Raw genomic sequence first — 121,896 nt, forward strand, 5'->3', positions numbered from 1 at the left:
GTACACCGATTTAATGTTCACTTTCATATCTCTCTTTAACCTGCCATAAATGATTGTAAAAGAAAAAACTGTGAAAGATATTTTTCAAAGAAATGTCTAGTATGAGTCATTGTAATAAACACAAGAGAATCCTAAAAGTTTGTAAAGAGTGTAACGCAATCAACAGACTATTGATGTGAAAATTTCCCAATCACAGAACATGAAATCTGTACATGAGCAAATAAAAACAGGGCACTAAAGCACTGCCAGAGCAGGCTAACCTTGCAATGACATAATATTTGCTTAATCGGTGGAGTTTACAGTACCATAATAGGCCTTGGATTGTGGTGAAAGGACTGGTCTTTTCATTACATCACCTGACTCGAAAACCGAGCTAGTTGGAGCCGTATTAAGGCACTCAGGATACTGTGATCACACCATTAAAGATTTGCAAGGAGTTACAGCACCTAATAATCTGGTCACAGACAACAAAGCACCTTTAGACTGCTGAACTGATTCTGAAAGTAAAAATGTAGTACCAAATGATCCAACTTGCTGGTGCTTAAACGCTGCCATAAAGAATCTAAAATCAGTGATCCTAAAATTCGGCTTTATTCGAAACTCGTCCAAAACCAGATGAAAGAAGGGACAATATCTGAGGTTAAAAAAAGAAGTAGAACATCCATTATCCACATTGACCTTTCTTTTTAAATATGTATAGGAATTAATTCTTCCTGTTTGTTATGGAGGGAAATTTTTTGTAGAATATGAAAAGGATCATGAATGAAACCCATAGGCTTCAAGGTAGCAAACTTCTTAAAAAATCCCTTTTTTTTCTTACAGAAAACTTCATTTACTCTCCACTTAGTTTCAAAAGGGCAAAAATGATAAAAAGGGTAACAAAATATGAAGTTGACTTCCGGTCCTTTTTGTTTATTTTCCATTCCTTTGGATTGTTATTAATGTTTGTGAAAGGTAATGTTTATCTTGAAATAGAAATGATGATAAATCCAATAAAAATGGCTTTAAGACTGGGGTAAGTGCTGTTTAATGATTTCTTTGGACTGTGGAGGTATCCTGTCCGGAAAGCGCACCTGGAATTCCACTATCATGTCCCCGCGCTGGGACGGACTTTTGGGTAAAGGCAAGCCCTCACCCCGCAGTCTCTTTATGATTCCTGGTTTTATGATATCGTTGCAGGGCAGCGTAATAATCCTGTTGTCAAGGGTAGGAATGTTGACCGTGCAACCACACAGGGCCTGGTGAAAGAAAACATAATCATGTTAGACAAATGTTATAACATTAGCAAAAAATAAATAAATGAAATCTAAATAATTAAAGAAATCTATTTAAAATAATGATGTATATATTGCTTTTAATTATACCGCCACACTGTTGAATTCTGTATTCTGATTCTAAAAGTTCTGTCATTCAAAAGGTTTTTATTAATGCTCCCATTTATACCATCTTCAAAACAACTTATTCACATGGCTGTTTATGACAAACCTCTACATGACCTAATTCCCAGACAAACCACATACATAATAAAATACAGGCAGTCCTTGACTAATGATGGAGATGCATTCTGATGACCCTGAGACGTGGCCTTGCCTACCCAAGAATAGTGATCAGTACAGGGTAGTATTGTAATTTGTTCATAATTTAAGCAAACAGAACAATTTATAGTACCATACTATATAAACGAGCATATATGTATGTGGCAGCAGGCAAAAGGACAAGCGCCCGTTCGCGGATTGATGGTGAAGCATATGCTGCTACGTTTGCCTGCCGCGCATCATATGTATTGCGTCATTGTAAGATCAAAAAAGTTTCGTCAAACCATCTTGGGGATAATCTGTACATACTAGCAAAGAAAAAAGTATTGTTGAAAGAATTCTCCAGCATCAGCTTTGTAACAGTCTGAAAATGGAGCACTTAGATTTTGCACTAAAAAAAAAAGCACAAGACAATATAAGGAAGCAAGGCTGGGGCTGATTTCTTTCTAGCCCGGTGTGTAGACTCTTGCAACCAGTGATAATTATTACACTAGTTAAAAACCTCATAGATCAGATTAGCTTTTGAATTGATACAGTGATCCCCCGCTTTTTTATTGCCCACGGTTTATTTGCGGAATTGCGTTTGCCACGTAACTAATTTGTTTCGCTGATTTTCCCGGGTCTCTCGCGAATAGCACGATATACTAAAAAACGTATAGGGAATTGTTTTTATGGAGTTTTTTGTTGAAATGAAATGTATTAATAAAAATATATTTATTAATTATAAAATAAAGTAAAATGTCAATCGAGTCCAGTACTGTATACATAAAATAGCATTTATGGGGTGGCTTCCGTTTAGCGCTGATTTGGATCGTAACCACTGTGATAAACGGGGGATTACTGTATTTTTCCAGCCTGCTTCAAAGGCAAAATTATAACAGGTCATCAATAGTAATTGAGAAGGAGCATGAGAAATATAGTTACAAGTGTTGACAATATAGTTGACAAGATGGATTATTTACTTTTATTTTCCACAAAATGCCTGAAAAAACGTTTCACAGTTACAACATTTTCAGTTTATCATGTAGGTTTTTGAAGGAATCTAAACAGCATGACCCCAGCAGGTTATTTGGAATTGAAACACTAAATTAGATTAAAAGTAGCTGCTTTGAAGTGTGTGGAATAGTTTGTCCAACACAGTGTCATCAGGGAGACCTCGTGATATAATGCATCGCCTTCCCCCCGGTTTCATTCTCAAGCTGCTGATAGATATTCAGTTCCCATATATTTTCACTACCAGTCACTATTAATGAATGCATGTTCATTTGATGTCTGAAAACTAATTTATGAACTTCATTTGCTTTGTAGAGTGTTCCTCTACATCCTTATCTGCCCTGAACCTTTCATGCCCTTAAAATTAGTTCCTAAGTCTGTGAAAGGAAGGTCAAAAAACACATTCCTAATCACATTTCTGAACACAGAGAAAAGCACAAAGATTAGAGTCTATGCGTTATGATGACCCATTTGTAAAGAATGTATTGTTTTAATCTCTGAAATATTAGAGGTTTATGCAAGTGGGAATTAGTGACAGTCTGGTATCTGAGTGAGTGTGTCGGATGCTATAGTAAAGGGGGGGTCAGTGGTGCAAAGTTAATTTTAGCTGCTGTTCTCATTTTGCAGCCCTAATGGAGCAACTGAAGAATCAGTTGAGGTTGTAAATACTTGGCAAGTATGTCAGAGAGGTCAAAACGTTCCATGACTACAAAAGAATCTTCTAGACTTGGGAACCATTCATTTGATGGTTCTGATCAAAATTCAAACCTTTCCATTACATATCTAATGCAGCTTCTGAAGGGAACGTTCAGGAACGTTCAGAAACGTTCACTTTTCAGGAATAGGCATACTTCGAATGTTACTAATCTGTGATTATAGCAGAGCAAAAGAGCCTGGGTGAACTATAGAGCAGCTGCTCATAGAAATAAGGAGATGTGTTAGCAATGACATCAGCTTTTTCCTTCAGGGCAGCAGCAAAAGGGGATCCGTGTTAAACAGGCCAGGGCTGAGGCTCACACAAACATTTGGCCTTGCCAGCATGCCTTGCATTTTCCTGACTGGCCTAATGTGGAACAATGGATGAAGTATTAGGCTTTGACATAACAGGCCCAAACAATGGGGTATCTGCCTAAAATGAATCAACATTCTGTATAATTCTGAATAATATGAGTTTTTATCTGTGTTCAGCAAGGATCAGGTTCAGCCTATATTTATCTTGGTGATACATGGTCATTTGTGCCAAGTAACCAAGGAGGCTCTAAAGTTTACTCAAAACAGTCCTCTTGAGTACACTCAAAATGCTCTTTACACGTAGACCCAATTCCTGGTAAGACGTTAATCCCTAAAGCCACTCGATCTGCCGAAGGGCTACTCTACTAACTCCAAACCTTTCTTATTTATTTACATCGTATTTACAGACTAATTCACCCCAAGATGATATGCTGATGTATGTATAACAGAGTCAGTTGGCAGTTGTGATCAGAATCCTCAACGAACTGTAATACAGTCTCAACGCAAACTGCCAACTAACTTTGTTATAAATTTCATACACAATTGTGTAACACACTGGGACTGCACAATTTTAAATGCTCAGAACTCTTAATACCACTGCACTCAGTACTTTGCACCTTACTATAATATATATACATTGTACTTGTTATCCTCTGTCTTCCATAGTTTTAGAAAAATACCTTGCGCTAAAATGTCATATATGTGGAATTCATATACGGTGGAACCCGGTTATGTCGATGTCCTAGGGGGTCGCCAAAAAGCATCGAGATAACCGATGATCGAGATAAACGAAAATCAAAATGGCGGCAATATATTAACGTGCTTGAAATTTCTTTATGTACATGATGTGCGTTAATAAATGAGAATGTGCATGCACGTGTTTTTGAAGGTTTTTTTTTTACACAACAGCGTTGCCACGATTTGTTTGATGAAGGCATGCTATAAAAATACATACAGTACATGTTTATCTGTCAGGAATCCACCTGCCACGCCCCTTCGCCCCTTCAGCGTGGCAGGTGCCGGCCGCTTTCTCTGAAGCTTCCGCTTCAATCGCGCACATATGGTGCTCGTTTATCATCATCACCAGCTCCTATTTAAACTTCCACACTCTCACCGTCCGTTATTGTTGGTATATGTTGGTCCTCGGTGGTCGTTGTTATCGCTCATGTGTATCCCGGTAAGTGCCTTCCCACCGGCACTCTCTCAATGGCTGCTCTTTTCTTCCCAAAGCGCACCGCGGATTCCCCCCGATCCTGCCGGTGTTCATTCTATGCTTTTGCTCATCCCACGTTCCGCGCCGCCAAGCGCGGCCGCCTCCGCTCATCGCATAACATTTAACAACAAAAGGCATATGTGCACTAACTAACAGCAGAGATTCACCAGTATACAATACAACACCTGTAGCAGCTGTAAGGCTTGATTTTTCCGCCACTTCCGCGAGTTCTTCTGCGGCTGCACCGAGATAACCAACGTTAAATGGCAAATTTTTCCCCCCTTGTGCTCGAGATATTAGGGTTCGGCAACATAAAAAAAGTCGACATAACTGATAAAAAATGCTTAGAAAAAGCGAGAGTTTGGCAGTTCCACTTCAAAAACGTCGACTTAATAGGGTTGTCGAGGTAACCGAGGTCGAGATAACCGGGTTCCACTGTATATGTAAATATATATTAATATTTATATATATATATATATATATATATATATATATATATATATATATATATATATATAACACATAATTATAACTTTCTTATGCTTCATTATTTGTTTTCTCTCACTTTTCTTCTTACTGTTTTATATTGTTTAATATTTAATATTGCTGTAGTTTGCCTGTAGCTCTACTTATGAATTTCATTTTACAAACTGTCACTGACATCTGTACATATGACAAAAAAAAACTTGAAACTTGAATAATGTGCTGGGATCTCTTTGTCTATATCAGTAAATTTGTATTATCATAAACAGGTTCACAAAGATATATGGGTAAGTTCTCATGCCCATGAGACACAATGAGACAGATGGCAGACCAATTTATTGCCTCAGTGATATTAGAGCTGTGTTAACTTCTCATCAAGTTTCAATCTGGGCCTCTAATGAGTACGATGAGGAGAAGCAGCAAATTTAATCCTCAGGAAAGATATTAAACACTGGAATAGATTAGAGGACCCAGAAAATGAAAACATGTTTTTATGGCACTCTAGCTATAAAGTAATGGACATTCTAACTGTTTGAGACATGATATTAAAATAAATGTAGTCTGGTCTATTTTGAGAAAAGTAGGCTATGTTCTTACAGACTTGCAGACCCTGGAGACATTTCCTTGAAATTATCTTTAACTTGCTGGCATGAGAAACCTGCTGTCAAAAGTGAAGTGGAGACATAGCTGTATTTTACTTGTCTGCTAAAATGATCAGGCTTTCAGACAGTCAGGTGAAGAAAAACTGCCACTTCTTTCAGCATTAGAAGTGATTATGTTGATGCACAGAGTGGTGACTCAACACTCCATTAAAGCTATCGTGAAATAATTAAGCGAGAGGCTAAAAGTGTTAGCGATGAGTTAGACCACCTATTTTTGGAAAGCGTATATTACTCATTTTTCTTATTTTATTTATTCAGGATTTGATGATTAATTAGGAGTTAAGCAGACTGATGTCATGTCTGCATTTTATAAAAAAAATAATTCAAAGAAAGCTTAAAAGGTCCTCTGTAAAATTCAAAAGTGTTTCCTTTTAACAAAGGTTTCAATTAGAAATGTAGCTATCCGATGACCCTATTTACCTCCACCTGCTCTCTTTTCTTTCTACAAAATTTGTAACCCCAATTTTTCCTTTATTTTTTCAAAGTAGCCAACTTGCAATTAAACCAGCTAGCAAAAATACACAATGCATGACTGTGACACACTTGCATGACAATTATATCCACTTGGTTTGCTGGCTAGACCATTTCACTGAGTGAGAACTGTGTGCTGTGACACTGCAACATGACATTCTTCTGTGGTCTCACTTTAGTGGGAGAGTATAAACCAAGTACGAGTCCTGACAAGGCAGAAAATCTGACTCCATTTAGCACCACTCGAAAGCATGGAGCTTTCCAGCCCTTATACATCAGGTTTTATCTGAAGCACCACACCACACCACAGCACAGGACAGGAATAGATTATCCCTGTTTGTTCCTGGAATCACAACTGTAGAGGAAAACTCTTCTGAGAGATTGGACCTAAAAAAAAAGTTTGATTATTTGACAGACCCTACTGCTGATCTGTGATAATTATATACTACATACACTTTTGTGTTATTTTAGAATTATGAGTAAAGTTCCTTTTCCTTCTTTCTTCTCCAAGATTTAGTGAGGTTAACAAGGTCAGTAATGAATATGGATAGAACTGGCATGGTATGAGCTAAGCCTCCCATTTCTTTCTATAAGAGGAGAAAAATAGGGAGACAGCTGCCAGTAATACGACCACAGTAAATTTGTCTAATCTATGTCTGAGCCTCAACAATTCACCGAAGCCAACTGAACTCTTTCTATCTAAAAGTAAATATATAAAGTATCTCACAAAAATTAGTACACCCTTCACATTTCAGCAACCATTTTAGTAGATCTCAAGGGACTACACTATAGGAATGAAACTTGGATATATTTTAGAGTAGCCAGTGTGCAGTGTGTACAGCAGTACATATTTACTGTCCTCTCAAAATAACTCAACATACAGCCAACAAAACTGAGTACACCCTAAGTAAACATGTCAAAACTGTGTCCAAGGTGTGAAATAATTTGTGTGAGCACCATTGTTATCCAGCACTGCCCTAATCCTCCTGAGCATGGAATTCACCAGAGCTGCACAGGTTGTTGCTTTGATCCTCTTCCACTCCTCCAAAATGACATCACGGAGCTGCTGGATGTTAGACACATGGCGCTTCTCCGCCAGATGAGCAGGATGCTCGATAGGGTTCAGGTCTGGAGACATACTTGGTCACTCCATCATCTTCACCTTCAGCTTCCTTAGCAAGGCCATTTGGGATCGTTATTATGTTGGAAAACTGCCGTTTAGCTCAGTTTCTGAAGGGAGGGCATCATGTTGTGCTTCAGAATCCATGTTTCTCTCAATAAACCGCAGCTCCCCAGTACCAGCAGCACTCATGCAGCCCCAGACCATGATGCTACCACCACCATGCATGACTGTAGGCAAGACACAATTTTCTTGGTTCTCTTCACCAGGGTGTCACCACATATGCTGGACACCATCTGAGTTAAACAAGTTGCCCCTGCACTCAACTTCAACTTATTATTGTCCCTTGAGAAGAGGTGGTGTACTCACTTTTGTGAGATACTGCATGTAAATAAAAACAGAATGCAACAGTTTGGCAATCTTATAAAACCATATTTTACAACTGAACATAGAAAAAAAACAAATGATTAAACTGAGAAAATGTTCAAATGAAATAAAAAAATTAGGTAATATTGCATTTGATGGCCAGAACAAAAAAGTGTTAATCAAAAGAGAAAGCTGAAGAAATATTTTGCAACTAATTGGGTTAATTGGCAACAGTTAAAATTCTTAAAATCTTTATGAGGGAAAGGCTCTTATCTTTGCGCACAAGGGACAAGAGAGAAAGATACTATTGAATACATTTTTGATTCTTTCTAGAAACCTTGGACACAGCGTCCTCTGGACTAAAGATGAGAGGGACCACCTGCCATGTTATCAGTACTCAGGTTAAAAGCCTGCATCTTTGATTGTATGGGGGTGCATTACTGAATATGGAATGGGCAGCTTGCACATCTGGACAGGCTCAGTCAATGCTGAAATATACATATAGGTTTTAGAACAATAAATGCTTCCATCTAGACAAGGTATTTTTTAAGGAAGGCCTTGCATATTTCAGCAAGACAATGCTAAACTGAATATATAACGACAGCATGGATTTGTAGTAGCGTTTCTGTAGTCCAAGATTTCACCAATTGCAAACATTTGTCACATGATAAAATGAAAAGATATGACAAAGAGACTTTTGAATAGTTAAAATTGTATCAGGTATAGATGGGACAATATTCCTCTTCCAAAACATCAGCAAATAGTCTCCTCAGTACCCAGATGTTTATAGATTGTTGTTAAAAGAAGGGATGAGGCTACAATGAGACCTTGTTCTAATTATTTTGAGACATGCTGTGGCCATCAAACTAAAATGCTAAAATGTTCTATTATGAATAAATTATGGGTGTTCCAGATGTGTAAATTGTTGCATTCTTATTTTATTTAGATTTTACACATCCCAATTTTTTTAAATTAGGGTCATATATGTCATATGGAAAATAATGTTTAAATACACACTACAGTGTAAATCCCATTAAATTAGTTATTATATGAAATTCTATATACAGAAAATATATTTGATGATATAGAATATGACTTGTAGAAGCTTTTGCTTAGCTACATATTATATGGACAGACTATTAGTATTTGCTCATTTTCAGATTTGCTCATTATTAGGTCAAATGTCTGGTTAAGTATTGCAGCATTTGTTGTGTTAGCAAAAACTTCCGAATGCAAGTGATACAGAAAAAGATTCCTTGAAAAAAATGATTTTTAGACAATAACAAGATAAAAATAGAGAGCATATAGGTTAATACTGGTTGCTGCAAGCAGAGTTATGTGTATTAGGTCTTCTTACAATAATTGGACAAGAGGTGTCTAAATATTTGAGCACTAAACTTGCCAGAGGTAAGTCTAATTAGATATTATTATTAGTTTGTATTAGCCTTTGCAAAAACTGTCACTGAGCTTGGGCAGATTATTGAACTAGTTACTGTTAAGCAAACGTTTTACTTTTTTCAAAAGTACAAAGTACAAAAGAGACCTTAAAGAAAGACAATGTTTTTAAGTAGAAATAATGAAGATGATGAGATTTTTGTTCACCTAGAGGGTCTCACATGAATTACATCTCAACTGGCAGAGTATTACTGTATGATGTCCAACAAGCTTCTGTTTTGGCCCCCTTTTCACCTACTTTTTATAATACACCTTGACTGGCTTTTACTCCTACACTATTCATTATACACAGTTACAGGTATTTGTATATTATTTGTATTTGTATTTTATTTTTATATTATTTATATTACAATAACACTTAAATACCTGAAGGGAGCAGCATCAAGGTACCTGGATATATTGCAAAAAAGAGAAAAAAAAAATTCACACACCTCCTTAAGACTGACTCTGGCAGTGTATATGACATTGGAGCCATCCCTTTTGAAGTGAGGGTGTCCCTTGTCTTTGAGCACAAACACAATATCAGCTGGAATGTTCTCAGGTGTCTCATCGCCCTCCTTAGGGAAAGTGATCTTGGTCCCTTCTTTCCAGCCTCTTTTAATGACAATATTCAGGATCTTGTCTTCTGTCCGTGTGGTTCTTCCATCTGGGTTGAGCCGGCGGCGAGTAATGCGCATGCGTTTAGTACATCCATGAAAGATTTCCTCTAGAGATACCCGCAACTCATGAACCACTGGAGGATCCTGTACCTTTCTCCTTGTGTTGCTGCTGCTGTGCAAAGGTTCATTGCGAGATCTTCGACCTGCCCCACGATGGAACCCATTGAGACCGTTAAACCCAAAGTGGCTGAAGGAGCTGAATGGGTCATCCTCTCCATCCATGTCAATGTCCATATCATGGTCTCCTGCACCATTGCTGGTGTTCCAATGACGCCCAGAACCAAAGAAAATATCAAAGGGGTTTGAGCCACCGAAGAAAGATGCAAATGTGGCATGAGGATCTCCATGGAACGTGTAGTGATACGTAGTGCCTGGTCCACTAGATGAGCCTGTTCCTCCACTTTTGAGTCCTGTGAAGAAATAATAAGATGTTTACAGTACATGTTGGGAAATAAAAGCATCTCGGTTTTTAGATATACAGTATGAATCGTTTTTAGATTTGTTTACCATCTTTACCTTCCACTTGCTTACTTCCTTTAGGAACACACTCCAAAGCGATAAACAAAATGTTGTTGTACTTCAAATGCCTTTTATGATATTTAAAGACATTTTTGTATTTCAATGGTGGCTCTGTTTTTAAATGGGGAGCTTTGCTCGAATATTTTGCAAAGGGTCACTGCATTTTAATATAAACCTATTCTCACTGATCCTTATGATTTAATATTTGTATCCTGATGAAAGGACTCTGTCCAGAACTTTTCCAATGTCACAATCCACAGGGGATGAAGGCTCACTGAGAGGTTTGATTAGTATAAATTATGTAAAACTCATATGCTTTTGTCTTCATAAATTACCAGTCATAAACAGCCTACCTGATTCTGACTCATAGTCACCAGATTTCTAGGCAACATGTTAGATAGTGCTGTCATTCACCAACAAAGCGAAAATCTTTTAGAATAATAGTGTCCCCACAATACAAAAGACTTGTTGAATGTTGGTTAAAGCTGTTCCAATGGCTTGACTTACACCTTAGTAAGACATTTTTCTTTTAATTTGGCACCCATCTATATTTGATGTATATGTTTTGTCTGTATATGTTAAATAAATTGCCATCCCTTGGGCAATACAGGCAGTACATTTTTTTTTTAACGGTGTACCACAGGGTTCAACCTTCTGTTCAATGTGATTTACTAATTAATGCTAAACATTTGTGTCCTGCAAAACACTGGTTCGGAAATTTCAAATCAACCACAGTGAGTAAAAGACAAATGGTTTTGTCTTCAAAGAATGTTTCAGCCCTCACATGAAAACTGCAGCAGCGTCTGATGGCTCTCAACCTGCTGCTGCATAGTCTAAGCTGTAACCACTGAGTGCAAAAGTCTTTGACACCTAATCTTTAATCTTTAAACACCTAATATTTCAAGGAATTCTACATTATCTGAGTATTAACAACACATCCCACACTGTTTAATTTCTCTTTATGAACAAAATATATGTATGTGAATTAAGACGGATTTCAATTCTTTATTTTATTTTTTTATGTTTTTATATAATTTCTATATGACATAGGTTCTGTAAAGCCAGTTGTACACATTTTATAGTTGTAGTTTAGGTGATCATTTTGCAGATTAGCTATTTCAGAACACTAATTAGCAAATGTCAGTTAACTCTGCACCTAAATTTGATTTGGTTGCAACTGCTCATACTTCTCTAGCAAGGAGCCTGCCAAGAGTGTGTGTCACTCTCTTTCTATTTTGGATACTGGGAAAAGACAACACACATTTAGACAGATGAGTACAGTACACAGACATTATCTGTCATAAACAGCCTACCTTACTTCTATTCTTGTCCTTTAGCAGGCATAAATTGGTCACTATGCATTTACATGTTAAAATGTAAGTTCAATCAGTGGAAACAGAAAATAATGCCAATGTGGCAATGGAAGCTCCCTCTGGCTAGTGTTATGTTCTTGCAACTATAAAAATGACATTACATTTTGTATTACAAGTAATGAAGCTTCTGCAAGGTCCACAAAATGAATACCAGCTAACTTCTGTTTAGTGTAACTCTTTTTCTTCCACATAGAATATAGGGCCACTCTAAATATTATATTTGTATATATTTAATATTTAATTTGTCTTCCCTTGAAATACACTTCAGAAATCAGAATACTCTTCCAAATCATTAAGGGATGAGACCAACCCAACAATGCACTGAAACACCCATATGTGAAATAAGTCCAATTTAATTGTATTATATATAAGATGCAAAGATATTCAAGATGAACAATCTTAAAACTAGTGATGAGTCCCCAGAGAGCCATGCAATATCGAACTGTGGGATGTTATCTGCAATGGCATGTGCCTAAAAAACAGTCTGGAAAACTTTAAAGTCAATAATCAAGGATAAAAAAAAAATAGTCTGCAAATTTCTTACAGCAACCTGTATATTTCACATAGGATACAGAAGAACAAACCTCATTATATCCCCAAAAGATTCAACAGCTTACATCTAAAAAAGAAGAATATATAGCTCTCTAAATATAGATGAGTCATTCTGGCAGGATTCCTAGTATGTATACAACCAGGGAAAGATACAGCAATGTAGGCCACAGGACAAAGGTATATGCCATAGATATCTTGCTTTTATAGGCAGTCCTGAAAGGACATCAATTTTAGTTGTGATCCTGAATTAAAATTTTCAATCTTCAACATCTTTCAAATAAATATATGGCACAATGATGCTTAAAAATAATATGTATTACAATAGTTATAAAAGATATATTGTATTATTACTGCTTTTGACACTGGGATGTCAAATGTCATAGTGCAAAACCACATAAGCTCTTGGAAAAATCATGTGCCACTTACCATCCTCTCCATATTGGTCATAAATAGCTTTCTTCTTCGGGTCACTCAGGACTTCATATGCCTCTGCTATTTCTTTGAATTTCTCTTCCGCATTAGCATCCTTGTTTTTATCTGGATGGAACTTGAGGGCCATCCTCCTGTAGGCCTTTTTGATCTCCTCCTCATTGGCACCAGACTGAATGCCCAGGATTTTGTAGTAATCCTTGCCCATAGCTTAGATGATAATGTCCTTCAGGAACCAGCCTTTTCTGCTAAGGGGCAATGGGAAGGACAGGTTAGCCTTCAACCATTAAAATGGCATACAGAATATAAATAGATTGTCATTGCTTTTGGAAAAAAGCAATATATGAAGCAATTACAGGATTTAGACCATCATCATTAAATCAGAAATATAATCATTTTTTTATCACAACTTGGACTTTGTTTTGAGTTAAACAGAGCATCGATTGTGGAATTAGACACATAACAGTTTTCATCTACCTTGAATTATGAAAAAAAGAATTTGGTCAATTATTCTACAGCTTTAAAGTCACAGGTAACGGTGTTTTATATCAACGCTTGATGAAATTTTCGAATTTGTTAGGGCAGGTTACTTAAGCAACCAGCAGGCAACGTGTCCGAGTTTCTAAACTCTCAGTCTAATTAGTCTAATACCTTGAACTGCTAAGACTGGTGTCGAATCGGAATTGAGAGAGTCACTGACAAAGTTTCAGCTGCATGTGTGAGGTGCTGACTGATACACATCTAACAGAGAACTCTTCACAAATTGTCCACAAAGCCTGCTGTCATCACTCCTGTTTCAATTAACGTGCCAACAAAGCATGCATAAAAAAATCAGCTTGGTTACTGTGAAGATGTCCATATCAGAGCAGTATTAAAGTACCAAGTATAATCCTCTACCCAGTTTTGTGAGATCTGTGCACGCCCTAAATTGGTGTCTAAATGGAAAAATAAGGACGGGATGGTTTTCTGATTGGAGAGTGTGACAAAAATCTGTGCCATGATTTTAAGCCAAACTAGGATGGAAAACTGCAGTGTCTGCAGGACATAGCGGGGGTTTACTCCAAGCTCGGACAGTTTGTCCTTCTTACATAAAGTAGGATGTCATGTGGTGACACCGACAGTGATGAAGAGGGAAATCGGTCGGTGACGGATCAAAGTGGGTGACGTCACAATCATAAGAGTCTCGTGCTCACCCGGTATTCCTCAGTGATTGCGAAATATTGGGACGGAGTGTCCTCGTTCTTGCTGTTTAACCAGGCAGCACAGGAGACAGACAAAAGCCCAGTCAAATGCACACAGGCCTATAAATATCTATAATAACCAAATGAACGGAAAATACAAATATTATTTTAGTGATTTAACTCCTAAATGATTACCGACGTATATATGGTTTTATGATTTTCATGATCATATGACACTTTATACATGCATATACATATGATCTATTTATACATATTCCAGTGAGCACCACGACATTTCACTAAGCTCTTACAATAAAAACCGCAATTTTCAGAGGAAAAATTGTTCAGGATACGTAACGGGTCCATTCATTGTGATCAGAAGGAGATCATGTTGAAAAAAAAAAGCCATCTGAGCATGAACATGACAATGATCTTCATTAATAAATAAGAAATCGCCTATAACAGATTAACTCCTTTCCTCGACATCCCTGACGCTGCAGTAGTCACGAAACCTGAACCGCACATTTCTGATTAGATCTGTTTCAACACCCTATATCGCTCCCAAAGCGGTCATTAATGATGTTAATCGCGTGAAAAACCGGTCAAAAGGAAACAGTCGCGCGCCTTACCGTGTCCGAGCGACGCTCTGCTGACTGGCGGCTGCCGCTGTTCGGAAATGGAACTCCATTGGCTTGGCCACGCCCACCGGTCCAGGGCGCTACAGTGATTCCCTATGAGCCGCCTCCAGAGCACAGCATCACATTTCACATGGGCTGAAGTCTTTCATCTTTTTTATCCGCATGCATCATCTGTAAATACTTTTCAAAATGTGCATTATGGTGTACAACACTCACTGATCTGTTTTTTTTTTTTTTTTTTTTAAGGGAGGTAAGAACATTTAGTGAAAACTGACAACCCAGCTGCCTGTTCCTTCTCCCAAGCAATGAATTCTGTAAGGAAATCCTGTGGAGAGAAGGAAATAAAGACAAATTTGGTTCGGTTGTGTCTAGCACGTCACAGAGATCTCTGCAGAAAGAGAGATAGCGAGAGAGAGAGGAAGAGAAGAAGGAGGAGAGGAACTATAAGGAAACAGTTTTGCACCCCAACAATGATCAAACAATCATGGACATTTGGTGCCACCCAGATGAGAATTGGTTCCCTTTTTAGTCTGGTTTCTCTCAAGATTACTTGCTCAAACTATCTCAGAGAGTTTATCCTGGTCGTCATCGCCACTGGCTCGCTCATTATGGATGATCTTATAATGAACAAACAAATAGGCAGTAAACCTATGCATTCCAATTTCATAAGCTCTTGAAGCTTCTTTGAGCAATGTCCATTGTTAAAAGCGCTATACATTAAAAAAAAAAACGGAACTGGAGAAGAAAAATAAGAAAAATAAGCAAGAGAGTAAAAAAAGTACATTACAAGGATCTCTTGTTTTGCAGCCACACTGTAATATATGAAGGCCTCAAAAAGATATGTGAACTTATTTGTTATCATAAACTCCAGTTGTCATGACAAGTTTCAGATGTTGAGCTCTAGTTTGTAAGTCTTGACTACAATTTTATGACTTGACACAAAGGTTATCTTCCGGTTAAACTTACTTCTGATTTTTAAGTCAAGATGAACTTGTTTTTAAGTTTAACCAATTATTAAAATCTTACAGTGCAGCTGGAACACTTGCCAGTGTAAAACAAATGACATGTCTCCTTTATGAACCCATTGTTTAACTGTGTACAATAATAATTTGCCTATTTATTACAGCCAAAAGGTTATTTCTGATCTTTAAATTAAGAGAACACATAAGGAGTGGCAAGTTATGACGCAATTTCAAAACTGAATGATACCACTAAATCTGTTGTAATTTGGTGCATCTCAATTCAATTCAATTAATTTTTATTTGAATAGCGCTTTCAACAATGAACATTGTCTCAAAGCAGCTTTACACAGATAATGTGGTGATAAAAAATGAATATCTTCTTTATAAGTGTAAGTTTGTCCCTGATGAGGAAGCCGGTGTCGACTGTGGCAGGGAAAAATTTCCCAAGATGGCATAAGGAAGAAACCTTGAGAGGAACAAGACTCAAGAGGGAACCCATCCTCATCTGGTTTTCACTGAATGTCCATTTATTGCGGATAAACAAAGTTGCGGGTACAGTGATGGTGATCAGAAGCAAACTGTAGTCCTGAGTCAATGTAGGAGACTGTTGACATTAACTACAGTCCAATCCATCCTCAAAGCTCCCGATCTTACTCCAGAATTCCATGGAACCTCCCAAGGCATTGATGAGAAACCGTCCCAAGCTGCACAGAGTGGCCTCCAATCGAAGAGAACAATATCCAGAGGCAGGCCTGGACGAAGTGGGAAGATCCACGGAGGGAAGAGGGGCAGGAACAGTGGTCACTGGAACCTCGGGAGCATGTTTATCTGATTGATATGTGTCTTGAACTTCTGAATTAAACCTTCTATGAATTGACAAATGATTAACTGAGGTAGAAAAGAAAATCATCTTGCTAATCTCTTTACACACCACTTTAATAATATACATTTTTACACCACTAGAATCTTTCATTTTCATCATTCAAAACATTTTTTCAATAGTAATAAATTTACTTTGAGTGACTGATCCAACAGGGAAATCTCGACAATAACCTCAACAATAAATATTACTAGTATTAGTTGTGTGGGTTGTGATTTTGTAAACAATAAAAAGCATCTTGCTTGAAAGCCATTGCTCTGGTCTCTACGAATCACATCTGCATTATTGCACTTTCATAACTTTATGCTTCATTACATTAAAATTTAGATTTGACTTTCAATTAAGAGATTCAATTCATTTTGCATACGATGTGGTTTAAATGTATGAACTCGTTGCATATATTAGACACAATGCAACAAAATGAAAGACACTGATACATTTTGTCAGGATCTGGCATTAGCATCACACCAACAGCAGGAGTACACACGAAGGGTATTCCCAGTTCCTGTTGTATTTTATGATCTTGTCACAGCAGCTGTTCAACAACTCTACGCCAGCATTAGTAATGAGAGAGACTGGACTTGTGAATTCCCCCCATGAGGTTTTTACAAGCTTCACAAATGTCCACCAACAATTATTATTATTTCATCTATGCAGTGTTTATTGCAGCACTTGCTCTTGTTATGATCATGTCACCTAGTAATTCTATGTTTCTTAAGTCATTGGCAATTTCATACTTTCCTCTGTAATTATTAAGCTGTGTGACATCAAAATTGTTGTGGTATTCACATGTATGCTCCTCATTTCTTACACTCATCTCCTCTACCTATAATTTAACTGTTTGTTTTGTCACAATCCATAAATTTATGTTTGCAAGCTTAAACATCTTGAAATTACTGTAGATGAAGTTGAGGTAAATGAGGTAATTATTAGAAGATATTTATGAAACTAAGCACAATTTTGCTTTGTCCTTTTGAATTCTTGCAGAGAGTTTTATCAACAGTTCTGGTCATTACGTTTTTAGGTTTTTGCCCTGTTGCCATTTGTCCACCTGATTGTGTTATGGGTACAGATTTGGTTCTAATAAGTATTTTTCTCTATGCTTTACCAGTGTCTACAAATTTCTCAAATTTTTTATTTCACAAAACAGTTTCCGGAAATCTGAATGCTATCGCATAAAAAGAATATGAAAGTATCCCTTTTGTCAAAACAAGTGAAAAAGTTCAATTAGGATGTCCATTGCATTTAGTCAAATGCATCTAGTGACATATCGGTTTTGAAGAAGGCATTTGAGATGGTGAAGAGATGGTGAAGATGGTGAAGAGTTAGGAGTCAACCAATTTTGGTTGACTCCTGAAGCAAAATCCTTAAACTTCTGTTATTTTCCACCTCATTTGTAAGTCCCTTTGAAAAATAAAACATTCGTAAAAATGTGGATGATAGTTCGGCCTAATGCATGAACACTGTTAAGCTGTTACTGTATGGAGTAGTCTATGACCAGAGTAGAAATTACTTCACTCATTTGCACATGTATGTTTGTTTAGTTATGTTGCACTAGGTGACTTAGTAACTAGAAACATACCCAGAAACAGTGAACAATTACTAAAAAAACACAAATCATTCCCTAAAGCTTATAGCAGTAATGACCATTGTTGGCGTGAGTGTGTCGCTGTGAGTAAAGTAGTATTTATCCTTTTGCACCACAGAGCCATTGTGACTCAGCCTAGACTGAAAGAAAAGCGCAAAGAGTGGGAGAGAAGGCTGTGTCAAAGTAGTTATGCACAGTATATCCAGTAAGAGTTTTCTGATGGGGTACCACCTACTGAAATCATGTAAATCCTACTGTGGGTGACTCATCTACCCGACTGGCAGTACATATATAATAAGGGTTAGTTAATCACAGTGTGAATAAAGAGTCTTTAAAAACAGATACAATGCAATATACACAGAAAAATGGAATAGTGTTCACAGTCATTCTCCGGTAGACACCCCTTTTGACAGACTAGTCCGCATTTTTCCTACCTACAGTCAAGTTCCTTTGTTATTAGATGTTATATAATCCACCAAAGACGCCTGCTTGTTTTTTTCACTGAAAATGCCATGGCCCTTAGAGCCCATTATCTGGCTGAGAGCTTGAACTAAAATGAGGTATTAGAGTGAACACATAATGCAGTGTTACAAGAATATTTGATGCTGTGTGCACCTCTTTGTAAAAAGGACAGTTAAAGGTAGGTTTTTGGATGCAAAGACAAATGTATGACACATCATAAAGTTTGGGTGTAAGTGCTATTTGCTTAGAGCTACAAATAGAAAATATTGATCTTAGGCCTATACTTCCTTAATCAGGTGTGATTCAATGAACCATTTGATCAATCAATCAATCAATCAATCAATCAATCAATCAATCAATCTCTTCTATACAAGTCTTGCAACATAGCTAGTTTTAGTTGGAATATTTAATGGTGCATGGTTGCTTGGAGCAAAATTGGCTAGTGAGCAGGTTTTTAGAAATAAAACTGTATTTCAATATTACTCCAGAGAAATACAAAAGAAAAACCTTCAGTCTATTGGAGATCTTTCAGGTTGAAACCACAGCCGTCTGTAGCCAAGAACCAAAAGAACAAAACTGGCTGTGTTTACTGGGTGGGAGGAATGACACACTCTCTTTCCTATCAATCACAGCAACAATGGCCAATCACGGTTATCTTTGAGCTGCTTTGTGGGAATTATCAGGTTCCTATATTTTGGAGAAAAAAAAGAGAAACATAAAAAAGGTAAGAAATACATTTGATCCTATAACAAGTTGTCAATTCCTGACAAACACAAGTAAAAATAAACCATATTAATTAAAAAAAATTGTTAACTGCAGTTTAGCCTTGTAGTATTCACATTCTAAGACATTTCTAAAGACTAGTATGACTGATTGGGCATGAGCATGTGGAAGAACTCATTTACTTTATAGACACTTGTATTTCTCTGTTTCAGGTCAGATTTCTCTAAAGGTGAGAAGCAGATCATGTGTTCATGAGTATTGTAGAGAAGACAATGTTGATATGTGCATACATGTTTAACAACTCTCATTACAGTTGCATGACATGTGATTGAGTGTCCAATTGGGAACCATGTGAATGAGTTTAGTATTTTCTGTAATCCAAAACAATAGTATAGCATCAAGAAATGTTTAGGAAGGTTATGGACTGCTTCTTGTAAGATTTGGTGAATGTTGCTCAAAGTTTTCTTTTCATTTTTATATGTATTTGAATGTAAATATATATATATATATATATATATATATATATATATATATATATATATATAGATATAGATAGATAGATAGATAGAGAGAGAGAGAGAGAGAGAGAGAGAGAGAGAGAGAGAAAAGAGAGAGAGAGAAACTACTGGGTTATAAGCTAGATAGTTGGCACTCAATCAGCAAAGTGAACAACATGAACACTGAGACTCAGTTTAAGCTCAGGGCAGATCAGATATATTCACTGCACACACACAAAAAGAAAACCCAGCAGGTGCATCATTGTCATCGTTACTCACTACAACGTTTCCTAAATGAAGAATGACACTAGGTTGTGCTATCTTAAAACTCTGGCTTTTCCCTGTTGCAAATATCCAAGCTGCCAGTGTTCACTTGAAATAAATATCCTCTTGGAAGGTTTTACACAGTCGTTGGGACATTGCAATATGGCATGTTATGATTAAGCCATGTACTGAATGATCCAATCACATTGCTATTTTGAATTCCATTTGATCATGCTCTAATTCTACTGCACGGATTTTCCTAGAAGACATAAACCACTGGCATGTTGATGAAGCAAACCAGTAAAGTGCAAACGGAAAGTTGCGTACACCTACTCAAATACCTGACAGTCATTTACATGGTACTTTTCTTCTATTAAAACAATATATAACTCAGCAACCTTCTTTACATCCACAATGTCACTCATCAACCATGAGCAACTAAATGTCTCCATATAAAATTCTAAAATATAGTATAGTCCCTTCAGCAATCTAAAGCAATCAGTAATGATAAAAGGTTGATTAAAGACATAAATAAGAGATAAAAAAGTTGCAATGATGTTAAAAAAGGCAATACATATCAATATATATGTCAATGTCAACATATATTCCCTATAGGTGCACTCTGTAGATACTGATATAAGTGACAGACAGACAGACAGACAGACAGACAGACAGACAGACAGACAGACAGACAGACAGATAGATAGATAGATAGATAGATAGATAGATAGATAGATATTTCCATTTATTGTTTGTTAGGCAACATCTGAAAAGGCTATGAGTGTGTCAGGTTCCATGACACATACACGGATGTCCGTGTAGGTGTAAAGTGGAGCAAATCTTCAGTTGCTGCCCACAGGACTGCTGCTGCCTCGGGATTTTTGACTGTGGGCTGTTTCTCAACCCAAATGAGAAAAAATCCGCAATGACGAGCGCTAATTTCCAAAGTTCAAACAGAGATGGATCTCAGTATTGCACTACAGCTACCCTCACAGGGCCGTTGCTGAGGAGATGTTAGAGCTGCACTGCCTTATGCATACTAATAAAAAAAAAAAACTTAATTCCCTCCAGCATGTAGGGAAATCCAGTGTATGGGATTTAAAGCTACATGTTGAATTTACATAAGACACTCCAAAACAGTGGATTTATTCTCTTATTTTTGGTCTTAGCTGAGAGGAAATGGGTCTCTATTTCTTTATGAGGGGCTTTAGAAAGATGTAACACTGCAGAGTATGCCAATGCGAAGATAGATTTAGTAATTAGCAGGCTTAGTAACATTAACAACTTACAATTTATAGTAGTAGTAATAGTAGTACTAGTAGCAGTATTAGCAACAACAACAACAATAATAATAATAATTAGCATTTCTAGGGGCCAAGCCCCCACACTGTTGACCACAGATACTGGTGGAATTCTCTTCACAAAAAGAAATATTCGAATGAGGAAGAGCCTTGAAGATGCCCACAAAGTTTTGTGTCAGTGCACAAAGCCATTGCTGACAAAGTATTTTTTTCTATTTGGCAGCTACACAGGCAGAATCGTTAACCAATTACAGGTGTTTTGTTTAAAATAATAAAGTATTTTGTCCAGTTTGTTCTAAAGATGATGTATACCAAATTTGGTGTTGAATGGACATCATTTAGAGGGGCATTATCTTTATCTAGAGGGGCCAGTTTTGGACAAAATCCAAGATGTCAAGAGAAGGTGCACTTTAATTTCAGATATTGCTGTGATAATTTTGTTTAATTCAATTCAATTCAATTCATTTTTATTTGTATAGCGCTTTTAACAATGAACATTGTCTCAAAGCAGCTTTACACAGATAATGTGGTGATTAAAAGTAAATATGTTCTTTGTAAGTAAGTTTGTCCCTGATGAGAAACTGTGGCAAGGAAAAACTCCCCGAGATGGCATAAGGAAGAAACCTTGAGAGGAACCAGACTCAAGAGGGAACCCGTCCTCATCTGGGTTGCACCAAATGTCCATTTGAAATTAGATTTAGATTAGGTTTAGATTTTCTGTTGTTCATGAAATATATTCAGATAACTTTGCTATATAATGTGTTATTGATATAAAAATAACGATTAAAGCCTACGGTGTTCCTAAAGTTTTTTTTAGATAGTTATTTAGGGCTCCTCTCTCCTCAGATAAACTCATTTAAAAACTCCCAAGAATGTTGCACTGTAAACTTCAAACGGATACATTTATACACAATTATTGGTCATTATTGATGTACACAGTTACATCTGTGTATTCATTTAACTGGAAGTTACACTTCCATTATCCACCCAAACAACAGACAATATAGTGGCATTCATAGGTATTCCCCTCTTAACTAATTAGGGGGAAAACATTTCAACTACAACTTTTTGTCTATATGCAGAGGCGCGAAAATGGGCTATGCAGTATATGCAGTGCATAGGGGCTCTGCACATGGGGGTGTTATTGCATGTAGTGTTTTTATTCTTGCATTTGCCCCTCTTATTTTGGGTGTGGGGGCCAACCGTGATCTTGCAAACCCCTAAGCAAAGTGCAGTTGTACCCCTGTCTGAATTTCCATTATTCAAGGCTCTATATACAAAATAAGAATTGAATTTAATTCCAAGACTGTATGCAGTACAGATTAACTGAACATGTTTCACTGTTGAGTTAAAAAAAACCCAAACACAAAGCTCTGTACCTGCTTTTCAGCATTTCTGATTTCCCTTTGCTCCTAGTTCTCAGACATTTCGTAAGCACCAAAGTACATTTTCAGAGAAGAACAGCAGAAAGAACTTACCTTTTTCTGAGAAAAAATAACAGACCACAGTAGTTTTTCTTGAATTGCTGTTTGCTCTGCTTACAAATTAGTTTTTAAATCTTAAGAAAAGAAAAGATTTCTTTGTAGCTCACATCAAAAAAGCAACCCTGGTCCCGAAAGACCCTCTCCAGGACCAGGCTGTTGTTTTTTTTGTGCTCCCAAAACACCTGAATCAACTAATCATTAGTTATCAATTGACCATGATGAGTTGAAATGGGTATATTACATGAAAAGAATAACCCTGTGTAGATAATGTGTAGGACAATAACTCAAAAACCCAGGGTTGGGAACCTCTGATCAACCGAGAAAAACCTTCGACAAAGCTTTTCTAATTTATATATAAACATGTGTTTTGTTCTCACTGCTGCCATACAATGGTTGCTCACAATGGTACAATGGTAAACTGTTAAGGCCAAATCTCAACAACACAAACCAATACAGAGCTTTATATTGAGCATCAGACGACGGTAATGTGTTTAAATGTTTGGGTCTGGCGCACTGAAGGTTGTTAAAGGTGCTAGACTGAGCTGTCGACTTCACACATAGTGCTGAGTCACAAGTGAAGAGAGAGACGTGACGGTGAAAAAAAAGAACAGAATCTGGACATTCATCACACACTCTCCCATCTGCTGTCTAAAGAAATTAGAAAACCATAGCAACCAAGATGGTGGGGGGTGCAGTCTGCATCACATAACTTCCTAAAGTGAAAGACAAGTCTGACTAGCATTTCTAAGTCTATGAGTAAAGAGAATTGACATTTTTACAGATATCCATCCCTTGGACGCGGTATCTGAGGGGTGTTATCAGGTTTCCCTTAACAACCTTATACGTCTTCACATATAGGAGATAAGATGTATGATTTCAAAAGTTTACCATGGCTGCAGATAAACAAAGATTTCTTGTGACATTTTATCGTTTTTGCCAAACAACAAGATATAGCATCAAGCCACCAGACTGCTGTTCTGAGCTGCAGATTGAATTTGCTGGATGTCAAGGGATCCAGACTCGTAGCGATTCATCAAGACCAGAAAAGTATAGTTTTCGCTGGATTGCAGTCATTCACATCACCGTAGCAACCAGAGCAAAGACGGTAAACGTGGCATGGCTATACATTGTTCCCTCAGTTTGCATTCTGACAAATTCAAGGTTTGGCTGTTTGGTTACTATTGTACATAATTTTGCTTCATAATTCAATCCAGTCATCAGACTGCTTGCCTGTGAATCATTAAATAACCTGAGCACTGTAGGTATAGGGTAATACAGTGATGAGTTGCAGGCTCTTCCATGTCACAACATTTAACACTGGCCTCCTAGACATGATTTATATATATGTAGTATATATGTGATATATTAATTACTTGTAATCTAAACCTTGTAAACTGTACATGTACATTTAAGTAACCAGCTGTAATATTTATTACAGGGAAAGCAAAAATAAGTTTTTATATTTTTTACACATTTGAGAGACATGGCCTAAGGCTATTCACTTTTACATTAACAATTGCACACGTGACTTCAAAAATCATGGCAAAAAACGAAGAAGACACATACAGTGCCAATAACAGTCACAATGTGCATCCAGTCTTATCCAAGTGTCCTACAGAGCCCTGGAGAGGTGACAAAGCTTTTTTTTATATATTTTTTTGGAAAGCCAACACAGATCGTTAAGCCTCTATTAGAGAAGCAGGATCAGATCTTTAAACAATTCCAAATATGTTAACTGCATGTCAACATACAGGAACTTTGAATATAAATTCCAGGTATAATTGTGCAGTTCTGGCTATGTTTCTATGGATGTTCACGTTATAGTAAACATATAGTCTTTATCAGGTTTTAAAATAAGGTAAATAATACAACCTCAGATGAACACCACATGACATATTAGTCATTTTTTTATTGTACAAAAATAAAACCAAAATGAAAAAGTCATGTGTGGAAAAAAAACAGTATACCCTTACTGCAGGGGTCTCCAGTCTTTTCCACATTTTCAAATTAAATACATTTCATTATTCTACGGTGAGAAAGATTAATAACAAGTGGAAAACATTCAAGACAGTTGCTGCAATCTTCCCAGGATGGCCAGCAAATTCCCCCAAACGTCAGACCGTGCAATGCTTTGAGAAATTGCAAAAAAAGCCCAAGAGTTTCATCTTAGACTCTATAGGTCTCAGTTAGCATGGAAAATGTTAAAGTTTATGATTTGTTTGAAAGGATTGCCGGTAGAAAAGAAAGCATCTTCTATCTAAAAAACAACAACCAGAGGATATCAGCACAAATACCTCCTCAAGCTGTCAAGCACGGTGGTGAAGGGGTGATGATGTGAGCTTTTTACTGGACTAACTTGCAGTCATTTATTCCACCAGAAACTCCTCTGTATACCAAAGTATTCTAGAGTCAAATATGAGGTCATCTGCCTGACAGCTAAAGCTTGGCTAAAACTGGGCCATGCAACAGAATCCCAGAACACCAGCAAATCTACAACAAAATGGCTGAAAAAAAAAACAGAATCAATGTTGCAATGGCCATGTCAAAGACCAGACCCCAACCTGACTGATAAGCTGTGGTAGGACCTTAGGAGAGCTGCGCATAAACAAATGTCTGCAAACCTCAATGGTCTGAAGCAACATTTTAAAGAAGAATGAGCCAAAAATCCTCAGTTGTATGGAAGACCGATGTATTAAGAACACAATTATTTTAAATTTACTGTATCATAAGTTGTACTTTGTGTTTTTACACATGGCTTCTCCATTTTGGTTTTATTTTTGTAAAAAGAAATAATGACAGTGTAATATGTTGTGTTTATGTCAGTGTAATATGGTATATTACAGTGTAATAAAGTGAGTGCACCCCGCACGTTTCAGTAGCCATTTGGGTAGATCTTGTCAAGTGACAATACTATATAAAGACTAGTTTTAGAGTAGTTAATGTGCAGCTTGTTTAGCAGTACAGATGTACTGTCCTCTAAAAAGAACACAACATACAGCAATTATTTTCTAAATAGCTGGCAACAAAAGTGAGTCCACCTCAAGTGATCTGTGTCCAAAGTGGCAGTATTTTGTGTAGGCTCCATTGTTATTTAGTACTGACTCAATCCTCCTGGGCATTACATTCACCAGAGCTGCACAGTTTGTTGCTGGGATCCTAATAGCAGTCCTCGCTTGCAAATTTAATGTGTTCATGACAGTAAGGTCTTTACAATCTAAATTTCGTTACTGTTCCCCAAACATAACATAGCTCTGGATTGTTTCTGCACCAGTCCCAGCCCTCCACCAGGTTTGCAATGGATTTGTATAAAACACCTTTTCTTGCTATCAATGTGTCTCGGAACAAATGTCTATCCCAAAATACACTTGAATTATAGAAACTTTATCTGTAACTGACACTTTTTAATCGATAACTTGAACTTGTAACATGTTAGATCAGTTTATTCATAAAACCATGGGCACCTTTTTCTTTAGATGAGAGCAGCTGAAGCTGAAAATAAACCATGACAATACATCTTGCGATTAACAAATCGAAAATATTCTTGACAAACATAAAGGACCTTTTCCATCACCTCAATTTTATTTCCTCTCATCCAAAGGAAGTTCAATTCATCAAACATAAAAGTGCATCAGCATAAATATAACAATCTTTAAATTTCAATTATGAATGTTTTAAATAAAATCTAGTTCGAAGAATAAAACAGAAAAGGTATTAAAACACACTACTGAAAATCTTAAAAGTCTGCATGATATCTTTATGAACTGCATCCAGACTTCTGACTGCATCCAGCATAACACAATGTTTCCCCAAGTCTTTAAAGTGCTGAATAATTCATGTGGCAAAAACAAGCTTATCCTAAACCTCTTCACCAGTTGTGAATTCGTATAGTATTTACTTACTACAAACCAGAGCAAGATGAAATCTGAACGTGAAACATATACGTGAGGTAACTCATTCCATTTCACTTCATTTAGTAATCTAGTATGTCCTTCATGACTACTCCGAAAAACATATAAACCTACAATATGCTAGATTAATAACAACATCTGTACATACATCTCATACTAGAGCTGAATCTGTAGCACATGTTGAAATTTGTCACCTGCATTTCAGGGAACTGCATTATTCAGTTTTTCCAGTTTTGGAAATTGCCACTATGACTGCCACGATAGGTTTGGCATTTATTTGGCCCTAAATCACCACATTAGTTAGTGATTCAAACATAAAGAGGCAATTTTACACAACTATGATTCAATTCCATTACACAGTACTATCAAATCTAACTCAAGGCTCTGATTGACAGAGAAAAATCATATTTTTTTTCTCTCAGGTTTGGCCAAAATCTTGTCCATTTCACTGCAGGAAAATGGTGAAATTAAATACTGATGGTGTCTGGTAAAGAATTTAAAGTTTTGTAGAACATCTGTATACATCATCAGTCCAGTACAGGGAACATTCAGTTAAGGCTTGAGAATTGTTCTGATGACTGATTTCAATGAAGAAAAACTAATGAAAAAAAAAATGGAAAGATGAAAAGAGAGGCAGGTGCTAAATGGGAGTGAGGAAAACACCATTACACACTTCTGGATTACCTTACAGACAATTTTTTTTTAGGTACGAACCTCCCTTAAAGCACAAATGATTCAGTTACAGCCTGCTGTGCTCGCTTTCCAGTGCACTTGGTTGATAAGTCTGTGATTCAGACCTCACTAGCGCATGATGTCCAGGTAATGCAGATCTGGGTACAGCGAGTTGACAAGCAGGGATAAAAGGCGGTTGCTGTCACGCAGACAGTGACCTGGGTATCTGATAAATTGACAGACTTGGTTTAAGGTCTGCTGCATCTCCGAATACTGCTTATTACTCAACATGGCCTCCAGGAATGTCACAGCCTGAAGAAACAAACAAAATAAATCTGCAGTGAGAATGAAACTTTTGAAATTTCACTAGCACATGTTTATCAGTATAAATAGCAGGCTGATCTGATTGTGTTCTGCTCTGTAAACTAGTCTGTAAAGATATAATAAAGATAAAATATCACAATGGGTTAAGGTACAGTAAAACTTACAATAGACATAGTAAACAAAAAAAAACAAAAATAAAAACCTGCAGAAAAATAGACTTATTGCACCTCTGTCTATCCAGCACTTGAACCTGAAGCTCTAACCTGTTGGGCTTTCAAGGAGAGCTGCAGCTCTGTTCCTGCGTGGATGCGTAACTGGCTTTCTGAAGGCACCTGTACCAGAAGGAATGCTGACATGCTACGAGCAACAACTCGAAATCTGGAAAAATGGACGTGGAAACAGTTAAACCATATAAAGTATTTCTCTACATTTACTTTAGAAATTGACCACCAGATCTACTCAAACCTATTTTTAAGCATTTTATGGTGTGTGTGTATAGAAAACATGAATCCACTCCTTGTTACAGTTCAGTTCATTTCATTGTCACACCCTAAAAGCATTACACAAAGCATAAAATTAAAGAGTATCACTTTTTTTTTATAAAACAAAAGTCATATTTTTAAGTCACTTTATTACTTTTCCAACATGAAATATCTTGATCCTGTCAGCTGCCAACAATAGCAACCTTTTAAATACACCCCCCATGTAAAAAAACAAAAACAAAAAATGTCCACTAGTGTGCAGCAACATCGCTATTTTAAATTACTGAATTAAAACGCATCTTGCCTGTTTGAAAGCGGTGACTTGCGTCCAAGGCCGATGGCTCCCAGGATGCCTGAGTTGATCCTCTCCTCTCCCAGCTGGGCTAGCTGGTTCTGAAAGGATATCATGGAGAGCACTAGAGTGTCTAATCCACAAGGGTCCCCCTGATCCACCTGGACCTGTAGCAGGTGCAAGGCTTTGTGCCACCACAGGAACACCTTGGCTTCATCTGCTTTACCACTGTAATAATGTATATATAATCATACTCACATAACATACAGTAAATTCATTCAACAATGCTGAAAATGCATATTGCTCAATCTATAGCAAACAAAGGTGAACATAGCTACTTTGGAAAAACGTGGTGGATCCATGAGTTGAGCAACATCAAAGTCTTTTTCTCATTAAATAGCGTTTGCTCCATGTTGAGCTTTTGAAGGATGTAGACGTAGAGTGTGAGGTAGCTGCCGAGGGCCAGACTCTCCTGGATGAAGTCCTCCACGGTGAGTTCAGGAACCTGAAGAGAACCCAGAATCGGCCCCCAGCCAGAGTACTGATCCACACAGCCACCTATAAAGATCCAACAAATAAGAAATAACCAAATTAAAGAAAATATGACACACTGCTGATTTGTAAGAAATGTTTGATAACACAAAAAGTCATTTTTTTTACAGTGTTAAAAAGATATTTCATAATTAGTTGGGAGAAAATTACCATCCGTAAAATAGGATAGTATGCAGGCCTCAGAGGTGCGAGTCATATGGCGCACAGAGGCCAGGCATCTGCAAGCAGCAGTGAGTAGAGGCAACACCAGGGGACTTCGAGCCTTTTTCTCTACCCAGGAATAAAGTTTTGTGCCAAGCTGCTCCGCTGTGGACACACTTGCTCCATTCAGTAGGGTCAACATCTCAGCAAACAGACTGCAGGTGGCCATGTGTCTCTGCTGAAGGTCCGTTTCTGATGGAAAACAATAATGCTTAAACAGGGGTCTCAAGAGTCAATCCATTTTATTACATGAAATATTGCAATAAATCACATTAAAGTAAACACAGAGTTAAACTCGGCTATGACACTTAATAACCCCAGTTATGAAAAGCCTAATCCTCTTACCAGGTGGGTTGAAAATGACAATGTACTCCAAAAGCCTCTCCATCTCGGTTTCTAGCGAGGCTAGACTGATGTTACCATTCTGATCCAGAGAAGTCAGGAACTGCACCATCAGACGGAGGAAAGCTTGGCACTTTAAGGTCATGTCCTAACGGAAAAAGTAAACAGTGCGTCCAGATCACAGAAATAAACAGATGAGAAGTGTGTCTATAATAGGTGTAAATAAATAATGCTGACCTTGTGATGTAATCCATCTAAGGACGATCCAAAACCGGCAGCCATCTTGAGGAGTTTAACTACTAATTGGGAAGAGGTCTCTTGGCTGAGAACAAGGGAAGCTTGGTAGTGTGTGCTCACATAGCCTGTGACATTTTGGTATGAGGAGATGTCTATGAGGTGCCAGGGTAAAGATGTTGACTGGCCAAGAAGACTTATAAGAGGGGAATCCTGAAACAGTATTAAAATAGAGCATATATCCATATGTGTGAGTTTCCAATAGTGAAGCCTGTAAATTGTGCAAACAGTTCCAGGTAATACAGCCAATGAGAATCATTATTATGTGCATAATTAGTTAATGAACAGCTATGATTACCAATGCCTTGTTTAACAGCCACAACTATGTTTTGAATAATGCATGGAATGGTGAAGAGGATAGTAAATGAGACACCAGACCAAGTGAAAACTGTTTCGAATAGAATTCCAGTCTAATGCACACTCTAATCAGTGTTTCCACACCATTTTTTTTATACATCTGACAAATGCTGTGAAAGTTAAAAGGTTTGTGATGCACAATACCAAGTATGCAAGAACTGAAAAAAGCTGAAGAATTGGTTTGTCGGGATGTAAATTACTGCCAAACGAATATTGTACAGTATGAAAAACATTGTTATATCCATGCAGTTATTAATGTTATTTTTAAAAAGTTTTCAGAGGCTATTATATAAATGACCTGCAATATCCTCCATAAAAAAAAACACATTACCAGCATTAAATGATGCTCTTACCAAAGGCAAAAACAAACACCCCAAAAAGTATTTTGTGTTACTTTAACTTTGCAATCAAGCATTAAAAACCAAAAATAATAGTATAATAATAATAAATAGTCTATTTAAGGGAATGATTTTTTATAAAGTGACTGAAAACTATTACATAAAGGTGAACACTTACCGGTTTGCTAATAAGATGGTCCTCTTTGGCTAAGAACACCATCAGGTAAAAAAGATAGACCACCATCAAGTGTGCATCAGGACTAGGCTGTGGGCTCATAGCATCGCTTAACACGCTGATCCAGTTGACTTTACAAAGAACTTCACCCATGAACAGGAAACAGCTCTTTGGACTTCCTCTTTCCACCTGAAGGAGATAAAAAAAAAAAAATACAAAAAGAGATTTAGAACAAGAATCAAAAATTGTATAGTTCATGTACTAGATTTAAGTAGTTAAATCATGAATATATACATGATTTACTAGTTATATATATTCATGATTTACTAGTTTAATATATACAGTACAGACCAAAAGTTTGGACACACCTTCTCATTCAAAGAGTTTTCTTTATTTTCATGACTATGAAAATTGTAGATTCACACATGTGTTAATTCATAGTTTTGATGCCATCAAAACTATGAATTAACACATGTGAATCTACAATTTCATTTAAACTCTTTGAATGAGAAGGTGTGTCCAAACTTTTGGTCTGTACTGTATATAATATATATACAGTACAGACCAAAAGTTTGGACACACCTTCTCATATAATATATATACAGTACAGACCAAAAGTTTGGACACACCTTCTCATATAATATATATAAACTTTTGGTCTGTACTGTATTTATGATTTACAACTTAAATATATACATGATTGACTTCTTAAATATATTCAAGTTGTAAATCACGATATATTTAAGTTGTAAATCATGTATATATTCATGTGTTAATTCATAGTTTTGATGGCATCAAAACTATGAATTAACACATGTGAATCTACAATTTCATTTAAACTCTTTGAATGAGAAGGTGTGTCCAAACTTTTGGTCTGTACTGTATATATAATATATATAAACTTTTGGTCTGTACTGTATATATAATATATATAAACTTTTGGTCTGTACTGTATATATAATATATATAAACTTTTGGTCTGTACTGTATATATAATATATATAAACTTTTGGTCTGTACTGTATATAATATATATAAACTTTTGGTCTGTACTGTATATATAATATATATACAGTACAGACCAAAAGTTTGGACACACAAGGTGTGTCCAAACTTTTGGTCTGTACTGTATTTATGATTTACAACTTAAATATATACATGATTGACTTCTTAAATATATTCAAGTTGTAAATCATGAATATATTTAAGTATTTAATCATGTATATATTTAAGTTGTAAATCATGAATATAATTAAGTAGTAAATCATGAATATATTTAAGTATTAAATCATGTACAGTATATATTTAAGTTGTAAATCATAAATATATTTAAGTTGTAAATCACGTATATATTTAAGTTGTAAATCATGAATATATTTAAGTATTTAATCATGTATATATTTAAGTTGTAAATCATGAATATAATTAAGTAGTAAATCATGAATATATTTAAGTATTAAATCATGTACAGTATATATTTAAGTTGTAAATCATGAATATAATTAGGTAGTAAATCATGAATATATTTAAGTAGTAAATCATGTACAGTATATATTTAAGTTGTAAATCACGTATATATTTAAGTTGTAAATCGTGTATATATTTAAGTTGTAAATCGTGTATTTATTTAAGTTGTAAATCATGTATATATTTAAGTTGTAATTCATGAATACAATTAAGTAGTAAATCATGTATATATTCAAGTAGTAAATCATGTATATATTTAAGTTGTGAATCATGAATATATTTAAGTAGACAGCTCAAGTCTGTGATACGTTTACACAATGTATTGGAGGCATCTTACATTGAAAAACTGGTTCATAAGTGCCTGGTCTGGATAAAGATCTTTCCATAGCAGCTGGCTGTACTCAGTGTGATAATTATACAGGAGATATTCGGGCATTTTCGGAGAGGTGCAGGTCTTGCAGTAATGCATGAGATGTAGCCACAGGGCACCTTTTTGTCCTGGCAACAGGCGATCTGATCAAATAATAAAGGCAAGTTACTTGTAATGGTGTTCTGTAGAAGAATTAACTAAATTTTACTGATACACTCGGTAGATTGACCATGACATCCTTACCTTTGAATTTGTCTTGCAATGTCGCAGTTAATTTTGTGTATAGGCTGAGCAGACTGACAGCTACTGTGGTATCTGATTCAAGCCAGGGAGAACAGCGCGGGTTGCTATGTGCACAAAAAAAGAAGCATCAAATACAGTCATTGTATTTTTTAACTGTGAACACTTATGCAACACTATGAGTAAGCAGGAGAGGAGCATACCTCGCATCATCTGTGTCTAGGACCAACATCCAGGGGCTAAAGAGTTTGCTCATTTTTGTGTAGAGTTCCTCAATAACTGCAGTAACACAAAAGGGTACACACTAAAACAACACATAACTACAAGAGTAAAGCAGCAACAAAGAAAGACACATTTCTCCAATTCTAGATATAGCAGGCATAATAAAGCTGTGTTATCAGATCTTTGCTTGAATGTATTTCTTGGTTCTTAAAACCATGTGTTTCTTTCTTATTGCATATCTGCACTCAAGATTTTTTTTTAATGCTCTGGAGTGAGGACTAGTTGTGAGGATGAGCAGAAAAACAGATCGCAATTCTGACATTTAGTTTTACAAAGAATGTAGAAAGAGATTATGCTGTCGCTATTTTCCTTTAGAGAGCATGAGGATGTAATGGGAGTGAGCCAAACAAGACCAAGTGTCCCAGTAATTAAATCCTAATAAGGTTGTTTAATTAATAATAAAAAAAGAATAAAAATTAAGGAATTGATGTTGGTAAATACTAAACTGCAATGTTAGTCATCTAAGAGCATTAAATGTGATTTGCAGCAGCAATGTTACAGTAAATACACAAATTATTTGAATTAATATTATAAGTGATGAATAAATAAATGCTATTCTGAAAAGAAATCACGTGCAAATTCAGATTTTTTACTGTAAAGATTAATACTGTCCAGGGAAAAGGCTTTATTATTCTAACTAAAGAAAAATAAATAAATCACAAAAGTAAACCTGAATGCATTTCAGACTCTAATCGACACATTCATCAATGTTATTGCTGTACCTTTGAGAAGTCTTGCACTCCCTACAGGCTCCTTACTGCAGTTGTTCAGCTCTAGATCAATGAGATAACTGATAAGATACTCCCAGAACATCCTGACTTCTTCAATGTACGGCCTCCATTTGGAGAGGAGGCCGAAGCTGCGAATGTCTCCTTTAGATAGACGGAGCTTGAGAAAGTAGTTTGAGAGCCATTCGATTGTTTCATTGACCTGAAAGGAAAAGTACATTGTGGAGATCAGGGTGTGGTGGGCAACCAGGCCACTGATGGCAAACCATGACAAGTAAATATAAAATAATGCACTATTATTAATAATGGCATCAAAAATGTAAGATAATACTTTCAACAATTTAAAAATAATTTAAAATCTTTTTTAAAAGGTTTGTGGACACCTGCCTATAATATTTTTTTTACATCATATTCCACATTTGCTCTTAATTATAACCTCCACTCTTTTGGGAAAATTTTGATTTTGAATTGTGCTTCTGGAGATTTTTGCTCATTCAGTCACAGGCTACTAATATAGTTTGAGGAGGACTGCGGTGCAGTCAGCGTTCCAATTCATCACAAAGGTTCAGTAGGGTTAAAGTCAATGCACTATAGCAGGCCGTTTAAGATCTACCACTCCAACCCATGTAAAGCATATCTTCATATCTATTGCCATTCTGGAACAGGTTTCGGTCTCCGACTTTAAATGAAGGGAAAATGTAATGCTAATGAAAATTTAACATTGTCGTAACAGTTTGGGGAAGAACCACATACAGTATATCTGAAAAAGTCAGATGTGTCAATAATTTCGTCCATATAGCTTGTAAGCTAAACAGACAAAGTTTGCATATATATTTGAGTAAAAAAGAAATTATTTAGAAGCTTTTCAGACTCAAATATATTTTAAAACACATCTAAACGTATTATTTTTGGATCATTACTGTCCTACAAATGAAAATAAATAGCATGTCATATAATATAATCCCTAAACAGAAGCTAGCTGGCTAACATCAGCAAATGCCTCATTGAGAAACCATTGAAAAAATGTCCTCTGTGTTTATAAGTTGCTACATAAGTTGTTTACCACATTATTGTGTCTACTCAATTTTACTTTTTATTATTCGTTTTGGTTTTACAGTTTAGTGCTAGGAGCTTTTTCTGCTTGTGATATTGAGCTGTATGATTACCGCATGACAAGTTCGTTTGGGTTTTTCTGCTCTGAATCACACTTTTGTGCAGTCAAAGGAAAGTAATATGGTGATCATTTTTATAAGAATAGAAAGGATTATCGTGTGCATGTAATAAATGTGAACCTTTTATATTACCTGTTGAGAAGAAAGACAGACCGAACGTGTGGAGGACACTTTGGACACTTTATCTTTGTGGTTAACAGTGCAACCAAGCACTTTCAGGGAAGCCCTCCAGCAATCAGCACTGAGAAGCTGCTCTGAGCTACCTGTCATACAGGAAATTTGTTTTTAGTTTGCAAATAAAAATAAATGTAAACACAATGTAGACTTTTGCCACGTAACAATATTACACTTTATTTACTTCTTATCTAGATATGTACCAAGTCTGTAGCGAGTAAATGTTACTCACTCTGTGTGAAAAGTCGGAGAAAATCGCTGTAATGGTCAGGAAACTGATAAACCAGCAGTTGAGTCCAGTGCTTACAGAAGAGGTTAAAAGGCATGAGGACCTCAGGCTCAGGCTGTAGGCCACAAGCTGTAAGCGCCAAATGAATGAGTTCTATCAAACGATTGCGATCGGTGAAAGCTGGTTGACTGGCCGAGAGCCACTGAACCAAGTCAAACTGGTAGAAGGAGACGTAATAGGGGAAAATTAAAACACTGAATTATTTCAGTAATGCAGTTAATGAGTTAATCCCTAAAATGAATTGTAAATAGTTGCAGCTCTAGGGAGTGACTACAGTTTAAAAGACCTGACAAAACTAACAGGAATGTCAAAAAAAACAACAACAAAAAAACAATGTTAGTAAAAGATGCACCTTTGTCAGGAGCATGAAAATGACGTCTCCACTGTCGGCGTGGAGAGCTGCCACCACTTCTTTATACTGAACCACCAGTTCAGAAGGTGAGGCATTGGGAGTAAAGTATGGAGACAGCAGGTTACACAGACGTCTGTTTTGCAGGATGGTCTTCAACATGCGCTTACACTCTGCTTGAGAGTCCCTAATAAAGACCTGGGAGTAGGAAAATCAGGCTATTCAGTAATCGGTACTTACTTCATGCTTTAGTGAATTTACATATTGTGATTTCTGTATATGCATAAAAACACTGAGTTTCACTAATACTAAAACATGGCGGTGTATTTATTTCACCGTGAAATTGCAAAAATTAGAAAACATGAATCATGTAAGAAAAATCCTGTGTTGCAAAATAAAAATGCATGTCCTATATGTGAAAAGTCCACGTGAAATATGAAGTTCATGTGGGTTTATTTTTTTTAAGTTAGACTGCCATGTATAACCAAAATCTTTATCCCTACAAATAGCACAAAAATCAATCTAAATAAATGACTCTACCTGCCCCAGGATCTCCACACAGGAAGTGAAAAACTGGCGTGTGGGCGGGTGTCTCTGTGTGTCCTCACAAATTAAAGAAACAATTTGATAGAAGGCCGCGATGCCCACTTTCTGCATGACGGGCGATGGGTGCAACTTGTAAGCATTAACTAGGGTCCTAAAGAAAGAGATATACAGAGAAGAGGATGATGGGAAGGTTTAAAAACGATCAGCGATATAAAATAATGCTGCAATTTATCAAAACTAAATGTGTTGGTTAATAATTGAAAAAGAAATGGCTGTGGTGTGGATGAACAGGGTACTGACGTTATGAAGTTCTCAGTATGCACAGCAGCCTCAGCCAGGCTCTGATGAAGAGGCTTTACTGCGTCTGTCTGAAGCTGCTTAATGTCACTCTTCAGGGATTGGATCTGATTCTGCACTGGTTCCACTTTGTGCATGCCTGCATACTAGATAACATCAAAAACAGTGGATTATAGCAGGATATCAGAAAATAAATCCCAATGTGTGAAAGCACTGAAATGTGCTCAGAAGTAGGTATATACTGATGCATTTATAACACACCTTAACAGTTATATGTGCAGGACCCTGGCATGGCTGCCCTCCTTTACCACTGCATTCCAGCTGCATTAAGAGCTGCTCCTCACGGTTGGTATAGAGTTGAGGCAAAATCTCCAAAAGCTCATTGTCCAGCGCCACCTGCTGCGTCTCACGCACTGCTGCTAACCTGAGTTACATATAGTTTTAAATAGACTTTTTATTTACATCAAGTAAAAACTATTTGAAACATACGTAAATGATTTAGAATTTTGAAAATAATCATACTATGAAAAATGGTGTTGAGATGATTTTATACTAATAATATACAAAAAGAAGTTTGGTCTTTTTAAATTTTTTTAATGAAAAATAAGGGCAAAGATGAGTATACTGAGAATATAAAATAAACCGCATATGCAACAAGTAATATTCAAAATTTGTAAAAAAAAAAAAAAAAGATTCTAATAAATAAAAAAAAAAAGAAAGAAATGTACAAATTTCTGTAATAACAAAACTCTTATTTCTTGCAAACGTTCACATTGTTTTATATTTATTTTTACTTTAAGTAAGTAGATTCTTCAGTTGTTTAAGTGGAATGGCTTAGTTTATTATTTGTACTTGTTTTTTTTTTTTTTACAAAACATGATACAAAATTATTCTGGAGTTGACTGTATGAGAAATCTGATGATAATAATAGTAGGTGAAATTTTAAAAGGTATGACCTGAAATATGTTGCAAAATTGATTAAAAGGGTGGTCATACAATCAGAGTTGCTTTAACAGGAAACTTCTTTTATAGCTTTAAAGCTTGAATATCTTACTTGGCTTGGTACTGCAGTTTAGTGAGATCTTCCTGGATGAGAGTAGTAGATGTGTGTATATCAGACAGGCTGCCAGTAGAGATATCAGGCACTGGGGCCTTCATAGGAACTAATATTAGTGCACACTGTGGGGCATCATGTTTCTTCAGGTTAGTGAGGATACGCTCTCGTGCTGTAAGGAAGCAAAAGAGAATTTTGAGAACGTAACATTCAGAGAAAGTAACCTGAAGGACAGTATCATGTTTTTTATTCTCCTCTTAAATAATACAAATCTAATACCATACACACAAGATTACCTTTACTAAAGTCAACAACATTACCATGTATAATGTAAAATAATGCACTTTGCTCATATTGACAAAACATTTTTTTCATGTGCAACACTAAAAAAAAAAAAAAAAACATAAACAGACCAGCCTGGGGATTGATGAAGTCGGTGAAGATGGAGCTGCTGTTTCTCTGGGAGAATGAAGGTTCACTTTTGACTTTTACCCACAGGTTAAGAACTTCGTTTAACTCGTGCTGAACTCGTTCAATGTCCATATACTCCATCCATGGCTCCTATTTCATATTACGAAAACACGAGTCAATGCTACATTTCACTTCATCTGTATCCTCTTTATCTCGACTTTGTAGAAGTGCACTTTATTTCAGTGGTCCCGAACCCCCGGGGCGCAGACTGGCACCGGTCTGTGGGTCAATTGGTACCGAGCCGCACAGAACGAATACATAACTTACATTATTTCCGTTTCATTTATTATCTGATTCTGAATTATGTTTTATTTTGGAAAATTACTGGATTCTCACCACATCTGTCTATAACTCACTCTTGATGCAGGCCAAGATACCTTCTTAAAGGGGCTGCTCCGGCCGGTAACACATAATACATTACCGCTAATTTCAAACCCCCAAGCTAACAAAATGAACAAGAAACAACACTATGGATTCGTGTTTATTATTATATTTAGAAAATATCAGTTTTTATGGTTGTATCATTTTATTTGGTTGTATTTATCCGCTACACCTTAAAGGCCGGTCCGTGAAAATATTGTCCGACATTAAACCGGTCCGTGGCGCAAAAAAGGTTGGGGGCTGCTGCTTTATTTCACAAAAAAAATCAGAAGTGCATGCCTAACAAGACCCATGAGGAGGTGAAAGAACACGTGTTTCTTATTCTTAGTGTCTAACCTTGAAATTCAAGCCACTTTTTTAACTTACTGCACTTTATTTAATTGCATATTGAAGGAAAGTTCTACAGAGGCACTTGTAGCGGTTTCATTTTAAACTTGAAATACACAAACCATGTACTCAAGTTTACTAGTATTACTAGTACTAATAGATATCAGTCAGTTTTCACACTTTAATATCATTCAAAAATCACAGTTAAAAGAACCATAGAATTAAATGACTTCAGTCTGTGTGCATTGAATTTATTTAATGTTGAATTACTGAAATAAATTAACTTTTCACTACATTCTATTTTATAGAAATGTATTATTATGATTTTATATATATAAAGTCTTTAAAAACTTTTACAGTCATTCATGTACGAGTATCTAATGGCAATGGATTAGGGACCTACCTGCTGGCCCTGCATAATTGTGGCTAGTCGATGGGCATCATACTGTTTTGGCAGCGAGGGCAAGTACAATTCCTGTTTCTGTATGCTTTCATCATCCATCCAAAGTGCAAAGGCACTAAAAAGCCTAAAAAATATAAATACATTGTAAGGCTTTTATTATATTATATTACATTAACCCTACCAGTACAAAAACTAATAAATAAAAAGAAATTTTAGCAACCATTTTAGTCGGTCTTCTTAAGGGAAAATACTATAGAAATAAAACTGGGATAAAATATGTACTGCTATAGAAGCTGCACATTGACAACTTTAAAATATGTCCAAGTTTCGTTTCTATAGTATTGTCCCTTGAGAAGATCTACTAAAATGTTTGCTGAAATGTGAGGGGTGTACTCACTTTTGTGAGATACTGCACAATACCTATACTGAATTACATTATGCCATTAACAAAAATGGAAACTATTTGATAAACAGTTTTATTCTTTTCATGTCAATCAGGATGCCATTTTGGAAGTGTCTCTGCCATGTGGACATACCTAACCAGTTCAACATGCAGCTCAGGAGAGGTCATGAACTGAGTTATAGGGGTTCCTGTTGTAGTTTCTCCGTCAGCGTGAGTGTCACTGGATGGACTCTGTACTTTCAGGGCCTTACCAGCTGCATGGTGAAAGTCACACACCTCCACCAGCCGCTGCTTGAGATCCTTAAGAAGAGTGATGTGTACAGCACTGTGGAAATAACGCTTCCCAATGCAACCTTTAGCTTCCAGTCTAAAAAATATATATCACAAAGAAACATGCCCATCTCATTGATTTGATGACTTTTAGCACAATAGTCAACTACAAATGCATTGTTGTAACACTTGTAACAGCAAAAACTCACCCAAACTCTGGGCCAGGCTGGTGAAGGTAGAGATGTAGAAATTTCTGCCAGATAAGAGGCAGAAGCGGATGATCTGCGGATGTAGCCAGAGCCTGCTGAGCCCACCGATAGATCATAAGCCTCTGTAGGCATGGCACCACATGCAGCTTCAGGCGTAGCTGAGCCTTCTGATGGAGCATGATAATCCACCAAACAATTAAACCATTAAATCCAGTGCACAGATTTGTACAGTACAAACACAGAATTGCGACACTTCAACCTAACTAAGCACCTGCCTTTAAAATGTACAAATGAATACACTTTAAAATGTTAAACTTAAATGCAAAGAGTATTTAATCAATAATGCCCTGCCAAGGGTAATATAATTAGTTTCTTTAATAAAACTTGTCCATCTCCTATATTACCAAAATGATTTTGGACAGAAGAGAAAGAGGAAGAAATAAAGTAAACCTTGAGCGCTTGGTCCGGGGTGAGAGCAGGGTTGGATACTAGCTCGTGCTCTACACAGCGTCGCAGCTGAGAGTCTTCCTCAAAGATGGACTCCATGTTTAATACAAGCCAAGCAAGCCAAACCTACAGACATGTGAGGGAGTACGCCTAATAAACTTATTGTCTTCACAATAGACCTTTTTCTACTTTTCTATTTTGCTATAAGAAAGAAGTGTTTTAATCAATAAAGCGAAATAATTATTATACAACACAATACACATACCTCACTAGTCAAAGCATTGCCCTCGATAAAGGAAGGAGTGACATTTCCTGCCACAATCCAACCCATTATAGATGACAACAGACCTTTATCGCCATGGTAACCTAGGGCATTCTGCAGGGAGATAAAACAGCATTTTTATAAAAACTTGTCATTATTTTCCCCTTCATTATACACCGTTTAGGCGTAACATTATGACATTATAAGATTCAAACGGTGAAGTGAATCTCGTTATCATGGCATCTGTTAGTGTGTGGGATTTTATTAGGCAGCAAGTGAACATTTTGTCCTCAAAGTTTATGTGTTTAAAGCAGGAGAAATGGCCAGGATTTGGATTATGATCAGGATAAGGATTTGAGCCTTATGGTCATGGGCTGGAAAAGTTCATTGGGGTGGTCCGATTCAACAGATAAGCTTCTGTAGCTCAAATTGCTGAAGAAGTTAATGGTGTTAATGCTCGACGTGTCTGGACTGTTTTGACCAACACAATATTGGGCAGGTGGTCAGAATGTTAAGACCATAGAGTTAAGCCTGGTCGGTGTATATAAATTGGAATGGCATGTTTACCTTGTGCTGCTGGTAAAGCAGTTTCTGAAGACATTCCTCCTGCTGGTGGAGGAAAGCAGCACGACACAGATGGTCCAGAAGGTACACAATGGGTTTGTCTCTGTACCAGAGGTTCTGCTTGGTTAAAACTTGCAGCCAGAATTCCAGAACGGCAACGGCGCCGACTCTGCCAACCTTCGAGCTCTCCTGGATGTGAATCTGAAATACATTAAAAAGAGAGGAGTTTATAAAGATGTTTTTTACATATTCGCATTGACTTTTAACACATGATACTGTATACTCCTGAACTTTACTAAAAAAGGATTTTCAACAATATTTAAACCTACCTGGATCATACTGTTAAGAAGCTTAATGTTCTCGCAACTAGAGGTGCCAATAAGATGCTGGGCCACCTTGAGTGTGACCTGTTGCGTCACACCCTGGGGTGTCCCACTGTCCAGCTGCAAAAACAGCTGGATACAACTCAGGAATCTATTGGACAGAAAGTTTTCAATTAGAATTAAAGTCCCAATAGAGTCATATTTGAGTTTTTATTATTAATTACTGCTATTGATGTAATTTATAATATTTAAGGTCAGAGTTGAGAATTCAGGTTTATAGTGGCCTCTGTAGGATCACCAGAACAGTTATAGCAGAATGAATATACTATTATAACATTTGCAACGTTCTACGAAAATGCCTCTTTATAGTTACATTTAGCACAAAAAAACAGTAGCATGGAATATTTCTAATACGATCAAATAAACGGTTCCTAACTGTTCATTCTTGAGGAGGTAGAAAGGGCAGTGGTAAACCATGGGTAGAATATTTTCCAGCACATGGATAGCAGCTTTGAGGTGGCGAGACTGAACCAAGGTCTTCAGCAGTGGAATGCCTTCACTGCAAAACTTCTCTAAACTGCAGCAAAAAAGAAAACAATTGCAACCAAGAACAATTAACATTTATACACAAAACAACCTGAAGAAATATCAGATAGAGACTAACATCAAAACACAGATTTTGAACAGTAAAGCTGTAACAGTTTTAATTTTTAAACCTGTGCCCAATGGTGGTCATATCCAAAGCTAGGAAACAGCCAATGGGGATGCCTGCTTTGATGGCTTTAAACACCGGGTGCATGGTGGGCGAGTCCGTGACCTCCGGAATATTAGGCACATCGGAGGAAGGTAATGGACACCATGCACCCTGAGGATTCCTTTCACTGGTGTGGAGCTTAAGCCGAAGTGCCAAGTCCCATGCCCACTGGTTAAAGGACGTCTCTGGAGTCTGGCCCAGACGCATTATGTTGGCTAGATATGACATCTGAGGAAAAGTTAATAATCAATAATAATAATTAATATTAGTTCATGACAATCATGCCTACCCTAGAAAAAATATCAGATAACATGGGCGTAATGGTACACGTATTCGTACCAAACTTTTTTGTTACAGGGCTTTCGGTTCAGTGCACGTGTACCAAATGCAATCTTTTTCATGTGTGGAACATAGTTATAGGTGGTGTATAAGTTTGTTTAGTCTTCTCCTAAAAAAAGGAGAAAACCCTGACAATTCCACATACTGAGGGAGTGAATGAAGAATAAAAGGAATGAAGACATTTGTTAAAGTATACTGAAAAAGGTAGAACAGTTAAGTTGATCATATCTTTAGAAAATTCAACATTAAATGTAAAACACACACACACACACACACACACACACACACACACACACACACACACACACCTGTATTACCAAAAATGGGTACAACAAATGCAAACTATTTAATTAACTTTTTCATTTATTTAATGTCATTTAAATTAGTGCCAATTTAATCAATTACTCAATTTAATCAACGTAACAAAAAGTGTATTGCATGAATTAGATTAATTCTATTTTATTTTGATATAATTTCTTTCATAAAAATAATGTTTTATATATTATTTGATCAAGCAGGCATTTTATTAAAAATTGTTTTAAAAATGTAAACTGTTGTCCTGAAATGTTAATAATAATAAAAAACTGTGATATAAATATATATTATTAATATAATAATTATTATTAATTACAATTATATTATTAATATATTAACAAATATAAAGTCTTTAAAAACATGTACCCCTAACCGTACTTAAAAACCGAGGTACATACCGAACCGTGAATTTTGTTTACCTTTACACCCCTATCAGATCATGTAAAAGTAACATGTTCATACTTTGGCGTATTAAAAAAAAAAAACTGCATTAGTACCTGCTTGAGGCCTTCTGAGATGATCCCAGCATACGGTTTGTCTGTGAGGTATTTCTGATAAGCCTCCACCACCAGCAACGCCACTTCACTGTGTAAAGCAGCAGGCAGAGCAAGGCAAGCACTCTAGAGACAAAATACAGACAAAAACATGTAAACAGCAACATTTTATGCTACAAACATAAACTTTCTCTTGGAAAACAGATTAGGAGTTCACCCACAGGCTGGAATCCCCAGTTAAGACCCTCCAGGATAATACAGGCCAATTTATTTTCCACCGCAGTGAGGCTGTAATCCAGCAGCCAACCCCTAATGACTCCAACCTCATCTTCATTCGGGCTCCACAAATGCAGGGGAAGCTCCTTAAACAGGTACAAGGACACCTGCAGACATTGAGGAAATAACATTAAATATTGGATGAATATTAGAAATAATAAATGTTTTAATTAACAATAAAAAAGTCTAACTCCTATGTTAACTATGAATTATACAATTTTCGGTCATCTGTGATTTCTTTGTGCATTTGATATAAGCCTAAGGTAGAGTCTATTGCCAACATTATTTAATCAGTTGGAAATTAATCACTATGAAAAAAGAAAACAGTAAATTATTTAATGAGGACAAAACTATCCCTAAATCATAGTGGTAATAAAGTGATGCAGTCAAGTTATTTGGAGTAACACACACCATGCCCACTTTGTCGATTGTCTCCTTCATCCTCTCAAGCAAAATGGAAATGACACCAGGGTGAGCTGTGGCTATAGCAGCTAATAACTCTCTCCCCACTTTAGAGAAGATCTCCCGTGTAGCCACACTCACATAAGACACCTGAGAAAGAATAAAGAGCATAACCTAAACAGATTTTCAAGTGATTTCGCAACAGCAATAATAAAGGTTGTACAGAGGATTTATCTTTACAGTCAAATACACTACAGTGAAAGGCTTTTTTTTGGTATATAGCAGCTGAAGTCTGCATGATCAGCCATAAATACAGTGCCTGTGGAGCTGAGAGGCTTAAGAACACAAGTCTATTTGTTTGTGCCTGGGCTTGAACTCACAACCTTCTGATTCAGATCAGTGCCTAAAGCAGTGAACCAGCATTGTTATTGAGATTTTGAGCTATTCGTGCCTTCAATAAGACTTAAACACGTGGTGGTGGAATTCAATGAGCTGCATTCAACTAACTAAACTAGAGCATGTGAACAAGTTTGCAAACATCTGACTAATAATAGGGGAGGTGGTAGCTCAGGGGTTAAGATGTTGGGCTTCTGATCAGGTGGTCATGTGTTCAAATCCCAGCACCACCAAGCTGCCACTTATGGACCCTTGAGCAAAATCCTTAACCTTTAACTCTTGATAAGAGTGTCTGCCAAATGCCATAAATGAAAATGTAAATGTAATGACACCCGCTAACTAAACTGCATCTGATATATGAGGTGGTATCAAAAAGTTTACAAGAAAATACTTTATTTATCTACACGCTGTCACCTTCAAAATAGTCCCCTTGCACTGCAGTACATCGCTCCCAGACCTTTGAGCTGGATCTTCATCTTCAGGAAGGAGTCTGCAGTAGCCGCGCGTGTGAGGGGAGCTCGCTGACAAAGTGCACACATAGTCAGAATAGCAGACGTGGTAACGCACCAGTTGCACAGCTCCCGATGTACACAGGATGATATTTTTTGGCAAACTGATTTATGAAGTTCGGTGCTCCCTGTGGCTGTGCGTGCAGCCTTGTGATGCCATGCGTTGGCTTGTTACAAAACTAGACTTGACACTTTTTGATACCACCTCGTACAATATTAAAAATGAACATGGAAATCTGTTTTGTTGCTAAATTGTACAATATAGGTTAATAGGATGCACACTTTTGGAATACTGAAAAAGCCCCATTTGTGAGTATTGGAGTACGGGAAATCACCTTGTATATCTCCAGCACAATGGTCCTAACAAACTCTGGGTCTGCGTCAGTGCGTTTGGGTTGAGCCATGTGAGCAAACGCTGTCAGCAAACAAATTCCATCTGAACTATTTATCTCTGACAGCCAGGCCTCAAACTTCTCCTGGTGAATTTGTTCTAAACAGATAAGCACACAGACATTAATCCAAACACACCCACAACAAAACAAATTACAAGTTAAACTTTTTGAATCATTATTTTTATTTTATTTTTTTATATTAATCTTTTTTTTTAATGGAATAAAAGGCAACCAATTCAAACACTGTCCAAATAGATTCATAAAATCCAACACTGATTGGTTAGTTAGCCATGTATAAATGAATTGTGCTAGAAACGTTTGGTTTGTAAAGCTCTGTCACCTTTAAGGCTCTGGATGCAGCTTTCTACACTCAAACTGCAGCCCAGCCTGTCCAAACCATCCATCTCAGCACACTGCATGATGTAGAAAATCTTCCATAGCATTGAGCTGGACAGAGTTCCATACGGCATCTCTGACATGAAGAGCCAGATGCCAAGTCTGAGATGTATATATAGTGGTGAAAGAGACAAAGGATGATTAGTGTTCTAATGGAAGAATTCAGAACATTGACAAATACAGCTGGTTCAAAACAAAATACATTTAGAGGATAAGAATGAAAAAAATGGTCATAGAGCTATAATCATTGAGAAATCTATAACCACAATTCCAAAAAAAGTTGCGACACTGTGAAATGTAAATAAAAACAGAATGCAATGATTTTCAAATCATATTTAATTCACAATAGAACATAGAAAAGTGAGGAAACAGGAAATTTTAAAGAAAGAATAAGATCATTTTAAATTGATGGCTGCAACACAAATTTGGGACAGGGCCACGTTTACCATGAGTAGCATCACATTTTCTGTCCGTACACATCTGGGTACCGAAGAGACCAGTTGCTGATGTTTTGGAAGAGAAATGATGTCCCATATGTGTTTGATAAAGAATACGAACTGCTCAGCAGTTCTGGGTGTTCTTTGTTGTATTTTTCGTTTCATGTTGTGCCAAATGTTTTCAAATGGTGAAAGGTCTAAACAGCAGGCAGGCCAGTTCAGCATCTAGACTCTTCTACTACAAAGTCATGCTATTGTTTTTAATTACATTTTACACAGTGTCTTAACTTTTTTCGATATGGGTTTGTAGTAATTGATTAAACCGTTAAAAAAAAAAAAAAGTACAACAAGGATGATTGTTTTCTATGAGAATTCAGGCTACACTGGCTGCCCTAGGTGTGTATAGGTTCAACTCTCACATAACATAATATCACTGTGTTAAACTGTAAAACATTTCAAGTATTGTTTCAAGTAGATTGTTAGGCTAGCTTTAGTAACATATTCCTGAAATCATAATGCCTACATTTTTATAAATTCTTAAACAGTAACATATTTATTTAACACAAGACAGGGGTCATTTGCATGTATAAAGCAATCTCACCTTTTAGCCTTAAGGACATGCAAGACTGCACGTAGAAAGAGATGGTCAAACTCCACCTGCAGTTTTTCCATGGAGAATGACTGCTCCTGCATGGTGGTTCTGCTCACACCAGTTAAGCTGACGTACTGCGCCCAGTGATCGCTCACATAGCACAGAGTCATTCTAGCAACGCAAGACAGGACAGAATGTACAGGACTCTTCAGCTGGATATATTAGACAAATTAGAATAGCAAAAAATGAATAAACTGGTAAAATAAAAACAATAAGCTAACCTGATAATGTGACCAATTCTCTTCACAAATTGTCTGTAACATGCTCGGTTGTAGGTCTGCAAGCCAACAGCTAGGAGCTCGACAAGCGAAGAGCCGAAAGCAAATATCTTCATCATTTTCTGACTTGTAGTGGCTTGGGGTTGGTAATTGCCTGCAGAATCCATACATGGATCATTTATTTATGTGCACTTTAAAGAACATTAGGAACTTGGTATAAATTGAACGCCACAGGATTGCAGGTGTCATCTTTTTTAATCGGGGCTTGTTGAATTTATTTAAGTGAATGCAGCTGGAATTTTTTACTTAAAATCCAACACATTAAATGAAGATGATAATTGCAAATAATTGATGTGAGTGCAGGTTGGTGACAATAGCTGACCTTTTGAGGACATCCCGAGTAAGTGTTTAAAAAGTTCATCAAATGGAAACTGAGAAAGAAGAGCAATGAGGTCGTCTTCTGATAACAGCAGCCAGCTTGTCTCTGGGTCTTCATCCTGAAAGCAGATAAAAAAAAGTCTGTGATAAAATATAGACTTGATAATTATATGGCCGTTAATTGGATGCTTTTTCACAGAGTTTGACACGACATGCACGAGACTGAGAGATTTTTACCTTCATTTTCTGATACAAAACATAAAGAGAAAATATCAAGATGGAAAGATTTATTTGATCCATGTCTTAATATACCTAGAATTATGACTAAACAGGACTAGAAAAAGGAATGTAAAGGAAATGATTAGTGTAATAATACCTTAGTGTCTCCTTAATTGTACATTTGTACGTAACATCCCCTTTTCTGCTCATAGTGTTGGTTACATTTTTCTTTTGTCACGGTTTCAACTGTAATATTTATTTTCTAGATATTTTTCCCCCCAAAATGTAACCATAAAATCTAGAATTTAAATAAGAACAAAGTCTGCACACATCCAAAAGTCTTTGTCTTATAAGTGGGAACTTAAAAAATGTTTGTGTTGTTCTAGTAAAGTAAAAAATTCTAGTAAAATAATTTTTTCCACTACAAAAAATAAAATATGTCCCAATTTAAACATAAATCCTTTCCTAAGAGCACAAAAGAAGAAATACAATTAATTTGGAAGCCAAATAACACTTTGAAGATGTCCTCTTTGTCAAGCTCAATAGACAACTTAAAAATGAATTTTATCATATCTACAGGAAAAACAAACAGTGAAAGGCCATGGCACAAATACCCTCATGCATTTGGAGTAACAGAAACTGAAACTGTTAAATCGTTCAGCACAGTGCACTGAGTGTGTTGCGTAAATGAAGACAGGAAGAAGTGATTTCCTTGTGATTGTCTACGTGACAGGGGCTTATGTGGTTTAGTTTCAGGCAGGCATGTGAATTACAGTGAGAACGGAAAACAAACTCAGCAGAGTGCGTCTGAACAAAATCCAAAGGAGGGAACAGAAATACTATTAAATAGCATTAACGTACTGACCTCTTCTCCACCTTCATCTACAAGGGTCCAGATACTAGTTGGAGGACCTGAATAGCTGTTGTTACTTCTTACATCACAGGGTTTCATATGGCACATCAGATCAGCCCGGTCTCTGAATATCACAGAAATATCAGTGTGTAAAAAAGAGTTTTATAGTATAAACACTACAGCTTTGTTTAATAATCAGAATAATCATCTCAATTCATCAATACTAAATAGTTGATATTCTGGTCTTACTAAACCAGAGTCAATATTTGTTTATGTAATTCAACCCTACTAGCATGCTAAAGTAATCTGTGAAAGATTGAGCTTTGCTCTGTAAAGGCAGAGCCCCTTACTTTACTGGAGACATGAGAATGGCCAATGCCTGCATGAAGTGATAAACTCCAGATGGATTATCCAGCACTTTAATCTAAAGAGAGAAATATAAAAACATTTTATCAGTACATTTCTCCAGGTTCTCTTTCCCCACATTTTAACTGCCATTAAACCGGGTTTCTGAAGGTTTCACCAAGTCCAATGTATGACTTTTCAAGACCTTTTAAAGACCATTAAGAATAAAATTTAAGACCTATATCACAACATCAAACACACACACACACACACACACACACACACATTGCTAGCAACTGGCCTTAACCAAGCGCTAAATTAATGTTTTTTTCAAGCCAAGCACCGCTTCATATATAAACGTCATATAGTTTATCATCAAAGCTGAAAAATAAAATCCGTTTTTCATGTGTGGTAAAATCCAAGAGATTAACGCGAATAACAGGAAACTGATAGGCTGTTTCATGTTGGTCTTATTTGTAGTTGTAATACAGAGAACTATATTTAGACTAGTGAAAAACAAAGAAACAAAAAGAAAACAGTAGGGTGAAAAAGGTAAAAATTCTATGAGCATTAGATGCAGCATTACATGGACATTAGAAAATTAAGACCTCTTTAAAATTATTCAAAACATAGAACAGTGAATTTTAGATTTTAAAGGCCTAAAATGAGTAATTTTTTAAGACCCTGCTGAAACTCTGATAAAGGAATCTGCAATTAGTTTTTTTAATGTTTTTTTTTTTATATATGCAAAAGCTACTTCCTACCTGTAGAAAGGGCACGGCCCATTGCCTGATTCCCGCAGGACAGCACAGCAGATGGTTTAGGATGTACAGATGGTCTCCTGCTGAGCCCACTCGATGAAGAACAGATACCTGCATGAGTGACACACAGAGATGATGAAGTGTGTCTGAGGGGGGAGATTGAGAACTACATTCCTGTATTACTCCAGAGCTGTTCATCTATTAATAGTGATCACTTACAAGCATTAAGCAACTGACCAGATCTAACAGGAGTGATGGTGCATATCCACTAGTGACTACCTCCTGTGCTTTAATCACTGTATTTGTTTAACACTTCTTTAGACTAATAATCATGACACTGACATTATGTTAGTGTTTACAGTGCTGAAAAAGAAGAGGTTTGTGGTGGGGCATCTGTAATCTACCAGCTTTAATCATGGGCCAGATTTGTTTTCTATAAAATATTGTTAAGTGTAGTGTTAAGGCTGGTATATTTTGTCATTAAACATAGTTAAAAAGCACCTCTTTGAACAGAATGAAGTCCAGCCTTTTATTAAGATACAAAAATAAATCAATTTCACTAAAATACCCTAGAAACCAAGTGCAGATTTGTACATTTACATTGCAGCACCATAAAACTCCATGTAATGGCCTGCATAAGCCTTTGTGACCAAGCTATCAATAATGATACAGATAATCATGTGATGACAGAAAAAAACAACATAGGACCAAATGCCATTTTTGGGTACAAAGGAGAAAATGTTACATCATTAGACTGTTTACTCAATTATACGCAATCAAATCAACTCTGTTTCAGTACTCTGTTCTCTTTTTCATCTCGGGCACAGACTGCAAAAATATTTAGAACAGCACCACTACACCACTTCCTTGGAAGAAAGAGGTGCTGGTGGTGTACATACACAGGCTTTTTCCTGTCACTGATGTATCGCTGAATTTTTTTTTGTCACATACAGTGGTGTGAAAAAGTGTTGGTTCATATTTTTTGGCATGTTTGTTACACTTTAATGTTTCAGATCATCAAACTAATTTAAAATATTAGTAAAAGATAAAACAAGTGAACACAACATGCAGTTTTTAAATGAAGGTTTTAATTATTGAGGGGGGAAAAAACAAAATCCAAAACTACATGGCGCTGTGTGAAAAAATGTTTGCCCCTAAACCTAATAACTGGTTGGGCCACTCCTATCAGCAACAACTGCAATCAACAATTGCGATAACTTGCAATGAGTCTGTTACAGCGCTGTGGAGGAATATTAGTTCACTCATCTATGCAGAATTGTTGTAATTCAGCCACATTGGAGAGTTTTCGAGCATGAACCCCCTTTTTATGGTCATGCCACAGCATCTCAACAGGATTCAGGTCAGGACTTTGACTAGGCCACTCCAAAGTCTTCATTTTGTTTTTCTTCAGCCATTTAGAGGTGGACTTGCTGGTGTGTTTTAGTTTATTGTCCTGATGCAGAACCCAAGTTTACTTTAGCTTGAGGTCACGAACAGATGTTTGGACATTCTCCTTCAGGATTCTTTGTTAAACAGCAGAATTCATCGTTCCATTTATCACAGCAAATCTTCCAGGTCCTGAAGCAGCAAAACAGCCCCAGACCATCACACTACCACCATATTTTACTGTTGGTATGATGTTCTATTTCTGAAAGCCAGCGTTACTTTTACACCAGACGTAATGAGAGACACACCTTCCAAAAAGTTAAACTTTTGTCTCGTCAGTCCACAGAGTATTTTTTTTTTTGCTCAGCAGCTGTTTTCATCTTGGAACTCTGCCATGCAGTCCATTTCTGCCCAGTCTCTTTCTTATGGTGGAGTCATGAACACTGACCTTAACTGAGGCAAGTGAGGCATGCAGTTCTTTGGATGTTATTGTAGGGTCTTTTATGACCTCTTGAATGAGTCATCGCGGTGCTCCTGGGGTCATTTTGTTCCATGTTTTTGCTATTTGTGAATAATGTCTCTGGTTCGCTGGAGTCCCGAAGCTTTAGAAATGGCTTTATAACCTTTTTCAGACTGATAGATCTTAATTATTTCCTTTCTGATTTGTTTCTGAATTTCTTTGGATCTCGGCATGATGTCTAGTTTTTGAGGATCTTTTGGTCTACTTCACTTTGCCAGGCAGGTCCTATTTAAGAGATTTCTTGATTGTGAACAGGTGTGGCAGTAATCAGGCCTGGGTGTGGCGAGAAAAATTTATCCAAGGTGTGATAAACCACAGTTTTAATAGGGGGCAAACACTTTTTCACACAGGGCCATGAAGTTTTGGATTTTGTTTTCCCTCAAAAATAAAAACCTTAATTTAAAAACTGCATGTTGTGTTCACTTGTGTTATATTTGACTAATATTTAAATGAGTTTGATGATCTGAAACATTAAAGTGTGACAAACATGCAAAAAAAATAAGAAATCAGGAAGGGGGCAAACACTTTCACACCACTGTATACTACCGTAATTTCCAGGCTATAAAGCGCACCCATATATAAGCCGCTTTGTAATTTTACAAATATTTTTATTTTTAACATAAATAAGCCGCAATGTACTTTACACAGGCTTTAACGAAAGACACGTTACACACGGTGTAACGGGTGAAATATGTTTTCTCTTCTCTTCCTTTAGGAGCATAGCGGTATTTTGGGAATAGCCTGGCACAGCCTACCAAGTAAGACATTGTTCACCGTCTTCCTCCTTCCTTTCACAACTATGTCTCTCGGGAGTTTATCTTTTGGCATCGTCGTGCGTTTAAAAAACTTTTTTCGCCCGATGCCGTGCAGCTCAGAACATAGGTGAGGTGCGTTTTTTCGTTTCCGTTCGGAAATTCCATTGGTCTAATGTTATGTCGCTCAGTTTTTTGGCTTGAAGTTTGTGAAACCAGGAAAAACCCAGGATTCATAAATTAGCCGCTTCGCTGTTTAAGCCGTGGGGTTAAAAACGTGGGGAAAAAAATTGCGGCTTATAGTCCGAAAAATACGGTATATGTCCAAAAGTTTGTGAACACCTCAAGATAGGATTTGTATGTGCTTTTTAAACAGCCCATTTCACATTTAGTGCCTATCGGCTGTTATAATAACCTCCACTCTTCTGGGTAGATGTTTCACCAGATTTTGGATTCTGGTTGTGGAGATTTGTGCTCATTCAGCTACAGGATGAGGAGGAAAACTGAGGTGCAGTCAGCATTTCAATTCACCACCCACATAGTTGAGGTCAGAGCTCTATAACAAGCCACTCAAAATCTTTCACTTCAAACCAGATCTTCGTGGAACTTGTTTTGTGCACAGGAGCATTATCTTGAAAAATGTTCGGATCTCGTAACTCAAAAGAAGAGAAAATGTAATGCTACTGCAAACACAATGTACACAATTGTGTGTCTCTAACTAAACTGTGACGACAGTTTGGGGAAGAAACTCCCAGGGCTAGAAAAGTCAGGAAAAGGAATACTTTTCTCCATAGTGTATATGTGACATATTGTTTTTTATGTCCACGGAATCATAATCCTAATAAAACATATGAATTAATATAGCAATAAAAAACATAAAACGATGTAATGTAGCATGTTTACCAATCTCTGCAACCACAGGTGAATGTCTTCCTGGAACTGAGCATCGTCTAGAACCCGACGAGTAAAGCTGAACAGCACACTGATGCTTTCTTTTAACGGCTTCAGAGAAGAAAGCTGTGACTTTGGACCATCTAGAAAAGACAAGTGGTATATTTCAGTATCAGTATCAATATTTTGCTTAGGCAGCCCAGAAGCTGATAGATTATAATCTATATGTAAGAATTGCCATGCCTGGGCCGATCTTGTGCACAGCCACACTTCTGGTGATGGCGTTGGTGCTGAGCAGGTTGTAGAGGTAAGACTCAACCTGCAGCCGAGACAGGACTGAGGTATAGGAGTGTAGGGCTATGGTCTGGTGTAGAAGATCAGCCTTGGTTTTGAACAGATGCTTCAGTTCAGTTACTACTGCCTCATTCAGGACCACCTGCTGGAAGCGATGATAGCCACACACCTTGGCCTGGTCAGCACACACACCCTGTGGGGTAAATGATCTCGTGTTACAAGCATTCTATACATACATACATGCATACAATAAAACAAGCTCACAATCATAAAAGTGTGAGGTGCAAAAATTTACTCTTGATTTCTGAATGAAACAACAAACTTGAATATACATTTACAATAAATCTACATCAATTCTAATTGAGTGTAACCAGCAACAAGAGAATAACCCAGAACAACAAAGATGACTCCCTACTTTTCGCTGAAATACTTTTCTATTTTAATATATGGCATCCATCTAAGTATGCAAGAAATCTGCTTTCTTTTTATTTCAATTTTTATTTTTAAAGTCATACCTGCCAAATAATTCAGATTTATGCAAAAAAAAAAAAAAAAAAAGCTCATTTTAGGTTTCATTTTTCCATCAAATATACTCCTCTGAACCTTTAAAACGTTTTCAATCATTTTCATTTCAGCACGTTGCTAATACACATTGTAACTAAGGCTCCGAATTATAACGAGGTAAACAAAATGAGCTTTTATTAAGCTAATATAAAGCCAGAAAATTAATATATCAGTGATTAGAAAAACGTATATCCCTTTTAGAATGGGAGATGTTCATTTTGATCCCAGTCCTTTTCACTACTACTATTGCGCTTCTTGCAATAATTAAGAACATCTCGAACCCAAACACACCCAATCCCAAATACCATGATACAAATTCATTTTATCTGGAGGGTATGCAAATTTTAGACACAGCTCTATAGTTTTATTGTTTAACAAACCAACCTTTTATAATAATTCAAGTTTATAGATGGATGATGAGAATATTTATGCCAAAGCATTGTATATTAGTTAATAACAACACCAATAGAAATAGTTACAATTTATTTTTGTACCACAGAGAAACATAACTGACCAAATCATTACTCTAAAAGGAAACACATATTTCAACCTGCAATGTGAGTTGTTCATCTTTGAAGCTCCACAGTCGGTTCTGTGCACTCTTGCAGTCCGAAATGGTCGCCTGCAACTCAGTCTGTGCCTGCACCAGCTGCTTCCGGCATCTCCAGTAATTCAGCAACAGCTCGTGCAGCTCGTGGCCATCCTGATGAACCAAGGCCTGGAACTCTGAAGCATGAAGTTCGACATTTTCCAGCCAGGAACCTGGCTCCCATGTCCTGAGCTGCTCCCTGGTGAAAGGCTGGACCATCTGGCACGTTCTAGGCAGCTCTGGATAAAGCCTTTCCTGGAGTCTCTCCACTTTAGCTAGCTCCAATGGAACTAGGCTGGGAGGTGAAGATTCCTGATCAGCCAAAGAAAGGATGGCTGGAGCTGGACTGATTTGCTCAACTGGGTTTGTGCTTGCAGCTTCAACCACAAAGGGCAAAATAGATGTCTGTGCTAGATCAGTAGTAACAGAGGACATGTCATCCAGGAACTGGGGTTCCACACATGATACAGGGAGTGATGGGTAAAGGGATGAAACATCCAACGGCTCAGGTTTAGCGCTAAGGATTTTTGGCTCACACCATCTCAAGTGAGATGATGCAGAATACTGGCCCAGTTCAGCCGTAGGGTCTTGTGATAAGGGTTTGGAAGCTGTATCCTCAGTGTTAGAGGATGTCTCCACAGCATCAGATCTATCAAACAAAACATCTTTGTTTTGATCCTTCACCTCTTGTTCATTTTGGTCTGCCAAAGGCTGTGTCTTTAGAGTTTCTTGTGCACAAGCGGGCAGCTCAGAGGAAACACAGAGAGGAACATCTGTAAATTCAGACGTAGGTTCAAGGGAAGGAGGGATTCGTAACACAGGTACAGCAGCTTTTCTTGAGCTGTGAGACTGTTTTTTTTCCTATAGTAGTAAAGGAATATGTTAGTTCATTTTATAACCTGGACAATTATACCAAATAATATAACAATAAGAAATTAGATCAGATGAACCCAGTTGACCCAACTGGATAGGGCTGTTTGTTTGTTTGTTTGTTTGTTTTACCTGTGACTTGACAGAAGATTTTGTCTTTGATTTTTTTGGTCTCACAGCTTCAGCCATTTTTACATGACATTAGATCTCCACAGTTCAGTCTGATTACATCTACACATCTCCCTGTGAATCAATAATAAGAATAGGTGATAAACAGCAATTATTTTGTGTACCAAAACAATAATAATTATTATTTATAATGCATTAAACCATCTGATTTTTCACCCGAATTTCTATAATCATATAATTCATTGACAAAAATTCGATCTGTCGCTTATTTCCAGTATTTATTATCCTGTTTAAGGAATAATAAGAATAATATCTACTATATCGTTAGTGCTCAGTTAATTAAAGTTTCACTGCTTTTGATCGCGCTCGAAAATCATTTGAGAATCATCAGAAAATGGAAACACTAACCATAAGTGACACAAGTATATAATGGAGTATATATGCAACAATAAGATCCTCCTTCGGATCTTCTGCTGTCTGTGTTTGTTTTGATCTCGTTGGTTCCGGGAACTCTATCGCAAGCCAGAGGATCACGTGACACTCCACCCTCCGACGGCAGCCGAGCAGAGACAAAAATAAAACGTTATTTTTGTATTTCCTTCCCCCCCAATTTTTTTTTTTTTTTTTTTGAATAAACGCGTATATTCGGCATGAAATGCTGACGTTATAAATATGCATAGCAAAAAAGAACTAAACTGTGACGTCCACAAACCCTTTACGGTGGGCGTGGTTTATATACGTACACTGGAAATTTATTGGCTCTTGTATTTTATGGCGTTACGTGTCACGTGATTCAATTCGCTTTTGTTTCCCAGGAAAAAAAAAAAACCAGCAAAACTGATGCAGTGTTTTTTCCCCCACTTAATGCCCAATTGTATTAATGATATAAAAAAATTACGTGTCTTTAAATAAATAGGAAATGAATATATATTATAAATACCAATAAAGTTTTAATAAAAAACTGTTTCTCTTGTGAGTGTCCCCCCTCCCCCCAATAAGATTTGACCCATTTCGAGCATTGATGAACCTCTTCTTCTTCTTCTTTTTGCTGCTCCCATTAGGGGTCGCCACAGCGGATCATCCATCTCCACACCCCCCCTGTCCTCTACATCTGCCTCTTTCACACCAACTACCTGCATGTCTTCCCTCACCACATCCATGAACCTCGTCCTTTGCCTTCCTCTTTTCCTCCTTTCTGGTGACTCCATCCTCAGCATTCTCCTACCAATATAACTCATGTCCCTCCTCTGCACATATCCAAACCATCTCAATCTCCCCTCCCTCACCTTGTCTCCAAAACGTCCAACATGCGCTGTCCCTCCAATAAACTCATTTCTAATCTTGTCCATCCTCATCACTCCTAACGAAAACCTTAACATCTTCAGCTCTGCTACCTCCAGCTCCACCTCCTGTCTTTTACTCAATGCCGTTGTCTCTAATCCATACAACATCACAGGTCTCACCACAGTCTTTCATTCTTGCAGATACCCTACTATTACAAATCACTCCTGCTATCACTCTTCTCCACCCACTCCACCCTGCCTGCACTCTCTTCTTTACTTCCCTAACACACTCCCCAGTACTTTGCACTGTTGACCCCAGGTACCTGAACTCCTCCACCTTCTCCACCTCTTCTCCCTGCAATCACAATATCATCCGCAAACATCATAGTCCAGGGAGACTCCTGTCTGACCTCGTCCGTCAACCTGTCCATCACCACTGCAAACAGGAAAGGGCTCAGGGCCGATCCTTGATGCAGTCCAACCTTCACCTTGAACCAGTCTGTCATTCCTACTGCACACTTTACTACTGTCACACTGTCCTCATACATGTCCTGCATCACCCTTACATACTTCTCTGACACACCTGACTTCCTCATACAATACCACAACTCCTCTCTCAGCACCCTGTCGTACGCTTTCTCTAAATCCACAAACTCGAGTAATTCCAATACAAAAAGGCATAGAGGCATATTATTTATCGTTTAGTCCACAACACACAGCGCACTGTTTCCCTGCAGACCATTATTACTGACACGCCACCCGCTAAACCCTGTACCATGCTGGACAGGTTTACACAGAAGACGCTGCAGAATGAAAAATGGACAGGAAAACAGTGATTCAGGCCAAAGAAGAGTGTTTGGGATCATTTAAAACGAAAACATGAACACCGTACAGTGCGTTTGCCGTTTTTAATGTAATTAGAAATTTATTTTTATTTATGATTTTTTTTTTTGTATTTATATGTTGGTATTTGCATTTTGATGTAATATGGCAATGAAATGCCCTAAATGGGTTTAGTTTTTACAGATTGCAATTTCAGAAATAAAAATGTTAAAATTTTCTAAAAAGGAAAATCACTTGTTCATTTTAAGAGACCTGCTTTATTTTCTCTTGTATACTTATTAGTATTGCTTTTTAATAAATAAAAAGTACTTCTCATTCGATTAATCGATGAATCGATGGAATAATCTGTAGAATACTCAATTACTAAAATGATCGATAGCTGCGGCCCAAAACTCAACTGAATTTTCCCATTATGGAACAACAGCAGCAAACTTTAAATCTTGCTTCTCTATATTAAAATCAACAACCAGGATATTTTTACCCTTTAGAAAACATTTTCATTCATTTCCATTTACAGCATTTGGCAGACCTTTATTCAACTCAAGACCTTCTGATCATAAGTCAAACAACTACTGAGCAACAATATTGCTAATCCACGCAGACTGCAGCAATGTATTTTTTAATAGATTTTAAATAGATTTTTTTTTTTTTTAAGATGTTCAGTCAGAAACTCATCAGAACTTTTATTCTGATGCCTTCTGAACCCTGACATGCTTTACACCTTTATTAGTTTTAGGTTATCAATGAGTGACAAAATTCCTAAAATGTTAAATACATAAAGTATGAACACGTGCATGAAAGCAATCTAAACTATCTAATACAAAAATCCATGATGGGTGATATTTGGTCAAATGAAGATATTTAGTACAATAAAAAAATATTGTATATTATTCATTAATCTAAAACATTTCCTTTAAAACCTCTAAAAAATTTTACAAGGACATTTTTGTAAGAAAACAAAAAAACAAATCAAACACATTCGGCACAATGGCTATATAATCCTTTGTTAATTCTATTAAAACAAATGATTTTTGCAGCTACGATGTGCTAAAGAATGTAGAAAGATTTTAAGAATTTGAATGTCACTTCACAAATGAAATATTTAGCTTGAAATTTTTGTGTAGACAGTGTTTAAGTGGAAATACTTCCTTAGAACATGAAGCTCTGAAATCTGAAGTCTTGTATATGCATTAACCTTCATTGAGCGCTCTCCTACTCAGATTATATTATAGGCCTTTTTTACAGGTACTTTACTCATACAATACAGTGGCATTTTAGAGTTGCTGCAACTGAACCCCATTAACCATAATCGGCTGAAATGAAGACCACTTAGGAGTTAAATATAAAGGATTTATTAAATGAGGCATGCAGCTTAAAGATATCAAAGATGAGGTTGTGCTAAAGCAGTCCTTTATGTCTTTATCCCCAGAACTGGGCTGCTTCCAGGCTACTCTTGATATTGCTCTGGTTTTCTCTCCTCTCTTTAGTCACCAGGTTGGCTTCTCCTTTTTGCAGACGTCTCCTCTGAGCAGCCTTCTGCTGCTTAGTTAGCTGTGTCTTCACTTTCTGCCTGATCACAGACTGTAGAAAAAATATATAGTAAACTGTTATTTTTGGTGTATGATCAGGTGGTCAAATGAGAAGCAACATGACTTTATTGAAACTAGAAGCATATGATGGTTCACCTGTTCACGAATATACAAGTAAAATTTACAGGGAACAAATAGAATAACATTTTCCTATTGATAATGGTGCAATATTAATAGCATTTTCATTTTTTCTACATAAATTGAAGAAATTGTGTGAAATTTCATCAATTAAAAAAAAAACAAAAAAACAATAGTATATACACCAATCAGGCATAACATTATGATCTATGAAGTGTATAACACTGGTTATCTCTTCATCATGGCACCTGTTAGTGGGAGGGATATTAAGCATAGCAAGTGAACATTTTGTCCTCAAAGTTGATGTGAATGAAGCAGGAAAATGGGCGAATGTAAGGATTTGAGTGAGTTTTACATATTGTGATGTCTAGATGACTGGGGCAGAGAATCTACAAAACTGTAACTATATATACACATACATACACATACTATATTTCCAAAAGTATTGGGTCGCCTTTCCTTGCTGGTGGTTCTTTTCCAAAATGTTACCACAAAGCTGGAGGCACTCAATTGTACAGGACGTCTTTAGATGCGCTATAATAACATTTTGCATTCACTTGAACTTGGAAACCCAAATCTGTTTCAACATGGCAATGTCCCTGTGCACAAAGTGAACTCCTTGAAGATCTGGTTTACATGCTTTGGAGAGGAAGAGCTTGAGTGGCCTGCTATAGAGCTCTGATTCCAACCCCTTCTGAACACCTTTTGGATGAATTGGAATGCTGACCCCAGGCCTCCTCACCTATAATCAGCACCTGCCTTTCATAATACCCATGTGCAAAGAGCAAATTGGGACTAAATCACATACCATATACCACACACACACACACACACACACACACACACACACACACACACACACACACACACACACACACACACACACACTTACACACTTACACACTTACACACTTACACACTTACACACTTTTTAATAATAAATTGGTAGCTTTACTCACTGGAGGAATTGTGGACTGGCTGGTGACACTTCCGATAGACGTTTCACTGGTTGTTCTTTGTCTGTGCTCATTCACATGTAGTAAGCTGTCTTGATCTCTATGAAAATCAGAGCAGGCAAACATGGTCAGCTTGTGTGCTTAGACAAATGAACACATGGAACGTTGTTTACTGCTGCAAGAAATTCAATGCAATCAACTGCTGCTCCAATCATGATTTGGTTTAATGTTACCTGAAAGGCTTAAACTCTTTGTTGTAAGCTGAAAGATCGACCAATTCCGGGCATTCGTCCTCATTTTCCTCAAGCTCCTCGTTGCTCTCCAGGGTTCTGAAACGGTCATCTACTAAATCATCAACTCTGTCAGAACAGCCCTCCTTCTCTGAGCTTGTCACTCCATGCTGCTCCTCAGTGTGTTTCAGGCCATCAAGTTCCAGAATAGCATGTCTGTATTCCTCCATGTCAATAGGCTCCTCACATACAGGCTCAGGTGCTTCAGGAGCATCGTCTTCATCTTCACTGAGGTCTTCTTCACCCTCTGGACCTGCTGGGTGGAGAAGTTGGTCGTCCTGCTGCAACTCTTTGGTGTAACCACTGGCTGAAATCTCCACATCAAGAGAGCAGGATTTTCTGAAAGTAAAGAAAAAGCAAATGACTAAATAGTTTAAAATAAAATACTAATTATTTGTTAACACAACCTGTGAAATAATCACCTGATATCTTCAAAGGTTGGGTAAAGTTCACTCTCATAGTTGAACCGTTTAATGAAGAAATCTCTTATGCACTTGACATCTCTGTCAAAATACCTGCGGGGGGAGAAATTCAATAAGCACAGCTTTAATCTAACAAAAAAAAAAAAAAATAGCTATAGATTTTAATTCCATAGTTTTAACATCAATAGAAAAATGGATCTGTTGAATCCTTTTCGAATTCCTAACTTTGAACACTTAAAGTGAATCACCATTGGGCATTTGGATGAGAAGTGGACACCATTTGCGGAAAGTCGATCATCGTCGCGTGATCGTTGTCATCGAGCAGAATGTTGAACTCGTTAAAATCTCCGTGAATAAGTCCATGATTGGCCAGTTTGACTATCAGCTCCATTACTTCACTGTACAATGAGTCAGGGTCTTGAATTTCACGCACCTGACACCTGGCACAGAAAGAGAAAGATTGTTAATTCTATAGTGTGTGGATGAAAATTAGAATTGATCATTTCAATCATTGCTCTTGTAGGATTTATAACAGCATCTCTGATAATAGTTGCTGCCGTCATCCTAAATCTGAGGTTTATATTATGCTCTCGCTGTAATACGTTGTATTACAGTAATTAAAATTGTAATTGCTGAACAACTGCTGTGAAAAAACAAAATAAAATGTGTCCTGCTATTGGAAAACAATCCCTGATTATTTTCCTATGACAGCATAATGTAATTGAGCTCATTAAGCCACTCAAATTCAAATCAAATCAAAATTAAAATTTTATTTGTCAAATACACATTCATACAGAGTACAACATGTAATGAAATGCTTTTTTGACTGTCCATCTTGTAAACATGGAAGAAATACAATCAAATATATATATATATATATATATATATATATATATATATATATATATATATATATATATATATATATATATATATATATATATATATATATATAAAATAAAATAAAAAGAGTAAAGTAACATTAAATTAAATAAGTATAAAAGTATATTAAAATATAATCTGACTAGAAAGTATGAAAAGGTTAAGGGGACACAAAAAAAAATGATATATATATATATATATATATATATATATATATATATATATATATATATATATATATATATCTCTCACACATGTACCGTAATTTCCGGACTATTAAGCGCACCCATATATAAGCCGCACCCACTGAATTTGACAAAGATTTTTATTTTAAACAAATGAGCCGCACCTGTCTATAAGCAGCAGGTGTCTACATTGAAACTAATGAACTTTACACAGGCTTTAACGAAAGACAGTGTCTGTTACACAGTGTAACGTGTGAAATATGTTGTGGCTCCTTTAAGAGCAGAGCGGCATTTTGGGAACAACCTGCTGCTGCATTTTTCCGCTATTACTGCATGTGTGCAAGACCGAGGAATATGTCCTTATTATTTTCTGATGCTGATTTCTAAGTTTCTTTGACTAACCCGTAACGCTGTTGCCAAGAAAAAAATAAAAAAGCACGAGTTTTGGAAACCTGTCTGTGCTTATATGATTTCTGTTGCAACTGAAGTTAGCGCGCTCTCCCTTCACCCAGATTTACCTTTTCTTTCTTTCTTTTTTTTTTTTCCAACATGATACTAAATTAAAGCTTTGAGCATAACAGCAACATGCTTAAGGATAAGTTGTTTCAATTGAAATACCAAATTCTTTTCATTTAATAAAATAAAATATATATATTTTTTAAAGAAAATAAGTAATTTAATGATCAACTCACAGAGGGTAGCCATTGATAAGCTCCATAACGACTGCATGTCTGTTATAGTCCACTGGCTTTGGAACAGGAAAGCCTCGGTCATACAGGGCCTGTAAACAATTAAACCACTTTTAAATATATTCTATCACATGAAAAAGATTAGCACAGAAAACTAGACTTTTGTCTTACATGTATGTACATTTATATATAAACACATACATATAGTGCATCTTAATAAATTAGAATATCATTAAGAAGTTAGATTTATTTTAGTAATTCAATACAAATGTGAAACTCATATTATATAGATTCATCACACACAGATTGATATCTTTCTTTCAGCTTCTCCCATTAGGGGTCGCCACAGCCGATCATCTGTGTTTGTGATCCGCATGTTCAATTTGGCACGTTTTACACTGGATGCCCTTCCAAAGGCAACCCTCCCCATTTATCCGGGTTCGGGACCAGCACTAAGAGTGCACTGGCTTGTGCCTCTTTAATGGCTGGGTTCGGTTCCCTGACCGGCGCACCGAATCCTAACCACTAAAACCACCAGGGACACAGAAATGTTGGACTACTGAAAGGTATGAATATGTACAGAACTCAATACTCGGTCGGGGCTCCCTTTGCATGAATTACTGCAGTGGCATGTGAAGTGATCTGTCTTCCACGGTTGTGGAAGCCAAGATTGCTCTGATAGTGGCCTTCAGCTCTTTTACGTTGTTGAGTCTGGTGTATCATATCTTCCTCTTTACAATACCCGATAGATTCTCATAAACTTTCCCTTTCACACTCGCAGATACTCTTCTATCACAAATCACTCCTGCAATCACTTTTCTTCTCCACCCACTCCACCCTGCCTGCACTGCATATATATAAGGATACCTCTAGTCACGAAACACCAGTAACACTTCCCCAGAACCTGCTCCATCTCCATCTTAAAAAGCTTTAAATAACTTAAATCCTGCGTATATTTTAAATACTGCATTCAAAAAATCAAGTCATGAGAATTACCTTCATGTACGCATATTCCTTCATGGCGGAGAGCCGGGACAGGTAGAGCCAGGACATTTTGTGTCTGTGTTTGTGGTAATCACGTTTGTTCTTCAGGTTTCGGAATGACGTCCTTCCGAGTCTGTGGAGCTTCAGAGCAAACTGCTCCCCTTCTTCATTTGCTACGATGTAGATATCTGGAATTGGGGGGAAAAAAGAAAAGTATTCTCATTTAAAACTCTTAGCTCGTTCGTTCTCTTCGGTTAATGTTTTAGCTTTGCATGATGGCCAGTACTAAACACGCCACTGAAGACTGGTCAGTTCGTATTAACGGAGGTCAAAAGGATCAGCATTGAATACTACAGCAAGTATAAATGGTCTCACATGAATGTGTACATGACTATAAATGTGTATAAATGTAGACCGTCACTTTCACAAAAACTAATTTGACAGCAAAAAAACCCACAATAATACATTTCATATTTACACCCACGATTCAGAGCTGACAAAGAGAAAGAAAAATCTTATCTGGGGCAGGTATAAAACAGTCTACAAAAGCTTATTATGAGATAATTGCAATACAGTGGTCCCCCGGATCTGGCGGGGGTTACGTTCTAAGACGCACCCCCGCAGCCGTTATGGTACCTTAGTGAATTCATCTAGACTTTACACCAGTAAGTTGGTTCCTTTTTGCTGCATAGTCAACAGAAAATGTAAAGTAATGGATATTGAAATGAATAATACAATAACATGTTGTAAAAAATGTTATGAAATTTGTTAGTAAAAACATTTAAAATGTTATTCCTAACGTTCCTAAACATTCGGATTCCCGCATACTTTAATATGATCAGCAACTTGCCGTCAGTTACGTTCCAACCAAAAACCCACGTATTTTCCGAACCCTCTTATGAGGGTGACATTTCCAAAAACACAATGCAAAAGAACTCTGACTGAAATCACCATCCTTCTGACCTTTGGAGTCGTTTCCCTAAACCAAACACATCAGAAACCAGTGTGTTACAGCAAAAAATAAATAAAAACTCAAATGTGCAACACAAGATATAGTCCAGGACAATGTTCGGGAACCTGTAGCCTGGAAAGAAAAAGAAAATGCTGACCCGACTCTTTGCCGACACCCATCTGGTTTCCCACGGACAAAATGACATTTCGAGACGACATCGCCTTCAGAGCCAAATAATCATAGCCGCCGTAGTTCAGGCGATATCCCTGCACAGCTGGAAAAAAACAAACATCTCAAAAACAATTCACTGCGGGACAGACTGAGAGCTAACAGCATGCAGGGGATTACTTTTTGTGCGTTCGTAGGCCAGCAGTTTGTGTTTGACCAGTTCTCTCAAAACTTTATTGCATCCTCCGTGTCTCAGACTCGCGATAGATGCGATCAAGCTGACCGGTACGATCTCGTGATTCTTCATTCCCATTTCCACCTGGTCAGAAAAGAAAAAAAAACAGTCAGCGGTTAAAACTCTGAGATTTGTAACATTTGGAGGAATACATTTACGGCCTTATCCAGAGCGGCGTACAAAAGCGCTTCGAAAATTTCATTGATGAATAGCTAAACGATGGTTCACTTGGTTGCAAACTTAGGATACCATCAGCTTAGATAGTGTTGAAAGGAATTATAGCACACTTTTTAGGTAAAGACAAAACAAACAGCGAAAATACATGCTAGTCCGAGTGTTTCAGGAAGAGATAGGTCTTCACCTGTCGTTGGAAGATAATAATATAGGAGTAATATAAGAATAATATAGGATACATTATATAGATGTAAATATTGGGACATCTGACCCCTGCCATATGTGGTTTTTCTTTAAACGGATACTAAAAAAACAGAAGGCACACAATTGTATAGGATGCAGAATAATAAACTTTTGCGTTCACTTGAACTTGCAAACCAAACACCTGTTCCAGCTGTGCCCCGGTGCACAAAGTGAGCTCCATGAGGATTTACATGGTTTGGAGAGGAAGATCTTGAGTGGCCCGTTATAGAGATCTGATCTAATCACTACTGAACACTTTGGGGATGAATTGGAAATGTACATCACTACCTGCCTTTACTAACACCCTTATGTCTGATGAACACAAAAATGGCCACAAGTACACTCCAAAATCTAGTGGAACATCTTCCCTGAAGAGTGGAGGGAATTAGAAGAGCAGATTGGGACGAAATATGGAATGTGACGCTCAAAAAGCACATACCAGACCTGGTGTCCGCAAACTTTTGACAATACGTGTATAAGGTTTATTATAATGCACTGATCAAAACCCCTGGTCCTGGAGGAACCCCTGTCCTACACATGTGCTCCAATCAGATCATCAATATCACCTTCCTGCTATGAAGCAGGCAAAACTGGGTAGGTGGTCTTTCCTACCACAATCAAAAGATGTAAACGCTTATCATTCAATGAAAATAACTTTTCCCATGTCTGTCTCAGAAAGATCAGCCATGTCACCTATCAACACGGGATAAAACAACATACTTACAGCCGTCAGCACCCGAAAATCATCCCTAGACAAATATCTCAGCACAACGACGTTCAATTTCCCCATAGTGTTTAATAAAGATTAGTCAAGGACCTTATAGAGAATAGAAAAACATCTATTGTTATTTAGATTACATGTGTCCCCAAATACGCACACGAAACACATGGAGAAACCGGAAGCAATAAACACAACGTTTACTACCGTGTTGGGTTTGGAGCTAAATCAGCTTTAGGGTTTTTCCGCCCCCTGGTGGTCTGGAGAATATTTCATCCATGTGATGAACTGAACAAGATTGAATAAATATTTATTCTTCATTTAAAAACAATATTTAAAGAATATAAATTAAGAAATGGATAATAATTGTTTACCAGTGCAATGGCAAAGTATTCACTTCAGGTTATACACGATATGGACAAAAAGTTCACCTGAAAATTAGATTCCTATGTGATTATTAAACATCCATTTCCACATTTAGTCTTCATCAATAAATAAAAAAAGGACAAATTGATGGACGAGGTGAGACAGGAGTCTCAGTATGATGTTTGCGGATGATATTGTGATTTGTGGTGAGAGTAGGGAGCAGGTTGAGAAGAGCCTGGAGAGGTGTAGGAACGCGCTGGAGAGAAGGGGAATGAAAGTCAGTAGGAGTAAAACAGAGTACATGTGTGTGAATGAGAGGGAGGGCAGTGGAGTGGTGCGTTTGCACGGAGAGGAGGTGGAGAAGGTGGAGAAGTTCAGGTACCTGGGGTCAACAGTGCAAAGTAATGGAGAGTGTGTTAGAGAAGTGAAGAAAAGAGTGCAGGCATGGTGGAGTGGGTGGAGAAGAGTGACAGGAGTGATTTGTGATAGAAGAGTATCTGTGAGAGTGAAAGTTAAAGTTTATAGGACTGTGGTGAGACCTGCGATGTTGTACGGTTTAGAGACAGTGGCATTAAGTAAAAGACAGGAGGTGGAGCTGGAGGTAGCAGAGCTGAAGATGTTGAGGTTTTCGTTGGGAGTGACGAGGATGGACAGGATTAGAAATTAGTTTATTAGAGGGACAGTGCAAGTAGGACAGTGAGAGAGGCAAGATTGAGATGGTTTGGACATGTGCAGAGGAGGGACACGGGGTATATCCGTAGGAGGATGCTGAGGATGGAGCCACCAGGTAGGAGGAAAAGAGGAAGGCCAAGGAGGAGGTTTATGGATGTGGTGAAGCAAGACATGCAGGTAGTTGGGTTGAAAGTGGCAGATGTAGAGGACAGGGGGGTATGGAGACGGATGATCCGCTGTGGCAACCCCTAATGGGAGAAGCCAAAAGAAGAAGAAGAAATAGAAAAATAAAATTAAATAGTTTACATTTGTTAGACCCCATTTGGGTAATACAGATGATGATGAACTACTTAAATGTTCTACTTATTTCAGTATACTTTAACAAATGTCATCATTCCTTCCATCCTTCATTCATTCACACCCTCGCTATGCAGAATTGTCAGGATTTTCTGTTTTGAAGAGAAATTCTTCCAGCTGGACATTAAACGCTAAATGCTAGCGTTATGGATTCTTTAGCGTTTTCATGTATGCACAAAACAAATCTTATTTCCGGTAAGGAGCGAGTAGCTACAGTGACGCTGCTCTCGCTCAATTTTGTTTTTAAATTATTATTATTTTTTTAATACCTCTGCAATTGTTGTGTAGGTTTTCAAGTTTAATAATAACAATAACAACAATAATGCATTCAAAGTGCTCCACTTGATACATTTCTGAAAAAACTTTGTTCAGCACGTAAAAAGGACGGCACTCGGTACACGTGTACCAAACCAAAAGCCCTGTACTGAAACATTTCGCTACAAATTCGTGTACCATTACAACTCTAATATATTTATGAGCAAAACAAAAGATAAGTCAAAAAATTGTATATTGACACTATAGTGTAGCACGCTGTACCTGGTGTCATTATAAAAAACGGTGGCTAGAGCCAGTGCCCTTTTACCCTAATCGGCTGAGGTGCCCCTCTCTCATCTACAATAAAGTCTGAAATTATTACAGTTTGCTGTCTTCTATTTTAATTGTATTTTTATAACAAATTAATAATTTGTATTAACAAGCACCCACCCCCCCCTTAGTGCCCCTTTTTTTGGTTTGGGCCACTGCCCCTTAAAATGTCTGTAATAAAAGATGTTGGATGTTATTACTTGCAATAGTTAAATTTTAATTAACACAAATTTTGTGTAATTGTGTTTTCTATTATTGTTATTACTTCATACTGCACATGCGATCTACAACCTGCATTAACTGACAATAGCAGTGCAAGAAAATACCAATTGATGTCATCACACGCTGTATTCTCATTGGTCTACTCCTCACTTATTGAATTTATATACTGTGCTGATTTATTCCAAACCATAATATCCAAAATGACCAAATTTGGCACTGCTCTCTGCTACAGGAACGCTGATTCAACTCTTGTCCCAATATATAGGAATCCACCGTAATGTTTATTAGCTGTGCCCTAAGGTGGTGCAGAACAGATGTGGGAAAACATCAGGGTTTGTGTCAACAGTAGCTACTTGCGTGCTCTATGTGCACTTCAGATGGCTGATCTTCCAGGGTTACAGCACATAAAGCAGGATGATAACCTGCACTTCTTTCTCTCAAAAGATATTTCCAAATAGCAAATTTTGTATAATGTGTGTGGTGTAGCTACATTTATATAGAATATAAATAGGGTAAGACACGACTATGACGCATAATCAAAGACAGTCTACAGCATTGTCTTTATTAACATAATTACAAACGCCACTGATAGAAGACATACCTCAGGTTTCAGAGCAAAAATGTTATATACTTTTTTTTTCTTTTTTAGGTCAATGAGACATTAAAGAGAAAAGCAAGAAAATGGTTTTTGATAAAGAAAAAGGACAATTTTAGTTTACAAAAAAACAACAGAAAAAAAAAAAACTTTTCACATCTACTCCTTTAAAGTCTCACTTCAACCTATAGATCGAATAAAAATCACTTTTTGGAGCACTTCCTTTTGCATTTTCATCCCCTCTGAAATGCCTCACCAATGAAATGACAAAATTGGTGATGTGAAACAGGTTGGTGTTGCATTCCTTCGTTAAAGGCAGTATTTTTAAATTTTTTTACTTAGCAAGTGGGCTGTTAAAATGTCAACCGGTGCCTTTAAGATCGATGAGATGAATCCACTCTTTGTCAAAACAATTAGTTGAAACTAACGCTGAACCAAGAGTCAGCTCGTTACACGACAATACGCTTTATAACTCTTAAATTCAGTGTAAAAAAAAAAAGGTTATATACACACACACAGCGAAGGAATGCATCTGAAGGGGTGGAAAAGCCTAGAATTTAGTGCTTGTTTTTAGCGTTAAGTGACGCGTTTACATTTTTGCAATTTTCAGACCGAACACGAATTACAGAAAAGAGGAAACAAATCATAAGGCATCTGAAACTAGAACTGAGAAGATCTGTTGATATGCTGCAGAATTACTGTTTTTTACCAACTACTTAGTTTCATTCTTTGAGAGGGTTAAATAGTGCTGGTCTGTTTCTGACATAAATAATGCTGAAAACAATAAATTGGGGATGTTGAACGTCGAGGACCAACAAATGCTGAACTCTAAAGTACATGGGATGCTTTGCAGGCTGACCGGTGTCAAGACTAAAATAAAATGAGCGCTAGGCCACTGAAAACATTTACAAAGTGCAAAAAAAAAAAAAAAACGTTTTTACAGACTCAAATGCCGGTCCTGTTTAATATATTACTCTTAATGTTCTAGGTCTTAAAACTTCTTGAATCTAAAGCACACCTTCCCAACAGAAGAAAAAAAAAATCTGGATTTTTACAATGGCGCTTTCATTTGTTTAACAATACTCATCCTGTATAGTACATGTATATTATATGCCTGGAGTAGGTACAAACAATGATAAACATTTGGTGACTGATTACTTGTGACGTTGCATTAAATCCTAATTAAAAGTGTTTTTTTTTTTTTTTTAACAAAATGTACAATAACAGGTTATCATGCATCTTCTCTTAAGCACATTCTAAAATCAGATTCTGCCTAAACGTTAACTTCATTTCCACTTAAACGAGAATAACGCATATCAAAATTTCATTTGATTTAAATTACCCCACTATTTAAACAGCTCCTGTACATAAGATGTCTCATTTACAGTTATGCACATCAACCCATTTGCTGATAAACTCATCTCTTTTTCCCATCTACATTAGTGTTCGATGGAGGATTCGCCCTCCTGTGAATGTTTGCTGAGTGCACTGGGTTGTGTGCATGATGAACAGATAAAATAAGTGATGGTGAAAAAAGGAAAAAAGGGAGGGAGGGAGAGGCATGAACATGGCAGAAGCTGACTAATGCCTGCGCTCCATCATTCAGAGTCGCCCAGCCCCGAACTCTAATCTCATCCGACTGGGAAGAGCATCAGACCAATCAGACTATGAAGTGCATACAGATCATACAGAAAGAGAGCTAGAGCAAGAAAGAGGGAGAGGAAGAAAGGAAGAAAGAAAGAAGAGCTGTGGTGTGGGTATGGAGGAAAGATATGGAACGAGAGACAAAAAGAAGTCTCCATGGTCATTAACAGCTGCAGCCCTCTTTCTGAGGCTGTGTGTCGCTGGAGAGTCGGCCACCTTGTGGAGCATTGGGCTTGTGCTGGACTCCTGACTCAGCAGCGTTCAGGTCCAGACTACCATCTTGGATGTTCTGGTAGATCTTTTTAGCTGCCTCCAGGAATGCGTCTTCGACGTTCTCACCACTGTTCAATGGAGAAACACGTTTTTATGAGAGACCAATTAAACCACTGCTAAATTATAAACATTCTAGCGAACCCATGCTATAGAAATAACTATTTTTAACCTGCAATTATTACACCGATCAGGCATAACATTTTGACAGAACATTATGAGCGGTGAAGTGAATAACAACGATTATCTCATCATGGCATCTGTTAGTGGGTGGAAATTTTAGTCGCCATGTGAACATTTAAGCCTTGAAGTTGACGTGTTAGAAGCAGGAAAAATGGGCAAGCCTGAGGAGTTTGACAAATTGTGATAAAACAATATTCAGCAGGTGGTCATCATGTTATGTCTGATCTGTGTATCTAATCTAGAACTGATTTTCAGTTAGGTGTTTTTGACACAAATTGGAATAAAATTTTAATTCAAATAAATAATGATTATTAAATCATAAATATGAGCTTGTACAAAATCTATTGCGCCACTCTGAAACATCAAAACAAACATGACTGCAATTAAGATCAAACTCTCCATTGTTTAATAAACTTACGTTTTGGCACTTGCCTCCAGAAACAACAGGCCTATTACAAAACAAAAAGGGCATTTTAAAATGATTAAATCGACCAAACAGGAAATTAAAAACAACAACAAAAAAAACAGAGTAAAGTTCAGATTTTCCCCTCTTACCGTTCTCTTCAGCAAACTGCTTCGCTTCTTCATATGTTACGTCACGCTGGGCTTCGAGGTCAGCTTTGTTACCGATAAGAATAATCACCTGGGGAGAAAACTATTATCTAGGACTGAGCAGTTTAACAAGTTTAAAGGGATTTCAATAGCTGTAACATCACTAATGTCATAGTTCAGTTCCAATTATGAAATATTGAAGGAAATGGGGAGACACACACCTTTTTAACGAACATCGATACTCCAATGAAGGCAACTGAGAAAATGACTTATGACACTTTGTTTTTCGAGCAAAGTCCTTCCACGCAGTTATCTGAACATCTGATAACCGACTCTTATACTTAAATTTCAAACAGGTTCAGAAACCACATTCTCCATACCAACCTGCCTATTATCATTTTACAAAGACAATAGAAGTGCCTACAATAAAACTTACCAAATATTACAAAATAAATATATTTTTTTTTTAATTAAATAATAATAATTAAAAAAAAAGCAGACGATAGTAGTGTCTTTAAGATGGTGGGTTTACGTCTAAGCATTTATTTATTTAAATGTCATGTTTTATTTAATTATTGTCAAGAGCTAGATTATAAGATAAAGCTATTTATTACAAATATAAAAAAAGGGAGCCAAAAATAAAGGTATTTTGGGTTTTTTTAAAGCTTGGAAATACTATATTCATCATAATAATTTCACTTTTTAAGCTTGAATCAAAGCGAGACAGTGGAACATTTTGAAATTGCAGTCGTCCCCAATCTATCGCAGTAGTTACAGGCCAAATCCGAACCCGGAAAAACAAATTTTTACGATAAATGGACGGCACCCCAATTTTTTTTTCTATTGTTTAAGCCATAAATCATCCTCCCACACTCTTTAAACACACACAAAACATCTGCATGGATACAGCGATTTTGTATAAATTTGTAGAAATATCACAGTAATTGAGTACAGAAGTACAGTACTGTAGTGGAGCCTAGGCATAGTTTCTCTGCTTTTTATTGGTTGAATTGGTGTCCTATGACATCAAAAGGGGGCGGAGTTAAAGACACGTCACTGCATTATTTATTTATATATTTTTACAACAGAGGACACTTTATCTTCTTTCGGCTGCTCCCATTAGTGGTTGCCACAGTGTATCATCCGTCTCCATATCCCCCCTGTCCTCTACATCTGCCTCTTTCAACACAACTACCTGCATGTCTTCCCTCACCACATCCATAAACCTCCTCCTTGGTCTTCCTCTTTTCCTCCTTCCTGGTAGCTCCATCCTCAGCATTCTCCTGCTGATATACCCCATGTCCCTCCTTTGCACATGTCCAAACCAACTCAATCTCGCCTCCCTCACCTTGTCTCCTAAACGTCCTACATGAGCTGTCTCTCTGATAAACTTGTTTCTAATCCTGTCCATCTACAACCAATTAATAAGCAGAAACCTGCGGTTTCTTGTAATGCTACTTATTTCTTATAATAAACTGAAATCAGGACCATTCGCAAAATAAAATAGTCATGTGCCAAATTGCAAATCGCGATAAAGTGCAGTGAGATTCGAACAGCGATAAATCGAGGGACGACTGTACAGTTATTCCGTATAGGCTGGGTAGAAAGACGAGACAAGTTACATAGCAGAATGAATAGAATATGCAACAGTACATGTCTCTGAGATGAGCAGTCTGTGAAGAATAATTCGTTTTATGTTTTAGATTGTCCAAAGTGGCCACATTTAACTTTGATAACATAAGTAAAATCGTGGTATTCTTAAAGACAGACTTTCTTCTCCTCCTGCATTTTTACTTAAAATAATGATTACAAAAAAAAAATTATTATATCTCCAAAAAAATCTCAACATCATATCATATATCATAACTACAAGATTTGACATTTCACAGGATTTTCTGCAAACGTACTGTATTGGGGTTGGTGAGATTCCTCGCGTCAGTCAGCCAGCTGCTCAGGTGATTGTACGTGCTTCGCCTGCAGAAAAACAGCACCACGTACCACTTTAAACACAGGGATGGGAAGAATATAATAATATTACAGGATTTTATATTATTGGGGTTTTAATCCTGAAAGCTTCAGTCATTACTTGATACCTCCTTAATGCTTTACTGTAAATAATCCACTACCTGGTGATGTCGTACACCATGAGAGCACCTGCTGCTCCTCTGTAGTAGCTGCGAGTGACTGCGCGGAATCGCTCCTGACCCGCTGTGTCCCAAATCTGCAGCTTCACCTTCTGCCCGCTCACCTCGATTATCCGTGTGCCGAACTCCACCCCGATCGTGTGAGGGCAGTCCGCCATGACTGATCGCGATAGAAAAACACACAATGCATCACATGCTGCTCGTGACACTGGAAACGTCTTGTGCATATGGAGACCACAAAACCTCACTGGATGGGCTTTCAATGTTGGTTATGTACCTAGATTTTTAAACACTGGCTGTTTCTTAGCAAAAATCACTACCTGGCCTTATACTTCCTTATTGAATTGATTTCAAAACAATGAGTTGTCTGTTCTCTCAGTAGAGGAGAAAATCACATCTCTAACTGCCAGAGTCCTGCAGATATGATAGACTGAGGTTTTGTTACAAGAAAACCTGACATTTATATAAGTCGCATCTGAAGATGGCAAAATCTGTTCAATTACTTTGATTTATATTTAAAAACAGGATCTGCATAAAGCAGTGATATTCAGACTATAATGTGTGAGGAAAGAACTGCAGAGAGGTCGTGTGTTAGAAAGTACCAAAGACATATCTTTAAATGATTGGTGCATCTAAAACAGTCACACATTTTGTTTTATAGATATGAACTTTAACACCAGAACAGAAATAAATACCAAAAGAGCTGTTTTCTTACTTCCCCTAATAATAACAGCAGATGAGCCAAGCTACATGTGAATCGAGAACATCTGACAGTTATGCAGGTTTGTTGAGTATCTATGTATCTATGTATCTATGTATCTATGTATCTATCTATCTATCTATCTGTCTATCTGTCTTTCTGTCCGTCTGTCTGTCTGTCTCCATCTATCAGTCGATCTGTCTATCTTTAAATCAGAGGTGCCCACACTTTTTCTAAGAAGGGCCACAAAACAAATTTTTGTCATGCCTATGGGCCAAAAATAAATGTTGAATTATACCGACCATTATATTCAAATTAAGGTTGCCATGGTTTCTCTCATTTATGATTTTATAGTAATTAAAACCAAATAAATAAATACGGAAACAAAATAACATCACTGATCTGCTTTACTGACGCCGCTTCATTTTCAAAGTTGTGGTTCTGTGAATCCTGCAATAATAAACAATTTCATTTAATGTACAGTTTTATTTACTTTTATTGTACACTTAGGGTGCAGTCACTTTAGTTGCCAGTTATTTAGACAATAATGGCTGTATGTTATTTTCGGAGATCAGTAAATCTGAACTGCTATACAAGCTGCATAACGGCTACTCAAATATATCCACGTTTCATTTCTATAGTATTGTCTCTTAAAAAGATCTACTGTGTGTGTGTGTGTGTGTGTGTGTGTGTGTGTGATTAAATATATATATATATATATATTTATTTATTTCCATCATCCTACAATGAAACATTTATCCCTCTTCTTGACTACAGGGGCTCAATAAATAAGTTAATAAGGATGGAAAAAATATTTGCCATGGCCTTCAGTATCGACAGATCTTTTCTCCCTGACCACCATTGTAAACATCAAGACGTGCAAACACAAACAGATTGCACATCTTCACGTTCATCCCTCCAGTACACTTCCACAGACATGTCGAGTGGATTGTCGAGACTCTGAAGCTCCTCTGGTTCCTTTTCTCCTTTCACCTGTTTGTAAGCATTATTATGTATTGACATGGAGCATTACTTACATTTCTTTTCTGTGAACTGGTGGAGCAAACAAGACTTTCCAACCCCCATATCTCCTGGGGAATTAAACACAAAAGCATGTCAGGGAGGAATAAAAGATTAAGTCTGAATGCATTGAAACGGCTGATGGAAATCTCAATACGCACTCACCAATAATGATATACTTGAAGATATAGGAATAATTATACGGTGCAGCCGTCATTTTGTTTCTGTAGGGTAGAAAAACAGATGTATCTATAAATTATGGTATGTAAATGACAGAAATGGGAATAATAAAAAGGGTAGATTGGAGTCTTGCTGATGCTTCACTGAAGGCTAGTCAGCTGACAAACCATTGTCTTGGCATGAGCCTGGCTAACGCCTAGCGCGCTAACAAGCTGTAAATAGCTACATAAAACCAAATATTTACTCAGTGATGAATTGAAAGATGATTTACGTGTCCAAAGAAGTCTCACAAATACTTGCCGGGGAAACTAAACTGCCCAATCGACACCTTATGAAGCAAGTCGTGCACGTAAACAGATGAGTGATGCAGGCCGGTGAAATGAAATAGCCGTTAGTTAGCTTGCTAGCTAGCCTAGCATGTGTCTCGCTATTAACCTTTCACTGTACAATAAAGGCACCGTCATGACAAGACCCCGGGATGGTGGATTATCAATCAGCGCAGTGTTTCAGGTCCGATCAAATACAATATCGGGTTTATTTATTAAACTATAGTAACAATCGGGAATCTTGGACGTCTTAGCCCAGCTCAGCTTCCTTAGCCTAGCGTCACACAGAGCTCAAGGAGGGAGGAAACATGACGATGTTACACCCTGCAATATGCACCACCCCGAGAGCATTTTTCAAGAATCCTACAATCAAATATTCTTTATAAAAATCGTTTACCCTAAAATGATGAACTCAAGCCGGCTCCTGAGCTGATTTTCGCACACTGATGGCGTCCACCTTCTTCCCTACACAGCTTTCAAAACAGTTACTTCGGCGCCCTCTAGTGGACAGACAGGAGGAAAGGAGAAGGGTGAGGGGCGCACACGGACCAAACCCGGAAGTCACGTGGTTGGTCCAGCTTAAGTATGATTGGCTCCATGTTGGGCACGCCATGACAGGCATGATATTATTCAGCACTATGGTGCAATAATAAAATAGATGTAATATTTATTAATCATTCAATTAATTAAATATTTATTCATATTATTTATTTAGCCTTTTATTTGTTAGGATCAGTGAAAGGCCATCAGGGCCAGAAAAGCCTTCTCTACTGGTCTAAACCCTCTCAGAATCACTTTCACTTTTTAATATTTTTTCATTATGAATATATATTAAATTCTTCCCAATAGTCCATCCTTTTCATTTCATAGAGTTTCTCTATTGTGTGTTGCTGCTGCTGCTGCAGTGTACATTTTTATCCAATAAGATTTCAGCCGTCACATCAAGTATTGCTGTAAGGCCAGAACTGTGATCACTGGTTAACAATAAGAAAGTAGGTAGGTACGTAGGTTGCTTGAAGCTGTGTTTTGGTCACTCCTAGGCCTTCTAGCAGGCGTCCAAACACGTCAGCATTTTCACATCCTCTAATCGGATGGTCAGAGCACGTGCTAATCAGAACTCGCAACTCGCATGTGTAGCAAACTGCAAAAGCTCAAATATATATGTGTGGATTTCATAGCTGTTTTTCATGACAGAGGAGAAGAAATTGATTAGGTCGCAGATACACTTACACTTTTATTATTTTTATATTAATGGATGCTGATGGAAGTCGTGGTGGAATAATGATGGGATTAAGAAGTGGCCTCCACTGGTTAGGATGTACCCCAGAAAATCTTGCAATGGTGTGGCACAAACATTTACATTTATAGCATTTAGCAGATGCACTTGTCCAGAGTGACGTACAATAGTGCTAGATAGCCAGGGACTCTGCTGTTCAGACATCTAGGGGAAGTTCATTCTACCACTTCGGTGCCAGAACAGAGAAGAGCTTTGAGGTATACTTACCTCTTACCCTTAAGATGGTAGGGCGGTACCAGTGGAGCAGCGCTAAAGGATCTCAGGCAAAAGGCAATCGCTCTTTGTACCACCAACAAACACCAAGGTTTCTGAGGGCATTCATGATAACAAACAAGCTGGAAAAGCAGACGTGTGTAAATGTTTTTATTATGCACAGTTGAAAATAAAGTGTAGAATACCTATAATGCAAATGCAGTTGTAATGCATGCATTTGAAACAAGATTCAAGTACACAACCCCCACACACATAAACTGATACCCTAGTATTGGCCTGATTGTTGCTACAGATAATAAAAGTATATGTGGCATTAAGAAAATGACTATTAAAAGTAAGTTTCTGTAGGTATATTTGTAAAATAAAAAAGAGCAAAATCTAGTAAAGAGGTGTAGGTGTAAAGTGATAAGGTGGCTGGAAACGTGACACCTGGCTGTGGAAAATTAGTGTGATGGGTGTGGCTTGTCTTTAATTGTGATGGAGAAAGCAGACTTTTGTTAGGTAGGCGTGCCTGCTGTTCCTTTTTCTCCTCGGCACATCCTAAAAAGTGCACCCAAACAACACAAAAACCATCTGAGATCAGCAACAGGTAGGATAATCAGAGTTTATATGAAAACAAAGGATTGCTTACATAAAGTGACTTTGCTTGATGTATTTGTTTAAGTTGAGCATTACTGCATTAATGACTTCCTCAAAAGGTTGTGGGGCCTTATGATAATACACAGTTAAGCTTCTTGGTGGTTTTACATGGATTTGGGAAAATGTACATGTAGAGTGTACATTTAGACTGTCTAAAAGTCACAATTCTCTCTTTTGAAGCATGGCTTATCATCCTGAGTTTAAGAAGGCAGGAGAAAAGCCTGGTCTGCAAGTATGGAGGATAGAGAAAATGGATTTGGTGGCACTCCCTCAGAATCTGTATGGGAGCTTCTATACAGGAGATACCTACATTGTCCTCAATACCATCAAGCAACGTTTGGATAGTCTACAATATGATCTTCATATTTGGCAAGGTGAGACCATTAGCTAAAAATACTTCTAAATTATTCAATTGACCATTTTGTTCCTATGTTCTAGTTCAGCGATTAAATTTACGCTTGTTGTCTAGGTGATGCCTGCACTATAGACGAAAGTGCTGCAGCAGCCATTTTTGCTGTCCAGATGGATGACTATCTTGGGGGAACACCTGTTCAATATCGAGAGGTCCAGGGATATGAATCGAAAACATTTGTAGGTTACTTCAAATCAGGTCTAAAATACTTGGTAAGCAGGACCGTACATTGAAATATTATTAATTGTGCACACTTTGAACTGACAATGACTTTACAGGGTTTTTCTTAATCTCAGCAAGGTGGTGTGGCATCAGGGTTTAGGCATGTGGTGTCTAATGCAGCAGGAAGGCATAGAGTCCTCCATGTTACAGGCAGGCGAACGGTGCGGGCTACTGAGGTTCCTGTGAGCTGGGACAGCTTCAACCAGGGAGACTGTTTCATTCTGGACCTTGGAGATGTAAGACCTTTGTGGAATGCCAACAGGGCCAGATTTTACAAATTGTGATATTTACTTTTTAATAAATTGCCCTTTCATTTGTTATGATATACCACAGGAGATCTACCAATGGTGTGGCACAAAGAGCAATCACTTTGAAAGGTTAAAGACCACCAATGTTTCTAAGGGCATCCGTGATAACGAGCGAGCTGGAAGAGCAAAATTGTATATATGTGAGGAGGGGTTGGAGCCTGACAAAATGCTGGAGGTATGTTTGTCTTTTATAACTGTTCATTGGATTGAATTCAGAAAGTGATGTATGAACATATAAAGTCTAGTAACTTCAGAGCAGTTGCTCAGCTGTATTAGTTTATTTGCATCATCCTGAATCCCAAAATAATTTTCATAAATGACAAACTGCTATAATGGCATTGTTAAGATTCTTGGACCGAAGCCTGAACTTCCTGAGTCCAACTGTGATGACTCTGAGACGGATTCAACGAATAAAAAGATGGCCACGTTATACAAGGTAATTCTCAACTCATCTTTTTATTTCTTTATCTGACTTAATATTAACTGAAATTGTATAAATGGAAAATTATTCAAATCCAAAACCTAGGTGTCAGATGCCAGTGGGGATATGTCCATCACAATGGTTGCAGCAGAGAATCCATTCTCTCAGGGTGCACTGGAGTCGACTGATTGTTTTATCTTGGACCATGGTTGCAATGGCAAGATCTTTGTCTGGAAAGGTCTTGAAAGAATTTTACTTTTCTACAACCTTTTATGATCTAGTGTGCACCTTTTACGTTAGGAAAGACACCTTACTGATTAAGTATTAATTAATCAATTACAGGTAAAGAAGCCAGCCCAGAAGAAAAGCGTGCAGGGATGAAGGCTGCAGAAGAGTTCATTAAAAAAATGGGCTACCCAAAACACACACAGGTTCAGATCCTGCCTGAAAATGGAGAGACCCCTCTCTTTAAACAGTTCTTCAAATCTTGGCATGACATTGCCCAGACTGAAGGGATGGGAAAGGGTTACGTGTCCAACAAGATCGCCAAAATTAAGAAAGTTCCTTTTGATGCATCGACGCTCCATGCCTCGAGTGCTATGGCCGCTCAGCATGGGATGCTTGATGAAGGGGATGGAGAGAAAAAGGTGAAAATATATAAAATAACCCGGAAAATCAGATTTAGATAATTAAAGAAGTTATTGAACATGCTACAAGAACGATTAACATTTAAACATCTACACTAACTGATTACGTTATTAGGAATACTACACTTGATTTATTTATGCAATTATCCAAACAGCCAATCATGTAACAGCAGCACAATGCGTAGAACTGGGCTACAACAGCAGAAGACCAGATCAGGTTTCACTCCTGTCAGCCAAATAAAGGAATCTAAGGCTACAGTGGACATCAGTTCAATGAAACTTGGCTGATGGGTTTGAAACCATATTTTTTTTCAATCTTCTGTTTAATAAGGATGAACTCTTGACATGTATTTGCATGATTTTAGTTCAATTCTTTGCTGCTGCCACATAAATGGTTGATTTCGATAAGGTGTACGAATGACCAGAGTTTTAATTTAAGTGGCTAACGAATGTATGTGTGTGTGTGTGTGTGTGTGTGTGTGTGTGTGTGTGTGTACTTTACCAATATCTGTTACTTGCGTATGAAGATTTGGCGTATTGAAGGATCAAACAAAGTGGACATCGACCCCTCAACCTATGGGCAGTTCTATGGAGGAGACAGTTACATCATCCTGTACAACTATCATCATGGGGAACGTCGGGGACAGATAATCTACATTTGGTAAGCAACACCTTCCTCATGGCGGTGATGAGTTAATTTTGAAAGGCCAGCTATGGGTGTGGACCAGGCACTTGGTCTGTTCAAGTTACAAGTAACAGTATCCAAAGAGCTCGGTTAACAGTATCCCTAACACTGTTGTATGAGGTCCTTTAATTACTTGGATGACTTTTTGCAAGTATGTTTTGTTTAACACAGGCAGGGAGAGGATTCCAGCCAGGATGAGAAAGGAGCTTCCTCCATCTTGGCCACTCAGCTGGATGAGGAACTGGGTGGAGGAGCAGTGCAGGTTACACAACGACAGGATGATATTATTATTTAATGTCTTTATGGATTTATATAATCTATAATCAGTGTTGACTAAATGCTCAGCTTGTTTACGACTTGGTTTCATAATGTCATGGTTTATTAATTAGTACTTTGTTTCTGCAATAATTCTTTATTCGTACACCTGTTCCTCATTCCCAAAATAACACAGTGATGCATGCTGGGAAGATTACACTTTACTATAATATGCAATAAGGTTCTTCAGTGAAAATGATAATCTAAAACAGACATTGTGAAAATATCAAACAGATTGACAAGCACCCATTTATATTTTCTATATAATTAAAATGTGGAAAATGGAGTTAAATATACTTATGTATTAATCTTCTTGCCTTAGGTCCGAGTGATTCAAGGCAAGGAGCCTGTCCAGCTCATGAGTCTTTTTGGAACACAACCAATGGTGGTTTACAAAGGTGGGACTTCCAGAAAAGGTGGTCAGTCAAAAGCTTCACCCATCCGTCTTTTTCAAGTTAGGTCCAATGCTGCTGGAAAAACACGAGCAGTTGAAGTAAGTTGTTAAAATGGATTGAAAATCTATTCTGGGCTGGCTGTGAAGAAAATTAAATCCTCATTTCCTTCCAATAAAGGTTAATCCAGTGGCCTCTAACCTTAATTCCAATGATGCGTTCATTTTGCTGAAGCCATCAGACTCCGTGCTATGGGTTGGCCAAGGTGGCAGTGATGTTGAAAAGCATGGAGCTAAACAGCTCAGTGAGATTTTAGGAGTGCAGGTTTCTGAAGTGACTGAAGGTGAAGAAGGAGGTATGGCTGGCTGAACTTAAATTCTGTTGTTACTGTTGCGACTATTGTAAAATGGTTTTGTTTATTATATATGCTCACTGCTTATATTTGAAGGTGACTTTTGGGAAGCCCTCGGAGGGAAAACTGAATACTGCACATCTGAAAGGCTTAAGAGCAAAATGGACACTCATCCTCCCCATCTGTTTGCTTGCTCTAACAAAACAGGACAGTTCCGTGTGAGTGACTTATCAACCTTTGCATTTCTATGAGGTTAAAATAGCCAGAAGTGGGGTGCACACATCAGAATTAGATTAGAAAGAGGTTACTCTAGGTCTTTTGTACAATATACAGCAGTAATAGTGTTTCATATGGAGATGAGTGACTGTTTATAATACAGTACTTAGTGATATGAAGCAGGGCATAGAATTGAGTTGTTAATGAGGGTGATTGCATGAGGAAAGAAACTGTTCCTGTGCCTGGTAGTTTTGGTGAACAAAGTTCTGTAGCACCTGCCAGAAGGAAGGAGTTAAGAGGTTGTGTCCAGGGTGCGAAGGGTCAGGAAAAAAAAAAAGTTTTCTGGTTTTTGTAAAGTAGAAGTGCTGGAGAGTGGGCAGGGGAGCGCCAATGATTTTTCTGCTTTTACAGTTTGCTGCAGTCTATTCCTGTCCTGTTTTGTTGCTGCTCCAAACCAGATGGTGATGGATGTGCACAAGACTGATTAAATAATTGCAGTGTAGAACTGTATTAACAGTTCCTGTGACAGACCACACTTCCTCAATTGGCATAGAAAGTACATCCTCTGCTGGTCCTTTTATAGGGCCACATATCACTTCATATCACTATCAGTAAAAGAAAATATCTTTCTATCAGATTGAGGAAGTCCCAGGGGAGATGACACAAGAGGATTTGGCTCCTGACGATGTCATGATCCTGGACACTTGGGACGAGGTAAAAGCTCTAGCAGCCCCATTAGCAAAGCCAAATTGTGCACAGCTATAACTGTGTTAATGCTTCTGTTTGCTTCTAAGGTTTTTGTATGGATTGGAAAAGAGGCCAATGAAGAAGAAAAAAATGAAGCTGTAGCATCAGGTTTGGTTTTTTCCCCCTATAAGACTTTCAGGTTGTATTGTATTATTTTAAAATTGTTACCTTTATTCATATACTAGCTGTATTTATATTTTTATTCAATTTGACGACTCCTTTCTCAACTCTGAAAGTATTTAATTTAGAACATTTGTTTGCTTTCTACAAATACAGTAGTCCATAAAGTCTAAATACTTTAGTTTCATTACCACAAACATTTTCCCATATGACTATGATGACTAATTGCTAACTTGATCCAATTTCTCCTAAGCTGTCAGATACATCGAAACCCATCCTGCAGTCAGAGACAAGCGGACTCCTGTTGTGAAGATATCACAGGGGTTTGAGCCTGCCACGTTCACAGGGTGGTTCCTGGGATGGGATTATGATTACTGGAGTTTGGACACATTGCATCGGGCAACAGCTAATCTGATGCACTGAACCTGTTGGTATTAAATTTCGAAAATAAAAAAAAAAAAACACTGCAGTTATTTGGTGCATTCTTTCCTATAGGGCATAAGCAGTCGGTAGTGAAAATCACAATGAATCACACTATTTGCAATCAGAAGAAAACATTTAATTTTCTGAATTATACTCAACACTGCTCTAAATGATTGATTGAGAATATCATTAGAAAGTGGGTGATTTGGTCTAAACAAGATTTACATTTAAAATAATCTTTGACAAAATTCATATTTATAAAGCCCAGTTATAAAACAAATACTTTCAAATGTGAACACATTTTCTTCTATACAAAAATTGGACATTGTTAAAAAAAAAATCTGAGCATGAAACCATTGAGTGTTTTTGTCCTCTACTGAGTTCCTTTTTCTCTTTTGTTCCCTTTGTTTTTGCTGCCCTCCTCATCATCATCATCATCATCATCATCAACGTTTTCATCCTCATTAATGTCCTGGAATATGTCTGAGAGAAGATAGCTCTCCTCATTTTCTTTATGTTGAGTCTCATCCAAGTCCTGATAGGACATCAGCTTCTGCTCAAGTTTTGGCAGAATGTTCTCATACAGGAAGTCAATGGTATCTGGAAAACATTTCAAAATAAGAAAAGTTGTAAGAGACTCAGCAAGATGTATTTTCTTTACAGAGGTTTTTAGTTGAAATGCAGAAACAATTAAATTTAAATGTATTAATTGAACCATTTTTTTTTAGATGTTTAAATACAGGTGCATCTTAATAAATTTAAGTATCATTAAAAAAGTTGAATAATTTTAGTAATTCAATACAAAAAGTGAAACTCGTATATTATATATTCATCATACAGACAGATATTTCAAGTGTATTTATTTTATCTATTTTTTTTTTAAACAAAAACCCACCAATTTACCATCTCAAAAAATTATAATACTTCATAAGACCAATCAAAAAAAGTGATTTTAGTGAATTGTTGGCCTTCTGGAAAGTATGTTAATTTACTGTATATGTACTCAATACTTGGTAGAGGCTCCTTTTACTTTAATTACTGCCTCAATTCGGCATGGCATGGAGGTGATCAGTCTGTGGCACTGCTGAGGTGGTATGGAAGCCCAGGTTTCTTTGACAGTGGCCTTCAGCTTATTTGCATTTTTTGGTCTCTTGTTTCGCATTTTCCTCTTGACAATAACCCATAGATTCTCTATGGGGTTCAGACCTGTTGAGTTTGCAGGCAAGTCGAGCACACCAACACCACGGTCATTAAACCAACCTTTGGTGCTGTGGGCATGTGCCAAATCCTGCTGGAAAATGAAATCAGCATCTCCATAAAGATGGTCAGCAGAGGGAAGCATGAAACACAGTGGACCAACACCAGCAGATGACATGACTCCCCAAACCACCACTGACTGTGCAAACTTTACACTGGACCTCAAGCAACTCGGATTCTGTGCCTCTCTTTCTCCAGACTCTGGGACCTTGATTTCCAAATGAAATACAAAATTTTCTTTCCTCTTATCTGAAAAGACCACTGTGTTCAGTCCTTTTTGTCCTTTGCCCAGGTAAGACACCTCTGACGTTGTCTCTGGTTCAGGAGTGGCTTGACACAAGGAATGCGTCAGTTGTAACCTATGGATACGTCTGTGCTTGGTGGCTCTTGAAGCACTGACTCCAGCTGCAGTCCACTCTTTGTGAATCTTCCCAAATTCTTGAATGAGCTTCCTTATAACTTTTTCTATTTTTTTTCCTTCCATTCAAGTGCTTGGATACAGCACTCCGTGAACAGCAGCTTCTTTAGCAAAGACCTTTTGTGTCTTACCCTCCATGTGCAGGGTGTCAATGATCGTCTTCTGGACAACTGTCAAGTCAGCAGTCTGTCCCCATGATTGTGAACCAGACTGAGACACCATTTAAAGGCTCAGGAAACCTTTACAGGTGTTTGGATTTAATAGGCTGATTAGAGTGTGACACCATGAGTCTCAAAACTTTCAGGTTTAAGCATGGCTGTGAAACCAGCATCTGCAGCACCTTTTTTTTTTAATGCAAATGTTAAATGTTAAAGAGGAGAATGAAAAAAACATAAAAAGATGTCATTGCATCATGGCTTGATTATGTCTTCAAACAACCTGAATGGCCCAAATGAAATGGATCTAAAAATGCAGCTACTAACTGCAGCAAAATATTGTGACCCAAACAATATGCAATAAAACGGGTATTGTTTAGACAGAAATTGATGTTATGCCACTCAATACAAAACAAATTATGTACACTCCTGTTTTTTTCAAATATAAGGTAATTGTTGAGGTTTTGAGGTGATTATTAAAAAATATATGGTTTAAATAGTAAAAAAAACCCAAAACAAACAAAAAACTTTCACATACAAATGCACGCAGGTCCACAACGAGTCACAATGTGTCTAAAGTTCTTAGTGCCTCTGCTTAATGCTTTGTCTCTTCAGTTCTCCCAGGCAAGGAGGTAATAAGTATCACTCACTTTCTCACAATATTCTGATTTTCTGAGATACTAAATTTTGGGTTTTTATTAGCTGTAAGCTAAAATCATCAAAATTAAAAGAAATAGACACTTGAAATATATCAGTCTGGGTGTGATGAATCTATATAATATGAGGTTCACTTTTTGTATTGAATTACTAAAAAAAAAAAAAAACAACTCTTTAATAATGCTCTAATTTATTGAGATGCACCAGTATTTGCACTTTCAAACAGAGGGGCATTAGAGATCTTTCATACCTAGTGTCTTTCATAAATACATGACTGACAAACAAAACCCTTACCTGCAAAACCCTTTGTTTGCCATTGAGGCACATGGCAAACTTTTAGTTTGTGCCATTTTCTTTGCAGATATGCTGGAGGTAGATCCCTATATAAAAAAAAATGAACCAGACCGTAAGATTAGACACAGAGGGAAAACTCCAACCGTTATAAACTTCACACATCAATTCTTTACAGTTTGAAGCAGGACAGTAAAGAGAAACATCAAAATCCATGTACATCAGATTTTTTTAAAAGAAAAAATCCCATCCCCTTATTTCCAGGGCAAAAATAGGAAAATGTACTTGTATTTATCTAAAAATACAACTTAAAGAAGGTCAAATCAGACAACAAAAGCCAGATACTAAATTAGATTTTTAAGTTTCTAGTGAGTTTTCTAGTCTTTACCCAATCTGTGCGGTCAGGTCCTCCCAGTTGACACGGGCAGCATCATCTATGTCCATTTCATACATCCTGTGGAATAAAGAACAGTGAAGGGTGGAATGCATTACATTTCACAAGGTTTCAAAACTGGTGGCAATTACATTAATATGGGCTACTGTATAGTAACTTGTAAATTTTATTAATTTCTAAATGATACTGCTGTACCCGACACTTCAACTACTTTATTGTTTTTGACAATCAAGCACACAGTAATTCGTATAAGAGTAATTAATTTACGGTAAATATTGTGCATACTTTGAGACTAGCAATGGTTACTGTTGTAGAAACATGGATTCATATGCAAACCTACATTTACTTATGAGTTGGCTTAGGTTATACATTTTTAACACATTATTAACTGTACGTTAATGTGGTGTAAAAATAGGTTTTTATTAAAGCACTAAAACAATGCTATCCACAACAGACAGCATTAATCAATATATGATCAATACATGAATATGAAAAGATTTATTCGTAAATCCCTCGATGGAGCATTTACATATGATTCTGGAAGTGAATGTTATGATCCTTTAAATTCAATCTGGTATGCTTTCTGGCATGTGCTTCTGGCATGTCATCTGCTTATTTTACAAAGCAAACCTTGTTTTTACGTTTTGCATTTTGTTAAAGTCAAATGCCAATGTCCTCCTTTTCTCTGAACATGGCATCCTCCTTTTCAAAGACAGCATCATTAAGGAACCGTGGTTGCTTTCCATATTTTGTCCTTTTTGGCTGCTGGGTATTCTGCTCTCTCTCTCTATTTTCTTTTAAGTTTAATGAATGTGAGTCTTTTTGGGGTTTCTATTATGTGAGCTTTGCCTTTTATTCCATTATTCCCCATGCAGACTCTCCACTGGTGTCCCACAAGGCTAAGTACTTGGTCCCCTCCTATTCTCCCTCTATACCCACTCTCTTGGTTAAGTCAAATCCCTCACATAGTTTTCTTACCACTGCTATGCTGATGACTCAACTCATCTTCTCTTTTCCTCCATCAGATACCACAGCTTCCGCTCAGATATCGGCATGTATGGCGGACTTAATTTCGTAAATGAGTGCTCAACAACTTAAACTTAACGCCAGCAAAACCAAACTGCTGGTCATCCCAGGTGATTCATCTCCCGGTCAGAATCTCAGAATAACTCTTCATGATGCTCTTCTCTCTACTTCAGCCACTGCCCACAACCTTGGGGTAACTATGGACAATCAACTCTCCTTCTTCTAACATGTTGCTAATGTAGCTTGTTCTTGCTCGATTTCTTCTTTACAACATCTGAAGGACTTGACCATTTCTGTCCACACAGGCTGCCTAGGTGCTTGTTAGGTCTCTTGTTATTTCAAAACTGGGCTACTGCAGCTCTCTGCTGGCAGGTCGTCATTTGAACGCTATTCGTCCACAGTGAATGATCCGAAATGCAGCCGCGTGACTTCTGTTCAACTTGCCCAAGTTCTCCCTCACCAACCCACTGCTGCGCTCCCTCTACTGGCTTCCGGTAGCTGCACGTATCAGATTCAAAACACTGATGCTTGCCCACGAAGTCAAAAATGGAGCAGCACCCTTACCTCAGAGACCTCATCACTTATCGTATGGCACCACGCTGCCTGAGATCCTTTAGCACTGCTCGACTGGTACCACCTTCTCTCAGGGTGAGAGGTATGTATACTTCAAGGCTCTTCAATGCTCTGGCACCAGAGGTGGTGGAATAAACTTCCCCTAGATGTCCGAACAACTTCCCTGGCTACTACCTTTCCTGAAACACTTTAACTAACACTTTCCACGTTTGCTTTGTTGATAAAAAAATAAAAAAGCTCCAACATGGTTGTAGGCTCATTTATCTTAAGTTTGTAATCTAGCATACCAGTAATTTATTCATTAATAGAGACTCAAAGCACTTTTGTCCATCGCTCTGGAAAAGGGCGTCTGCTAAATGCTTTAAATGTAAATGTGGGTTGTCACAAAATTCAAATCAGCTATGCTGAGCATGCACCAGGTAATTTATGTGTGACTTGAAAGAAATGTTTAGTTTGGTTTGATTTATGCATAACCTTTACACATAACAATGCTAAAAGATTGTTCAATGAGATCCAAAAGCAAGTGGTGTAATCAGTATGCTTACAACGTACCCTTTAATGAGTTTGATTTGAACATCAAGAGATTTCTTCTCTGTGAGGATGGATCCAAAGGACATTTTCTTTGCTAAAATTCCCATCCTATAAAATCGAGAACATTATTCTTAGTCCAATATGCAAAACAAGTAGGAATAAGAAAGAAAAAAAAAAGTATATAAAAACACATTCTGCATTTATTATGAAATGGATGACTAGTGACAAGGGTGGTGGCATAAAGGACATTATACAGTGGATGCTTGATAACTTCCTTCTGCTCAACTCAGATGAGATGGAAGAACTTTCACTAGGACCACATGTGGCTCGAATAAACTTTAAGTTTACAGCAGTCAAAGACCTTTGTGCGATTATACAGCATGCAGAAAACTTTATTCATGCTTTTGTTACATCTAGATTAGACTACTGTAACACTGTCTGTGTGTTCGAATAAGTACATAAATAAGCTTCAGCTTGTCCAGAAAACAGCAGCAAGAGTCCTTACTAGTTCTAGAAAATATGAGCACATCACCTGTTTTAATGTCTACACTGGCTCCCAATTAAATCTTGCAGTGATTATAAAATACTACTACTGAAGTATAAAGCACTTAACGGTCTCGCACCGCAGTATCTGTGTGAACTTCTGTACCAATATGACCGTCTACGCCTACTGAGATTAAAAGGTGCAGGCTATTTGTTGGTACCTTAAATACTGAAGACTACAGCAGGGGCAGATCTTTCTCTTATAAAGCCCCACAGTTATGGAACAACCTTCCAATCAGTGTTCAAGTCGAGATTGAAAATGTATGTATTTAGTCAAGTCTTTTATCAGTAGATTTTTCTTAGGTAAAGGAGCACATCTAGAGGGAATATGGATATAGAGTGTTTGGTGAACTGGGATATTTGTATGCTGTCGTCCCCTCACTTTCACACGTTCACTCAGGTTTGTTGGCGGTGATGTGGTGGGTCGTCTCTTATCCCAGAGATCCCTCATGTCGGTTTTACCTTCTGGTTCTCCCTTTTAGTTATGCTGCCATAGCGAGTCTAGCTGGAGTCCAAACTGACCGTGTCCTTAACTTTCATACAACAATAAGGATACTTATTAATCCATATCTTTCACTTCTCTTCTCTTTCTCTCTCAGTTGAGTTAAACATGCTGCTGAGGTACCAGTGACCACTGTTCCTGAAGGCCACTTTGAGCAGCTGGGGATGGTTTCTCATTTACGGCCTGGAGATCCATGAAATTATGAAGTAACACAGGAGCTTTGAGGATGGATTTGGACTGTAGTTAATGTAGACAGTCTGCTACACATGACTACATTTTGCATTCGATCACCATCACTGAACTAAATTGGATAAACTTGAACTTCTAGGCAATGTTCAATACACAGGGTTTCTTGACTTAATTAATAACCTTATGGCAGTTATTGGTTTACTGGAAAGTCAAATCAGCATAACATAATGGTTTCTCACCATTTTTCCCTGCACTGCGTCCATGAGCGAGTTTTCACCTTCATAGCAATCTTTTGCAAGGGAAGCCTTTTATACAGCGTTTCCTTCATCACTCTTATTGATCCTCTCCTGTTGGCACCACCAGGAATTTGGCTCACTATATAATCGTGCACAGCTCTCAAAAGTCTCTGCACCTCCTTCTCAGACCAGGGGCCTTCCTTATCGGCTGGATAAACACACAAAATTGAAAAAAAGCAACAGTGCATTAAGTGCAAATTGCATTTATTTGGACAAGAAATGCGTTAATATTGTTATTATTTAAAATGTACCAATCTGTGTGTAACGTTTCTGGAGCGCTAAGGCACTTCGTCCGGTTAACTCTGAAATCTTCTTCCAATTATTACCATGTAAAGTGTGAAACTTGTTCAAATTTTTAAGTTCTGCCTTCGAAAACCTTTGAAGAAAAGAAAAAAAAAAGAGAGGGTAAATTCCAGACATAAATGCAAAGTTTAATGGAATGCATATTCTCATACACTTAAACAGTTCTTACTCTCCCTGGTAGTTCTGCTCATCAAACATTCGTCTCCCACGTGCATAAATGTAAAAACAGGATCTGGGAATTCCTTCCGCTGTTATAAGACAAACAAGACAACGTCAACCTATACAGTACACTTAAACTATTTAATTTTGCCTAAATGAACAGTAATGTGACTCTAATACAACTAATAATATTAGTGAAAAGTGCATCTTCCACTGGACAGCCACAATTTGTCTTCATAACTATTTATTTGTATTATGCTTTGGTCTTACATGCTCTGTGGCAGCTATAGAAATTTCCAAACAGGCCAAGTTTATTAATTTGGCTCATGATAGCAAAAGATAAAATGATCATTCTAAAAGCGGATTCATTGTTTGGGCTTCAGTAATGAAGATGCTCAGCTAGCAGAGTTCCAATAGGAACAGTGAAAGCTAGGGGTAGTTTGATTTCAAATGTAACTTAAAATAGCTCTTTATTATGGTTAGTGTTTATAGTTTAAAAACCTTCTATCGAGCCTATGGTAAGCTGTGTTTCTGCACTCCAACCTTCTGGATTTTCTAGATTAAAACTACAGTCAGGTGCATAAGTATTTTGTCAGAGACACAGTTTTTGTTATATTTCCTCTATGCACCAAAACAATGGATAAGAAATGTAGTGTCAAATTTCAGCACAAATTCAAAGGCGTTTAAAAAAAAAAAGGCTTGGTGAACTTTGTGAACAGAAACCCCTCCAGAGCATCTAGCAACATCGACAACAGTCTTGAGAGGGTAGGATTAACATTAGGGCTGCAAATACTAATCGATAATGAAATTTGTTGTCAACGAATGCCGTATTCGGTTAGTTGGGCTGCTCAAATTATAGGTAGAAAGTACAGGTCAACCAGCAGCAGGACAAAGTGTGCGTCCCAAGTCATCCAACTCATTTGGAGCATTTTATATCAAAATGCTGTAAGACTGTAAAACCTGCGAATTATGCAAAGCAGAGTTTGTGAAACATCAGCACGGTAAGTAAAAACTGTATAATCCTCAAGTGCTCTTGTGTGAACTGTGTGTTTGTAACTTCAGGACAGTCGCACTGGATCTGTTCTGTCGTGACTTGCAAGCATCAGGTTGCGTATTCAATTCATACATGGTGATGATTCAATTAAACCGGTGCGAAAAAACTCTATATCTAAAAGCAGCAAATAACATCCGTCCCAAGCCCGGATAAATGGAGAGGGTTGTGTTAGGAAGGGCATCAAGGGTAAAATGTGCCAAATCAAATATGCGGATCACGAAAGAGAAATTTATACCAGATCGGTATATTCTTTTATAGTCCTTTGAGCCGGGTTACCAACGACTGCCACAGGTATTAGATCGAAAGATAAAGTTCAATTTGTACCAAATTAATAAAATAAGAACAGTTCTGTGAAGGAAAGGAAGAGATCATGATCCAAAGCATTTCACATCATCTTTCAAACATGTAGCCAGTATTATGAAATTGGCATATATGGCTGCCAATGCAACTGAGTCACTGGTGTTTACTGACTGAAGTAAACTGATCTGTATACTTTCTGCTCAGATTTATTCAAATGCTGAAAACTGATAGATCCTAAACCTGCCATGAAAGCAACCCAAGAGCTTTTCATTGAAAACTGTCCACGACCAAAAACTGACCTGACTATACTTTCAAACGTATAATAAATGAAATGCTGCCTATGACCACAGTCACAATGAGTGTTTTAACAAAGGTTTTAAGAGAGACTTGATGGTGTGTTTAACATCACTCTGTAAAATCAGTAGGAATTTTTGTTTGTTCAGTTTGTCTAAAAACCTGAGTGATGGCTCTTTCTGTGAAATGCTCCAAATGTACCAAACACATGGAGCTGTGTGTGTGAACAATGCTGCTTGCTTTTCCACTGCGTCACACAAAGCCACAGTCATGCGTCAATTATAAACCAGGCTTCTCAGCTTCGTGTCTGGTCTCATCACATTAACCTAAGAGTGGATTATTTTCCTCAGAAAACAACTGTTCCTGGATGACTAATTCAATAGCATGAATATTTCTTTGGTTTTAATTCACTTACATCACACTTGTATGTTACTGAGAAATATACAGTAGTCTGAGGCTACATCTACACTAATCCGGATACATTTTAAACTAAAAACGCTCTGCGTTCACACAATCATTTTCAATCATTTCCTTAAAGTTGCTCATCCACACTGAAATGTCCGAAAACGCTTACGTCCATTTACTGAATGGACATTCGTTGACACCCAAATGAGAATGAGTTTCCTTTCAAATTTGGTTGCTCAAAGGTTCAAAGAGTTTTTCCTTGCCACCGTCGCCAAGCCAATAAACGTACACATACTTTTATATAACGTTATTACCGCTAAATCTGTGCAAAGCTGCTTCGAGACAACGTCCATTGTAAAAAGCACTATACAAATAAAATTTAATTTAACTGAATTGAATTGCATCGTTTCCGCCTGCCATTTATTTAGTTTCCGGATTTTTTTTTTAAACTATACAGCATTGTCAAGAGAAGCACAGTCACACGGCTAAAAATACGTCATCGTATTCGTCCACACCGAGACGGAAAAACAACGTTTTCGATATGATCCACTTTGGAGAACGTTTTTCAAAAAGCTACATTTTTTTTGACAAAAAAGGACAAAAATAAATAAATAAATAAATCTGTCTCAGTGTGGACAGAAGGCCGAAATGGAGCGAAAAACTTGTTTTAAAATTAAAACGTTTTAGAGTGGACATGGCCTTATATTATAAATCTGGAATAATAGAATACGGTTTGTAAAGTGGTGAAGGCTCTGGGTCACAGAACATTCCTTTTGTTCAGCTGAGAATATCATAAACAGAATGTAGCAAGAACACCGAAGAGGATTGTCCTTTCCGCAAAACTAACTGATGTCAGGATTTGGTAAAAGGACATACTGTAGCTGACCCTTTTTGTTTCTTTCTAATAATTCTTTACAAACAGTGTCTCAGTTGAATCTAATTCGTAAATAAAATGCATAACATAATCTTTAGACCTTAGATTTTCACTAATATTTAATTCAGTTTATTTGTATAGCGCTTTTAACAATGGACATTATCTCAAAGAAGCTTTACACAAATAAAGTGGTGATAAAACAAACAATGTATACGTTTGTTTCTTATAATTGTACTTTTGTACCAGTATGACTGTGAATTAAATATAGAACAGCCTTGTATATATACATTTTATTATAAAATAAAATATTTAATAATAATAATAATAATGAATAATAAAGCAGTGGTAGTCATATGTAGGCAAGTGCGTGCACACACACACACACACACACACACACACACACACACACACACACACACACACACACTCACTCACTCACTCACCTATCCTTTCAAAGAATTTATGCAGTCCTTTGAGCCTCTTTAAATTCTCCTGTTCTTGCTTGAAGCGATGTGTAAAAAACAGCTTGGAGGGATTATCTATCGCAGTAAGAGCCATGAAGTCCTTGACATTCTTCCTCAGCCTCTCGTTTTCTTGCGCTGTGAACCGTCCGTGATTCACAGAGATGCCTGAAGACCAAACCAAACCCGGCCTTAATAAATAAAAGTGTGCAAAAGAATTAAACACCAACCACCTGAACCTTTTACTCACCTTGTTGTTTAAATTCCTGAAATCGTGGTAAGTCGTATTTGATCATTTTACTGACGTTCACCTGCTCCTTCGACTCGATATCGGGTATAAATTCTTTCAGCTGCATCAGAAGGTTCGGGTCAATCAGTGGACTCTCTGACGCCATCTCGATTTCCGAGTTATTTTCTTTCATATTTTGCCGACTGGTTTTTGGAAACGTCTCTTGTGTGGTGAACACCGGCCTCGCTTTCTTGTCTTTCGATTTATGTTTTTTTTTCTTCCCCACGTCTGCGCTGCTTTGTGTCCCTTTCGATGTTAAATTGACCTCCTCTGCAGTATTCTCATCAGACACATGCCGCTTCTTTTTCTTCTTCTTCGGGGATGGTTCTCCGCTGTTTTCATTGCTTTGTGCCACCGACTCTGTTGCTTCGTTCACTTCTTTTGCCCTTTTTCTCTTTTTCTTTTTCCTGGTGGGTTCCTCTGTATTTGCAAAATGCTCATCAATCTCTATATCATTTACTGCCTCCTGCTTAAAAGTCTCTTCCTGTTTTACCTTCACGTGTTCCCGGGGAGCCTCGGCATCACTCCCGGCGTCCTGCTCAGATAAATGTTTTTTCTTTTTCTTCTTTTTTGGCTTTTTAGAGAAACTTTCCAAGCTCTTTAAAATATCCGTCACGGGACTTTCGGCATCGTTATTTGTTCGTACGTGGCCTTTCTGAAGCTTTTCGCTGGCAGGAGGAGAAGCAGAAACAGTTTCCGAAAGATCACCGCTTTTCCGCTTCTTTTCCTTGTGCTTGCCCATCTTCTGTGGTGTAACTGGAGCTTTTGTTCAGGTTTCAGGATGTCATTTGCATTGATTTTCCCTTTTCTACTAGAAAGGAAAAGCAAAACATAGATCATATTAAAAAAGGATGTAAAATACTATTATATACACAAGAGGTGCGAATAGGATTTGATGCAGGAGCCTGATTCAACTACCGATCTCACTGGTGTTTTGAATCGAGGATCATGTTATTTTGGTTATATGGTGGTGCTCAATGTCCCATTTCACATAAATACAAAAAGTCCCGAAAAAGTTCCTTCCAATAAGTTAATATACAGTCTGTTATGATAATGTAAATTAAAATGTAAAAAAAAAGAAGCTTTTAATAAATAATGTGAATAAATCCAACCACACGTGATTATCGACAGATTTACGCTTCACATTCCACGATCCGAGACCAACACAGGAGCAACTTGCCGGCAGTGATTTTTAATATTTAACAAATTCTTGGGAGATTCTGTAAAGGTATTTTCTGTTCTAATGAAATTCTACAACAATGTTACGCTGTAATTCGAGCAGTTTACAACGTTTTAAATTGATTTCCCAACATTTGAAATTTTTCAGTGTGGCCTTTCTGAAGTTATTTATTTTTTGTTGTTGATTTGTTTTTACGTTTATTGATCCAAAATGTCTTTATACATTTTTTTCTTTTTTTTGTTCTGCAGATTGTGGGTGTTGTGAGAAATCGTTTTATAAACGTTGATCCGTAGGTCCTTTTCTTTAAACTAAAAAAAAGATAAAAGACGTTTTGTTAGTTTCGTCCATCATTTGACAGGCAGTTTTGGTCCCACACTTATCAGTTGACTATGTGCAGGACTATTCTGATTTGACTAAATCATTAGTTAAAGACACCCCTATATATTTTATACACTATTATCCATACAATGAATGTTTGAATGCATGAAACTGATCCATAACAATCACCTAATGTCTGTATTCTGGGCCATAAGCCAAAGGTTTTTCTTTATAATGTTTTTGCTCTAATATGTGTTATTTTTATATAGCAAGAAGTTTATAATAGACTTAATAATTGTGTCTTTGTCTAATAATTTGTTAGTTGGTATAGTTTTATGTGAATTCAATTAATTCAACATTTGGGAAGGAAATGTTTTTTAGAGAAATTTTGACTTTTGGGTTTGTTTGTAACAAAACAAGCAAAAGTGAGGCTACTTCTAGAAAACGACTGCTGATAGTCGCTATAACATGTAATAACTCAAACTAAGAAACCACAGGTGGTCCATAACAATAAATACAACTATAAATGGATAGAAAAACTACAACGTGTTTGCATACACCGCATGTTTACACTAAGATACGGGTTCATTAGAAACACGTGAGTTACAGGATCCTACAACCGCATGGAACCTCAGCTCCATATCAAACCTGAGCAACTCAGAGTGAAGCACATGAGCCATTAAAGATTTATACACAGTGTTTACCTGCAGCAGATCGCATGTCTGCGAATAAAACCCCGGAAATGTTTTGATCCTTCAACACGAGGACATGCTGCTCTGGTTCTACACCGGAAATGATGAAAAGAGCAGTACTTTGACTCCGGAATACTGACCTCTAGTGTTCAGTAGAGCAGTGTCACTCAAACAGACTTCTATTGTGATTTCTACCATATACAGAAGAGCACACAGTGAAAGAGAACAACGTTCCCCCAGGACCAGGGGGCTGCATAATACAATATAAATCAACACAAATTCACACAAGATACAGAACTACACAAAACTGTGTTGACATTTACTGCAAAGAAACTGCATAAGCTAGTGTCGGTGAGTCACAACACAGTGAAATGTTAGATATAAGACAGTGAGACTGCAGATATAAGACAGTAAAACGGTAGATATAAGACAGTGAGATGGTAGATGTAGGACAGTGAGACAGTAGATTTAAAACAGTAAGACTGTAAATATAAGACAGTGAGACTGTAGATATAAGACAGTGAGACTGTAGATATGACAGTGAGACTGTAGATATAAGACAGTAAGAATGTAAATTTAAGACAGTAAAACGGTAGATATAAGACAGTGAGATGGTAGATGTAGGACAGTGAGACAGTAGATATAAAACAGTAAGACTGTAAATATAAGACAGTGAGACTGTAAATATAAGACAGTGAGACTGTAGATATAAGACAGTGAGATGGTAGATGTAGGACAGTGAGACAGTAGATATAAGACAGTAAGAATGTAGATATAAGACAGTGAGACTGTAGATATAACACAGTGAGAATGTAAATATAAGACAGTGAGACTGTAGATATAAGACAGTGAGACTGTAGATATAAGACAGTAAGAATGTAAATATAAGACAGTAAAACGGTAGATATAAGACAGTGAGATGGTAGATGTAGGAAAGTGAGACAGTAGATATAAGACAGTAAGAATGTAGATATAAGACAGTGAGACTGTAAATATAAGACAGTGAGACTGTAAATATAAGACAGTAGGACAGTAGATATAAGACAGTGAGACTGTAGATATAAGAGAGTGAGACTGTAGATATAAGACAGTGAGACGGTAGATATGAGTGAGACTGTAGATATAAGACAGTGAGACGGTAGATATGAGAGTGAGACTGTAGATATAAGAGAGTGAGACTGTAGAGTAAAACGGTAGATATAAGACAGTGGCTTTAGAATTTGTATTAATAATGCAGTTAAAATATTGAGAATATGAAAAAGGAGATTCGCCCACACTATTATTATTCACCTTTTAGGTTGTTCAAAAGAATCGACTCCCGAGTGATTCCACCTTACAATTTTGATATATTGATATAAGAATCGACTCCTTGTAGGTCATCCGAATAAAAAATAGAAATAAAAAATTAAAAAAGACCACTATCATACGGTTTTATTGTTTACAAACGATTTAGTAAATAAGCACGAAGAACATATATGGAGATTCGCCCTTGCACTGCTGTACTTTGTGTATTGGGTTGTTCAAAAGAGTCGACTCCCGGGTGTGCGCGGTGTAGATTCGTGTAGTAGATGGAGCGCTGAAAACACACACCGGGAAATGGACGTTCATTCAGTTACCACGTCGAGCTTGTGAGTGATTCTATCCACTACACTGTCACCGAAAGCGTTTCTTGGGGGAATACAGAACAAGGATTATTTCTGACAATAAGAGCAGAAATGGCGCAGGCGGTACAGATCATCAGAACACGACACACAACCAGCTGATGACGCGACTGCCGACCAGGTGATTCCTTATTTTCTCATCTACAACAGCGTTTTCAGTATTAGTATATTAGTAATCAATCAGTACTTGATTAGATTGCTAGTGTACTGGTTACATGATCAGCCTGAAGTTCCATGATCCTGTAAGATTGTCCCATCAGCACAGCTCTAACCTGCACAGTAATCATGTGTTTCTATAATTGCAGCCCAGTTCTCATTCACGTTACTGTGATGATCCTTTAAACTGGTCTAAAGAAGATGGAAATCCCTGCATCTGACCCCAGCTTTGGGCACCAGCAGCAGACATTTGAGAGCTGGAATGCTTGGGGTGCAGTCACGCCACCTTACTCTCCTACTGCATTTCCTGCATTTTCTTCTCCATCTGGTTATCACCTACACCCAAACTGTGTGCCTCAGAACGGACCGGCTGCTACGGGTCCTGCAGCAATGCCAGGCGGTACGGTGATCTCTGAGTGCTCCCAGCCTGTGACAGCGTACTGGTCCCCCCATCAGCCCCATTGCAATGGTGTGCACTGTAATTTGTTTCGGTTTGCACTTTTTGAGGATATTGTTTTTTTTTTCTTTACACATTTAATATGTTGGCCTGGTGTATAAGCATGTCCTCTTCTTCACATAGGTGTGTATAAACCTGTCTCTGAAGCCAGAAGTCCATTGCAGACATCACCACAGGGAATCGACTCGCAGCCGGTGAGAGTGTTTTTTCAGCCTATCCATGTGCAATAATTTAATAGGAAAACATAAGGCGAACACACAAGCAGAATTTGATAGTCACATATTAAGTGACTAAAGTGATATCAATTATTTGACTCTGGAAGTTTGTCCTGGACTGATGTCTCATTCAGTCTTGTTCACACAGAGTTTCTTGGAAAAGCTCCGGATCCACCGCAACCCTAATCAGAATGAAGAAGTTACTGAAAATGACTTGGTGAATGTGGATTTTGTGTCTTTTTAACAATAAAAACACAGAATCTGAAATAAAATGAGTAAAGTGGAGTGGTGCAGTGTTCAGTTTCCGTCAAAATCAAACGGCCATAAATACACAGGAAGTGGTGCAACATTCACAGAAATATTATTAGTAGTAGGTGGCATATTATTATACAGTAAATCTGTATTATGAATGTATTCATCCATCATTAGTCACTACTTTATGCTGGACAGAATTATAGTTTATTCTCAATTGGACACCTGTCTAACAAAGGGCAATATGCCCATTGGTGGTGGACAGTAACAAAGTAAATGTATTTCATTACTGTACTTAAGTAGCTTTTTCACATATCTGTACTTCACTGACGTATTTCCATTTGAAAACTTTTAACTTTTTTGACTACGTTTAGAGAAATCAGTTGTTACTTTTTAATAATGAGTGGATAAAATCTTAACTTGTCAAGCCACTAATCAGGAGAGAGTTTTGATTGCTGCTTGGTGGTTACTTAGCACAAACATACAGTTCAGTGTCAGTTTAACAAAGGCAGAACATTTTGAAAGAAATAAATGATGGAAGAAACCCCTAACTCAATCTTGCCACAGCACCCTTGGCACAATTTGCAAGATTTTCTGGAAGTGGTTCAAAAGAAGGTTTTTGGGCTCATGCTAATTTTAATAGATATCAATCGGTGTTTAAATCATTAATATCATTCTATTAATAGATTAGTGTGTTACGAGTAACAGAGTCTTTTCACATAAACTGAATCGATTAAGGAAGAGTTTTGTGACAAAAATGATAAAAGTAACAATATATTATACAAAATAGTACTTAAAAACTTAAGTACATTTGAGGGTGAGGACCGCCCACTTGATGACCAGACACTCCTTCTCTATGTGCTTTACCGGCTTTCCCGCACCGAGAATTTGCGGCTAATTTACAACTCCGTCTCCTCCACCACCTAGGATAATATAAAGGGGAGAGAGAAGTTAGGAACATGTAAAAGCGGTCCACTGCAGAGTGCAGCTTTTACTTGCAAAAAATCCTGTTGGCACGACTCCTTCAATTGGACCGGGCGCTCTCTTTTTAGTGAGATTGGTCAGCGAGCTGGTCATGTGGGTCTCGGGCAGGTTACAATCACTGCCATTTGATCAATTTGGGGACGCACCTGCCCATGACCCAAGTGGAAACCCAGACACCGTACGTCCACCCGCCCAATTGCACACTTCTTTGGGTTTGCCGTGAGCCCGGCCCGCCTCAAGGTTTTCAGGACCACTCTGGCGTACCCATTATAGGGACGGTGTAACAAACTGGATTAAACTGAATGGAGTGGAAAAAGCTGTTTTTTCCCAGGACATTGGAGTCAAGGGGATCTGCTAATATCCCTTGGTTAAATCCAGTATTGAATAAAAGCGTGCCGCGCCTAACCGTTTAAGCAGCTCGTCAATGTTAGGCGATTGCGATTGGATACACATCGAATTTAGACACCGTGTTGAATTTTCAATAGTCTAAACAGAACCAGACTGACCCGTCACTCTTGGGCACCAAGACCACCGGGCTGCTCCATTCACTGTAAGACTCCTCGACTACTCCATGTCAAGCATAGACTTGAGTTCATCCCGAACCACGTTTTTTTTTGTGTTCGGGTAGCTGGTAAGGGCGACTTAGCACCTGTGACAGGTGAAATGGGTGTGACAGGTGAAATGAGAGAGGGAGAGCTGTAAGTGGTCGCAGGGGAATCGCCAGCCCCTGGGTATGCAGCAAAGTGATCATCCGCCAGATGGACCGCCTTATTCTCCGCCGGCAGACGCTGGGATTGGACCCATTCCACCGTCCGACGTATTGCTCCAGCACTACAAGGTCTAGCCATCTTCGGCACGTGTCGCGGAGCTGTTGGGCGAACGCGAACCGCCAGCAGACCTTGCGGAGTGTCAGGGAGCGGAACCGCTGTCTTTGCTGCTCTGGGGTCCATCCCACTCGCTGGAGGATTGCACGCTTCAGGACGTCATACTCCAGCATGCGATCGGCCAGCAGTTGCTGGGCGGTGAGCTGGCCTTCCTCGGAAAGGAGCGGCAGAAGGTGGAGGGATCACTCTGAGCCCAACCACTTCCCGGTGATGGCCACGCGCTCAAACAATTCCGGGACTGCCTTGGGGTCATCCTGTGGGCCCATCTAGTTTAGTGGGACGCTGGCTGCAGGTGTTGGGGTGGTGGGTTGGAGCTTCTCGACTGCCCAGGGCTCTCCGGAACGCCACCCGGTCCTCCGCCTGGGCTCGGATCAGCTTCTGGAATCACTGTCCCTGTTCATCACGCACATGAAGGAGGGCTTGGTGTTGGGTCTGCTGGAGCTCGACTTTTCTGCCCCCGGCTTCGGCCTTCATTCACAAACCGGCGCTCGGTCCATGCCTCCGCTGCCACATATATAAATAAATAAGTCTTGTATTATTCCAATGCTGTTTAAATACTGTATACTATATAAATATACTATAACTGTAGTATTGATCTTTGCGTTGTTCTCTCAGACCATTCCTATATCCAGCCCTAAATCAGAGTCCCGCTATGGTTTGGATCCTCAGCTTCTCCCCAGTGCTGTAAGTGCCAAACAATTAATTACCTAATTTCATCATATTAGGTACATTGCACTAAATTGTAATGGATGGCAGCAGTACATTGAAATATACGACTGATTTTGTTTCATCTTTCTTACTGCAGGTGCAGGTTATAAGTGAGGACAGGGCTCAGTGGGAGGGGAAGATATTTGCATCTGAGCCCAAGTCCCCTGTCCCTCCTCTCTCTAGCACCTCTTGCACTCTGGAGGACAGAGGTACCACACAACTGTATCTGTCCACACATCAGTCCTAAATATAAGAGTAAATTAATATATATATATTTATGGATCAAATATGAGACCAGTTGACAGAACGCATTAAATAAGTATGATGTTAATTTGATTAAATATTTAGCATGTAGAGTTTATATTCTGTATGCAGACTGATTTTCCGATCTGTTTTATATATGTAGGAAATGCAACTGCTCGGTTTGTCCGCTGCACATCCTACAGCTTTCCTGTTGAGGCCCAGTCTGCACAGCAGAGCCACCTTCCTCTGGCAGCCATTCTCTGCCCCCTGGCCAGACTTGAGAATGGAGAGGTATGTGTGTACAGACTTAGGGTCTAAATAAATATCCCTAAAGTGCAAATAAAGCTCATCTCAAAACTAAAAAGTCATGCACAATAACAAAGTTGGAGTGGAAACATGATTTATTATATAGTTTATTGATCTCTCCTGATCGTCTGCTTTTTTTTTGTGTGTTTGGTTTATTTTTATACAAGGAAGAAATACTTTTTAACATCGACCCAAAACCACGTCAACATGAAGAACACAGTCGAATCAAAAATGGCATTTTCATGAAAAATGTTATGTTAATATGCATTTATATTTTATGGCAAGTCTCAAAAGTATTACTGTAAAGACCATTTACATTTCACTAAAAGTCTTGGCAAATTGGTTTTATATGCTCAGCCTGTTTACTTTATATTGAAGAAAAAATAAATCTTCTATCTTGGAAGCAAAGGAAAGGTTCTTAACGCAAAGGAAAGCTTTTCCTTCTCTATATATATACACTGAACAAAATTGTAAACGCAACACTTTTGTTTTTGCCCCTATTTTTTATGCGCTGCACTCAAAGATCTAAGACTTTTTTTATGTTTTTATATTTTTAAAAGGCCTATTTCTCTCAAATATTGTACACAAATCTGTCTAAATCTTTGTTAGTGAGCACTTCTCCTTTGCCGAGATAATCCATCCACCTCACAGGTCTGGCATATCAAGATGTTGATGAGGCAGCATGATTATTGCACAGTTGTGCCTCAGGCTGGAGACAATAAAAAACCACTCTAAAATGTGCAGTTTTATCACACAGCACAATGCCACAGTTGTGGTGAGTTTTGAGGGAATTGGCATGCTGACTGCAGGAATGCCCACCAGAGCTGTTGCCTGTGAATTGAATGTTTATTTCTCTACCATAAGCCGTCTTCAAAGGCGTTTTGGAGAATTTGGCAGTACATCCAAGCGCCCTTACAAGCGCAGACCACTTGTAACCACACCAGCCCATAGCCAGAATTTCTGCTCAAACTGTCAGAAACCATCTCAGGCAAGCTCATCTGCATTTTTGTTTTCCTCATCGAGGTCTCGCCCTGACTGCAGTTCGTCGTCGTAACCGACTTGAGTGGGCAAAATGCTCAAATTTTATGGCGTCTGCCACTTTGGAGAGGTGTTCACGGATGAATCACGGTTTTTACTGTACAGGGTAGAATGCTTGATGCAAATGGTGGTTACATCAGATATTGACCATATTTCTGGCCTTTTTACTTTTTACTCATTATTATTATTATTATTATTATTATTATTACAGTTTGTATAGTCTACCCTTATGTGAAGAATATTAAGTCCATTGCTGAGGCTGTAGTTTTTTTCTCAAAGATTTTGCTGTTTATTTTGTGTGGGTGTGTTGTTGTTTTTTTTGTGCAGAGTCCAGTGCCAGTGTGTAACGCAGGGGAGTGTGTTAAGGGCTGTAGTGTATGTGGTGCCTTCATGAGTCCTGCTATGAGCTGGCAGGACTGCGGGCAGCGCTTCTACTGTCCTTTTTGTGGCAAAGTCACAGAAGGTTTAGATTTTTTACATTAAATTTTTTTTCATAGTTTCAGCCGTGCAAGAAAGTATTGGCACCAATTTCTGCCTCGCTTACTTTCTCAGTGCCATGGCAATCCTATCAGCCTACCAACAAGGGACAACGAGTTGACCGGGAGAAGAGACCAGAACTTAGTTTGGGTTCATACGAGATCCTGGAAACAATAAAGGTGAGCAAGATTTTAAATCGGTTTTTATATTATACAGTGTCTATAAGCTTGTCAGGTTTTGCTTTTGTATTTTCATTTACTTTGTATAAGTAGAATACAGATGTATCTGAATATAAATATGGCTACAATAAAATTTTATCCATGGATAATTAAAATGATGCAAAGAAGTATTAAGGCAGTATCAAAGTTTTTTTACTTGTATCGATCTGTATTTATTTTATACTTTTTTTTATAGTTCACAGTAATGTACAGTCGTTATTAATATATAACTAAACGTCAGGTACTGATGTAGGGTGAAAAGCCTGGTGTGCAGCATTCCAAAAGTTTTTTCCCAAAGGTTTTCAGTAGGGTAGAGCAGCACACTCAAGATCTTCCCCTTCAACCCATGTAAACCATATCTTCATGAATCCCAGGAGCCCAGTTTTGATTCTCCCAGTTTAAGTGAAGGAAAAATGTAATGCTACTGCATCATAAAACATCCTATACAATTGTTTGTGTGCCTCCAACTTTGTAATAACAGTTCGAGGAAGAACCACATATGGCTGGAAAAACCAGGTGTCTCAATATGTTTATATATAAAATTATGTATAATGTTGAGTGCACAGGAAGATACTGTAAAACATATTACCATTATACTACAGTGTATTGCATGTTTACAGAATACAAATAAGATTCAGCCACCAAAAACTTGTAAATGTTGTAAATTTGGAACTTGTCATTTGTAATTTGTATTATTTATTATTCTAATATTTAATTAGAATTAATACATAATAATATAATAAATAGATTGTTGTGAAAGTAAAGAATGGCATGTATATTATGTGCATTATACATCAGGAAACAGGTGTGCTTAAGACATTTGGTATATACATCCCTATTTTGGATACCTAAAAGTAGAATGTAGGAACCTAATGACTGAAATGTTTTTTTTTGTTTTTTTTGTTTTTTTTGTTTTGTGAAAAAGAATTCATAATTTATAAGCCATATATTGCATTTTTGTGTCTAGGGAGAGCCTGCTGTCTTGCTTCTTGCAATTGATGTCACCGCTGTTGCAATCAGATCAGGACAACTGGACTTCATCTGTCAGCAGCTTTGTGCTTTTCTACTGTCGTTAAATGGGTAAAATATTCTCACATAAAAATAGAGTGTATGCACTCTGACCTCTGCTGCGATTTGTAACCCTTTTTATCCTTTTTCAGGGGGGAAGATGATGCACATTCAGATCTGCGTGTTGGTTTGATTACGTATGACAGCAAGATCCACCTCTATGATCTCAATCCGACCTTGTCCCGACCTCACATGATGGTCCTGACAGACGCAGATGAGATGGAACTTCCTGTGCAGGAGGGGCTTCTGGTACCACTTCAAGAGTGCCTTCACATTGTAGAGAGGTATTGATGAACATATTACATCAAGTTAGTGATTACAATAAATAAACGTTTTTAGAAATGTTTATGGATTAAATATTATTATTAATGTGTAGCATTCTGCAACAAATTCCACTGTTTGATGCGGAGATGCAGGACACGTCAGGCTCGCAAGACCTTCCGGTTCAAGCTGGACTCAAGATCCTACAGGTAGAAAAGTCCTGACTAATAATGAATATTTTGCATTCCCTGTATTTTGACACAGTCAGAGAGACACAGAGATGTGCAGACAGACAGAGTTACACTGTCTATACAGGAGTTAAAGGGCACATAGGTTTCATACACTCACTGGTGCTGATGGTCAGAGGCCACATCTTCTATATTAAAACAGAGGCTACACCATTCCTGGTGTAAATTGTACTGAGACTGACGGGCACATTTTAGCTGCAGCATCACTGTCTTTTTTACTTAAACAGGCTGCAGATTGTCCCGGGAAGCTGTTGGTCTTTCATTCTTCACCTCTTACAGAAAGCTCAGAGAAACAAAGCTCCCGTGGCTTCTTTTCCTCCAATAAACCAAAGGTGAAACAAACAAGAATGCAGTAACGTCAATGTGAATTTACCTGTGTAGACATGCATGTATATATTTACCTGTACTTTTTGTTTTAGTCAATCTTCCAGGCACCAGAATCCTCTGCATCACTGACTAAGGCATGCGTCAGTCAAGGATGCAGCGTCCAGCTTTTTGTGTTTTCACAGCCGGATGTGGGTGGGGCTTGGCCTGGGCATGTCCCTTTCCTCACAGGGGGGAGGCTGATCTGCTACAACAGCCTACAGGTTTGTTTTTAGTTATTTAACATTAGATTAGATTAGATTAGATTAGATAGATAGATAGATAGATAGATAGATAGATAGATAGATAGATAGATAGATAGATAGATAGATAGATAGATAGATAGATAGATGTTCGAATGTTAAGGAACGTTGGGAATAAAAAAATTTAACAGTTAACATATTAATATAAAATAGACAAAATAAATTTTTTAAAGTGACATAGTGTCTAGATGAATTCACTAAGGTACCATAAGGCCTGTGGGGGATTTTCGGAACTCGTGGGGTCTTAGAACGTAACTGGGGGACCACTGTATATACATTTACAATATGAGCTACTGTATGTACATTAGAAGAAAAACTGTACAAAGGTTAGACACAATGTATATACAGATACTGAAATTGGAAAGTATATATAAATAAAATCAACTGTTGTCAGGGATCCACCTGCCACGCCCCCTTTGGTGGCTCTCTATGCCTCCGCTCTCCCTAGAGCTCCAGGTTTAACCACGCACACCTGGGGCTCATCATCAATCATGCCTCCACTCTCTCTGGAGCTCCAGGCCTAATCACGCTCACCTGGAGCTCATCACCACTCCACCCCGCTCCTACATAAACCCCTCATTCACACCCACTCCCCGTTGGTTATTGAACGTGTTGGATGCTACGTACTGTGTGAATGGGTTGTTTGTTTGTGCTCTGTTCTATGTCTTCCGTTCCGTTCCGTTCCGTCCGGACTCCACAATCCCGTACCGGCCGCACTTCACCTCCCCGCGCATCTCGGGTCAGCTAGCGCACCTCGGACTCTCTCAACCATAGGACTGCCGTGTGCTTGTGCTTGTATGTGTGTGTGTGCGCGTGTGGGCGTCTGTGTGTGTGTGCTCGTGTGTCTCTCTCTCCCTCACACTTGTATTAAAACTCGAGCGAGCTGTACTCCGGCTTCCGCCTTCTGTTTTTGCTCGCACCCTGACAACTGTACAACACAAGTTATTAATATCATCTTAGATTCTGAATTTTTTATTCGTTTATAATAGCATATAATTAATGTAACATTGTTTCATACTGTATATAAAAAGTCATACTCTCACCACTCTCTCTTTTTCCTTTTTAATAAGACAAAAATTGCAGAAATCTTTCCAATACATCTCTCATCTGTCTATTAAAAAGCACATACACTGAAGACTCCTTCTGTAAATGTAAAATAAACGTCATTATATTAAGTGATATTCGTAAAAAAAAATTTAAATAATAGCATATTGTTTATTATCCTTTATTGAATGAGTATCTGCCATACAACTAACTCTTACTAAACAGCGCATGAATATAAAACTGTAAATTGCCTTACAGTCATTTTTCTCCTATATGTATTATAGAGAATAATTACCGTAATTTCCGGACTATTAAGCGCACCAATTATAAGCCGCACCAACTGCATTTTACAAAGATTTTTATTTTGAACATAGATACGCCGCACCTGTCTATAAGCCGCAGGTGTCTACACTGAATCTAATAAACTTTACACAGGCTTTAACGAAAGACAGAGTTTCATTGGTTCACCTGAAACCGGGAAAAACCCAGGAAAAATCCATAAATTAGCCGCTTCGTTGTTTAAGCCGCGGGGTTCAAAGCGTGGGAAAAAAGTAGCGGAAAATACGGTATGTAAAATAAACACTTTCTGGCCAGTGAGTGTCGAGCATTCAAATGATTTTGGTATAAGATTTATTATTGTGCAAAAATGTTTATTTTACTCTAAAAGAAAAGATTGTAATTGGTTGCTTTTGTGATCCCATATAAAATACAGGTGTATTTTTCGAGATATTGTTTTTAATTGTGTCCTTGTTGTGCTTGTCTTTAGTCGGAGCTGGAGAGAGAATGTTTCTGTGGAGATCTTAGGAGGAGCCTGGACACTGACATGGCATTCCGAGCCCGGCTTCGAGTTTTTGTTAGCAAAGGTGCTCAGAAAAATGTATAATGTCTGTTATAAATCACAGGAAAAAGTGAATTGTCAAAAATTAGTATTTCACCGACACAAATGTCAGCCCTTCAGATATAATGTCATGGTTTAAAGATTGGTCTAAAAATGTTGAAGTGAAAAGTTAATAAGATGGATCGAATAATGATGATGTTTTGGTGACTTTGTGTGTATATTTTTGTAGAATTACGAGTGTCTGGTTGTTATGGCTCCTTCCTCGTCGGCCCGGAGTCCCACTGCGTTGCCATGGCAGCGCTTGATTGGCAAACAGCCCTGGCATTTGAGTTCACTCACTGTAAATCACTTGATGAAACAAGAGGCGTGGCCATTCAGGTGAGAACAGGCCTGACATGACTGCTGAGAAATGGGAATGATCACTTGTGTATTTGGGATGTAATAAAGTGGCTTTAGCTGTATCATTTGAATGCTCCTTTTATCCATATGATTATATACACCGATCAGGAATAAAGTTATATCCACTTGCCTAATATTGTGTTGGTTCCCCTTTTGCTGCTGAAACACTCCTGACCTGTTGAGCTTTATCACCATTAAGTTCTTCAGCAATTTGAGCTACAGGAGCTTGTTTGTTGGACCAGCTTTCGCTCCCTACGTACATCAATGAGCCTCGGCCGCCCATGACCCTGTTGCCGGTTCACCACTGTTCCTTCCTTGGACCGCTTTTGATAGACACTGCAGACCGGGAACAGCCTGCAAGAGCTGCAGTTTTAGAGATGCGCTGACCCAGTCATCTAGACATCACAATTTGGCCCTCGTCAAACTCATTCAAATCTTTACGCTCGCCCATTTTTCCTGCTTCCAACACGTCAACTTTGAGGAGAAAATGTTGCTGCCTAATAATATCCCACCCACTAACAGGTGCCATGATGAAAAGATATTTAGTGTTAATCACTACACTGCTTATAATGGTATAATGTTATAATGTTATGCCTGATCTGTGTACAGTAGTGATTTTCAATCACTGTGTCAGGCACACAAGTGATCATCAGGTGTGCTGTGGGATATGATACAATTTATCTTAAATGAAAATAATACTCAAAATAATTTGCCATTTTTGAGCGCCTGCGGTGTAGTGACTGAGAGTAATGGAAATATTTCTCTACTTCAGAGGGTGGCAGAGACGTTAGAGCAATGATGACCTTGTTAATTCATGACAATGGAATTAATGATGTGTTTGACAGGCAGCAGTGACAGCAATGGATAAATATTTGAAAAGAAAAAGTGCAAACTCTGATCTGGGCCCTGGATTAAATCATGACCAAGATCAAGGACCTAGTATGAGTGAAATTGAAAAGCAGTCAAAAATGGTGAGCTTGAGGCAATGCAGTGATATACTTTTACCAGGGATCTGACTGCACTGACTCTGTTATGCTTGATGTGTGGTCTTGATGTGATCTCCAACAGTGCCGCAGTGCTGTTTTGCAGACTGTTTTGAAGTGCCATGTATAAAAAAAAGGTTAAAAAAACAGTGATTTGTGCTTTGAAATATGAAGTGGGTGTGGCCTAATCAGGCCCCCTTTAAGTTCATAATTGATGTCACTGCTATTATATCATTATTATTATTATTAATTATTAATTATTATTTGTACTTAGATACTGTATATTCTAACAAATCTGGTTGATTAAATAAAATATTAACATAATAGCAGCTTAAATTAAACGACTATGGCCTGAATCAAGTAGTCATTAATTTTCGTGGTCTTTCTTTTTCCTCTGAGCACATGAAGTAAACATCTCTCTCCTCAGAACACCCTTACTAAGATAATCTCCTGTCTTAACCTAATGCTCAGCTCTGGTGCTTTCTGGCAAAACGATAATAAAACAAATAATTGTTCTCCTATTTGTTTCTGTATTTTTGTATTTAGGTTCGATCCCTAATGCTGTCTGCTTGTGTGTGTGTGTTTGTAGGCTGTCCTGTCCTACTGTGGGCGTGAAGGAGAGAGGAGGACGCGGATACACACAATCACTTTGGCTTGCTCTCAGAATCTGATGGACACGTTCAGGACCAGCCAGGCCGAGACACTGCTCACATTCTACTGCAAAAAGAGTAGGTGTAGCAGCCATGACATATACACCTGCCTTGTAATGAATATTTACTGGCTGATTAATGTAATGTGAATAGAGATTCAGTTTTTATTTCTACATTTCTATTCATTAATTAACATTTCAACTTCTGTTTAATTAAAACAAGATAATAATAATAATAATACATTTCATTTATTATACCTTACATGAACCGCAAGGACACCATACATACAGTTAAAACACATAAAACCATTAACAAAATACAATTTACAATAAACAATATACAACTATTGAGAAGTATGTATACAATATCACTGATGTGCCTGCCTAAAAAGATGTTTGATTTGAAAGTAGAGAAAGAGTCGTTATTGCGAATATCATGAGAAAGTAGATTTCACAAATAAAGAGCAGTGTAACTAAAACCTCGAGAACCCATAGATACCGAACATATGAGGAAGAACGAATGAGTATGTTTTTATTGATCTAAGAGTTTGATACTTGCTTACCTCTGTGTGTGTGTGTGTGTGTGTGTGTGTGTGTGTGTGTGTGTGTGTGTGTGTGTGTGCGGTAGTGTACTGCTTGGCGTTAGAGACACCTCTCCAGCGTCTACGTGAGGAGCTACAGACTGAGATCACAGAAGCTTTTGCCTGCTACAGGAAACACTGCTGCACTACTTCTGTCTCACCTGGACAGGTCAGTCAGAAAACACGTATACACACACACACACACACACACACACACACACACACGATTTACATTTGTGTAAATTGTAGGGGTGTAACAGTTGTATTAATTTTATGTATTATATTGTATTTTTATATACAGTGAGGAAAATAAGTATTTGAACACCCTGCTATTTTGCAAGTTCTCCCACTTAGAAATCATGGAGGGGTCTGAAATTGGCATCGTAGGTGCATGTCCACTGTGATAGACATAATCTAAAAAAAAAAAATCCAGAAATCACAATATATGTTTTTAAACTATTTATTTGTATGATACAGCTGCAAATAAGTATTTGAACACCTGAGAAAGTCAATGTTAATATTTGGTACAGTAGCCTTTGTTTGCAATTACAGAGGTCAAACGTTTCCTGTAGTTTTTCACCAGGTTTGCACACACTGCAGGAGGGATTTGGCCCACTCCTCCACTCAGATCTTCTCTAGATCAGTCAGGTTTCTGACCTGTCGCTGAGAAACACGGAGTTTGAGCTCCCTCCAAAGATTCTCTATTGGGTTTAGGTCTGGAGACTGGCTAGGCCACGCCAGAACCTTGATATTCTTCTTACAGAGCCACTCCTTGGTTATCCTGGCTGTGTGCTTCGGGTCATTGTCATGTTGGAAGACCCAGCCTCGACCCATCTTCAGTGCTCTAACTGAGGGAAGGAGGTTGTTCCCCAAAATCTCGCAATACATGGCCCCGGTCATCCTCTCCTTAATACAGTGCAGTCGCCCTGTCCCATGTGCAGAAAAACACCCCCAAAGCATGATGCTACCACCCCCATGCTTCACAGTAGGGATGGTGTTCTTGGGATGGTACTCATTATTCTTCTTCCTCCAAACACGTTTAGTGGAATTATGACCCAAAAGTTCTATTTTGGTCTCATCTGACCACATGACTTTCTCCCATGACTCCTCTGGATCATCCAAATGGTCATTGGCAAACTTAAGACGTGCCTGGACATGTGCTGGTTTAAGCAGGGGAACCTTCCGTGCCATGTATTATTTCAAACCATTACGTCTTAGTGTATTACCAAGAGTAACCTTGAAAACGGTGGTCCCAGCTCTTTTCAGGTCATGTTTAGCTTCTTCCATTTTCTAATGATTGCTCCAACAGTGGACCTTTTTTCACCAAGCTGCTTGGCAATTTCCCCGTAGCCCTTTCCAGCCTTGTGGAGGTGTACAATTTTGTCTCTAGTGTCTTTGGACAGCTCTTTGTTCTTGGCCATGTTAGTAGTTGGATTCTTACTGATTGTATGGGGTGGACAGGTGTCTTTATGCAGCTAACGACCTCAAACAGGTGCATCTAATTTAGGATAATAAATGTAGTGGAGGTGGACATTTTAAAGGCAGACTAACAGGTCTTTGAGGGTCAGAATTCTAGCTGATAGACAGGTGTTCAAATACTTATTTGCAGCTAGATCATACAAATAAATAGTTTAAAAATCATATATTGTGTTTTTTTTAGATTATGTCTATCACAGTGGACATGCACCTACGATGACAATTTCAGACCCCTTCATGATTTCTAAGTGGGAGAACTTGCAAAATAGCAGGGTGTTCAAATACTTATTTTCCTCACTGTATAACATTTTTATAAAGTATTAATAAAGTATTTGTAAAGTAAAAAAAAAACAAGCAGGCATTTGATTTAAAATAGTTTTAAAAATGTAAACTTGTAATGTTCACAAATGTTAATAATAAACTGCGCTAATAAAAAAACGCCAATTTTAGGTTTCGCATTTCTTTCCCCGAAATTGAACTGAACCGTGACTTAACCCGAGTATGTACAGAACAATGAATTATGCGTAAGTTACACCCCTAGTAAACCCTAAATTCCTTATAATAATTATGACTTTGAAAACAGATGATTTACAATAATTAAATTGGTGGTACTGGTCCTACTGTTTCAGTCCACACACCTGATACATAAGAAGCTCTACGTTTATCTCGTATGTTGTCTGACTGCATCTTTCATTTCTCGTTTCTCAGCTGGTGATGCCTCAGTTTCTAAAGATTCTCCCCGTCTACATTAACAGTCTAAGAAAGAGTGAGGTTCTTCTCCCGGGACTGCGCAGTTCCATTCATCAGCGCCTGCAGCTGCGCAGCATCACCGTCTCCATGGATACGCGCGGCACCGTCGCACAGCTGTACCCACTCGTCCTGCCTCTGGTGAGGTTCTCAGAACAAAATGTTCCATTGTGGTTCACCGGTGCAGTGATTTTGTTCTTTCTCTCGAGTGGTTAATGGAATCACATGATGCTGTGTATTTATAAGATGTTGATTGTAACTGCTTTGATTCACTAATCCAGCTAATGCATCTAGTTCTTCAAGCTGCTGCAGTATTTTGGATAACTGGATAATCAATAAAATATAGTAAGAAAGTTATTCATAGGGGTGTTCCTCTTTTCACCGATTTCTTACAAAAATGGCGTACCAAGGCTTCTTTAGAATATTAGATTAAATTTGATTCAACTTTATTGTCATTGTGCAGAGTACATGATTACGTGATTGATGAATGTGCAGGATAGAAAGACAACTGAAATTGCATTAAATCTGGTTGTTTTAACCAAGATTATTCTGCAATTCTTTTTTTTTTACTACAGTTAATTAACAGGGTTGATCGCGAACCTGCAATTTTGTATATTTACAGTTTATTCCCATTAGTCCAGTCAATTCCCATTGAACGTATCCAGTCTTGAAAGTTCCTGGAATTTTGCACCCCAAGAGACATATTAATGTATAGTAAAGTCTTTATGAGCACTGTATGTTTAACTATAAGGTTCTCAACTTAAGTTGATGTCGAGATATCGTTTATTTATGAAGTTCAGTAGGCTCACATTTGGAAAGAAATTGTTCCTGAGGCTGCCGGTGCGACAGCCAAGGCTCCAATACCGTCTCCCAGATGGGAGAGGAGTAAACAATCCACGGCTGGGTGGTGTCTTTTAATAATGATAAGATATACATTTATTCATCCCACAGTGGGGAAATTTCTTAACAAGATGCAAGATGCAAGAAAGATAGACCTACGTAATTTTCTTGTACATGCCACCATTTATCGTTCTCTTGATTTTTTTATTGAATCCAAAGAACAGTTCACAGTTTGCCAACACGTCCCTGTCGGTTGTTATAGAAACAGTGCAGGCTACAATTCTGAACATATTTAGCGCAGTCAGCAGTGAGACAAACTGAACACGGTGGAGTGTAATGACTATGATTAGACGAGGAACATAGTCATTTCTTTTTAACCCGCAATCATGCCGGTTTTCATCCATGATGTTGTCGCACATTTCTCATGTCAGGAATGCGGCAGTGGAATGTGACAGCTCTGTAATTATCTCTGCCAAGGACACGAGCGTGGGAGGCCGGTCAAGCATTTTTGCATTGACCACTGAAGCATTTACAGTATTTGTGCCCATTGGTTACATGTTGTATTGATTAGTAGATTAGTGGTTTAGTAGATTAGTGGTTAAGTCATTGGACTTTGGTGCAGAAGTTTGTGAGTTTGAATCCCAGCCACACCAAACTGCCACTCCTGGGCCCTTGAACAAGGCCCTTAACCCCATAGCTGCTCAGTTGTATGTATGAGGTAAATGCAAGTCGCGCTGGATATGGGCGATGTCAAATGCAGTAAAATTTAAAGATTTTTTCGAAATGTCCAGTTTAAATCATTCCCAGCTACATGTGTGATATGTTTGTACCAATTTTAATGTTTTACCGAGCAAAGCGCAAGGACAAATTACATGTGTCTGTGCCCCGTAAAGGAACGACAAAGCTGGTGGTGTTAATTAATTGTGCTATGTTACATTATAATTCTCATTTTCATGTTTTTCAGTTCGTAAACTTATCAGTACATTTGAACAAAATTGCAATATTTGTAAACAACATATCATTTATTGACATTTATTGACACTCATAATTTGTTCATTAGCCATGTAAGGTAACTAGGAAATGTATATATATGTATGACTGCGATTGTATGTTACTACTTCTATAAAGAAGGTGTAGCTCAGTGGTTAATATGTTCGACGAGTAATTATCATAAACCACAAATGTGAATGGTCAGAATCAAGTATTGAGAAAGATCATGTATATTAAAATAGAGAGAATTCTTAAAAAACAAAAAAGCACCAGAAAATTATTTGTGTGCAATTTAACTGGTCAAACTAAAAAGGCTCAGGTATTTGATTGCTGGAACTATCGGCAAATATCCATACCAATAGTTTTTCCGGGTTGCGTCTGTTTCTGGAGTGGCTAAAAAGGTCTGATGTTATTATACAGAACGAGAATTACCCTTAGAGGCGACACCATGTGCAGTGCATAACTGTAGTTGACAGATAAAATGAAAAGTAAATTAATTAAATAATGTTAGTGAATGTTAAAATTAACAAACAATAAACAATACGTAAAGCATTTATTATTTTTAGTTCATGTTACAAATGGAATATTACTGTAAAGCATTACATAACTCCAAAAAGCGTTACATTTCACATAAATCCAAACAGTCAGGTGTAGAATTGCCACCTTTAAAAAGGCCTGAGCATTGAAATTAGATTAATTTATATTTTTTATTTGTGTAATAAAGTTCAGTACTATTTTACATAGAGTGTTATGTTTGTTTGTTTCTTATGCAGAATCCATTTAAAAAGCTAGCGGTTGATTAATCGGTTATCGGCAAGTACGATCCAACTTGGTTATCGGTATCGATAAATTCCACTATCGTTTGACCTCTAGTCAAAATTAGACACATTGTCAGTATCTCACGGAACACGGTGCACGGCCAGATTATTCTGCCAGGAAAGCGGGTGACTAGGTGATTGAGGACTGGGAGGGAGGACTCAAATGCACACAGGGAGTACATGGAAAGGAAAATGTTTAATGGGGCACAGGCAAAAACCAGGCAAAAACCAGTCCAGAGTTCAAAACTAGACGCAGAGCAGAACAGGGATTAGGAACAGAAGCAGGGTAGCAAGAATAATCCCAGGGACTATAGGTAGCCGGTGAGAATATCTGGCCCCGAGCTAAAGTCTCAGGTGTCCTTAAATACCTGGAGGCGCTGGAAAAACAGCAAGATGGCCGCCGACCCGAAAGTCCTTGTATAAGTGATGAGTGTTTTGTATAATAACATGCTGGATTTCTGTTCAAAAGGTTGTGTGTTCAAATCTCAGAACCACCAATCTGCCACTGCTGTGCCCTTGTGCAAGGCTCTTAACTCACAGATGCTTAGTTGTATTAATGAAATAAATATAAGTGGCTTTGGATAAGGGGAATTGCCAAATGCTAAAAAAAGTTAATGTAATATAATCGTAATTAGACACCTTTCAGCCAATCAGAATCGAGTATTTAGACAGAACAGGTATATAAATAGAGAGATAAATCTTAAATAAAACGAAAAAAGACTGATTTGGAACAAAGTGTACTTTATTTGACAGGTCAAAATGAAACACATCATTGAAAATGTTTATTTTCATCACGAAAAACTGCAATAAAAAAAAAAAAGCCTGAATTATCTTCTCCTCAACTTAATTTTTCAAGGCTCTGTTTTCCAGCTGGTGAATGCTGAGGGAGGCTCTGTACCCTCCATGGATATGGTGTTGCGAGACTCTGCCTCCAGCCTCCAGTCTGACCGTGTCTACCTGCTTTATTCCCCACTGACGCTGATTCTCTGGGTGGGCAGCCAGGTTTCCACTCAGGCCTTAACACAACTCTTCAACACAACCTCCTTCTTATCACTGACCTCCGGCGAGGTAAAACAAACCCACAACTAATCACTCAGAGAGTATTGTGCTAGTTTTGTTGTCAGTCTCCAGCACATTGGTGTTCATTTCTTTGTTTTGCAGATCAAACCTCCGGTGCTGGATAATCCTCTCTCTGTCAGTCTCAAGAAACTCATCAGCATCTTACAGTCCTATGCAGCTGTGACTCTTAAGGTACATTTTCTCATTGTCCTGCATATTAGCCTGAGAACGGCCCTGCCCTCAAAAAAATTCTCAAAACAAAAAAAAAACCTTGTTGGAAAAACATTTGGGGTATTTTATTACTACATATTTTTTGTTTTATATTTTTGTAGAGAATATTCAGCTACCTCACAATTCATATTGGTGAAGCCTCTGAATGTCATCTTGTAATGTTGAACAAAGCCAGAGACATATGGAAAACATTTCGTGTTATTTGGATATTTTCTTGGTTGAAAAAAATAAATCCATCTATGACCCCTTAGGCTTCAGCCTCACCCCCACGCATCCGGTATCCTGTTGTTCGCAGGTGTTAATCTTAAAAAAGAGATTAAATTAAAAGAGACAAGAGTAACCAGGACAAACTATAAATCATTCTAAAGATCTAAGCCTCAAACATCGATTATAGATCGTTTTTTAATGGAAAATGTATTTGCTGAATTTGTGTAAGCAGTACACACCAAAAAATGCAGTACTAACACTATGATTGTAATAACGAATCCAACGAGGGAGGGTGGGTTGTTTGTATAATAACTTTCGCATTAAAAAAAACAACATCTTGGTGGTAATAAAGCAGATATGGCTGGTATAGTGGAATGTAGTGATACAAAACAAATGAGACCACCGACTAAAAAACAGTCTAAGAAAGGCGGAATCTTGGGCCTGAGCATCCATTCTCTCTGCAGGTGTGGTAGTGACGTTTGTTATGCACCACCTATCATTTGAAACCTTTCATTTCCAGCCAGTAGCATTATGGAAACAACATGATTGATGGAAAATGTAGCCAGGATTTTAACGATATATAGGAGGATTTTATTCCACACGTGGGCGAGTTCATAGTTTTATTATTCTTTATAAGCTCTTAGTGGTCAAAGAGCACAGCACATACACTGTGACCCACCAGGGAGCGGATGCAGCTCTCGGTTCTGCACAAACAGCTGTTTCCAACGTGTGCTAACTGGGCTTTGTTTACAAAGAGAAAGAAAACAAAAAAAAATGGACAGTCAGAAAAGTTGTTTTATCAGAGATTTGCACAAAGCAGCAATTGGGGGCGGAGTGACAACAGCGACCTGGTGATCTGCATGGGGATGAAAAATCTGAGCCTATTTTACATCTGTGAGTTACAGTATATCTCCCTCTATAGTTTTATAAGATGTAATATGTTTGTTTTTATAAGAGAAATGCTTGAAAAGTGTGTGTGTATTGTTGGGCATACTTTTGTCCATTTGAATGGCCAGACATCAATATGAATTGCCATGACTGTAAAACAATAGCTTGTCTGACTGGCTACCTGGCCATCAATACGAATGCCAAATCAATTTTAAAACATGTATAACAATAGCCTATGAATGGACACCTGAGTCTAGAAGGCGGCTCTCAAACAGGGGGAGGGAGAAAAGGACCAGACATAGTCTCAGATAAATTGTTTGTAGGCATTTCATTTTTTATGTCTTCATAGAATGTTAAATATAAACTCATAGACATGTAGCTTTCAACCCAGTACCTTTCTGGATTGCTCCAGGACTTATTTTATGTATTTATATATGGAAAAATAAAAGTTTAATGCAGGAAGTGTATATTTAGGACACTTCATCATCTATAACTTATCTTTTTAAGCAATATCAACTTTAAATGATTGACTATAAAACCCAGTGTCTTCATTCCAAAAATATCCAAACTGTGTATGTAGCACACTTTTCTCAGGAGCTGTTTATATTCAGGTAGGTCATTTTAAGCTGTGAGTCCCAAAGCGGGGGTGAATGCTATTTAACCTCCAGGCAGATGCATTTAAGTTTTGGTCTAAAAAATGACATTTATCTTGACAAAAGCTCCTTATCCACATAAATAGACTAAACCCTTTAGTCCCAGAGTGGGATTTGAGGTTAACACGTACATAGCCAAATGCTTTTCTGTAATAGTTTACTACTGTGGTTTACGCCCCACTAGTGGCGAATAAACACATAACAGGTGGGGAGAATCTCTTTCTGTTCTTCATTAATCTTCATGTATGATTTTCTCTATTACAAAGTTGCACTCAAAGCAATCACAAACAAACAATTAGGTCATTAATGCAGGTAAATTAAAACATATTTAAGGTACCTTACAAAACTACACTTTCATTATCTGGGTGGTGGAGGATAGGAGGGGCTTGAAAATCCACCCCCCTCTAAAGGGGGAATAGCAGAACAAGTTTGAGTACCACTGGTTTAGAATGTCAGAGGTTATAGCATAGCATAAACCAGGGCAGTGGGAGAAGAGGTTTGGGGCCATTAGCAAATTGCATCTTGATGTACATTTATGTGTATTTACGCATTCTTTATGAAGGTACAGGCCATTTTTAGTGGTGTTTCCACCATTAAAAACAACAAATTCCAATTTATAGGTTTAAACGTCATATTTAAATCCTCAGTAGATTGATTTTTGTCTCAGATCAATCAGGATTCAAATATTTCTCTTTCCCGCTAATTTTTCTTCCCAATTTGGAATTGTCAATTGCTTTCCACCAGTTAACCCTTACCTATCACTCTTAACGATGTCAGATACCAACTAAGGAGGATGTCTGGAAAAAACACACTTCCTCTGAGACAGACCAAGCCAACTAACTGGAGCTTTTTGAACTGCTGCTCATGCTGCATCACAGGACAGTGGAACACACTGAGAGGAAATGTGCACAGACACACAGAATTGTGTAGTTGTAAGGGCTGGGGCTCAGGTCAGCTTTGTGAGAAACAGAAGGGAATGAGACACGGGTAAGAGCAATAACTAATACTGAGGGGAAAAAAAAAAGCATCTCATGGCCATCGCTGACTTTGGCACTATGATTTAAAATCATGATTTTCTTCTAACAAGGTGAATTTTGTTTTTCCTGTTGTACAACTCTGGAGCTGAATCCTTCGATTTATTCTTTAAAAAAAGTTATATATAGTATAGTATAAATGATGAGTGCTTTCAATCATAGAAAACAGCGATTAGAGATGTAATATATTGAAACAATGAGCTGCTCATGGGACTGTTCTAATACCTCTTCTTTGCTTTGTAATTGTTTCAGCTTAAGGTGGTGAAGGAAGGCGACAGTTGCGACGAGTGCGTGCAGCGTCTCCTAGTGGAGGACAGGAGTCCTAACGGAGGCGCGTCCTACGCCGACTTTGTGTTCCACCTCCACGTTAATTCTCTGCACCGTGTTGTGGGATAATGGCTCCGTTTCTTGACATCACGTGTCTTTTAATCAGGGACAAAGTGTCTTACATTATTTGATTTCCGGTTTTATGTTCCTCAGCGTGGGACATGATTAGCCAGGCTGAACAGGACTCGGGATGAGGCATTAAGTATGAAAGCTAAGCCTAAAGATCAGACTAATGTTACATTTAATTCTTTATACCCTTGCATTACCCGAAATGCAAATCACAACTAGCATGTGAACATTTCAAGCAATAAGAAATCCATCATTTATACACATTTTATGCTCTTTACATAACTTGACTTGTCCAGTAGTGTGTGTGTGTGTGTGTGTGTGTGTGTGTGTGTGTGTGTGTGTGTGTGTGTGTGTGTGTGTGTGTGTGTGTGTGTGTAGGGGGGTTGATCTACTCATTTAACATTTACCTTTGGGTTTGTATGCAGATAGATTTATTGCAGAAATGTTCAAATAAACTGATGTATGTGTGACAAACCTTTTGCTACTGATTTATCTTCCGCTTACCAGCATAATATACCAAGTATACTGATTACATAGTGTTTAAAATATCTAACTGGTTCCATGTAGAGAAGAAAACGCCAAATAAATCAGTCTGTACAGGAAAGAAACAGCGTGCTTTCCCTTCTAACGTAAGCAGCCATGTCTAAAAAACAAGCAGCACGATTCTGGCTCATCCTAATCAGCTTAATTGGGGTTTAATGTTGTTGACTTTCTGAAATTTCATGTTCAGTACAAAGAGGACATCCTCGCTCATCAAACCTGCACTGCAACCCAAAAATGAAAAATGAGAATATTGTGTATCAAACATTTTATTAATAGGTTCAGGCTGGTATTTAAATGATTTTGCCTACATGCATAAAAAGAAGATTGTGATTTTTTCGTTTTTGTTTTGTTTTTTGTAGGCAAGAACTTCAGGTTATCTGACATCTTCATAATTGCCCTGAATTATGTGCAATTTTGTCGACTCTAGCACCTTGATCTAAATCCACAATCTAAAATAGGCCTTGGTGTAGAGCCAGACATAGTGCAGGAGATGATGTATGTTATATTACAGTGCAGTAAAAGTATAAGAATGATCATATAAATTGGTGGATTTTACATTGAAGATGAATTGTATCTCCTGCATTGTTATATTGGGGATTTATTGACAATAATAATAATGAATTAATATTAAATATTCCATTCTGCTTATTCAATGGTTTATGCAAAGACTTCTTATTATCTTTGCCTTTATATTGTCATGCTGCGACTGTCATATCTTTATGAT

General features: G+C 37.7%; 7 protein-coding genes across 12 annotated transcripts in view; 2 read left to right on the forward strand and 5 right to left on the reverse strand.

The window, feature by feature from the left end:
• The window catches only part of dnajb5 (DnaJ heat shock protein family (Hsp40) member B5), a 15,740-nt gene extending 901 nt beyond the window's left edge, over nt 1–14,839 (reverse strand). The window contains exons 1-5 of one of the 5 annotated variants that reach the window (XM_046842435.1): nt 14,652–14,839; nt 14,035–14,152; nt 12,839–13,086; nt 9,741–10,378; nt 1–1,238 (exon numbers count right to left, since the gene is read on the reverse strand). The exon at nt 1–1,238 is cut by the window's left edge and continues 901 nt beyond it. In XM_046842435.1, the coding sequence (XP_046698391.1) occupies nt 1,005–1,238; nt 9,741–10,378; nt 12,839–13,049 (1,083 nt within the window). In that variant the 5' untranslated portion in view covers nt 13,050–13,086; nt 14,035–14,152; nt 14,652–14,839 and the 3' untranslated portion in view covers nt 1–1,004. Of the gene's footprint in view, nt 1,239–9,740; nt 10,379–12,838; nt 13,090–13,929; nt 13,952–14,034; nt 14,153–14,651 lie in introns of those variants that run through there. The other 4 variants (XM_046842434.1, XM_046842433.1, XM_046842432.1 and 1 more) reach the window with 4 other exon arrangements.
• An 11,538-nt stretch (nt 14,840–26,377) lies between these two features.
• Nucleotides 26,378–56,503, reverse strand: epg5 (ectopic P-granules autophagy protein 5 homolog (C. elegans)). The gene is made up of 45 exons (XM_046841770.1): nt 56,326–56,503; nt 55,921–56,031; nt 54,880–55,779; nt 53,715–53,958; nt 53,484–53,614; nt 49,926–50,033; nt 49,167–49,240; nt 48,829–48,940; nt 47,749–47,863; nt 47,370–47,520; nt 47,098–47,259; nt 46,004–46,161; nt 45,607–45,761; nt 44,376–44,516; nt 43,910–44,071; nt 43,692–43,814; nt 42,503–42,768; nt 42,223–42,363; nt 41,793–41,937; nt 41,467–41,664; nt 40,903–41,013; nt 40,641–40,763; nt 40,191–40,357; nt 39,845–40,078; nt 39,309–39,432; nt 38,140–38,287; nt 37,727–37,898; nt 36,934–37,096; nt 36,676–36,818; nt 36,370–36,526; nt 35,833–36,027; nt 35,424–35,637; nt 35,150–35,280; nt 33,840–34,047; nt 33,039–33,114; nt 32,839–32,942; nt 32,563–32,738; nt 30,762–30,947; nt 29,832–30,041; nt 29,598–29,742; nt 29,202–29,444; nt 28,838–29,057; nt 28,512–28,727; nt 27,989–28,103; nt 26,378–27,713 (listed from the first exon to the last, which is right to left on the reverse strand). Exons 2-45 carry the CDS (start codon nt 55,975–55,977, stop codon nt 27,531–27,533), a joined length of 7,707 nt encoding a protein of 2,568 aa, XP_046697726.1. The 5' UTR covers nt 55,978–56,031; nt 56,326–56,503; the 3' UTR covers nt 26,378–27,530.
• Nucleotides 56,504–59,379: 2,876 nt separating this feature from the next.
• Nucleotides 59,380–66,803, reverse strand: riok2 (RIO kinase 2 (yeast)). Its single transcript, XM_046842394.1, has 10 exons — nt 66,615–66,803; nt 65,419–65,557; nt 65,228–65,344; nt 64,131–64,306; nt 63,138–63,226; nt 61,627–61,818; nt 61,379–61,471; nt 60,900–61,295; nt 60,670–60,766; nt 59,380–59,624 (listed from the first exon to the last, which is right to left on the reverse strand). Exons 1-10 carry the CDS (start codon nt 66,678–66,680, stop codon nt 59,463–59,465), a joined length of 1,527 nt encoding a protein of 508 aa, XP_046698350.1. The 5' UTR covers nt 66,681–66,803; the 3' UTR covers nt 59,380–59,462.
• A 2,548-nt stretch (nt 66,804–69,351) lies between these two features.
• LOC124380767 (ras-related protein Rab-14-like) lies at nt 69,352–76,971 on the reverse strand. Its single transcript, XM_046842019.1, has 8 exons — nt 76,822–76,971; nt 76,084–76,142; nt 75,936–75,989; nt 74,181–74,358; nt 73,962–74,028; nt 72,058–72,145; nt 71,921–71,951; nt 69,352–71,390 (listed from the first exon to the last, which is right to left on the reverse strand). Exons 2-8 carry the CDS (start codon nt 76,133–76,135, stop codon nt 71,213–71,215), a joined length of 648 nt encoding a protein of 215 aa, XP_046697975.1. The 5' UTR covers nt 76,136–76,142; nt 76,822–76,971; the 3' UTR covers nt 69,352–71,212.
• Nucleotides 76,972–78,364: 1,393 nt separating this feature from the next.
• On the forward strand, nt 78,365–83,879 carry LOC124380528 (gelsolin-like). The gene is made up of 16 exons (XM_046841606.1): nt 78,365–78,523; nt 78,754–78,947; nt 79,043–79,197; nt 79,282–79,443; nt 79,541–79,690; nt 79,862–79,951; nt 80,042–80,174; nt 80,279–80,583; nt 81,111–81,244; nt 81,440–81,530; nt 81,906–82,076; nt 82,156–82,330; nt 82,424–82,545; nt 83,180–83,257; nt 83,338–83,398; nt 83,664–83,879. Exons 2-16 carry the CDS (start codon nt 78,755–78,757, stop codon nt 83,831–83,833), a joined length of 2,190 nt encoding a protein of 729 aa, XP_046697562.1. The 5' UTR covers nt 78,365–78,523; nt 78,754; the 3' UTR covers nt 83,834–83,879.
• A 68-nt stretch (nt 83,880–83,947) lies between these two features.
• Nucleotides 83,948–97,139, reverse strand: LOC124380529 (transcription termination factor 1-like). Of its 2 annotated transcripts, none has more exons than XM_046841608.1 (10): nt 97,007–97,139; nt 94,766–95,612; nt 94,498–94,683; nt 91,138–91,216; nt 90,917–91,041; nt 90,609–90,813; nt 89,157–89,243; nt 87,000–87,065; nt 86,615–86,700; nt 83,948–84,433 (listed from the first exon to the last, which is right to left on the reverse strand). In XM_046841608.1, the coding sequence occupies exons 2-10, from the start codon at nt 95,544–95,546 to the stop codon at nt 84,207–84,209; spliced, it is 1,842 nt and encodes a 613-aa protein (XP_046697564.1). In that variant the 5' UTR covers nt 95,547–95,612; nt 97,007–97,139; the 3' UTR covers nt 83,948–84,206. The 2 variants fall into 2 exon arrangements, with proteins under 2 accessions (XP_046697564.1, XP_046697563.1); XM_046841607.1 differs by having other exon boundaries at nt 94,766–95,615; nt 97,007–97,138.
• Nucleotides 97,140–98,302: 1,163 nt separating this feature from the next.
• On the forward strand, nt 98,303–121,103 carry si:dkey-13n15.2 (protein transport protein Sec24C). Its single transcript, XM_046841605.1, has 21 exons — nt 98,303–98,776; nt 98,961–99,280; nt 99,392–99,462; nt 102,219–102,287; nt 102,409–102,520; nt 102,718–102,845; nt 104,226–104,361; nt 104,451–104,554; nt 105,561–105,673; nt 105,754–105,945; nt 106,038–106,131; nt 106,398–106,502; nt 106,590–106,757; nt 108,607–108,703; nt 108,908–109,056; nt 110,650–110,788; nt 111,338–111,459; nt 113,475–113,654; nt 117,032–117,229; nt 117,323–117,412; nt 120,486–121,103. Exons 2-21 carry the CDS (start codon nt 99,013–99,015, stop codon nt 120,627–120,629), a joined length of 2,679 nt encoding a protein of 892 aa, XP_046697561.1. The 5' UTR covers nt 98,303–98,776; nt 98,961–99,012; the 3' UTR covers nt 120,630–121,103.
• Nucleotides 121,104–121,896: the final 793 nt, after the last annotated feature.

Source organism: Silurus meridionalis, chromosome 27 (genome assembly GCF_014805685.1).
Source record: "Silurus meridionalis isolate SWU-2019-XX chromosome 27, ASM1480568v1, whole genome shotgun sequence".
Classification (NCBI taxonomy): domain Eukaryota; kingdom Metazoa; phylum Chordata; class Actinopteri; order Siluriformes; family Siluridae; genus Silurus; species Silurus meridionalis.

Excerpts from the sequence above, each read along its gene's own strand:
- LOC124380529 (XM_046841608.1), bottom strand. The coding sequence starts at position 95,546 with ATGGGCAAGCACAAGGAAAAGAAGCGGAAAAGCGGTGATCTTTCGGAA. Across the intron at positions 90,814-90,916 it reads GAAACGTTACACACAGATTG|CCGATAAGGAAGGCCCCTGG; the intron begins GTACATTTTAAA and ends GTGTTTATCCAG. Across the intron at positions 87,066-89,156 it reads CAAATCAAACTCATTAAAGG|GATGTATGAAATGGACATAG; the intron begins GTACGTTGTAAG and ends TTTATTCCACAG.
- epg5 (XM_046841770.1), bottom strand. The coding sequence starts at position 55,977 with ATGGCTGAAGCTGTGAGACCAAAAAAATCAAAGACAAAATCTTCTGTC. Across the intron at positions 53,959-54,879 it reads ATGAACAACTCACATTGCAG|GGTGTGTGTGCTGACCAGGC; the intron begins GTTGAAATATGT and ends TTTACCCCACAG. Across the intron at positions 36,527-36,675 it reads CATACTGAGAACTTCATAAC|GACCCTAGTTAATGCTTACA; the intron begins GTCAGTACCCTG and ends CTCTTTCTTTAG.
- LOC124380767 (XM_046842019.1), bottom strand. The coding sequence starts at position 76,135 with ATGACGGCTGCACCGTATAATTATTCCTATATCTTCAAGTATATCATT. Across the intron at positions 74,029-74,180 it reads ATGGTGTACGACATCACCAG|GCGAAGCACGTACAATCACC; the intron begins GTAGTGGATTAT and ends GTTTTTCTGCAG. Across the intron at positions 71,952-72,057 it reads GCAGTTTGCTGAAGAGAACG|GCCTGTTGTTTCTGGAGGCA; the intron begins GTAAGAGGGGAA and ends GTTTTGTAATAG.
- riok2 (XM_046842394.1), bottom strand. The coding sequence starts at position 66,680 with ATGGGGAAATTGAACGTCGTTGTGCTGAGATATTTGTCTAGGGATGAT. Across the intron at positions 65,558-66,614 it reads ATTTTCGGGTGCTGACGGCT|GTGGAAATGGGAATGAAGAA; the intron begins GTAAGTATGTTG and ends TTTTCTGACCAG. Across the intron at positions 61,472-61,626 it reads TCTCATCCAAATGCCCAATG|GTATTTTGACAGAGATGTCA; the intron begins GTGATTCACTTT and ends CTCCCCCCGCAG.
- si:dkey-13n15.2 (XM_046841605.1), top strand. The coding sequence starts at position 99,013 with ATGGAAATCCCTGCATCTGACCCCAGCTTTGGGCACCAGCAGCAGACA. Across the intron at positions 104,362-104,450 it reads TTGTGGCAAAGTCACAGAAG|TGCCATGGCAATCCTATCAG; the intron begins GTTTAGATTTTT and ends TTACTTTCTCAG. Across the intron at positions 110,789-111,337 it reads CACATTCTACTGCAAAAAGA|TGTACTGCTTGGCGTTAGAG; the intron begins GTAGGTGTAGCA and ends TGTGTGCGGTAG.
- LOC124380528 (XM_046841606.1), top strand. The coding sequence starts at position 78,755 with ATGGCTTATCATCCTGAGTTTAAGAAGGCAGGAGAAAAGCCTGGTCTG. Across the intron at positions 81,245-81,439 it reads GGACAGATAATCTACATTTG|GCAGGGAGAGGATTCCAGCC; the intron begins GTAAGCAACACC and ends TGTTTAACACAG. Across the intron at positions 82,546-83,179 it reads ACAAAACAGGACAGTTCCGT|ATTGAGGAAGTCCCAGGGGA; the intron begins GTGAGTGACTTA and ends TCTTTCTATCAG.